Source organism: Amphiura filiformis, chromosome 17, assembly GCF_039555335.1.
Source record: "Amphiura filiformis chromosome 17, Afil_fr2py, whole genome shotgun sequence".
Classification (NCBI taxonomy): domain Eukaryota; kingdom Metazoa; phylum Echinodermata; class Ophiuroidea; order Amphilepidida; family Amphiuridae; genus Amphiura; species Amphiura filiformis.
The window spans coordinates 59,539,284-59,656,777 of record NC_092644.1 but is presented as its reverse complement, the minus strand read 5'-3'; the positions used below and the strand labels follow the sequence as shown (position 1 = coordinate 59,656,777).

At 36.4% G+C, this 117,494-nt stretch overlaps 2 protein-coding genes across 23 annotated transcripts; one reads left to right on the top strand and one right to left on the bottom strand.

Annotated features, from left to right (window-relative positions):
* Nucleotides 1–10,577: 10,577 nt before the first annotated feature.
* Nucleotides 10,578–28,116, bottom strand: LOC140138082 (uncharacterized). Of its 2 annotated transcripts, none has more exons than XM_072159956.1 (5): nucleotides 28,059–28,116; nucleotides 26,331–26,444; nucleotides 24,164–24,918; nucleotides 21,547–21,928; nucleotides 10,578–12,200 (listed from the first exon to the last, which is right to left on the bottom strand). In XM_072159956.1, exons 2-5 carry the CDS (start codon nucleotides 26,400–26,402, stop codon nucleotides 11,790–11,792), a joined length of 1,620 nt encoding a protein of 539 aa, XP_072016057.1. In that variant the 5' UTR covers nucleotides 26,403–26,444; nucleotides 28,059–28,116; the 3' UTR covers nucleotides 10,578–11,789. The 2 variants fall into 2 exon arrangements, with proteins under 2 accessions (XP_072016057.1, XP_072016056.1); XM_072159955.1 differs by lacking the exon at nucleotides 10,578–12,200 and adding an exon at nucleotides 17,797–18,638.
* Nucleotides 28,117–36,076: 7,960 nt separating this feature from the next.
* On the top strand, nucleotides 36,077–115,756 carry LOC140138075 (uncharacterized). 21 transcript variants are annotated; one of them, XM_072159941.1, is made up of 6 exons: nucleotides 36,077–36,160; nucleotides 43,683–43,870; nucleotides 44,954–45,765; nucleotides 46,351–46,753; nucleotides 81,287–81,550; nucleotides 82,289–82,767. In XM_072159941.1, exons 3-6 carry the CDS (start codon nucleotides 45,578–45,580, stop codon nucleotides 82,421–82,423), a joined length of 990 nt encoding a protein of 329 aa, XP_072016042.1. In that variant the 5' UTR covers nucleotides 36,077–36,160; nucleotides 43,683–43,870; nucleotides 44,954–45,577; the 3' UTR covers nucleotides 82,424–82,767. The 21 variants fall into 21 exon arrangements, with proteins under 21 accessions (XP_072016042.1, XP_072016036.1, XP_072016026.1 ...); XM_072159935.1 differs by lacking the exons at nucleotides 81,287–81,550; nucleotides 82,289–82,767 and adding an exon at nucleotides 114,509–115,756; XM_072159925.1 differs by lacking the exons at nucleotides 81,287–81,550; nucleotides 82,289–82,767 and adding an exon at nucleotides 107,485–109,072.
* The last annotated feature ends 1,738 nt before the right edge of the window (nucleotides 115,757–117,494 follow it).

The window sequence follows — 117,494 nt, the reverse complement described above, 5'->3', positions numbered from 1 at the left end:
CTACTTACACTCACAAGCAATACCAGACCATATCTCTGAAGGATAATCCAGAGAAACCACACACACAGACTATGTCAATAAATACAAGTCTGTGTTGCAAACTTCCATGCATTTGATAATGGAAACACAGAACACAGCTCAGAAGGTCCTTGGGGTTGTAAAGGCACATCAGCTGTACCCAAAGGATCCATCCCAACATATGGCAGATCTGTACATGTCCAAAATGCCAGAATTTGAAACTGACCTGCAAAAGCCGATAGATTGTGTACGTGTTGATGGGGCATCTGACGAAGGACCAACACATGTGGTGACATCTGCACTCGGCAGTGTATGAAGACTTTATCAAAGATCTCCTTCCAGGCCTTATATTAAGTATGCCAGGACCAGGAGCTAAAATGAGCTCCTGGTCCCAAAGATAGCTCCTGGTCCTATAGTTTGTAGTGTCCAGGAGCCAAAATTGGTACAGAAGTTCTGGCACTTTCTGCAGGAAATGAAGACTTAAGGAAACTGCTAGGTCTTCAAGGTTCTGCAGGTATGCACAAAATTAGCAATAAACTAACTAAAATAATTAATAAAATCTAGATTGTACAAAATCAGAATCATAACATGTCAGTCAAAGGACTCAAATGTCTCTCTTCTTTTTTTTTTAGCTACATGCCCATGTACACTAAGCCAAAAAAGAAACATATAATTTTTCACAAGGTCGTATCTTAAAATCCTGTCGATCAAAATTAACGAAAATTACACACAGGATTGCCTCAATACTCTACTCTAAACACATGTCAGTAACCAAGCAGTTGTCCAACTGACACAATAGCAAAATGCACTGATATGGAACAGCTTCCTGGACCACATTCACAGCCCTATTGACACCTAGCAAACGAAATCTGTGAGAATGGCATCCTGAATCACAGGTCACAAACTTACCAACCGATACAAACAGATCACAAACTTACCAGGATCATTATGTCACATGTCCAAACAAATAGTGAAGTCCTTTAGTAACGGTCCACCGTGCGCTTGCACGCATGCTGTGCACCTGCTTCTCATGCTTCCAACCAAGTTCCTGATGATATCCTGGGGAAGATTGCCCCATACTTCCCGTTACTAAAGGACTTCATTATTTGTTTGGACATGTGACATGATGATCCTGGTAAGTTTGTTTTGACTCTCTTTAATGTTTTTAACTTAATGTTGTTAAAATTGTTGGATGTGACCTGTGATTCAAGATGCCATTCTCACAGATTTCTTTTGCTGGATGCCAATAGGGCTGCGAATGTATTATTCGTGTCCTCCCATATTTTATGTTTTGCTTGTGACATTTAAAAGCTTATATATGTTTTTGGTGTTGACAAATTGTAAGGAACTCATTTATTTGATTTTTGTTGCCACTAAACAAAACTTCAATAATGAACGTCAGTTCACGCGAGCTCTCATTGTCCTATTGTTATTCATATTCCCACAGTCTGTGTACAGATATTGATCTCTCATCCTAAATGTTCACATCCCCTTTTTTACGCACGGAATATCATTTTCCAATGTCTGTAAATAACAAATGAAGCTACCAATCACCAAGTTTATACTGTTTTATATTAAAAATATCATCAGGTAACATAATAATACAGTAAACACGATAACTAGTTGAAATATGTTGCAAAAATTCTGAAATCAGTGAGAAATGTGAAAAATTGCGTCTCCGAAATATATTTACGTTGGAAACATTTGCTCATGCGCCGTGTACCTCAAGGGCGATTTATGAATGAAAAGACTGAAGGAAATGGACAAGGAGGCAGAATTGAGAAGCAATATTGACAAGGTACAGCAGACAAACAACAGAATGTCAAATGAAGAGGCGTTGGACTTTCGGTCACCTGCAGCACGAAGCAAGGCGATTGTTGGACAGATTAGAAGGAGAGATGATGATCAACATCCTTGCAACAGACAGGCATCTTGGTATCCCAAAAATGATGCGAGAAGACTATGATGACATTAATCACCAAGATGACGTATGGCACTTGGCCAAGTCTGTCACTAAGAAGCTGCTGCGCCAGATAGCCAAGAAGCAAGAATGCGGTGAACTAATGGAATGGATAAAAATGCACTTGTGGTGGGCAGTAGCCAGTTGGGGGGGGGTGCAGAGAAGATGCTCGAAAGGTGGATGTCCACAACACACTACTGCACCAACAACTATAACAAACCTGGTTTTTACAAAAAGTTGGTATTCCTGTTACTTTAAATCAAAATCATATTCTTTTTGGAACAGACCTAAAAAAGAGTAATCATGCTGTAAATTTGATTATTATCTTAACCAAATTTTATATTTATAGAAGATGTCAAAATTCGTCGCTCTCCTTTTTACCTCTTCAAAAAGAAATTGAAAATTACCACATTCTGGAAAGATTTATTTATCTAAAAGACTTAAATTACCAAATATATCAACGTAAATAGCAGGTTCGGAGGGGCCTATTTAATTAATGCATGCGATGATTTTTGTCTACACTATTATATTTGAGAATTTTGCCGTGATAAATTGTTCTGTCTGTTTGTTTTGTATTGTTGTTGTTTTGTGTTATATTAAAAACCTGGTAGAGTAAGATATGTAATATGTTTAAGGAATGAACATTTGATTTGCTGGAGAAAAATAATAATTAAAAAAAAATTATTTCACTATCAGACACAGAAAAAACAAAAACAAAAAAACAACTATAACTGGGGTTATGGTTCCAGAAATGTGAACATGACCCATTAAATGAGCAGGAGGAGGAGGAGGAAGTGGTTGGAACCAGGCTCTCCACCACACCAAGCTTTAAACGAAGTACTGGATGATACTAGGCTGAAGAACGATATAAAGAAACTGAATCTGTTCTGCCACACAGGGCAACTTGAGAAATATCACAGATTTATGCTTAAGTATCTGCCAAAGAGGATACCTTTCAGTTTTTAAGGTATGGTGGCAATTAGAACCAAGCTTACTGCATTGGACCACAATGCTAATGTGGGCCGCAAGCAAGCTGTGGAGGCAACCTTATTGCATACATCGTCAACTGATGACAACCCAAAACACCATCTTTGTGCGGACGAAGAAGATTCTTAGTGTTTTTATAACCGTGGAATTTCATGTAGTGAAACGCCAAAGCACAACAAAGAAACCATGAAAACTGCAAGGCCAAACAAAAAAAAAAAGGTTTGTCTCAAAGCTCACAAGTGGTTTAAAAATAAATGCGAAATGCAATTTTTTTTTTCTTTTCTTATTTTCAACTTGGTATTTTTATGGTAGTTTGAGAAAAAAAGTCAAATTTTCGCCTAATTTTTCCGGAAAAAACTAAAAAAAAAGCCTTTTTTTGAAATAAAAAAAATTTCTGCATTTCTTTTTTTTTCAAATCTGGCGATTTTACAAATGTGTGTGCAAGCTTTGAGACGACCCTTCTTTTTGTTTGGCCTAATAAATGAAGAAGTTGCAAAAGCACTTGAACCTGAGTACAAACGATTGTCGTCTCCGGAGGCATGGTACGTGGAGCGACACAAAACGCAAATAAAGGACTACATGCGCTTATTAGAGTTGAATCGGGTTCATCAATTCAGCATTCCCTTGTATGGATTATGTTCCAATTAATGTTGCAAAAAATCAAGAAAATTACCAACCCTGGTTTTGTGTACCTTTTATATAAATGTTTATTTTATGTTTATATTTTCACACTTGAAACCAGACACTTCTGAGAAAGCAAGAAGAAAATTGTCAAAGGCCGAAAACAACAAAAAGCTAATGACAACAGATGATGAGGCAGCTGACAAGGCGCCCAAACGACAAGTAGGGTAAGAAACTTGTTTACAGTTCCATTTTTCCTCTTGTGTTTACATAAATTTCACCATTTTACAACATCTCAAAGAAGTGTCAAAATCTGTGAATGTCCCTTGCTACATTTAAGTTCACTTATTAAAATGCATGCTACATTTATTAAGTTTAATTAACAAAACACCTGCATATGCCATAACTATTCGAAGAAACAAAGAAACAATCTTCTCTTTTGTGGCATTGAGGGAGAGGCAAATGAGTCTTGGGATGATCCGAACTGAATGTGTGTCACTTCGTCAAAAATAACTTAAAAACTAACATAGGTGAAGGATTAGAACATGTGCATCGAATATCAAATGGCCCAAAGACAGAGGGTTTTGTACCTATAATTGTTAAATTCTCGCGCTTTAAAGATAAACAACACGTTCTAGGCGCAGCCAATAAGCTGAAAGACACCAATTATTACATCCGTGAAGATTACTCGGCAGGCACAGGACAAATAAGAAGACGCCTATTGGACAAGAAAAAGGAACTTCAACTTGACAAGGATCTAGCTATCAATAGATCGGACTTACGGTATCGTAAATTAGTAGTTACCGGTAAAGATAACAGTAAGAAGACCTACATTTTCAATGATGCAACAAATGAAATTGAAAGTAAATAGGGATACGGCCGGTCAACTACCAGATGAACATGCATGTATATAATGCACATGTTAGTAAAAAATACAGCAATTAATTGAACACAATATTTAATAAAAATTGCAAGGACCACCCACACAAAGGAGTTCAGCATCTCCCGGCAGAGGTTCTGTCAGGGGGTACTGCTTGAACTGCCTTCAACCCAGGCATGAGTAGCGAGATTGTCCATTGCCCTCACTTTGCTTTGTGTGCCACCAGGACAATCACATGTCTAGGAATTATCCTCTGAATGCGCAGGGAAATGGGGAGAGGCCAAGCCAGGGGCCCCAGGCGAGGCCACAGTATGCAGTGAGGGGTCAGGGAATGCAGGGACAATCAGTGAATCAGAGTCAGTAAATGAGTATGAGAGTAAAGATTCGGAGATTAATAGTAATTATGTTGAGTTTAGTAGGTTAATTGGGCATGAGTATTTTGAGGTGGGAAGTGACGATGATGATCTTGGTGAGATTGATGAGTTGTGGGTTCCAACCAAAGTCCAGGGGGAACCAGCAATGTTCTGTTTAGATAGTAGTGCTTCTAAAGTAGTGATGAAGTCAGAACATTATAAGTATATGGAGTAGCTTTAAAGAATGTGCAAGTTGGTGGTTGTAAGTTGCACATACGAGTTTATGTACATGTAGCGCCTGTGATGATAGGCTCTTGTATGCAAGGATATAGTTACAGGATATTTAAGAGCCTGGGGAGCATAAAATGATAGTGCTTTTAACTTAGCGAGTGATTGGAGAAGTTCAAAACTGTGTGTATTAGAGGCTTTACATGTAGATCGGGGAATGTTGATACAAAGTGGCATTCTTAGGTACGATTTGTAGATCAAATGTTGAGTATATTTATGCGAAGAGTATTGTGCAAATTTCAGTTTTTAATTATGTATGTATATATTGACGTGGCCTATAGATTTATAATATGTGTCTACTGTGTTTTGTTGGTCTATTTTCAGAGATATGAGCAATACGGGCAGATATGAGCCATACGGCAGAGGTAGTTATGGAAATGGACTTAGAGGTGGACAAAGAGGAGGTCGAGGGGCGTGGCCGTTTGGAGTTAGATGCTACAATTGTCAGAGCAAAGGACATATGGCTGCGGCATGCCCCAGTAGTTTTTCTGGTTGTGGTAGACACAGGAAACTGCCACGTGTCGATGTCCAAGACAAGAGAGTGAATGAACAATATGAACGTAAGCAACCAGAAGAAACTGAAGAGGAGTTAATGAAGAGATTGAGTAAACAATACGATGAAAAGGTTACAACTGACCAGCAGAAAGATAAAGAGAAGGCAGCACCAAAGAAGAGGAAATGGAAACAAATTATTGACTCATCGGATGACGACAGCGACGTGGACATCAACAACCAACTGCAGAGAGTATGTGATATGATGGCAGATCAGAATGAGAATGAAGGATTAGCAGAGAGGGTAAAGAGAAGAAGAGCGGACAAGACCAAGACAACCATCAAGCCTCCAGCGACGACGTCTGTGGAACATGAACAGTTACGGATTGAGAACATGTACATGCGGCCAAGACTCGTAAAGCCAGGGCATGTGGTAGAACACGCTGGTGTCCTTTGGGAGTTTAGCAGCAAAGCACCCCTACCACAATAAATGAACATTGGACAGTATAATAATAGTTTTTAAAAAAAATGTAGTTTAGGTAAGCAAACTAGGCAGCATGTGATTCGATTCCTGTGAGTCACCGCTCAGTTGTGTGTCTGTGTGCCGAGGACGCCACACTCTGGGAGGGGCTGTGTCACGGTCCTCGGATCACCGCGCATGCGCAACCTGTCAGATCGCCACCAACGACTGGCCTACGTCACCAGTATCCAGCCGTTATTTGAGGGGTAAAGTCGAGCCCAATTTTTCTTGAGATATATTTGCAAATTTTTATGCGGAGTTGATTTGAATTTTTGTTCGGAAATATTACCATTGAGCAGTTGAGTTTTCGACTGTTCTGAGTTCAGTTCGTTCTGAGATCTGATCTATCTCTGAGCTCTGATCTTTTGATCAATTCATCGCTCATTTCGGGCTCATTTCATTTCATCATATCGCTGTTTCGCTCTCTTCTGTTTTAATACGTGGCATTGTGTCATATGATTATGATTATGATTATATTTATGTGTGTCAAATGTGTGTCAAAATAAACCTGATATAGAGAAATAAGAATAACTTATTGAAATTGTGTCAAATAAATCATCTTTGCGTGTCAATAATAAATCTGAGGGTTCTGTCCCCTCACCTTACCCATGGTGCTCTATAAAACCAGCCTAGACCAGCCCGGGCCCGTTTCAGCAGTATTACCACCAGTCGAGCCAAAGATCTCTACACACTGAAGGAAACAACCAACCCAGATAGACTGGTAGCCCAGATAGTGGCATATTCAGGTCTACCACCAGACATTCCAGCATTAAAGTGGGGACATGAGAAAGAAAGTGTGGCAGCAGAGGCTTTTGAGAAAGAATTTAAACAATAACCCTGCTTTTTTATGCATAGTTTTTATTTGTTTAATTTTTAAGGTAAATTTACATTTTATATATTGATAAGTATTGTAGTTTTATAAATGCTGTATTATTTTCATTATTATGTGTATTATGTATGCAGCGCCTAGAGGCCGCTTTGTGTGCAATAGTGTGCTTTTAATAAATTTCTTCTTATTATTATTATTATGTGGTATGGAAGAGTGGGATGCTATTCCACAGCTGTAAAGCTCATGAACACAATGCGAGATTGCTGTCTTGACATTATCCGCCAACGTACCCAAGTCAACTCAGTTGTAAAAACTGAGAGCAAATCAACGCAAACAGAAACGATCCCTGAATTTACTGCCTCGGATCTGAATGATTCCACTATGAAATTTTACAGTGGACTTAGTGTGCAAATGTTTTGGAATATCAGTTCCTTGATTATGACCATTGTGAAACCACTACAATTTCAGCTCACAGTCCCATACCAGATCTTACTTATTTTGATGAGACTTCGACTTGGGCTTATGTTTACAGACCTTGGTGTGAGATTTAAGATTTCTAGGACTACAGCATGTGACATTTTCTCATTTTGGCTACCTCAATTATTGCAGAGTTTATGAAAAAGAACCTTACCGTTTGGCCCTCACGTGACACTTTGAAAAGGATTCGTCCGTCATCTATTGCTGTTAACTATCCAAATGCAACATGCATTATCGTTTGCACAGAGATATTTGTACAGAGACCAAAAAAATTTGAAAAAGAGAGCCCAAAACAATGCCCAAATTAACGATTCCCTTGAAGGTGAGACGGTAACAATGAAAAACCTCATGGTAACAGACTACACCGACATCAGTGGGAGGTATTTCAAGAACTTGGAAAGTGCACCCAATTTGGAACTAGAGGTAACATAATTCTCAACTATTAAAACAACTAATAATTGTTGATGAACGGACTGACTGACACACGGACACATAACTCATGATGCCATAAAGGTGCACAGTGCCATGAAATGTCACATTAATAACCACATCCATTTATTTACATGTGTCTTCTTTAAACTATCATGGCTTTAGAGCACCTGGATTTTAATTTTTATTTAATTATTAATGTTATTTGTTTTCACCACTGAAATTTTGAGATGACTTCAAATTAAATTTTTTAGCAATATTTGATTTCAGATAGGCCTAGTTACACCAGACTATGTCATTGTCAACATTATTAACAGGCAAAAGCAGCTCTACCACAATGACGACAAATTCCAGGCGATGGCACACTATTTATTTTACTGTGCATAGTGTCAAATACTCCACTTAATTCATACAATCATATGTTGTACTGTCTTTTGAACAGTGTTTGTAAAATTATACTCAAACTCCAAATGGAAAAGAGTGTAGATGAAGGAAAGCTGTCATTAGTCCTACCATTGCAAGGCAGCCAATGTACTCTTTCAGTGATACAAGGTTTTGACATTCCAGCAACAATGATTTACAACAGGAATATTGCACTTTTACTTCAATGCTACTACTGTATCTTCTCTAACCTTGATAAAAGAACTTTGAATTCAAAGTGCTTGATCTGAAGGTTGGAGAAGATAAAGAGTATAAAAAAGTACAAAAAGGTCTTAGTAGTAATCACATACAGGGCAAGTCAAAATAATTTGTACCCAATTTTTGAAAATATAAACATTTGGTCTATCAAATGTTTTGTAATATGTGATGCGATCAAGCAAAATCAGTCGGAACTCGGAAATATTGATTTTGAGATATAGCCACACAAAGGAAATATTTCGCTTTTGTTTCCTGTTGTTTTGGAAACTCTTTAATTGCTCATATCTTTGGAACTGGTGGCTCAATTTTAATGGGGTTTTCTGCAAAATACAGCTTTGTAAATGCATTTTACTATCCTATAAGAAACTGAAAATTTAATATTTCTGAGTTCTGACTGATTTTGCTTGATCGCATCACGTATGTGTATAACTGCATGAACGTGGGACCTTTTGGGCAAGAAATATGACAAAAAGCTTAAGAAATCCTTTCACAATTCATCCATTTTACCCAAATTTACAATTACATATCAAGAAATTTATAAGACGTCATATTTGTGTCACTAGGAGTTAGGTTGATAGATCCAGCACTTCGGGAAGTTCGAGTAAACCATATCCTAAATAAGTAGTGGCCATGAAAGAAAACCAAGCCAGCAGTATCTTAGAATTAGCACTTGCTGAAAAAAACAGATGTAATCAAGGGTGTCTGCTACAATAGAGCACTCAAACCAAAATTGTAGGGTACAGTTTTGATAAGAATGCGCTTCTTTTGAAGGAAAGTACAGTTGTGCAGGGTAGCTATGAAATGCAGATAACAGAGCAGATGAGAATGCGAGCTGAAAATATCATAAGCCCTGGAATGGTCCAATTGAAGGATGTTACTGCAGACACAACATCAGATTTAATAACTGTGGAAGTAGAAATTGTGAAGGTAAATATTTTTGGGTCTTGAGAAGTTCAGACACAGATAACACCGATTCTGCATCACAAAATGAAGCTACCATTAACTAACCAGAACCATTGACACACCTGTTTGATGTAAGGTACCAGGATTTGGATGAAGTAGAGCTAAAGGAAAAGGTAGAGGAGGTTGCCAGGACTCTGCCACAACAATACTCCCAGGCTTCTATTGAAGAATTGGAGAAGGCAACAATCGGCCAAGCTGATAATCCTATGTGGCATGAGTGCCAAGCAGGTCGTTTACCGCCAGTTGAGCCAAAGATCTCTACACGCTAAAGTAAACAACCAACCCAGATAGACTGGTAGCCCAGATAATGGGATATTCAGGTCCACCACCAGACATTCCAGCATTAATGTGGGGACATGAGAAAGAAGTGTGGCAGCAGAGGCTTTTGAGAAGGAATTTACACTTAAAGGCCACAATAATCTTGTTGTCACAGAATGTGGTATGGAAGAGTGGGATGCTCCGTTGTAAAAACTGAGAGCAAATCAACACAAACAGAAACGATCCCTGAAGTTACTGCCTCGGATCTGAATGATTCTACTATGAAATTCTACAGTTGACTTTATATTGTGCAAATGTTTTGGAATCTTATCAGTTCCTATGATGACCATTGTGAAACCACTATAATTTCAGCTCACAGTCCCATACCAGATCTTACTTATTTTGATGAGACTTCGACTTGGGCTTATGTTTACAGACCTTGGTGTGAGATTTAAGATTTCTAGGACTACAGCATGTGACATTATCTCATTTTGGCTACCTCAATTATTGCAGAGTTTATGAAACAGAACCTTATCTTTTGGCCCTCCCGTGACACTTTGAAAAGGATTCGTCAGACATCTATTGGTGTTAACTATCCAAATACAACATGCATTATCGTTTGCACAGAGATATTTGTACAGAGACCAAAAAATTATTTTGAAAAAGAGAGCCACAAACAATGCCCGTATTAATGATTCACTTGAAGGTGAGGCGGTAACAATGAAAAACCTCATGGTAACAGACTAAACTGACATCAGTGGGAGGTATTTCAAGAACTTGGAAAGTGCACCCAATTTTGAACTGGAGATAACATAATTCTCAACTATTAAAACAATAATTGTTGATGGACTGACTGACACACGGACACATGACTCATGATGCCATAAAGGTGCACAGTGCCATGAAATGTCACATTAATAACCACATTCATTTATTTACATGTGTCTTCTTTAAACTATCATGGCTTTAGAGCACCTGGATTTTAATTTTTATTTAATTATTAATGTTATTTGTTTTCACCACTGAAATTTTGAGACAACTTCAAATTAAATTTTTTAGCAATATTTGATTTCAGATAGGCATAGTTACACCAGACTATGTCATTGTCAATATTAGTAACAGGCAAAAGCAGCTCTACCACAATGCTGACAAAAGCATCCCGAAAAGGTTGCATTATTTGGGGACTTTAACGTCCATATGGATGAACCCGATAGATATGACACCAAGACAACTGCCAATATCTTGAAGAATACCGGTTTTCATCAGCACGTTGTAGGCCTGACACATATATCGGGTCATACCCTGACTTGGTCATAACCCGCCTTGATGATGATCTGATTCCAGGCAGACAATGTGTGGCACATTATTTACACTACTCCGATCATTATGTTGTACCTTGCACCATTCAGTGTGAAAAACCTCCTCCATTGAAAGTTACCACAACATACAGCGAAAAGCAGGCGATGGATATTTGATGCTTGCAAAACTCCTATACTCATGTGCATACTATTTATTTTACTGTGCATAGTGTCAAATACTCCACTTAATTCACACAACATATGTTGTACTGTCTTTTGAACAGTGTTTGTAAAATTATACACCAACTCCAAATGGAACAAGTGTAGATTTGCGAAGGAAGGCTGCCATTAGTGCTAAATTGTAAGGCAGCCAATGTACTCTTTCAGCGATACAAGGTTTTGACATTCCAGCAACAATGAATTACCGTACAACAGGAATATTGCACTTTTACTTCAATGCTACTACTGTATCTTCTCTAACCTTGATAAAAGAACTTTGAATTCAAAGTGCTTGATCTGAAGGTTGGAGGAGATAAGAGTATAAAAAAGTACAAAAAGGTCTTAGTAGCAATCACATACAGGGTGAGTCAAAATAATTTGTACCCAATTTTTGAAAATATAAACATTTGGTCCATCCAATGTTTTGTAATATGTGTATAACTGCATGTACGTGGGACCTTTTGGGCAAGAAATATGACAAAAAGCTTCAGAAATCCTTTCAAAACTCATCCATTTTACCCAAATTTACAATTAGATATCAAGAATTTTTATAAGACATCAGTTATTCCCGCTTCTTAAAAACACAAAACCTCTTTCCTGCAGTTTCTCTAACATGTTACCAGAGATCGCAGGTGGCACAGGCAAGTTATACCTCGTCTCGTACTTCTCATGTGAAACCAACAAACCTAAATCGTCCAAGATGTTAGCGACTTCAAACGGAGGTTTCTTGATGAACACATATGAACGTCTTCTAGGCACAAAATCTCTTACCACGGTGCCCATGTTGGCTTCCTGTAAGGTCATAGCAGCATCTTCAAATTGCTGGCTAGTGAGGTATACTAGAGCCTTGCTGTTGACTGACAGCATACGACGAGAAACTACTGGTCCAGCTGCTAGCAGCATCCCAGCCATTATTGCTTGGATTGTTGGGAGTGCCCTCTTGGAATCATCCTCTCCTGGTGTTTCTTCCTGTATTCATAGAAGAGAACAGAATAAAAGGATGACTTGAAGAAACATATAATTTACTGGTAGTAGTATGTGATAAGAAAAAACACTCCCTATATTTAATTTGCTGTATCATTTGCTGTAGATTTGTTACAAATTTTATTTCGAGTCTTGAATGAAAGCTTATGATTTGATTGGGAGCTTCATGGATAATGTTAGTCATTGAGTTAAAATAATACTATGCACACATTTATTAAGTGCTTACAAATTAATCTTGTAGCGCTGTACAAAGCATTAAAAACATTAAAACAATAAGCAAATATTATAGAGTAACAGGCTAAAAGGGCATGACAAGTGGGTGGTTATGACAAAATGCACAAGAGAAAACCAAGAGCCAAAGTGTTTTTGTACTGTTTCATTGCAGAGACCATGTCCCAGTAGCCTGAACTGCAACTCATTGAAATGGTTTATCTCTACTTAGAGTTTGGATATATTGGTTGTGGTCATCTCTTTTCTTCACAAGCCAGCCCATAAGAGAGAATCAAGTTGTGAGGCCAAGGTTTTTTGGACAGTTTGGGAAACCTTGAAAGGTTTTGTTTGTGTTCAAGTGCTAAAAGATATAGTTGTGAGGCTGTGGTTTTCCTGTCATCATCGTTAAAACAACATAATTGAAGTGTACTTTTTGATCAGTTTCAACTTAGCATTATTACATGTTCTTTATTTGTGTGATAAAAGTTCAAGTGCTAAAAAAGATATAGTTGCGAGGCTGTGGTTTTCCTATCATCATCGATAAACATGATTAAAGAGCACTTTTTGATGTTTCAACTTATGTCAGTGACTGTGGGGTGACTGTTATAACATCATTGTCACAGAATATATTTGATATTGGACAAGTGCACCTGTATCCTACAAACCAGGCCTGTCTAACTCTGTGGTTAATCGCAAGCCTTTTTTACTTGCCAATAAGCAAATATATAATTATGATCTGATTTAGCATTTTTGTGTGTGAATCTGTTCAGGTGACATTTCAATCAATCATACAATGTATTCTAAGTTTACAAGACACCACCTTTCCCCAATCTGCAACACCCATACAGCAACAAATGTATTGGATTTCAGTTTGAACAGGATTGTATTCAGCAACATATTTGTGTAATTGAATTTTAGCTCCAGTCCTATAAAAATATAGACATATCTATATTCACACCCATCATACCATTCATACAGGTGACAGAATAATTACATACAAACTGGGTATCTGTTGATGTTTACTACACACATGTAGACCAACAACAGCAATAAACACAACTATACAATTTTTCACCCTGATGTGGCAGTTGTTTCTCGTGTGCATCTATGCAGCGTCTTTAAGCGTGTGGGTGTGTGTGTGTGTACGCCAGTCTCGCCAGAGCTTTGAGCTTTGATTTAAAAGCTACACCCAATGAAATACACACTGACGTCACTGCCACATCAGGGTGAAAAATTGTATAAGTATATAGTGTACGAAATGAGTAAAAGTTCCAAGCAAACTCCAAATCTTGTACCTTATCAAGACACATGATAAGCTGTTTGATGTGGTTCCAAGTTTTCCAAATACCCAGCAGAAATCAAGCCATCCATAACGCTCTTGCTGACTGTTTTTGGAACCGCATCCAAAATCGTCGTACATACTCATGAATATCACACAGTTGAGACCTCTCTATCAAGTGCTGAATTTCGTGGGCGATTTCTTGATGAACGCCTACAATACCTGCTTGTAAATCCAGGGACCTTCACGTTAGCAACGACTCCAAAGCACATGCTCTCTAGCTGAAATAGAGCCTCTATATACCTGTCCTTGGTGATTTTATGGCGACTACAGCGACAGAATTCCCTGTACGTACTGACTGGACTTGGTGTGATAAGTACTGCGCCCATAACAGCCAGAAGACTGGACTCCTCATCAACTCTCTTCAAACTCCTCTGTAAGCCAATACACATAAAAACAATGTGTTGTCATTATTGCAGTCTGACATGATTGAGTATATCTACAGTATGCTTGATTGTAGAATGCATGCAGTATAGCTTGAATTCCATATAGGATTTAAATCTCTTGATGACTTCCAATGAGATGTAGATCACAGTTAGAAATGTTTTGATTCCAAGACTGTTTCCAAGTTCATTGTGCCAAGAAAACAAGACACAGAAGAGTTGGTCATGTTATCATTTGTATTATATCCATGTGAACAATGAATATACCTGGAGATTGAATTTCAGAATTTTCTTCTTGCCCCTTTTTGAAATCCTTAAGGTAGCGTTCTTACTTTCATCTTCCACTTCATTCATTGCTTTCTTATCTTTCTGTATCATATGTTGCAAGCTTTGGCTTGAGTAATTTGTGAGATTTATTAGGCGCTTTCCACCTCCCCACACCCGAATCTATGACTGGTAAATTGTTAACTTTTCCCAGTCATACAAAAATGTAGTCACTATTAGACCTGGGTCATTCCTGTGAAGAAACACTCTGCTGGACCCTGCGGTCCGCCCTACAAGATCGAATGTCACTCACTTACTTTCTCACTCACCATTTGGGCTTAAAGGGGCACTCTGTTACATTTTGGTCTTACAGCGCTATCCCAGTTTTGGTATCTGGCCAAATTCTGCCAAAGTTGTGGCGATGGTTGTTTCCACCTTTGAGACCAATGGTCAGATGAAAAAACAATATGAACACCTCTAGAAGCCCTAGGATCCAGTATGGTGGTTTAAGAACTGCCCTTGGTTTATTTAAATGCCAATTTTGTACATAACTCTATGGGACTGGCATTTAGTTGCACCTGTAGATAACATTGACTCCTCAACATGTCAAACACAAAATAAATTGGTTTGTTTCCGCATGACTAATGAATGACAATAACACCGTTCATTTGGCAAGTAAATTTATTATCGAATACTTCAATATTGAGCAATGAAACTTTTTCACAATAAGGTGGTGAGGTAGGGCAAAACTGATAATTGCAGTTATATCAGGACTTTCCAAATTTCCTGAGTAAATATGATGTGACCCACAACATAACACAAATGTTGTTATTTTGTCGCATATGACCAGTACTATAGTACCCTGTACTTTGATGACACACAACAGGAACCTACACAAATTATTTTTAACGAGGTATAAATCTCTTCCTTTTTAAGTTACTCGTTGTCATGTTTATTTATTTATTTTTACTATTCAGTCAAGGTTCACATCCCACTGAATAAGTGCTAGAGACCCACAATTTGGAAAGCCCACAATTTGGAAAGCCCTGAATTATATACATCATTAAAGGTTTTAAAAAAATCGAGTTACATGAAACAGTATTTACTTTCTTAAAACAAACCCCCACCTATTCATTACACCCATGCCCTGCAATTCAAAATTTTGTAAACCAGAAATGGATATCGGCATGATCCCATCAAGCTCGATCATGTCTCGCTGGCTTTTCCAGTTGAAATCCTATGGAAGACATAACCTTAAATCTTCTACACAAGGAGTGTGAATTTCAAGTGGGGGCTACCTGAATGCAAGCCTTGAAATAAGCGGATTGGAACCAGGAGCAATTTGTTTTTGAACATTGCTCAAGGTTCACTGGGATTTTACATGAACCAGGAGCAATTTCTGAAGAAATAGGAATATTTTTCAAATAGTAACCTTGGATACAGCATACCAGCACTACTGCACCAAGTGCAAAACTGGAACCAGGACCAATTTGTTTTAGAAAATTGCTCCTGGTTCATGTGAATTTTACAAGGACCAGAGATTGATGGCTTTACAAGAGCAAATTTGCTCCTGGCACCTGCTTATTTCAAGGCTTGCCTAAATGGAAGATTCCATTTGAAATTTACACTTCCTGAGTGGGAGATTATGATCATGACTTCCATACAGGGTGTATGGATTTCAAATGGAATAGCCCAACCTTCAAGGCTTCCATTTTATATCAAACTTACCACTGTTCATTATTTTTTGATCTTGTAAAATGAAAACCTTCAGTAAGCCTTCAGTGACCTTGGCCTATTCTAGCCTACCAGGTCAAGCTTAATAATAATTCTTTTTAACCAACTATATACATTATTATGTTTTGATGGATCCAAGTTGTGATAATATTGGATCCACCACATAATAATGATAAAATTGGATGTATAACACATGTACACATGTTTAGTGATATCAATATAACAGAAATATTTACTGTTCTTTCATTCCAGAAATGATTCAAAACATGTGACATGTCATGTCAAAAGCAGACACTTTTGGGCAGGATCGTAATTGGAGAAATAGCCAAAAATCTGCCCGGGTGATTTTTTAACAATTTGGGTTTGTTGCGAATTTGTGATGTTATTAATGTTAAAATATTGTCTGATAGTTTCAGGCCGGAATATAACTTGTATTTTTTGAGACATTTTTCAAGGTAATTCCTACTCTCAACATTGTCAATAATATTTTTAAAGGCCGGTATCTCAATTTCTAATTTTATAATAGCATAACTTACGAACTCATTATCTTCGCTTAGGAATGTCCGATTTCATTGGGAAAAATGGTGTTATGGAGCAAAATATCAGATATTTAAGATATATGTAAAAACCTCAAACTTTATAACCTGCCCAAAAGTGTCTGATTTTGACATGACACGTCACATATTTCCCACAGTGATCTGGAAACTGAGGAGGTGTACTTATAAGGCAAACTGCCCTCATTTAGTACAGCTCTTAAGGATCCAGATCATTGTGGGAGACAGTTTTAACCATTTCCCTTATGAGCAGTCAGTATTTTAAACATACCAGTATTTTAAGGTCAACTAAAAGCTAGTATCAACATAGCAAATACTCGAATACATTAACATGGTGCAAATTTATCTATATGAAGATTTGTGAGTTGTAATATTGTGTTGAACGGAAGTATATATCTGTATCTTATCTTATCTGTATCTTAAGTTTTTACACAACATTTTATTTTTAAAAAATGCACAAAAACCAACATGGTTTCAATCGAAAACATTTTGCCTTTCAGTTATAATGTTTTTAAATTGAACTATAAACACATGACTTATTTTTGGACTCAATAAAAACAACAAATTACTACACTACAACAAAATAGCAGTAACAGATTATGTTATAACATGTAATACACAAATTTCTGCGATTTCGTGAAATCACACTCCCAGCAAAAGGCGCATCTTAAAAGGCGCAAAGATGCGCCAATTGCACAAGCCCATGGTGTCTATCTTGGATATGTGGCTACCGGAAAACATACAATTACGTCATAAATGTTTCAAATGATTATTTCTCTTAAAGAGTTTTTGAAATTCAACCAAAACTTGTACTGTGAATACTTTAACACCATTCTGATGCCATGGTGGTATCTTGGATGTGCAGGGAAGGGGAATCCCCAGATGGGGTATGCCTAGGAAGTGTGAATATGCTTTGGATTACTTTTCAAGTTACATACAGCAGATTCAACCCACCGTGGAACGTTTTTAAAACAAATTCAGGTTACCAGGCGATCATGCATATCACACTAAAGTCTTAAAGACAAGGTACAGATAATGATCGGCAGCCTGAATTTGTTGGAAAAACATCCCACAAAGTATACACGCTGCTATCCCACAAAGTGTCTGTGAGAAAGTTGCAATATCATACTAGCTATACTAGAAATTTCAATTTGAATGAACATAGCCTGACATAGTATGATGATTTTTTTGTGTACATTTTATGTACGCCAGTGTGTGCATAAAGCGGAAGTGAACCCAACCATGCCAACTCACTTGTGATAGGCTAGTACTTTAATTATTGTATCCAAGTTCGTGCATTCGCGTTGTAGTTTGAATCACTTTGACATATGCGATATATGATCACGGTTGGATTGTGTACAGCTGTTGAAAGTTGTGTTCATTCAATTGAATTTTCTTGTTTAGTATAAAAGTTTCAAAAATTTCATCCACTTGTTTTTATTTTTCATGTGTCACATTTGGTGTCCAATCACCTTCCTTGAAAATGAACCTGTTTCAAATCGTCCCTCTCTTTAAACTGATCACTTGTCACATGACCACCGGCTATGAGCTCTACACAAAGTTTTTGTGATATACATTTGGGTGCTTTTGTTATATATCTGTTGTTATACTCATCCGCTGTACAAAGTCCCTGTATTATTATATGTTCCAAAGCGGCCTGTGGCTGTTTCTTGATGAACGCTTTGGTTCCAGGAGTACCTGTTGACTTTTCTGTACTTGCTATATATCCCAAGTTAGCATTTTGCAGAGCGAAACATGCATGTTGAAATTGCTGGTTAGAAATGGATCCTCGAAGAAAGCGTGGACCAGCAGTATTAACGGCAGTTCTTGTTGACACTGGACCAGGAGTCAACAAGATCGCTTGCATGATGAATTGGTTAACAGTGTTGGTTTTTACCATGGTATGGTGATGTCTCCATTTCCACGTTCTATTGGTATCCTGTCGGTGTCAAGAAAAGAGAAACTTGTTTCACAAAGAGTCCAAGGCTGTACATCTCAGTTGCAAAATACGACATTCAAACATTGTTGCCAGTTCATCCAACAGCATTTTGCTTCATCGTAAGAGTAATATAGAAAGTATGAAACTGCAAAATAGTCAAAACAGGTTGCACTGTTCTTTGCTGGGCCAATGGAATTCTATGAATCAAGTTTCACATGACATCCAAATCTTGACATTCCCTGCATATATATATATCTTTCGTCATCTTGTCAGCTGATATGAAGTGCATCTTTGCAGATCTCTAAGTACAACTTTGCCATTACATGACCACATTCATAACAATCTGCAATATAAGTTGTTTAATCATTTGCCTGCCTCGGCATATACTTGAGGATGTGTTGAGTAATGGTAAAAAATGAGTTTTTTTCAATGAATTTACCACAAAAGATGGCCAGACTGCGTAAAAGATCATGGTAGTTAATGCAGTTTAATAACACTTACTGATGAAACAAAAATGCTGTATAGACTTATGAGCAGATATATATAAGCAAGGCACACATTTCCTTTTTACAGGCTAATGAATTGCAAGACTCTTGCACAGTCTGTAACCCCTTTGTCAAAATCCAGTCAAACACACACTTTTTACCAGTACATTCTGTTTATCAAAAACCAACCTTCAGTCACAATTTCCATCAGTCCCTCAAATTTAATACAACATCCTTACAGTACTCCATTGAGATGACCTTTATCATTCCGAGTTATTCCAGAATGCACTCTGTGTTTAATTCTAACCCTAAATACAAGATCCCAACACCAACCTTATCCCTTAGAAACCTTTAGTCCATTTGGTATCCTCCAGACAGTAGCGTCCATGTGCATCTGTAGCATGCGATGCTGTGCAAAATGACAGCGCCCTACATATACACAGCCTTCGATATGGCGTGCCGTGCAGAGTCTTAGCCAGCAATCAGAAACCACCCATCCAAGCAGATACCAAAATTTCACCCTCAAATATAAAACAACTTGTTTATACCCATGGAAGGGTCACTGGGGTCAAATATGTCCTGATTTGGCCTTTACATGTCACTCTGAATTAGTCTCAAATTCATATAACCTGAAAATCATCTGTTTTAGAGCTACCCTATCACATCTGTAAAATCCATTAAATCCACCTGTCTAAAATTAGATTAGCCCGTCTCAAAGACTGGTGGACGCATGGCTGGCTAAGACCTTGGTGCCGTGTATCTACTGTCTCAAGGAAGACAAATGAAGAAGAGTCTAGTTCCTGTTCACAGTAAATTAGAATGACACTACAGATGTCACACTACATGTAAACCAATACCAATGTTTCTCCTGTCCCCCCGAGATCAAACATTTAAAACCTTACATACAAATATCAACATAGAGTCTAACCAATGGAGCTAGTTTGAAGGTGACATGGTTATGGATAGTATAGTACTAAATGTTGTGTGAAAATAATGAGTTGCAGGTTCAAACTTTATCATTTGTACTAAGTTCATGTACCTACCTGTATGGTACACCAAAATTTCAAAACATCCAAGATGGTAGGGTAATTTATGTTGAATGAGCCAGTTGTAACCACATGTGGTCAAGCAAGTGATGTGGATTCAAAATTCAAATACATACTCCCACCCTCACCCTAGCAGTTTTTCGCATAATGGGCATTTGAATCACACAAAATCGTTTATCAAGGAATTTGAAAACAAACAGAAATCAGACAATCACCCCAAGGGAATCGGCTAGTTCTAGATAGGGCCTAATCACAATGGGTAATTCCAGTTGAAATCCATACAAGCCCTATGGAAAACATGGCCTTAATCTTCCACACAGGGAGTGTGAATTTCAAATTGGCTTACCTGAATGGGTGACTCCATTTAAGATCTATACCTCCTGTGTGTGAGATTAAGATCATGCTTTCCATAGGTGTATGGATTTCAACTAAAATAGCCTGATATTCACTTACCCTGAAAATATTTGATTATGATATAATTCTTATTTGACATTTTTATCAATCTAGTATTTAATAAATTTGCAGACATTTTGACAATGGCCCATTGTCTTTTTCAATGCAATTATTGAGGTGACAGCTGGTGTGGTACAGACATAACTCCCCATTCCAGAAAAATACAGCCAGCACCATTTTTTTAATCTAAAAAATAACTGCTGTATTTTTTTGGAATGGGGAGTTCGTACATAGTGACATAGTGAAATATGATGAGGTCTTTATACAACTTGAGTCACATTATTGAAGATTTGTACCCAAGAGAAATTCAACAGGCAACTCTTTTGCCAAAGTACAATCAACATCAGCTGTATGCAGTGTTGGTGTTGCAAAATGGCATCACATTCAACAGCTCTTGAAACGTCCGCATATAAGTGGAACTTGATTGAACTAGTTTGATAAAAAGTCAACTTAAGAAACGTGTCTTATATAGTGCTGAAGATAATTTTCAAGAATATAGTTTGAGGTTCATGTCTGAATCACGAGGACCTCTCTATATACAGGCATGAGAATGATCATCCATGAAAAAACCTGAAAAGTTTGAAGAAGCCTGAAAAAGCGTGTGAAATGAGGCTAAAAAGGCCAAAAATGGGCTGAAATTAAAAGACAGTGCAGAAATTTGGGCCATAAAAGAGCAGGAAATCCTGCAAAAGCAGGAAAATTCTCATGCCTGTATATAGCTTATAATGTGACATCCACTATGTACCCAGTTGCCAGAGCTTATATTTATAGGCACAACAAATTTTACCACTCAAGTCATACTTTGTATTTCAAAAGCTAGCCGGGTAGTGACCATTTTCTTTAGATGTCAACCCTCCCATAAACTCATTTACACCGGGTTCATAATGGACAGTCACACATAGGAAAACATAATGAAATCCTTACCCCAATCTTTGGACCACGCCGTCCAGGGGTTGACTGTGCCATGGCCATGGATGAACTAGTAGAGGCAGTAGAGAGATTGAAGGCACTTTGAGAACCATGACTCATGTCAAAAGAAGGTGACCCTTCCATCAACATTGATCCAACACCAGCTTGTCCTTCAGGGTCAGGGAAAGACGTAGACCCTCCTGGTATCGATTCATCTTCTAGTCTTGAGGTATGCATGGCTGACAGGGCTTGAGTTGGATCTATGGATTGGTTGTTTGATTGTTCTTGAGATGTGGTGTTGAGGCCTGGTACAGCTGTATTTGAGTGAACTCGCAACACATGATCATGGAGTACATCTTGCGTATGGAAGCTTTGATTACACATTACACAGTGGTACCTACAAATGGTGGAAAACAACAATGAAACATCATAAAACTGAACATGTATGTATAATTTTTCAGAAATTTTACAGTTTTCAACATTAACCCAAGCTCTATAAAATCTTACAAAATCCCAGGCCTCCAGAAAATTTTCTGCTGTCTGGGAACTTAATGACAAGTGCTGAAAATTTTCTGTGAAATAACTGAAATAGGCCTATGTATGCGTGGAAGGACATCACGAAAGCGCCAAGCGCCAAATCCTAATCGAAGCCGGGGTCCAGGGCCCGCTTAAGGGCCCTGGAAGCTCTCAGGGTTTAGATGCTCTCTCGTGTAATCTGAGCCTTATTTTGGAACAGTTTTCTATAAAAATTTACATCCTTTTTCACAAAAACACACAACTTAAAATTTCAAAGTATTACTGTCAAAACTCAAAACAATTTTTTTTTTTTTTAAACATTTTTTTAGTTAAGTATTTTGTAACTTTGAAGAACCACTGGACCTATTCTGAAGGGTTAGATTATTCACAGATAATTTGAAGAAAAAATGGAAAAAAATTATTTAAAAAATTACAGTTTGTTATCTTAATATGCAAACCATTAACTTGTGTTTACCTCTTCATCTATCACATATTATAAATGCATGGAAAACCAATGCATCTATAATATGTGATAGATGAAGAAATAAACATTAGTTAATGGTTTGCATACAGGATAACAAACTGTAATTTTTTTCTGATTTTTTTTTTTTTTTTTTTAAAATTAACTGTGAATGATCCTGAAGTTTCATAATAGGTCCAGTGGTTCTCCAAGGTCGCCGAAAACTTTGGGAAAAAAAAATTTTTTTTTTAAAATTTTTTTTTTTTTTTTTTTTTTTTTTTGCAATTTTTTTTTCTGTGACCTCTCAGACCTTTCTGGGAACGCCTGCTCCCTGGTTTTTGGAGGCCTGCAAAATCCTAAAGAGCACAACCACCAGGATGCGTGTCACTTGATGCTATGATGCAATCATCCCAAGTCATATGCACTCTTTCATTGTCCAGAGCAGTGAAACAGCTGTGGCTACCGGTCAGGTGATCTTGTGCTTGGTTGCGAGGGGTCTAAGGTTCGAATCCCAGGAAACCACTTTGCTTTGCTGTGGCCAATCATAAATTGTATAGGAGTGTGTTCACTATGCTATCACTATTATAAATGTGACCATTTTTGCTCTTAGATTACTCTGCTGAAGGTACAGCTGTTACTGGTGGTTTGCATAGTCAGTTGGAGGGTCAGAAATTCGTGACCAAGTGCGAGAATCCGTTTGGATTCTCCCAGTGGAATTCTGCAAGAATCTGTGGATTCTCACTATATAACTTTGCATGATAAACTGAGATACTTACGAGAACCCATTTAGATTCTTGCAATTTTGTTGACAAGAATCTTTGCGAGAATGGATTCTTGGATTCTCACCAAATTTCTGAGCCTGCATTTGAACATGCCTTGATTTCTTAATTAAATCTCTTTAATTTTGCAACAGTTGCTTCTAGATTATTTTCTAATTGTACTTCATGTGTTCAATATCATATAACTGCATCAACCAATGAAATTAAATCAAAGGTTACGTAGTCTAATTTTATCATTTTAAACTTATATTTATATCAATAAAGGCTTTTTCAAAATCCTGCCAACAGTGTTAACATATTATTAACATCATTATGACCACATGTTGGAACAATACATGGCTAAACAAAGACACACTTGGTGCACATGCTTATTGTATAATTTCAACACGATGGTATGCAGAGTTGCAGGTTGATACCATCAACCTGCATTAACATTGTTTCTATGTTTGACACAACTTTCAAATCTGGTGCCCCACTCCTGCCTGTCATGCACCCTCTAATTATTTAAAGAAAGGTACGCAACTTGTGAGGGCTCATATTGAAATACCCTACCACGTTTTCACACAGAAAGAAGGCAGGATTCCCCTCGCTAAGCGCGCGCCTCAGGAAAGCTCGGTCATAAAACGGATGGATTATATGCATCAGTGATACATGTACACCCTGACCAGGATTTTAACAAAAGGCGGCTAGCACAGGAAAGCTGCAGGATGGCGCACACCTTCCTGTGTAAGGGAATTTCAATATGAGCCCTGAATGGCATACAATAATTGTAAATCCTAGCCCTACCATTTGAAAGCACTTTATTGCTTCAGTCTATCACACATATCAGATATCTTCATTTTCTTAGATTCATAAATTGATAAATCAAGATTATTACCCTCTTGGCTCCAAATCTTCTTGTGACTGCTGGTGTCTGAAATACTGTGACCCATGACCTTTGCCACCACGACCTTTACCCCTTCCTCTTGAAAGCGACATTGCACTCTTTATCTTTGGTCTAGAGTGAAAAGTTAAAGTATGCTTCTGTAAAATCTGAACGCTACGGAAAGTTTTCTGGCATACGCTGCACTGATAAGGTTTCGGTGATATCGGCACTGCATGTCTCTGTACACTGGTGAACATTACAGGCTGGATCCTGCTTATTATTGGTGAACTCGTTCCTGGTCCTGTGGATGTGGATGTGGGACATTCAAGTTCTGAACCCTTCTCTGTGTTAACAGTCAATGATGGGTCTATCAATGATGGGTCTAGAGTAGTAACATGCTCCTGATGTTCTATATCATCTGGTTCTGTTTTAACTTGCACCTGTGAGTTGGTATCACTATCAAGTGAGGGACTATCAAATTGGTTTTCTACTTGTGTCTGTGTATCAGTACTATTCAGTTCCATCTCCTCTGCTGCATCATCAAAACCACCTGCTCTATCATCCACATCAAGACTCTGAGTGGATTTGTCCCTCAGGGGCAATCCTGTTTCTCCTGACACTAGCGTTTCTCCTGGTTGTCTGAGTTTGCTGCTTTGGTATATTCTCTTCAAATACCTGGTGCCATAGAATTGACAATTTTCTATGTCTGTCGAGTCGTGTAGTTTAACGAGGACCTCACAGCCAGTCTGGACAGCTAATGCATGTGCCTGTTATGGTAAGAAAGAGAGAAGGAAACTAAGTTGTGCAAACTTTGACTCTATAGGCCATTCTGTTTCCTCGAGGCAGTGACATCAGTACTTTGTCGGTTATTTTGTGCATAGACAGATATGCTGCCTTTCAGCCCTCAAAATAAGAATTTGAAAGGGCAGCCAATCCAAGGCAATTTGAAAATTTTGAAAAGGGCACCAACACAATTACATAGTTTCAATGGCTTGAAAACAGACAGAAATGCACGGCACAAAGGCAACACTATAGGGCACTGAAGGCAATTGCCTTCAATTAATTTGAGGGTTGCTGCCTTTGATCGCACATGTAAACAAGCTTCAAGTCAACACTGCACTAACAGTAGCAAGTACTGACATCACTGGAGGAGGAGGCCAAATGGACTACAGAACTACATTGTACACCTTAAATTTACAAGTATGCTATTGCTAGCATCATGTTCAAGATATCTGTTTGCATGCTATATTGCTATACCTGCTATGCACTAGCTTATTTGACAGTGCTTTATTTTTTTCCAATCTGTAACATGTCATACTTCAGGATAAAATGTGAAAATTTCCCACTAAAAAAAAGCAAGTCCAGTTGACTACATGTAGATTAAAGTACTTAATATCATTATTGTTTACTAAAGTTGATTCCAAATTTCCCATCACCCGCCTGCATCACTTTTTCATTTTTTTCACAAAACTAACAATAATGAAAGTTTTGTCACATTTAAAAAGATAATTACCAGTAGGCCTACTTGCAAATTGTGTTGGAAATATTTAACTCCCTTTGTCATCTGTCTGGCGATCACAAAAATTGCAAATTTCTTTTCATTTAAGGGGGTACTACACCCTGTGGTAATTTAGACTTTTTTGCATGTTTCTCAAAATTATTAACACACTGGTAACAAAACTTATGTATATTATTGGGGCAAGAAATCCAATTAAACACTGAAATTTCAGTGACTCAAGACAAGCGGTTCAGTAAATATGATAGGAAATGAGGTACATCCTATCGGTACCTCGTTTTCTATCATAAGTATCAAACCGTTTGTCTTGGATCACTGAAATTCCAGTGTAGTAATTGGATTCCTTGCCCCTATAATATATATAACTTTTGTTACCAGTGTTTTATTAGTTTTTAAGAAAAATGCAAAAATAGTCACAACTTTATTGAGGGGTGTAGTACCCCCTTAAACAACAGCAATATTACCGTACGCAACTTTTTCTCAATCTGTTGCAAAATGTCTGTATTTAATGATAAGCATCCCTGTTTAGACATACATGTAGTTACATTGTAATAATGAAATACAGCCAAATATTAAATAATGAAAGCACCTCATCACTCAATAAAAATATGAGATGGGGAAACTTCATTAAACCTATTTTGTACACATTTATTATTTAGTTACCTTCTGAAATATTGTTTTCCTGAGATTTTCTTTAACCCACTCCCTCAGTTCTGCACTCTCAATGTACCGCATGATGATCAACAAATCCACTCACTCACCCAACAAAGTAGTTATCTGCAAAAGTAAATAAATAGACATATTAAAATCTGATTGCGAGATACACATGTAGCTAGCTTCCTCACCCAGATTTTAGTCTTTGACCAGGTTCCTGCTTCCCTTGCTTATTGAGCTGACACTGTCTGAAATATAAGACTCAAAGATAGGGTACCGTAATGGAAGTCATAAATTATGCATGGATCAAATTGTTGTTGTGGATGATAATTCAATAAAACGTATTTGGTGAGCCATCCTGCGCGTGGGCAAAGCTCATTAGCTATACAAATTTCAAAGTGCGCATGCCCAGACTGCCGATCAAAATTATGTACCTGGGGGTCGTATATTGGTTATTTGCTCGAGACGTCTAGTCACAAATTTGCTCACTGACATCTTCACATTCTAGGCTAGTAGAGACCATTCAAAATCTAGTCGTATTCCCTGAAGAAGCATGACTATACTCAAATTAAGTAATTCTTGGCCAAACTGGAACTGTGAACGCTAGTGGCTCCGCGATCACACACGAATATAGCGTGGTACAGAAGAAAGTATACACGCGCCTTACATTGCATACACGCTGCCTTAGTACACTACATGGATGCAACACGCATGCATGTCTCCAGTTTGGCCAAGAATTACTTAATTTGATTATAGTGTGAGTCTAGCCGGCTGCTAGCCTAAGACTTAGAATAGGTACCGGTACGCTAGTTCTAGTAACTATAACTCAGCATACTGAGGTCCGTAGATGTCATTATGTTTATGATAAAGACTGAAGTCTTGCTGGCAAGACTACCGGTACGCAAGATCTTCAATCTTCAGGACCAACCTGGCTGGGTAAACGAGGGTCAACCTTTGACAAGATATAGATGTAACTTTGCTACGGAAAGTGCTATGACAAACGGTTTTCAGTTTTGGCTTTCTGAGCTCAACCGGCTTCATAAATTTGATTATTAAAATGATGTGGTTTGAATGATGGCAAATTTGAATTCACCTTTCAAATCTATCAGCCTATCGCATGTCATATGAATGACAAACATTCCTCCAAATCAACAATCTTCCTCCAAATCTTCGTATCAATTTTAATTCAATGAGTTTGGGTGGATTCAAAAATGCAATTGGTCTGCTGTAAGTTTTGTATTTATATTTTGAGCTCAACATTGCTGCATTTTGTTTTGTATTATGCATGTTTGGTTCTTTCATTTTGTATAATATATATATTTCTTATTTTGTTATTATCATCATGTTTATGTATTATGTATATATAATTTTAATCAGGTCTTCCAGGGAGACCAGTACATTTGTATTGATGGAATTTCCTGAATAAATAACGAATAAATAAATAAAACAATCATGATTCATTTATACAAGGACCTTATATCTGTTGAGCCATACAAGTTTACGTTGTGAACTAATGATTCACGGACAATGGCAATTAATCATCATGATGATCATGTCAAGGCTGCAGAATTCCATACCTCGACACACTTGCACAACGCACGAACATTATTTTCAAATGATTACATTTGTGGATTACAAATTCAAACTTGGACTTTGTATAGAATTTAGGATAGTTCCTAAGCATGTTATTCAATACTCGTTGATTTCATTTGGTTCAGAAAAAAGGTAAAATCTTACCAAACACAGTGGACACGTCAAGTTTTCTCGATCCCAAAAAGCTTGCTTACAAAGACAGGACAGACTAACTAGTAAATGAAGACAGATGGCGCACTTTCACTTTTTGCACTGGACCCCTGTAGCAAAGCAGATTAGTGAATGAATCGACCAAAAGGTGATATAATAGAATTGGCATACACCCTAGGGCATATACACTCCTTACCCTTTTCAGGGGCTGTGCAATACCAGTAGGCCTATATATGTTTTTGGTGAGCAAGAAGGGAATCCAAATTTTTTTACCAGGAAAGAGGGGGAAAGTGAAATTTTAAATGGAGAAATAAAAAAAAAATAAGGGGGGAATGTAGACTACCCGGTATGCCATAGTAGGGGAGACCGGGGCGTGTCCGCCCTATTTTCTTCAATGTCGCCTAGAGAGGTCAATTCTCATGCTAGAAGGCTATAGGTTTTACATTTTTAAGCTGTATACTATAGCTAAATACTACCACATTTGTAAGGACATTGAGCTTTCAGTAACGGCAGGAGAAGGGAAAATAAAAATCACGATGACAGGGCGGACTTGCCCCGTGCTGGGGCAAGTCCGCCCCTATTGTGGGGTAAGTTCGCCCTGATAAAAAGAAACGGTTATAATATTGCAAAACAATTATAAATTTAATTCAAACGTTTAGTGTATGCTATATTAGGCACTTACTCTCTTCCAAAGAGTCTACTAAATTTAATGGAGGGGTATAATGTAAGCTAATAAATGTAGGAGTCCAAAATGAGCAAAACCTTTATTTACAACTTCGGCATTTATGGTTTTGGGCATAAACGGTGGTATGAGTAATACTGATAAAACTTAACTTTAAAAAATATGCTTGCATGTAGTTTTACCCTTCTTAAAGGTATTATTATCAATATCTTGCATAATACGCCGATGGGAAGAATCCGCCCTGGGAGTCCGCCTGGGGAAAACACAGGGCGGACTTGCCCCTTCACATACAGGGCGGACTTGCCCCAACGGTACTTTTTTTCTTTACCTCGTGTTATGCCTACTAAACACAATATGTCGATTTTTTAATTGCATAATAATGTTGGGCAAAACGTTCCCCTTCCAAATAAATATAAGAACGAAACCCGTTTCTATAAGGTCTTGAGATTATTACAATATTACTAATTCTAAAAATGTAAACTTCCTTGACTCAAAAACGTTTTTTGATGATAATTTCTGTGGCGAGATGTGTCGGACTGTCTTGTTTTCTTGGGTACTTAGCTATGACGTGTGGCAGCTAATTACATCATCATTGTACTTTTCCAGCAGTCACGAGATCAGAAACATGGGGTGGGCGGACTTGCCCCCAGGGCGGACTTGCCCCGGTCTCCCCTATACAAATATTGACTGCTATGAGGGGCATGGTTAAAATTTTAGGCCCAAGGTGATCTCAAAACCATGACTATGCCCCGAGGCGTAGCCGAGGGCATAGTCATGGTTTTGAGATCACCGCGGGCCTATAATTTTAACCATGCCCTATAATTTTAACCATGACTATAATTTTAACCATGAGCGAACGCCGGGCACATAGCAAAACCATCATGCTCTACAGGATCGTCCATGGCCTTGTCGCTATTCCATGTGGTCCACCCTATTTCCATCCATCCACTTGTGACGCAACAAGAGGTCACCATCTGCAATTCAGACAACATCACTGCAGAATCCAGTCCTACCAGTACTCCTTCTTTCCAAGTGCCATCTGCCTGTGGAATGTGCTCCCAGCTTCAGTAGTGTCGGCCCCGTCCCTGGAGGCCTTCCGGAGCCGGTTGAGCCCACTGCAGCTTCATTAGATGTGGAGAGGACTTTTTTACTCGCACTTCATCACCAATCTTCACCTGCACGTCTTCGAATTTGTGTTTCCGCTCGCACCCTTTGCACCGCACACAGTACGACAATACTCGAAAGTTCAACTTTTAAGAGGGATGTACTTACTGGAAGAAAGAAAGAATAAAAAGCAGTCAATATTTGTTTTATATACCAAATCTTAAGATTCTTGTCATCTGTTTGGTTAAAAGCATCGATTTTGGGAAGAGAAATTAATAGTTTCAATGCGAACGGCACACAGATTACAATCTGCGCTTTCTGCGTAATTATAGCGCGTGAAAACATTAACGCGTGCGTAATATCATTTACGCTGGGAAAAAAGCGCAGTTTGATCGTGACGCACGTGACCGGTCCATAGTTCATTTCCATGGACCGGTCCATAGTTCATTTTGCGGGCATAGTTAATTCAATGACGGCACTTTCAACCAATCAGATGACAGGAATCTTTATATGAGGTATATAATCTATTTTTGATGTTAATAATGATGAAAGCATTCAGTTGAACTCGAAATTATACTGATATTAATTACATAAAAATACTAGTAAAGATTGTTATGAAAAAGTTTATATAATTATATTAGTGACAGTAAAAGTAAAGTGTACGTAGGCTTACATTATTGAATGCAACATATCATAATGTCATAATTGTATTGGCACTTCAATACTGAACAATTCTGATTTTAGAATCTGCCAGTTTATTAATCGCGAAATTCCATGTTAAAAATAGACTATGGACTTTCAATTTTAAACGGGATTTTGAACGGGCAAAGTCCCTAACACTCACACTGTCAATACTTGTTTATCAATCAAATTTAACCGCAAGCAAATACAAGACGCGTTCATGCACTTTATATTGACGCGTTCATGCAATTACACAACACAAAGGCGGGGTAGGCCACATAATACTTGTGTACCATGTAGTTATTAATGGTAATGACAGGTACTCGGAGGATTGAAACCATAACGAGATCGGGGCGACCAATCACAAGTCAGATCCATTTAAAGATGCATTACATCATGGCCAATTTTAGTAGGCCAGATTTCCGATGATCTCATCCATAGAAGCTCATAGACAGCCGTGTTAAGCATCTCTGACCGCAATCCAAAGTCAGTAGTCCACTTGGGAAGCTAACCAACAGAGGGAGTAGGGTTACTGAAAAGAACAGATGTGAAAATCTATCAATTGTGCACACATTAATTAAATCAGAGTTTTAAGCTTAAATACAATATCCAGAGTATGCACAATGGGCAAGTGGACTACGGGGTAGTCAGGGGGATGGGAATGCGGATTTTTTAAAACGGAAACGAAGGGGGCCGGGGGACGCAACATTTTTTGTCGAACTTTAGAAATCCCACTTTCCCCCCACTGGCATTTATATAGTGACCAGTCCTTTAAAGGCCTAGCCAGAAGTTTCCTTGACTTACTTGACTCCGGGACTTGACTTATCTGCACAGGACGTTGTGTCTCCTTCAAGTAAGTAAAACCTGCTCCATAATTTCAGTTCTGTCCCCTGCTTAAGGATTTTAATTCGCATTTGAGTTAATCATAATCCTTTGCTTGATAAACATCAGCTAACATCATTCTTTAGGAATTAGAGGTCAACTTATTCGGTGGATTCAAAACTTTTTATACAATGTGCGGCTTCTGAATGGTCTAAAGTAACTTCTGGTGTTCCCCAAGGCTCTGTCCTTGGTCCTATTTTGTTTCTGTTGTTTGTTGTACAAATTCTTAATTTTGCCGCATGTTCTCTATGTGCTTGCGTCTGGGCTCCATTCCAAAGGAATCATATTGACATGTTGGAGAAAATCTAGAGGAAAACCAAAATCCATGATTATGAAAAAGCCTAAAAAGCCTCTCGTGCAAAGAAAAAAAATTTCACCCACTTGACTAAAACAAATTGTTCTGTGGTAGGAAAAAATCTCCCTACAGGGTGTCCCTGAAAGAACTGTATCGTTGGGAAATTCAATTTTTGAGTACTTTAATGACAAAATCTAAGAAAACCCTATGTGATTGAGCTATACAATAGCTATCATATACTTTTTAAATTTTGAAAATTGGTCGCTCCGTTCTTAAAATATCCACAAATATGCGAGGATACCTCATTTTGCACCCTTTCCACGGATACAAAAAAACATATGGATTGGAAAATTTAAAGGAAACGCATTACAAAAGGAAAGACTGCAAACGGTTACACATATCAATTTTACATTGTTTATTTGGTACTGATATAGGGCCTAATACTTGTCAAGCGCTGAAACCTTTCTACAATCATCTAAGTCTCCACCTTTTCCACTTAAGCATTTTAAGTAGGGAAGGAGAGATGTAACTATAAGTAAAATAATTAAACAGTCTCTTCAAAGTCAATAAGTCCGTTTCAAAATCAATGTGCGCCGTCATGCTATATTTACAGCTCTCCTGGTCATACGAGTGCGTCGGAGGTTCTCTTCTCCCAGGCTGGTGGAGCTCCCGCATAAACCTTAGACTTCAAATATCCCCACAGGAAAAAGTCTAAAGGGGTAAGATCATGCAGGTGATCTAGGTGGCCACTCCACATCATAGTCGAGGCCAACAACCCGACCGGGAAATATGGCTCTCAGCCTTTCATGTACAATACGAGCGCGATGGATGGAAGCTCAGTCTTGGATCAGCCACACTCTCCTAGTTCAAAGCAAGATTAGCTTGGTTTCCATAAATTTGTTCCAGCTCAGGAAACGCTACCCGGTACATCGCGTACGTCGATGATTGATGCTATCTAAGTAATCTTGTGCGTTCACATCACGGTCAAAGAACACGGGACCACTGAATCACATGGTTTCTGCCCCGGTTTCTGCCTGTAAGTCCCACCCAAACAGTAACTTTCCTCCTGTCTGAAGGTACATCGTACACAAATCCACAAGGAAGCTGTCCTCAGTGGGGAGTAACCCCGGGGAGTAACAGGGGTTTCGATGTGTTTACTTTGTCATTAAGGTAAAAGTTGGCTTCATCGACTATGATCCTGTTAGGTCGTGTCAACAACCACTGACAAAAGTCTAGTCTGCGCTGTGCATCTCCACCCTGGAGAGCGTGTCGTACTTGGATCCTGTATGGATGGATACCACTCTAAATCATAAACGGTAATCCGGTTAAAAGTTGCAATTTTGCCTACTTGATGAACTGAATTTCGACGGGCGCTCGGGTCTTGCTCCAAAGCTCTTCTGACAGCGTCAATGTTCTGTGGAAATCTTCCTCTTCTGCGTCCAGACGCCTCAGACTGCCTGATCGTGCCATGTTCATCGAACTTGTTTACGTGACTGCTCCCTGTTTTTAGGCGAGGCAAGTTACGCGCGTGACGCATTTAGGGTCTAAAAAACACTGATTTTCAAGAATAAAAGGTAGTTTTCTAAAACTGAACAACTTATTTAGGGTCCTTTTTCAAATTTTTGGTAATTACGAGTCCAAAAAGGGTACATTTTAAAACTTGATTTTTACTAGCCAAAAACTAGTGGTAAATTCATATACTTGAGTGGCCCCTGGGCGTGATTGATGGTAAGGCATGAAACAAGAAGCTAGATAACCATGATAACCTGGAGCATGTCCATTTAAGCATTTAAACACATATATTTTGCTTTGTTTTGTTTTTTCAAGAATCTCAAGAACTTCCATACCCCTTCTCAATTCTTATCTTCTGTAGACTGTTAACTTTTCTTTAATTCTTCCATGCATATAGCAATGCTATATATCTACTTTCACCGGCCTTCCTAATGCAGAGAGAGTCTTGCCTTTCCAGGCTCCCTTTCACTTTCTTCCCCATTCGCTCATTCCTTCCCATCTATTACATTCACTTAAATTATTTCACCCCTTCTCCCCTTTGTCATGTTTGTACTCTTTCTTTCTTCTTTACTTTCTTTAACTTTTTTCTCGTTCCTTCCCCATTCCATTAATACACTCACTTAAATTACTTCCCCTCAAATCACTTCCCGTTCCCTTCCTTAAATTCCCTGTCCTTCATATTCTTCAATTTCTTCCCCCCTTTCAAACCTTTTTCATGATTTTGAAAAAGTGGACTTTTTTCCAGGGGTTGGGGGAACATTTTGTGAAAAGTGGACCAAAAAAACCCCCAAATTGGACTTTTATGACTCTCGCAAAACCATGATTTTGACAATTTGGGACCTTTACAGGGCGTGTTGGCTTCACACGAAAATTTTGATAACGTACTTGACTTTAACTATTTTGACAACTTTGTCACAATATGCACACTTTTTGATTTAACCCACTAAAAAGCTATCGTCGCAGCACCGACGAATGTCATAGTGTTGGGCGATATTTGATTTTGGCCCAAAGTTTTCCTGCTTGTCTGGAACGCACATTTTGGCCGGGACAATATCGGGGACATTATATGCGTGATTGCCAATATCCGTTTGTCAAAAACGAAGGTGAAATTTGTTTTTATTGAGGCAACTTGCAATTTTACAATGATTTTTTAACTCCAAATCAAGGTCATGCACCAAAAATAGGTTAAAGGCCATGTGGGCAAAGTTTCCAAGGGAAGCAAAATTCGGACTATGACAATGGCTCTGAAGCGGGCTCTGAAGATGGCACTCGCTAGAGTTTCGAAAGCTCAGCCCTCTAGAAAGGACTTCTCTTGGGAAAGATCATGAACCTTACTCATCCTATGACTTTACTGGAACATTCAACAAGTGTAAATTTGCGAGAAGCCAGTTTCAATATTATCCAGACTCTATTAGAAAAGAGGTTCCCGGTCAAAAAAGTTCTAGTTAAGGCCCTTTACAATTAATTCTTAGTTTCCTGTTTCCCGCCCGCGTCCAAAGTAGAGAATTGCAAAATATTTAATTATTTTATTTTTATTTTGGATTTTCTCTTTTAAAATAACTTGAATGACTTCCATTTGATACTTTATGACTTTAATCATATCAACTATAATGAGGGACAAACAAAGAACATAACTGTACCATTACTGATGTATAAAATCAAACATAGTTGTAAAATAATTAAATGCATGTTCTTAGCCAAGCGGGTTGATATAGGTTGCGACCACTTGCTTAAAAATAAAGAAAATAATAGATAATTAATAATTAATAATTAAAAGTCGCCTCATCCCTTGTTTTCAACCATGAAACAGGAAACTAAGGATCAATTGTGAAGGGCCTAAAGGCTTAATGTACGATTCCTTCAAATTTTAAATTAGTCATTATATACTCAAAATGCTGAAATAATACTAGTAATAATGATCGGGAATGGTTTCTGTCCATTTTGAGCTGAAATAACGTGAAAGAAACACTGCTTGTTATTTTGGCCGTTGAACACGCAGTGGGCGGACATAAAGTCATAATTTCTTGAATTATGACTTTATGTCGAACTTTGCTCTGTTTACCTACAAACACAACATATTTGGCTGATTCCATTTATGTGTAAACATTACAAATATGCCAAAAAATCAGGGTTGAAAAAAATTAACCAAATTCATATTAGCCTATAAGATCGTACATTATGACTTTAACTAGGAGCTAGGACCTAGGGTCTATAGTCCGGCCTAGGCCTATAGGCCTATGTCAAGGCCAGAAAGAACTAGACGGCCTATTGGCATAAAAAAGGGTTCTGTAAAAGCTAGAAAGAACCATTTTGGGGGTTCGTTTTCCTATAGACTGACCCCTACACTCAAAGTTCCAATCCTAAGTGGTTTTTTTAGGAAACTGAATGATGAAAGGATCTAGGCCCTATAGGTTGAAATTCATGTAGGCCACAGAGCCTTTTATCATGTTTATGGTTCTAAGCTGTTCTACAAAAGATTCTTAAGGTTGGTCTGAACCCTGGAATTATGGAAACTTTCGGACCTCATAACTGCTAAATTATTAGTCTAAAGAATATAAAAGTATACATTTTTAGAATGGAAATGACTTGATAAATTCATCTGTGAGGTCCAATTTGGGCCAAAATGCTCATTTTTGGAGAAAATCCCCAAAAACAGGTTTTTTGGCCCAAATTTTTTTATCTAGTTTTTAAAATAAACTGGCTGCCGTGGAGACTTCACAACTATTTCAAATCTAAGGAAGCTAACGAAAGAGACTAAATCATTTCACGCATGCGCAATAATCCTGCTTGTTTGTCTTCCACCTGGAATGTTAAGCAGTAATCAGAAGAAGAAGAAGAAGAGACTAGACTCAGTATCTCCCATTGCCCAACACTAGCTAATTAATTATGATAAAAAAACTCGCCGACGCCTGAATTTTGGAGTCAACATGCCGAGAAAAGGTAACTTTTGATGGTAAATTAATGCCTTTATGTACCCAAAACCTAAATTTAGAGTTCACAGTTTTAAAGTTTAATTGTTTGTGACACAACTGGTCACTAATTCGATATAATCTATAATCATTAAATGAGTTATATTAGATCGTTTAGTGACATCGATTGTCATCGATATTTTGCTTTTTGTGTACCGACGTCCGACGCGAATCTCCATGCATGCTGAACAATGCAATGGATGAATTCAGCAATGCAGCAGCGGGAATTGTGAAGCCAGGCTAATTCGGTTCAGCTCAGGGCCAAATCCGGTATTCGATTCACCAATCACCAGAAAAAAGTTACTTGCATTTGTGTAGGTAACATAGAAAATATGCCTTCTGAAAGTAACTTGCACACAATTTTTTTACAGATGATTGGAAAGATAAGCATGATAAGGGATATTTTAAATATTATTACCATACTTTCATGTCTGACTTTATAAAACTTTGATTTCAATGGATGTAGGCACATTGTAATTTGTATGTTTCTGATTCCAACAGTGTAATTTACGACTAAAATTCTAAATGCACTTGCGCAGGTACATTTGAAAAGTTGCCTGCACTGCACTGCACAGAACCAAAGTCACCTGCATGTGCAGGTGGTAAATCGAACACTGCTGGCCAAATTGTAGGTATGCCAGGTGAATTCAAATTTGCCATCAAACTGCATCATTTTATATCAAATTAAAGCCCTTGAGTAAAGACAGACAAAACTGAAAACCTTTTTGTCATAGCACTTTCCGTAGCAAACTTTACATCTTGTCAAAGATTGACTTTCATCAAAAAGATTCTGCTAACAAAATTCCCCAAAACGGCATTTCGGGGGTGTTTCTAGATCTTAGTCTCATTATGATAGCAGCTTTTTTAAATGGAACTGCCATCAAAATCCCTCTCAAATTCCATGTGCGATTGTCTCATCAACATAAAAAATCATATATTTGGGTCAAGTGAAGTATAGAAAACATGTATTTATGTTTCCTTGACCTACCTGTTCTTTTAAATTTCTATGTAAAATATGTATTGTGTTCTAGGCGAATTTGGTTGATTAAGGGGTACTACACCCCTGTGGTAAATTTTTGACTGTTTTTGCATTTTTCTCAAAAATAATACCGTGCTGACGCGAGTATAGTCCCACCTTCGAGTAAAGTCCCACCCCCAAACTTTCGGAAAATTTCAGAAATTAAAAAAAAAAAAAAAAAAATTTGAATTTTTTTAAAGTTATTATTTTTCGGCTTTGGGTGTCCCAGGACCTAGACCTAAATGCTAGGATCATTCATGGTTGACCTAAAAAAAAAAAAAAAAAAAAAAGATTCAAGATTTTTGTTATTTTTAATATGAAAATTGATAATTTGTATTCATGTCATACTCTATTAATGATTTCAAAATGCATTCAAATTCAATGCATTTTGAAATCATTAATAGAGTATGACATGAATACAAATTATCAATTTTCATATTAAAATAACAAAACATCTTGAAATTTTTTTTTTTTTTTTTTTTTTTTAGGTCAACCATGAATGATCCTAGCATTTAGGTCTAGGTCAGGGACACTCCAAAACCGAAAAAATTAAATTAAAAAAAAATTAAATTTTTTTTTTTTTTTTTTTTTTTAAATTCGAATATAGTCCCACCCCCAATTTTGAAAAATGTTCACCCAAAAGCGGGGTGGGACTATACTCAACGTCAGTCTCTGATAATACACTGGTAATAAAAATTATACATATTATTGGGGCAAGGAATCCAATTACTACACTGAAATTTCAGTGACTCAAGACAAGGGGTTCAGTATATATGATAGGAAACGAGGTACATGCTAGCGGTACCTTATTTTTTATCATAAATAACAAACCACTTGTCTTGGGTCACTGAAATTCCAGTGTAGTAATTGTATTCCTTGCCCCTATAATATACATAACTTTTGTTACCACTGTGTTATTAGTTTGTGAGCAAAATGCAAAAATAGACTAGTGTCTGACCGATCAGGTCCCTATCTGAATCGGCCGATTGGCCGATCAATTCCCTCTTTGATCTGCCGATTCGATCACCGATCACCGATTACCAATTCCCCAATTGTAAACAATGGCTGCCATCGCCATGAGTAAATTTCACCTGTATGTTGAAAGGGTACTTATGCATAAAGTATTACCATAATTATGTATGCTCTGAGCACAAAACTACACTCCCGTGCTCATTTACAATACTTAATTTGACCATGATTATTCTAAGTTCAATTTACCTTTTCCCCCTGATATCCGACTCCGTCGAATCATTCGATCGCCCCATTTTAATATTGTGTTTACGTTCAAGTCAGTATTGAGTTTTGCACACGGCCCGTAGCTGACACGCACGTGTGTAACCCGGAAGTGTTGAGTTTTGCAGTGTTGAGTTTGTTGAGTTTTGCACACGGCCCGTAGCTCTCTCCAATCTGACACGCACGTGTGTAACCCGGAAGTAAGAACTACAATTGTACATATGCATGCGGGGAATTACCTGATTATCTCAGCTGCGTGCCTGAATCACGGTATGATTTTATATGTTTATCGCCTACAAAGCTTGTTCTTTTGCTAAATTTCGCTTGATTAAAAAGAAAGAAATATACCAATAAATGAATACTTGTTAAGCTTCAACAATTACTTTCACGATATTTGGTGATCGGTGCATTACATCGGCGGATGAAGGAAAAATCGGCCGATGCAGATCACTACCGATAAGCTAATAATCGGCCCGATTAGGAAGCTCCCGATCTGATCGGTCAGTCTCTAAAATAGACACATATTTATCGAGGGGTGTAGTACCCCCTTAACATGTGTTAATTAACAATTATCAATTTTAGGGACCATTCACAAAATACTCGACTTATAACGGGGGGGGCATTGGGTGCCTGATGCAAAAAAAGGGGGGGCGGGCTGAAATTTTCTATCCCCCTGAAGTATGGGCCTTTAATTTATAAATATCACCTTAATTTTTCTCATAGCACACAAGTAAACTTACACTATTTTTAAGGGGGTACGACACCCCTGTGGTAAATTTGTGACTATTTTTGCATTTTTCTCAAAAAATAATAATGCACTGGTAACAAAAGTTATGCATAATTATAAGCCCAATCGCCATTGTGACTTCCGGTTTTTGAGAGCACTTTTAGGACACTTTGACCTCTGACATATCGGGGAAATTTCTCTAATTATTATTTATTTATCTATTATTGTAAAAATGTTATCATTAAAAATATTTAAATAATTAATTTATACAACAAATATATTTTTGGATTTGTTTTTATTCTAGTAAAACTTTTAAAAATAATTATTGTATGCACAAAAACCAATATTTCTGATAGGTCAAAGGACAAAGTGTCCTAAAAATGCAAAAACTGTCCCACAATGCATTGCAAACTTCTAATGCCGATTTGGCTTATTGGGGCAAAGAATCCAATTACTACACCGAAATTTCTGTTACTCAAGATAAGCGGTTCAGTATATACATGTATGATAGGAAATGAGATACATCCTAGCGGTACCTTATTTCTTATCATATATCACCGCTTGTCTTGGGTCAACGAAATTACAGTGTAGTAATTGGATTTGGATTCCTTGCCCCTATAATATTTTTGTTACCACTGTGCTATTAGTTTTTGAGAAAAATGCAAAAATAGACACAAATTTTTTGAGGGGTGTAGTAGGCCTACCCCCTTAAAGGTGAACCTCATTGAAAATAAAGTTATATATCAATGGAAAGCTTATGATATCAGGATATTAAAAATAATTTTTTCCGATTTTTTTGATGGCCAATAAAGCTGAAAAATTAAAAAAATTAATGAATTTTTGGTCTTTTTTAAGGAGCCCAAAAAGCACCCAAATCAATCGTCTATTACCTTGAGAATGTTCGTGACGTAAGCTCAGGGTTACGTGATCACGTGATCCTACTCGGAAACATGTAAACAAGACTTGCTTCCTGTACTTTGCAAGCTGCCCGGCAAATCTGATTTTCACAATAAAGCTTGAAATGAGAAGAATCTTCAAGTTGCTGATTCCTATATATTAGAAATAATAGAAAATGTTCCGTAAATTTTTGACAAAATCAGTCATAACTGGCTGGGTATAACTGGGTAATTGAGTTTGAATTTCGCGCTGGGATCAATTCCATGCGCAAATGATTGCTGCTACCGTATACCGTTCATGTCATGGACTGAATAAACATGATCGAATATTCCCTATTCTTGATTCATTTAAAAATATCCGATTTGTAAAAATATCGTCTTGTAGTAATCAAAAAATTAATTAAAAAAACCGCCGATTTCATCAAATCCAGCCCATAAAGGTTTTCATATTATAGCGCATTGCGGTAATACATTCGCCCGGTACATTCTTTCCACACAATCACAATTGAAAGAAACAGATACTTTATTATAAAATAAATACAATTTAGGCTTAGTAGACCGTTATTTGATGGAATTCTGAAATCTGAATAAAATTAAAATATTGTCACTTGTGTCACGATTCTTTTAATGATACTACCATCAGTGTACTGAAAAAGTGAAACATTCATGTTTTATGGATTACCGAACACGATGCGTAAATTGCTGCTTTTATGCTGAAGAAATTACAGGCAGCCGCATGATCAAGGTGGGCAAACACAGCGACTCGCCGTCTCTCCGGTAGCACAAGTTCAAGTTGTGCCGTGTTTCAGCAGATTTGATCAATCATTCCCTTATATTTGGAACATCTACAGGAATAAATTTTGCTGATGAAGTAGCAATAAGTTGGAAATATCAGAATGTGAATATCAAATCGGTTATTTTGTCTGCAAGTACAGTACGTACAGTCGCGGATACGGAACACTCGGCAAATGAGTGAGTTCACCCCGCCCCGTATGTATCTACGAGTTCGCCTATCATACATGACCGGTTGTAAAGTTAAGAAATAATTATAAAATCCCGTACATGTACTTTATTCTATTCCTTCATTTTCTCATTGTGATAAGCTCATCTCAACTTGGTGTGACGATCTGAACTGGTAGCACTAGCAGTTATTTTTTGCAATCTGTTTTCATTCCGGTTCTTAGGCGAATCTTAAGCTCTTCGTGCTTTTACTGTAATATTCCCTGCATATCGTGGATGGCTTAACTATCCCAAATCAGCCCAGCCAGCACTTTTCCCATTTTTTAATCCACACGGCACACACTTTATTCAGGAACTTCATTCTTGATTTGATCATGATGTTTCCTTCATGTTATTCTTATTTTATTGAAGATATTTTTCATGTAAAGTAAGTTGGCAATGACTGAGTTCGTGCATTGGCCCGATGCATGCCACAGTAATGCATGGACATTGTGTTTACAATCAAACCCGGAAGTAACTGTGTGTCCCCGTGTTGACGTCATCATCGAAAGCGCCCAATTTGAACGATTTCGTTTTGTAATTTAGGGGGGGGGGGGGTGCCAATATCCAATCTTTGCATGGAGATTATGTCTATCCTGGTGCGTTAGGCAAATAAAAATATTCTTTTCTGCTTCCTGGCATCATAAGCTTTCCATTGATATATAATTTTATTTTCAATGAGGTTCACCTTTAATGGGGGTTGATGTTCATTACGATTGTTTGTCAGCTAATTTGTTTATTTTCCTGTTGCTTTCTAAATATTCTGTTACCACAATAAGCATAGCTTTTTGAAATTATGTGAAAAGTACTTCTAATCTAATAATATTTTCCTAAATTTTCACTTTTGGAAAACACTTCTCTGAAGTTCTTGCTGTTTCTTTCCAAAGTTAAAATAATCTCATACCTTCAGTAGTTGGTACAAACACCCAACCTGGGTCTGTACATGCACGCTATGACGCTGCTATAAGGCTGGCATTTTCGATCGGGTAAACGGTACCACCCGAGATTACATTACCGGTAGGAAATACCCTCCCGGGTACCAAATTCAAAAAAAAAAAAAAAAAAATTTTTTTTAAAGTTTTTATTTTTTCGGTTTTGTAGTGTCCCTGGACCTAGACCTAAATGCTAGGATCATTCATGGTTGACCTAAAAAAAAAAATTTCAAGATATTTTGTTATTTTTAATATGAAAATTGATAATTTGTATTCATGTAAGTAGTCTATTAATGATTTCAAAATGCATTCAAATTCAATACATTTTGAAATCATTAATAGACTATGACATGAATACAAATTATCAATTTTCATATAAAAAATAACAAAATATCTTGAATTTTTTTTTTTTTTTTGTTGTTGCAATTTCGGGTACCCGGTTACCCGCCCGAAAATTGCGGCGGGTACCCGGGTACAAAATTACCCGAAAATGCCAGGCCTACGCTGCTACACCTGTTATCGCTGCATAAATTATAATCATAATGAGATGTTCGACAGTTCTAAGTAATTTGAGTTTTTTGACGGCTTTTATCTTGTGGGAAAGTAGTTCGACAACAAGTCAATAACACCAATTTAATGATGATTTATGGACTTTATGATTACTTGTTGGTTAGTGTTACTATTGGTATGACAATGACTAACATTTGTTCACATTTTTCGCAGTTTATATGTTAGTATTTGGTTGGTTTTGGTGCGAATAACAGGCACTTTTAAAGTAATTTTTTAACACAAAAATATACTTGCATTAGTCGACTTTTGGTTTTCAATAGTCGTAGTCGCGACTATCAGTAATAGTCGCGACTAACGACTATTGGCGACTTAGTCGCCCAACTCTAGGTGGTGTAGCGTGAGGCATCCTATTGGGGATGGGGGGCACCAACCATGAATGGGGGGCACCAGGTATGATTGGGGCATAGGCTGTTTTCCAGCCATTTTCCTAGATGGGATTTTCTAAATTTTCAAATTGTTGGGTTGGGGGGCATGTGTCCTATGATGCTACAACAATTTTTTAACTTGACTAGGAGTGACCCCATTCTGATGATCAAGTGAACACCAACAAAACGGCTCCATTGACACTACATAATTTTGATCGTCAGTCTGGGCATATTGCGATTTCCAAATGTAGCATCGAATATGCAGTGCGTGGAATTACCGTAACCACCGGGTATAAGCCCACCTTCAGTTATAAGCCCACCCCCTATTTTTCAAAACATTCTGGGAACAAGGGTGCACTCGGCTATAAGCCCAGCACTAAATTTTGGCCAAGTTCTTAAATCAATGCTTTTCTCTCACATTTAAGAACAAATATAAAAAAATATCAGTTGATAATTAACATTCCACACTTAGAATTTTAAGAAATTGACAAAGATGATAGAAATTACTGGTACATTGGGCATATACAAATGGGGATGATTTTTCTTATTTCTAAATTCAAGTACTAGCCCCTCCTCGGTTATAAGCCCACCCCCCATTTTTGAAGTGAAATCTGCCATCTAGGGGGTGGGCTTATACCCGAGTGGTTACGGTAATTCAAAATCCTGTCACAGGAGAGTGATTTTGAATAGATTCCATGTACCGGTACGTTAGAAATAGCAATCTCTAATATATTTTTCTTTGTATAATCTTAGGTATGAGGACCTAGTGAGGCAAATACACACACCTGTCATCACTTACGCACATATTGCTGTGTCTCTTCACCATTTGTGGAAATTGTATAATATCTTGAACTGTTAACTACTCAACCATGAGGTACATAGAGAATGAGGAGTTGCGGGAGTGGGTGAAGGAAAGTCTGAGGAAGACCATATTTCAAAAGGTAAGAATCATAAAAATTGTAGCCTATGACAGCTAATATGTACCATTGGTCGATTTAAGGGGATACTACACCCCTGCCCAATTTTGTGCCTACAAATGTATTTTTGCATTTTTCTCAAAAATTATAGAGTATTGATGACAAGTAAGATATGTATATTATAGGGGCAAGGACTACAACTACTGCACTGGAAATTTTATTTCAGCACAGACAACAGTTGTGGAGTTACAGTCAAAAATGAGGAAAACCAATATTTGATCAATAAATCAATTAACTACTTGCCTTGAGTTGCTGAATTTTCAGTGCAGTAGTTGTAGTTCTTGCCCCTATAATATACATATCTTACTTGTCACCAATGCGCTATAATTTTTGAGGAAAATGCAAAAATAGGCACAAAATTGGCCAGGGATGTACATGTAGTACCCCCTTAACAGTGTACAATACATGTAATGTGACATGAGCGGCAAATTTGAAATTGAGATAAAGGCAAAAATATGGAGTGAAAAACAATAAAATACATACGAAAATACACATCACAAAATTCACAAAACTTCATAACTTTAGAACTAAAGTATGCTATACCATTTTCCTGTGGCAGTGACATCAGTGCATATTTCATTGGACTTAGCTTTAGATATCTAGCATTAAATTTGCTCAAAAGTGTTGGCTTACATGTACGCACACATATGATTAAAGACGTCGCATAGATGTGCGAGTGAAACGGCTACATCAACGCTTTGACATCACTGCCACAGTCAAAAATGATATACTTTTGATGATAATCTTGATTGTGTTTTATGGAGAAAAACTGTTATCATTTTACTTCATTGCCAAACAATATTTGTTATCATTTGAAAGGGAATGCATTAAATAATTGTTTGTATTTAATGTTTTTTAGTTGGTGACTGTTGCTGGTTATGAAGTTCTGAGAACTTTGATGGTGAGGATAGACATTGTTGAGAACTCATACAGTTGCTGTGTTTTAATTTCAAACCCCTAGGCTATCAGTTGGGAAAGAAAAGTAAAGTTTAGAATATTTGCAAAATGCTATGTTTAAAACATGTTTCTTTTCCCCTTTGAATACAGGCTCATGCATTGGCTGTACAAACCGGATGCGAGATTCTCGTTAAGTTGAAAGATGCCGCAGGTGTTTACAATAACCCTCTCTACTATGCCTCGGACACCATTCAGGAGACTTACCGGAAAGAGGGTGTCCGGGAAGAGCCGGGAGAGATGTTTGTATCCGGAGTAACAGGACTGCCTATATTTCCATTGGTAGACAGTGGCACGCAAAGTATTACTGACAGTGAAAGGAGAGACCAATCTAGAGTTGCACATACTGGGGACAACGCAAGTACATCTCAAGACATTAGTACTGATGACAGTGAAGCAGCTATCCCCATGCAACTCTCGGTGGCAACGAAACAACGGATGAAGGATTGAAACCAAAGCAAGAATCTCATACAGGTGACTCTACGGCAAGAGCGCAACAGACAGCTCAGGACTCGCTATCAAATATGGTTGTCAAATTAGAGCGATTAGATGACGAAGAAGTGAACAATGTACTGGGTACACCTGATGCAGGTGGTGGTGGTGATATGTTAGGACAAAGTGCTGATGCACAGGTTTCCTTTGAGGAAATGGACAACTCTTTTGGTGCTGAACAAGGGACCTTAACACAAGTATCGGTGCTTTCGACCATATCCAATTATGTCGCCAAAGCCGTATCAATGTGGTGTGTGTGGTAAAGCATTCAGAACTGTACAAGTGTTACAAAAACACACTCAGACATTTCATATGCGCCCTCAAATGGGTGGTAGTAGGAGTAGAGGTCGAGGAAGAGGTCTGTATCATGGCAGGCCTGGTGCTTATCGTCAGCTTCATACTTCACAAGCAAGGTATGTAGCATGTATACTGTGCATGTAATAGATTCCATGGGATCTAGAAATTGTTCTCTATGTTGCATACGTCTTTAGTCAAAGCCAACTTGATTTATTTTGTTGCTGAATTAGGAAAAAAGAAAAAAAACTTTTTGTGGATAAAATTTGAATTGAAGGGAGCATCAAGAGCCAGACATTTACAACTTGTTTAGCTTTTAAAAAAACGGTGAGCATCAGCAGTACGATACCATCAACTACAATGTGTCCCCAGGTGTGACTATTTACCAAGCAATTATCACAAGTCATACACCATTTTGATTAAAAAGCTCATTTTAAAAAAATTGTTCAACTTAGAATCTAAATAAAAAAATTTAAATTGTAACTTTATACCTGGTGATACACCATTTTGATTAAAAAGCTCATTTAAAAAAAAAATTGTTCAACTTAGAATCTAAATAAAAAAATTTTAAATTGTAACTTTATACCTGGTACATTTTGGATGGTTGCATGTATAATGCCTGTGATGTGCACATGCATACCTTGATTAATAAACAACTTAAACGTGTGGATCCAACTTTTTTAACTCTGTCTTTCTGTTTTCAGATTTATGTGTGTAATGTGTAATCGGAGTTTCAGATCGCCGGATCTCCTTCAAGACCACATGACCAGATCCCACATGGGCCAAGTAACTCCCGTCCAGTTAACCCAATCACAAGAAACTTTTGACCCCTCATCAGTCCAAACGTCCCAAGCCCCTGCCACTGCTACGTTACAAAGTCTGCAGCAGCAGCAGCAAGAACAACAACTAGCTTCCAGTATATCATTCCAATCCCCTGATGATCCCAATGCCCAACTGCAGATGTCACAAAGTGATCCAAGTGCCTTTAATGTGTCAACCGCCTCTACCAGTGGCACATTTATCACTCCAGTGCCCGCATCCATGTTCCAAGGCCTTTCAGCCGGAGCCAGTACTTCTGCCTCGCAGCGTTCACCAAATCCAAGCAGGGTAAGTAACATTTGGTCTTATCACACATAGTATTCAGGTCTGGTTGTTCAGCTGCAGTTTCCTATTCTGGGCCTTTCCTATGTCCAGCCCTGAAAAAAAAAGGGGATCCAGGAAGTTAATTCAAGTGAAATTTTAGGGATTTGGAAGAAGTTGTTCATATTTTGAAATTTGGGTTCCCCATATAGAAATAAGAAATTGGCGTCGAAAAATAAAAGCCCTGTTCTAAGGGCCCGACCGACCCAGATTTAACATTTTAGGGATGTTTTTCTTACCTGTATGAAATTAAAATTCAAATTTTTCGATATTTTTAGGGTGATTTAGCCTCTTCCAGCAAAAAATATCCCGACCGACCCTACTTGACAACTCCGTCCGCCAGTAGAACCAGTTTTTTTACGACCCCTTGTAGGAAATTTACCTTTTTGGCACCTTTTAGGAAATTTTACTATCTTGGAGTGAAATTTATATTTTATTTCCCAGCCCTGCCAATGTCCTTTATTGTTAAATGCATTTGCCATGCAGTTTTTGGAATTATGTATCAACATACATGGTCATTATTTAGATGTGGAATTATTGCTCGACATTGATCACATTTGTGCACAAAAACTACATGTTAAATCAATATGCAGGTGAAGAAAAAGGCCCAGAGTAACCCGTTCATTTGCGTTTGGTGAATGTGCATAGTAAACGTTAACTTTCAAATTGAATAACTTGCAACTTGCTTCCTTTCTGGCAAATCGCTGTTCCATGTACATTTCATATGAAATGCAATTGCATTTGTATAAAATTTCGTCAAATTGTAAAGATTGCCAAATCCAGTTTAGCTTAAATTCTCTGGAAGTTATCGTTTTCATATGTTTTGAGAAACATGTTGATGTTCTAGTGGAGCCCAAACAAATCAAACAGTCACATATCGTCAGTCGCAACACATAGTGGCGTTGAGTGATTTTTCCAAATTTTCCGTTTCACATAGTGACAAAGGTTTAGAGCTAGCTATATCCTATAGTTATTCCTTTTTAACTGTACAGTTTAATAGTTTGAACCTTAACTTCAATTTCAAATGAAATCAGGTCATTGAGAGATAACAGTGAAGGAGTATCGACTCAATTATTAGTAACACATCCTTCACACACATTTTTCTCAGAAACATATTTTGTCCTTCACATATGCCACTATGTGTTGAGACAGATGATATGATTAAATCGTGGAGTAAAATCAGCTTTCATTTTAATTTGCAAAAGAGAAAAAACATGCGCAGTACAAATTGAAAGATATACAGATACTTTGATGGGATCAAATCTTTAGTGTTGGATTTTATCATTTGAGGCTATGATCATTAGTTTCATTACTCTACAGTTTGTCATAAAGACTAAACAAACTTTAGAGAGACAATAAATATCAGCTGCTGCACATAGCCATTCTCAAGCAACATGTCAAAAGTATGAAGTGCCTTATTGAAGCATTAATTGAGCAGTGAGCATGAGCGCATAAATATGGGCGCTTCACAAAGTTAGAAACTTAGAATTGACCCAATAACTGTAGCTGGACAACCAGACTTATAGATGTTGTACCTTAGAACAAACAGAAATCTTGTTGAAACACACATTAAGTAGCAATTTGTACGATGGTGATGGTTTATTGACAATGGGGACAAAATGTATTAACCTGCTATAGTCCATTTGATTTCCTTGACAGTGATGTAATTAATTTGTCAGTCACTTTGTGCGAGCACAGATTCATTGCCTTTAATCGCATGTGTAAACTTGTCAGTCCTTTTTGAGTCAATGCGAAAGATTTAATATTATGCAGTTGTATATATTTTTACCAAAGGGCTTACTTTTTACATAACACACTTTACCAGAGATGTTTAATTTCCAGTGGCTTGACATGGGTTTCAGGTAAAGCTGCTTACCGTATTGTTTGTAATAAACGCTCCCCCTCTAATAAACGCCCCTCCCTCCAATTTTTCTGTGAAAAATTGACAAAATTTCCATGCTATATAATATGATCGTGTGAGTAAGTGTGGTTTTTAATAGCTTGTCTATTCAAAAGCGTTTTTTGTCTCCATGGGGTCTCCCTATTGGTTTTGTTTTGGCTGGGTTTTTTCTCGATGTTCGGGGGGAGTACGGCAGGTTGTATTAATTGCCCCAGCTCAAGCCATATCAGTAACGTCACCCTTGTGAGGTAGTAACTGCGGCGGGGTTTTTCCCTTTCTTGATTGGCTGCCTTACGACCTTGCCAGGCTCGGACCAATCAGGTCTCTTGTTAGTGAGCGTCTGGTACTTCGCGGTTTTTTCCCTTTCCTCCTCAGTCACTTTTTCGGCTGGAGCGGTCAGGTTCGTTTAAAACTGGCATCAGTCAGTCAGTCTTTTAGGGACGATCGGTAAATTGCATTGACAAAACCTGTCTCACACGACTCACACTTCCATCCATTCCATTGCCTAATTAGTTAGAATTTCACTAGATTCTTGCTTGATGATGTACTTACGGGTGTATATGATGCATTTACCATGAAAATGATATTTTCCATGGGCGTCACCATTAGTATAGCCGTAAATCCCTCTTTTCTACAGGAGCACCATCAGGAATTTAACCCGATTTTAAAGTTTTTTTCACTGACAATTCACCTTTAATAAATGTCCCCCTTTTGGAAAAATGCAACGCCCCCATGGCCAGTGTCCGCAATAAGTGTGTAGCAGTAGCAAAATGCTACACAATTTTCGTCATTTGCTACACAATTTTGGAATGTGTAGCACTTTTGTACCATTGATATAAGCATTGGCTCCCAAATTTGGTGAGCATTTTTGCTACACAAATAAAATTGCTTAATGCGGACCCTGCCCATGGCGTTTAATACAAACAATACGGTATATAATTTTAACCAAATTTTAGAAGTGCTTATTTCTTCCATACCCCAAAAGTATGGAATTATCAAGTTTATATATAACGGTACCCCTGAATTACTATGCCCATTAATATTACACTGAAGTCACTGTCTCCAGGAAACCAAATGGACTATAGTATTTGTTTGTGTTGGTGTTGGTACACTGATAAGGCAAAACTAAGTAGTTGGCATTGGCTAAAGCTTTGCATCTGACCCAATTCATTCTAATGCAGTAAGAGAGGGATCATTTATTCATGCATCACCATGGATTGAACCTGTGAATTCTTTACACCAGAATCAAAGACCATAATCACTGCCATGCTGCTCTCACACTATTTGCTGGATGTATGAGGATAGGGATGGCCAAAATGGTTAAACTTGAAAGGCAATTGCAATTGGTGCCCTTTCTACTTGCCTTGTAACTACAGTGCCCACTCGTACCTAATAATTCTGTACATGTTACATTGTATGTGTCCATAAAGCCTAGACCATAAGCATTTTGGATTGGTACTTAAAAAAACCCCTGGAAACCTGCGCAGATAGAACAGTTTCGTCGCCAAGTGTTCATATTGGAGATCAGGAGATGTATAGTTCCATTGTTTCAAATGGTGGGTGGTATTGCGACCAACCATACGTAGCAGAGTGATAAGAGCGCCTCGAAGATTATCACAATCTTATCTCCTAATCAATGTCATTGTCAACCACATTATTCACACAATTCTACGCTATCACAATAAGGCGCCATGCGGTTTGCGATATAATCGTGATGTATCATGGGAAAAGGTGACATACAAGTCCGCATATATGAATATTACCATGCTATTACATAGGAACATGTGACAATATTTTTAGTTTGTCAATATACGTATTACACGCCGTCGATAGAGAAAAAATTAATTGTGCACATTTCAAATCACATTATTAAGTATTATTGAGTATCGATTCGCATGTAACACCTTTATTTTGACAAACTAAAAAAATATTGTCACATGTTCCTATGTAATAGCATGGTAATATTCAGTATTAGCGGACTTGGATGTCGACCTTTTCCCATGATACATCACGATTACATCGCAAACCGCTGGCAGCGCCCTTATTGTGAATAGCGAGAATTCATTTCATTGCTTTAATCTATTCTATGTAGAATTAATCCGTAATGATGTTTATCCTCAACTAACCATCCGTCCATTGCACTGACTGTGTGTGTTCACAAGGTTTCTTGTTGCATGTAGTGGAAGTGAAAAGATACGTAGTAACTTTGGAGTTATAGTGAAGAAAATCGAAAATTTAGTTTCATGTGCTACTTAATTTTTGCCCCTTTCTTTTGCATTTCTGTATCTGTCTGACTTTGTTGCCAAAATTATTTTTTTCTGACATCTAATTATAAATAGCTCTGAAATTTTAATTTTAAAAGAAAATTTTGTGTCAAATGTATATTTTTAAAAGCTCTGCCTGCTGATATTTGAGACAGACTCCCCCCCCCTCCAACCTTTAGCATTAATTCCTTGAGCACAGAAAAGCAAAAACCAGATAATATGTTGGCCTTGGCCATACAAGGTTTACAAAGCACATACACTGTATTCAACCTAATTAGCGCTTCTCCCATATAGTGGTCATGATAACTTTTCTAACGTATATCATTTTGTTTAAGTGCCTCCTTGTTTTTTCTTTTCTCATAAAATTGGATCAAAACTCATAATTAGATCACAGAAAAAAATCAAGTTGCATCAGTTGCCATGAAGTACAATGTTTATTCTACCATTTCTATTTCTTATTTTGAATTGGAGCTCTACAATATGTATGTTGCTTGCATGGTATGTCCATTTTGAAATTCGTAATTCAATATTGTATAAATGGCCCCTAAAGCACTCAATTAAGTGCCTGGTGCACTAATTAGTTTGAATGCAGTACAAAATGTTGATTGTGATGTTGATTCTTGGTCAGAATCAAATCACATATTTTGGTAAATAATGTTTTTTTTGCTATGTTTAGCATGTTGGGTGTAGCAAGGGAAATATTGATTACCATCATATTGCTACAGAAAATATGTACATATGTTAAACTACAGTCATTACAAGTATGTACTTTGAAGTTGTGTACTACATGTACATAAATATGTACTTACATCAACTACTACATGTAAAAAAAAAATTGGATATTCCATAAACTTTTAAACTTAGTAGGTACCAGTACCCTAAATCAGCATGCTGATTTCTGACATCTGTCACCTGTCTGTGGCTAAATAAATAATTTTTTTAATGGAAATTTCCATTAAGAAAAATGGTATTTTTAAGGCTATGCAAATGGGAGATGCATGAAATTCTTCAAATAAAACTATGATGTATGTACATTGTACAATGTAATTGAGATCGGCCAACAATAACTACAAGAAAGTGCAACCAGTGACCACATGATGGTTCTTTGTGCAATAAGCAAATAAAGAGTACAGGTTTGTAGAGGAGTTCTGAGTTTTAAAATACATATGCTGGAGCAACTAAACCACACTGGCTCGTCATCAACATCATCATTATTGTCATTAACATCACTCCAAGAGATTCCTAACTATCACCTTGTACATAAAAGTGTGTTTGTCTTATAAATGTATGCATCATATCCTTATGAATCAAGTTTTACAGTGATGATAGTCTTCAAAGGAACAGTTTTGTACATCGGTAGCATTTGTTGTTGTTGTTGACAAACAGTCATTCTCGCAGATGACGTCTAGCCTGTTGCAGTTGGGTAGTCCCCCTGCTGACTCCCCCATCTATGCACCTTTGTTTTAGAAAATGCTGTGGAAATGTTTTCAACATTTGACTACATCAAAATTTTACAGAGTTCCGGTACCTGTACATGCTGTATTCCCTGTAATCACAAATGTATGCCTGAGCATGCACTACAAGGCTGTTCATGGCTTGTAAGAAGCCTTTGTGCAAAGGTCAACCAGTGAAACACAATGCACAGCAAATAATTCTGTACAATTATGGTATTCAACAGAGGGCTCTTACTGAAATTCTTAACACAGGACAGTGCCAGGAAGCCTTGAGTCCCAGACACAAAAAACCATAGATTGGAGTGGGTATTCCTGGCACCTTCTTGTGTATCAGATATCTGTTATTGCCTAAGATAATCACCATATCATTCCTGCAGTTTATGGTAGCTGGTTAAATCACCTGTTTCAAATACATTAAATATCACTTTATAATAGAAAGGTTTAAACTTGTAGTACAAAAAATGAATGGTCTAGATGTAACAGTCATCTGTGAAATGCCAAAAACATTGAGAGAAATATTTTCCTAAAGTAACAAACACCGCAGATGGTCGTCAGCATTTTCACCATATGAAACCACATGAAAATAAAGTGCAAATTTGCAGTGAGGATGAAGTAAACAATATACTATGTAGATCTATGTAAACAACATTCTCTTACCACTACCACATGGTTGATTGAAGTAGAGAGAGAGAGGTACAGGTGTTATTGTGTAAACTGAATGATTCTGCCAGCTACAAAATGTACCTTATTGAATCATTCTTGAATGCAAGTTGCAGGTTTTATCTAGGATTTGCACATTGTCACAATTCATATGACACCTAAGTTGAGTTGCACCTGTAATTTACATTTGAAGTATGGTATGGGAAATTGGAAGCATCAAATTAGCATAATAGCATTCACTATAGGCTTGAGATAATAAGGATTGTGAATTTTGTAGGAATTTTTGTGAGGGGGGAGTAGCATTTGATGAGTCATTATGAAAACCATGGTTTCTCTGTACATAGCATTATATACCACCACATCTATTATGAACAATCCTGATGAATCTGTTTCTAGGGATGTATTATAGATCTATTGAAACCTAACACATCTAGACAATCTTTGCAAACTCATACTAACATATATCTTCCATACATGATAACTTGGTAAAACATGAAGTATTTAAATTATCAGAATCTGTCTGTTCTATAGGCTGTAACAATAACTTTGTTCTATTTTTACATGAGGTGTTATGTGATGAAGGGTGGGATGGATGATGACTTGGATATGTTTTTTAACAACTTTAATAGATGGAGTTAACTTGATATTTGACCTAGTTTATATGTGAATAATTTATAATCTGTGATTTGTATCGTGGACGATACTTCTGCCTTTATAGGTTCAAATAACCCTTTACAACCACTACATGGTCGCTTTGAGCATCAAATGACTCCATATCACAAGTTAGGGCCACTCCTTAATCATTCTAATATGCTTACCTCAACCCATGGGAGCAGAATTTAAGTTCATGGTTCTTTAAAATGTACGATACCAAGAAAGTTGTACTTAGAGTTACTTTAAACCCTATAATTGTGACATTGTGAACTAGGGCAAGGGTTCTACCATCCTGGACAACCTAGCTGTTAAATTTTAAAAACATAGCTACCCTAGTTCAGAGATCATCAAAAATTTAAACATCTGTCTTTGTGTTCTCCAACAATTTGGTTGGTTGGTTGGTACGTTTATTTTCCTTGCGGCTACATATAGCCCCACCAATGAATGAAATGTGATTAATTGGTGTTTCAAAGTGGCAAAATCTACAAGCGGAGTTTGAAAGTTTAATTATAACAAAACGAGAAAACAAGGAACATTTTAATCGAAGGCTGAATTACAGAGACTAGTTTGCGTCTGACATCGGGGCAAAGGCTCAGCATGATTTGTTGCTGACCTGAGCAGTACAGCATTTTCGGTCTGGTTGACAGGAAGTCATTTTCAGTTTGTCATTAAGTTATAATCGGAAACTAGAACAAAACATACACGTTTGTACTCAGCCTTGGGACTTCATTTCAAGTAAATGGGTAGAATTTAAAGGTAAAACAATGATGATTATATTGTAAACTATACATGTTTCATTCAAATGCCGACAAATTAAGTTTGGTGGATAAAAAATGAACGCCTAACATACCTTGATTCTAACTTGGTAAGCACAAACTGATAACGCAACAGCAATATGAAATTTCTATGTCTTGCTAGTAGAAGAATAACAAGTGGTGCTTTAACACACAAGGTGGGCAGTGAGCACTGTCGCACTGAATTAACTCTCAAGTCAAATAGAAATTGTAAATACATGTAGCTCTGTTAAACTGTTGTGAAAACAAAATATTAGTTAAATATGCAGTTACAACAATTATTGTCTGGGAATTACTGGCTAAATGCCTTTGAGCACGCCATTTCCAATGCTGCCTTTTTATCTTGCCATTATCCACAGGTTGAAGGCAGGGGTCAAGCTCACATCAGAGCAGATAAACGCCTTGCTCCCATATCGCTCACAAAAGTCATGAAAGCCATCCTAAGGACAACTGGACCAGCCTTGACATTTGGCACTGTGAAGCAGAACGGAGCACCATTTTTCCGCAAGGTATCGCCCGAGCTGTTCTTGGAGGCCACTGCACGTCTGCAAGCATTGAATTTGGGAAGTCTCATAGAACTTCAGATGCCTGGGAGAAAAACGAGTGCCGTGTTTATTAAGAAACCGCCCGAAGTGGCTCGAGTTGGCTTACAACAGATGGGGGATGTGTGCTTGATAGCTGAGTATGAGCGGCGTTATAATTGTAACGTGCTGCAATCTTTTCCAAAACACATACGCACCGAACTGATACGTCAGGGCCTTGTCCCATCAGAATTACTTACCTTGCAAAGACCATCTAGCGCTTGGACGTGAGGGAACTCAATTGAAACATACACAAAAAATTGATTACTGAATACTATCCATAGTCATAGTGAAAACATTCACATATATAGTGAGTTACCCTGCAGTTTGAACAATGTTAAATTTTGCTTTGAATTTCACAGGTAAAACAAACCAAGCAAATTGCGCCGCTTAGGAAAGTGATGAGGGCCATTCTGGCTACATCAGGTCCAGTGCTAACCCTTACAGCGGTTCAACAAAATGGCAGGTCACTCTTCAGAAGCATCAGTCGAGACCAATTTATAGCAGTGACACAGGCATTAGAATCGGCACAACTTGGAACTTTGGTGCGGTTGCAGATGTCGGAAGGCAGGACACGAGATGTGTTTGTAAAGAAAGTTCCACATGAAGCTCAGGAAGGACTGCGCCTGAATCCAGATTTGTGTTCCACGGATTTGTAGTACTATTCACGCTTCTTTTCACCACTGCTATCGTCTTTTCCAATTTCCATATGTGATGGTTTAGTTAATCAAGGAATTGTAGCACCAGACTTTTTTGCCCTTCACAAGTAATAAAGAAAAATGACAATGACTATCTCAAAAGTTGCACTTATTATACTCAGTTGCTTAGTTTTGGTGAGCAAAAAGTTAATGAATTTGTAGTTGCTAAATTGCACATGCAGGTTTATGTTATGCTTCCCAAGAATATTGCAATTGAAATGAATCTTTGCTGAGAATGATCCGTTTTGTTTGAAACCAACAGGTGCGGCGACGTCGTCCATCTCTAAACCAACCTGTGCCAATCGTTAAAGTCATGACCTCCATTCTACGCACCACGGACCCGTCCTAACTCACATCGCTGTCAGAAGGAACGGTGCTCCGGTATTCCGTAGGGTTTCCGTTGATCAGTTCTTAGAAGCTGCCAAAAAACTACAAGCAGCGAATTTAGGCAATATTGTTGAAATGAGGTTAGGAGGTGGGAAACCAAGTATAGTTTTCATCAAAAAGCCGCCAGCCGATGTGCATGAAATTCTGGAAATAAATCCTGGTTTTATTTCGTCAAGTGATTACGCGCAGCGGTATAATTCACCCATGCTTTCATCCATACCTCCAACCATGGCAGGGGAGTTGCTTTCCAAAGGACTCGTTCCACGGGAATTTTTCTAAGGAGGGTCAAGTGGAATGCGAACAGATATGTTTCTGTGACCAATGCTGAAGTAAATTTGTAGGCTACTGTTGCATTTTGAATTAATGTGTGATCAGTGATCAGTAAAATGAGGTGACACCATGTACAGTACTTGCTGGTATTATCACATGGATGAAAATCATGTTAGACTTTAAATGTACATAAATGTATACTTACTACAATCAATGAACATAATAATATAATATAAAAGGAATTATCATTAGTAAGATTATATATTTTAGAAGTGAAGCTTTAAACTGTAAAAAAGCATATATATTATTCATTCGTGCAGCTAGTTGTGAATTCTTAATGTTATGTACCTATACGAATACAAAACTACTTGAAAGTAGCACTAGATTTTCATATTGCTCCAAGTTTCATATCACCAGTCAGTAGCAGGGTTCTCAATTGGTGGCCCGCAGCTTGGATCCGTCCTGCCGACCAATTGGTTTGTCCGTGAACATCTCTGAAATGTAGGCCTACAGTAAACATAGCAAAACATCATGTTTTGGGCCCTCAAACGCTAATCTTTGAAATGATTGTGACCTTCCAAGCAAATATAATTGAAACCCCTGGTTTATAGAGTCGTTTTCCAGCCACCATTGGACACCATTCAAGGAGAGCTGCCAAATTCCTAGAATTGCTCCAATTCTCTGACTAAGTGGTTAAAGCGTGTCCTATGACTAAGCAGGTGTTAGTCACTTTGCATGTATGTACTATGTAGAAGTATCACTTTGTCAGTCACATCATGTCAAAATAATTGTCTTCTTAGTGGGTAGGTCTCCACTCTTTTCAGTGTGGGTGTCATTTCAAAAGATAATGGCCAGAGATTTGTGTCGGCCACTCCAAAGTTAAGACTACGGAAAGCCTGTGATACAAATGTGACATGTTCTGATCCAATCAGACCAAAGTTGACAAAAATGAAATTGAGATATCTTTAGGCAAAAATAAGAAGCAAAAAGCAAAAGTGAAAATGAACATAAAAAAGTTAGTAACGTTGCAACAAAGTATGTTAGTGCTTTAGGATTTTGAGTTAAGGTATTATACTTTGAGCAAGTTAGTGATGGTATTCAAATGGTTCAAACTTTCAAACTTTGGTCTGAGTGGATCAGATCATGTCATAAATTAAGAAAACTTCCTAATCCTAATAAATATAAACCAGTGGCTGCCATCTCCTATTGGAAACTGAGAAGCTGACTTTCTTTTGTATACATGTAACTAATTCTGTCTAATTTATTTGTGCAAAGCAAAAGTAATTTAGTGACTTTAATTCACATTTAATAAACAGTTTGGTCAGAATATTGAAAAACAAGGAAATGTAATGCTGACATTTCTTGAGTATGATGAGCTTCGAAACCTTTTGTCTCTTTCAGAATGTTGGCAAAAGCATGGAGCAGAATGTTAATCAACATGATCATGTGACTATCAGAAGTCTCATGTCGGCTATTTTGTTGATATCAGGGCCAGCATGTACACGGGCGGCCATAAATAGCAACGGACCAAAGAATCTTCGTCATATTAGCAGAGATCAGTTCACTGCAGCCGCTTTAAAGTTACAAGAAGCTAACCTAGGTTCAACTATTGATATCAAGCTTCAGGTCCATACCCGATCAACCCTTTTGTTTGTCAAAAAGCCACCCGATGAGATGCAGGATAGATTACGATTGAATAGGGATCTGTGTTCTTATGAGGCGTATGCTTTGAGATACAATATGAGACCACCTGCAAGTATCATCAAACGATGGCAGGAGAGATTGGTACAGATGGGGCTTATCCCACATGACCATTTTAAACATTAAAGCCAGCCTGGTTTTAAATACCACCTTCTCGTCCCGGTTTCGTAAATCAGGTTGCCGTATTTCGTCAAATAAACGCCCCTGGGGGCGTTACATTTTCACAAGGGGGGGCGTTTATTCAAGGTCAATTTTAGAACGATAAAAACGCTAAAATGATGAAATATGAACTAGAAACACTGACTTCTCGCTCACTTCTGGAATTCCAATCCAGATTTTTGCCAATTATTGATGCTATTATCGACCATGTGGGGAACTTGGTAAGCTTACTAGCTACACAAGATGGCATGGAAATATCAGCATTTTTGAAACATCTTGGTTGAAAAAAGTGGTGGGGGGGCGTTTATTTGAGGGGGGGGCGACTATTTGACGAAATACGGTATATATGTGTTTTGGTATTGGCAAGGCACTGCACTGGTGGTCAGGGCAAACTAAAGAACTTTAATGTTTCTATTCATAAAATATGTTAAGAAATCTGATAGAATTCTTATCTAGGAATGTGAACATTACAATGAGCTCTGAGCTTGTCTTCTTTTCTGACAATCAAGGAAATCACATTTTTGTAAAAACTTATGATAGGACCCAAAGACAACGAATGTGTGCATACGTGCTGGTGGTAAACAATTTCTTTTTGAAGTTTAAACTGACTTTCAGCATAAAAATTCAACTAACCTTGAATTTTCGATGTGTGACACACATCCTCATCAGAAGAAGGGCAAGTCCATCACAACATCTTAGTACTTCTTCTGATGACGATATGTGTCGCACATCAACAATTCAAGGTTAGTTGAATTTTTGTGCTGAAAGTCAGTTTTAACTTCTAGAAAATGTCCTATGAATGATTAAATGAAACTTATTTTGTTGGGGAGGGAGAGGGTTCAAAATGTTGATGTTATATTGACCCACCTCTGGTTATGTTACAGACTGGGAAGGAGGGTCAGCTAAACAAAACTAGTTAAATTATAGGATGTTTTTATATCATATTCATATTCATATTCATATTCATTTATTTCCATAAAAAACTGACATTCACAAAAACAATCAAATTAAATATTTACAGAAAACAACACATGGAGGAAGAGGCTAGAAGGCCAATAAGGCCAGATATATCGCCTCCCCCTAGAAATTATAAAGTTACAACTAGGCCTGGCATTTTCGGGTAATTTTGTACCCGGTACCCGCCGCAATTTTCGGCGGGTAACCGGCACCAAATTGCAAAAAAAAAAAAAAATTTTTAATTTTTTTTTTTAATTTTATTTTTCGGTTTTGTAGTGTCTTCTGGACCTAGACCTAAATGCCAGGATCATTCATGGTTGACCTAAAAAAAAAAAAAAAAAAAAAAATTTCAAGATATTTTGTTATTTTTTATATGAAAATTGATAATTTATTCATGTCATAGTCTATTAATGATTTCAAAATGTATTCAGATTCAATGCATTTTGAAATCATTAATAGCGTATGACATGAATACAAATGATCAATTTTCATATTAAAAATAACAAAATATCTTGAATTTTTTTTTTTTTTTTTTTTTTTTTTTTAGGTCAACCATGAATGATCCTAGCATTTAGGTCTAGGTCCAGGGACACTACAAAACCGAAAAATAAAAACTTTAAAAAAAAAAAATTTTTTTTTTTTTTTGAATTTCGGTACCCGGGAGGGTATTTCCTACCTGGTAATGTAATCTCAGGCGGTACCCGTTTACCCGACCGAAAATGCCAGCCTTAGTTACAACTAACATTTATACAAAAAAAATCAATCAAACATCACATAAAAAAGGAATCACTAACCAAAAGACAAGACAAGGACGGTGCTCAAAGATAATATATTAAGTATATTTAGAGATTAACATTTCTTTTAATTGATAACGAAATGTTTAATAGATCTGGAGTTTTTCACAAAAATACCTAGTGAATTCCAAAGGATGGGGCCTTTAGTACGGATTGCGTGATCAGAAAAAACTTTTTTGTTTTTAGTCAAAGATCATTGATCTTTTTGTTAATGGTGTAGCTTGTAGGTGGATGTCATTTATGATTTACCCTTTAATCATTTAAATGAACAAAATACAACATTGACTTTTATTTAACTGAAAATGATTACAGTATATGTATAATAATGTCACTGAAGTGATATAAAAAAATCAGTCAAAAAATAATGACGTAAATTTTTTTTATCTTGATCAACATAAAAATGCTAGAATTATGTAAACTGATCTTGTGGATATAAATGGCATTAGTACATGTATATAATTTCGTGTAATGAACGCTTTAATTTAATTGATTGAGTATCAAATAAAATGTGAAAATCAAATAAAAATGTGTGAAAGTCCTTTTTTCAGCAGAGATGTTCAAAACAAAGCATTTTAATCTAAAATAACACTACTAAACATTACTACTACCCATTCATTCTTTCTGGGATTAGTTGGACATCAATGAAGTCCATGGTTGCCCGGTGAAGGATTGTATACATGATAATTTGGGAAGAATATCTGAAAACAAGCCAAATAGATTGTTGTGTGATATAGGTTTAAAATATTATCTTTTGCAGAAAATTCAAAAGCGATCTGTATCCTGTGGGGGCAGTTTTTATCACAGCAATCTAGTGACATCCAGAAGTATCATGTCGGCTATCTTATTGATGTCAGGTCCAGCATGTACCCATCAGGCCATGAACAGCAATGGCCCAAGAATGCTCCGTCACATCACAAGGAGTCAGTTCACATCGGCAGCTACTAAATTACAAGATGATGGTCTGGGTTCATTGGTGGTGCTCCAACATAACCATTTGACGCGTCAATCATCACAACACGTCTTCATCAAAAAGCCTCCAGGGATAGCTTTGGAAGGATTGATGAGGAACAAGGATCTTTGTCAAATTGAGGAGTATACCTTGAGATATAACATGAGACCACCTGCTAGTATCATTCGCAAATGGAAACCAAAGTTGGTGGAATTGGGATTTGTTCCAGAAGACCATTTCAAGGAATGACTACATGTTCATCACTAAATTGTACAGAGCTTGATAGAAAAACTATAAAACTATACACAATAAATTTTAGATATCAGAACGTATAGTTGTAGATTTTTAATCTTAAAAGTCTAGGGCATATGTGTTGATTTAAAAATTATAGTTTCTGAGTCATGGGATTAATATTACATGATGGAGGCATACAAAAGGTTAAAGGACAATAAAATAGGTTAGATTTAAATTTTAATGTTTCTTTAGTTTGTGGGTCTCCTGCTAAATTTTACACTTCTAATATTAGAAATCATCAATAACCAAACTTATGGCTCTTATGAAACACTGGTATTAGTACATGTGCATTAATCTCTCTCTTTAACAGTGGATCATGAGTTTCTCTAAAATATGCATATATTGTATTGTGGGAAAGAATATCGGTACAAATTGGTAGAAAAATCCAGGATTCACCTATGTCATGTACAAACTTTGTGTACCAACTCAGGTTTTGATTTTCTATATTTTCTTTTATTATTTTGTTTTGTTTTGAATTATTTACTTGATATGGGGAATAAAAATAGCTGCTTTTAGATGTACTTTTGTGTCACCTTATCACCTTTGGATGAGGTAGAGCATAAAATATGTATAATCATAATGATATTACATCGAAGTAAGAAAGTTTTCACCGGAGATAGAAATTTCTTGCTCATTTTTTTTTAATCTTGGAAAAGGAATTTCACCTGATATTCTCACATATATAGAAAATTTACAAGTAACAAAGTTGAGATTCACACTATAGAACTTTGTCAGAATCTTTGTGTGCCTATGCCAGAATTGCGTCGTAAATTCTTGATGAAATTAGAACCTCTATCCACCTTACTTCATGTTTAATTGAGTCTTTTTTTTATTTATTTGAAAGTGGTACCTTGATCATATTTTGGAACTGCAGTACTTTGTGGTATTCATAGACTTTAGGGACTTCAAAATGTGGCTTTCTGAATGATCACCCTTAACTGAATTCTACAGATGAAATCTTCCAGAGACAATGATTGTGATAGGTTTAAAATATTATCTTTTGCAGACAATCCACAAGAAACCTGCATCCCGAGGGAGCACATTTTATCGCAACAATCTAGTGACATCCAGAGGTATCATGTCGGCTATCTTACTGATGTCAGGTCCAGCATGTACTGCCAAGCCATGAATAGCAATGGCCCAAAGATGCTCCGTCATATCACAAGTGACCAGTTCATCAGTGCGGCCACTAAATTACAACAAGACCATCTGGGTACGCTGTATTCTTTTTCAAAACGTCACGGCACAACACATCTTTGTCAAAATGCCTCCAGCACATATATCTGATGGATTGAGACGGAACCGTGATCTTTGTCTTATTGAAGAGTATGCTACGCGGTATAACATGAGGCCACCTGCTAGTATAATTCGCAAATGGAAACCAAAGTTGGTGGAATTGGGATTGGTTCCTCCAGACCATTTCAAGGAATAAACCTGGAATGTAATAGAGCTCTGAAAACATGTACTACTTGATAGATCAGAAGTGTAGACGCCACCAGTTCCTCCTCGTTCCTACATTGTACTTCTTTTGACTTTTAAAAAATGAACTGCTTAAAATAAGAACTGTCAGTGACTCAGCTGTTGTATTAACGATGGGTGAAACACTGAGTACAATGCAGTGTTCTGTTTGATTTTACATCCATGGATAGTGATTTATAGGGACATTTACATTGTCATTTGTCATTTATGTACACATTTACTACTTCAAGTGATTTGAGTAATTAAGGACTTGTTCCTGTTGTTTTTATAGTTTTTGTTTTTATTGTGTTAGGTCGGAATAAACACAAATGTTGCTAATAGATGTGAGAATGCATACTCAGTCTCATAGTTTTCATAACTCCCATTTTCATGCAAGTCATTCAGTCAGCTTGAAAAATGGTTGAAACTTGGCAGGCCATTATAACTCGAAATATTTGCTTTAAAATAGATTGTTAAAAAACTGATATTAGGTACATTGTTGAAATTACAAAGTTACCATCCTAGTTCATTTGAGTTAAGTTGTACCAAAGGCAAAAATATGTTCAAGTAATTGCATTTTGTGAGTCTTTACATTTTAAAATGTTTGTTTGTGGTTTACAGATAGATCCAGTCTATATGCACTGTTGCGTTTTCCACATATGTTTCTAAACTTGAAAAATGTGAATACCAGATTTGTTCCCCTTACTCCATCTGAACCATTCAGATGAAATCTTTACTTTTTGATTATTGTGATAGGTTTAAAATATTATCTTTTGCAGAGAATGCTTAACCGATCTGCACCCCGTAGCCGTGGGAGCACTTTTTATCGCAGCAATCTGGTGACATCCAGAGGTATCATGTCAGCTATCTTACTGATGTCAGGTCCCGTATGTTCTCACCAAGCCATGAATAGCAATGGTCCAAAGATGCTCCGACATATCACAAGTGGTCAATTTATGAATGCAGCTACTAAATTACAAGATGCCAATCTTGGCACACTGTTTTCTCTTCAGACGCGACAAACATCACAATATATCTTTATCAAAAAGCCTCCAGCGGAAATGTCAGAGGGCTTGATACAGAACCAGGATCTTTGTCGAATTGAGGAGTATACATATCGGTATAACATGAGACCACCTGCTAGTATCATTCGCAAATGGAAACCAAAGTTGGTAGAAATGAGAATGGTTCCGGAGGACCATTTCAAGGAATGATAATGCTAGTCGTTGAAAACATAGTATCCCCACCGAATCATGATTTATTCATTTCCTCGGCTTGTTAGTTAGCCCAAGCCTTCATAAAGAAATACAAACATCACAAATGGAAAATTAAATGGCCCAAAGGAACAACACAAATCTGGAATTTTACTTCAGCACAAATCAGGAATTGTATGCTTCAGTATACAACTATATACATTTATAAAAAGTATACTGTATTTCGTCAAATCTTAATAGTCGCCCCCCCCCCCCCAAATAAATGCCCCCCACCACTTTTTTCAACCAAGATGTTTCAAAAATGCTGATATTTCCATGCTATCTTGTGTAGTAAACTTACCAAGTTACGCACATGGTCGATAATAGCGTCAATAATTGGCGAAAATCTGGATCAGAAACCTGGAAGTGAGCCAGAAGTCAGTGTTTCTAGTTCATAGTTTGTCATTTTAGCGTGTGTTTTTTAGTTTACCTAATGATTTTAACGGGAATTATCGTTCTAAAATTGACCTTGAATAAACGCCCCCCCCCTGGGAAAATGTAACGTACCTGGGGGCGTTTATTTGACGAAATACGGTATGAATGGTCATGAATAATTGGCAAACTTTAGAGATCAGTCTTGTGATATTAAAACTATCAATGTAGTCTAGTCAATACAGTCAGTCTACTCTGAAGTACAAAGTAACGACGCGGACGCACACATTGTGCCGACTTTGAAGGCACGCATACCTCAGCAGAGACGCAGTACTGCGCACTGTTTACACGCTGTATACGTGAGCGTTGTCACTTTGTACTTCAGAGTGGACAAACTGTAGAAGATACACAACAGCAGGTTAACATTATAAATGTTACCCACCCACAATGATGTGACCTGTAGGGATAAATGAGCACAATATTGCAAACGTTTGTGTACATAAAGTACATGTATAAAGCTTTAGGCTAATGAAAGTCAATTCCCAGTTTCCCGTTACATTATTTTTCATGACTGTGTAGGTGACCATTTCATTATTCATTATTCATTATTTTATACCATTTCATTATTGCATCTGTTACAGGTGTAAACCAATAACTACCCATGTATACATGTGATAAATCACAGTTTGTAGTTTACAGATGTAGTGTACAACCACATGAAGGTGATTCTACAACTATTATCAAAAGTTTCACAATATTTTTACGGGATGAGATCAGAGCAGATCAAAAGTGCGGGACAGACAATTGAGTAGGTATTCATTAATAATTCATTATTAACCATATACCATGCTCCTACTGCAAAGAAAATCCCTGAAAATCAACATAAATAGATTTATGATATATTTAAAACCACAATTATTTATTTGTATGTTAAAGTTTGTTAGAAATCAACATTTTATTCAAAATAATGAAATATTTGGCCAGCAAATTGTTTTGAGCGGAGTAGGGTAACGGGAAACTGGGAATCGACTTTCATTAGCCTTATGCTGTTCTTAATTGCTTTCTCTATTATCATTTTACAGTATAACTTTGCTATTGTAGGATAATTTTCATGAAAATCTAAATCAAATAACAGCTGATGACAGACTGAAAGAGGGCTATAATTTAAGAAGAACTTTGGAATTTCAAGCTTTGTTTACATTACAGTTTGATCAGCTTGAAATCGGCAGGCCTTATAACATCACGGATTAATTTCAATATTTTTATTTGGAGAATTGTCTTGTGACATCTCGCCAGAGCTATTACAAATTATTAATTGAAGTCCTGTACTTTGTCTTCTTTCTTCTATCACGCAAAATATAGACCAGACAGGTCAACTATATCACCCTTAACCATGTTAACGTGGGTCTACTTTTTGACGTAGTGATGAAAGCCTAATAATTCCTGCCAATTAAGAGCTGATCAAAGTATATGCTTGATTGCTGCAGTAGCTTGATTGCTGCAGCAGCTTTCCCCCTTAAAAAACACATTGGCCGCCTCTCTGGAAAATCCTGGTTTATATGTTACTGCTTCTTGGGTATAAATTATTCCATTCAGCTCTGCATGTGAATGAATACTAAGACCACAGCAGCTAAAGGAAGTATCCCATCATGCATTGCAGTGTATCTGCTTGCTCCATAGCAAATGTATACAAAATATCAACAAGAGCCGCTTAGATATTTAGAGCTATGGATAGTTTCACAATACTTTATACATGTAGATCATATTTTTTCAAACAAAAGTCCAAGGTCCTCTGATATAACTTAAGCGAGTAATTGAAAGTTGAAGTGAGAGATTTTGTGTACACTTTCTATGGCATGTGCAGTTCTACTATGATAGTGCAGAGCATGATGGGATACACCTATCAGCTGCTGTGGGTAAAGACACATCAAAACCAAGGGCCAAACATGACCAGCATAATCATTCATAAACTATTAGTATGTACATGTGTGTATACAATGTAATCAAAATCAGAAATAGAACTTGGCAAGTCAATGTGGATGGGCTTTAGGTGCTCACTTATTATGTTAATCTTAACTGATATTACTTTTTCTCTCTCTTAGTGACAACAATTTCAAACTGTATCTTGTTGTGTTGATTTTTAAAAGTAACTTGAATATATTTAGTAAATATTCTCCTTATATTCAAATACATCGCAATGAAAAACGGATGTTGACTGACCTGTATACATGATATGCTCAATTGAAAGTTCAATATTCTTCAACATTCATGGAATTGGAAAGTAAAGGATGTCATAGGGATGGGGAAACAAGTTTGCTTGTGGTGCATCACATTAACAAAAGTAAAAGTACTATTTTGTTGACACTGAATTCTCTCAGAAAGTAATCAAATTATTCTCCTTAAAGGAGTATTTCGTGATCCTAGCATCCTCTTTTTATGACATTTTTCAGTACATATCCACGAAAAAAGCATATTCCCAAAATTTCAGTTGATTCCGATTTTGCGTTTGCGAGTTATGCATGATTATGTGTATTACACTGCTCCATAGACAATACGTTGTAATTTCGTTCTGGTGCACCAGAACGAAATTCAAATTTCATGATATCTTTGCAAAACGAATTAATCAGGCATGAGAATTTTCAGGTAAAAAACTGAATTCAGTTTTTTTTATGGTCAAAATTTCCGCAACTTTATTTAATTTCAGCCTGTTTTGGGTACTTTTTGCCCAATTTCACGCGCATTTTCAGTTTTTTCAGTTTTTTTTAGGAAAGTGCAGTCTCATGCCTGATTAATCTGCAAGAAATATTTTGTACATAAACATTATGTAGCCAGAGTATTCCAGTGATATAAAAATCTCAACTTTTTTTGAGAAAAGTGGGGGGATGAGGCTGTGGATCACGAAATGCCCTTTTAAGTAAGCATATCTTTAATTAGGGTGTGCTAATACCTGGTAATTTAGATATTAGATTGATGCAAAGCACTTTTTTTCTCGTTCAAATTTTGCAGGGGCTGGGAGCTCTTCGGGGAGCTACTTTGAGTAGTCAGAATTTGGGATGTAGGAAGAAAACCGACCTGGCATGTGTATCATGTAAGGATATAATGGCAGCTATTATCACAATGAAAGGTCCTGTGTGCACTGCCAAAGCCGTCCACAAAAATGGTCCACACCCTGTCCGGACCATTGTGAAGAAGCAGTTTCTGGATGCAGCGCACAAACTTCAAGAGGCCAAACTAGGAACATTAATGAGGGTGCACGCCAGAGGGGGTGGTGTAAATGATGTTTTTGTGAAAAATTACCCGAACATCTTACTGATGAATTGGATGACAGATACCTGTGTACATTGACTGAGTATACAATGCGGTTTCACATGCGTACTCCGGCCAGCATAAGTCATAACTTGCGAGAGGAGCTTATACGACTTGGACTTGTCGCTGAAGACCTTTTTACAAATCCTCTTCATAAGTAGAAATCATTGGAAGAAATCAAAGCAAATAGTGTAATATTTTTAATGAAATAAATAGGAATTTTAGAATAAGTCATTTTTTGTTGGTGTGTGCTTTCAAGAAAGCTGAGGATTTTAGCCCAAAGGTAGAAGTTGATATGACATTGATTAGTAGGCACTAAGTGCCCTTACAGTATTATACTGGGCTGTGGTGGTTTAGGGTTATTTTGGTTGAAATCCATACACCCCCTATGGAAGACACAATCTTAATCTTCAAAAATAGGCTACCCTGGCATTTTCGGGTAATTTTGTACCCGGGTACCTGGCGATTTTTCGGGCGGGTAACCGGTACCAATTTCGTTTTTGTAGTGTCCTAGACTTAAATGCTAGGATCATTCATGGTTGACCTAAAAAAAAAAAAAAAAAAAAAAAATTCAAGATATTTTGTATTTTTTTAATATGAAAATTGATACTTTGTATTCATGTCATAGTCTATTAATGATTTCAAAATGCATTCAAATTCAATGGATTTTGACATCATTAATAGACTATGACATGAATACAAATGATCAATTTTCATATTAAAAATACAAAATATCTTGAAATTTTTTATTTTTTTTTTTAGGTCAACCATGAATGATCCTAGCATTTAGGTCTAGGTCTAGGGACACTACAAAACCGAAAAAATATATTTTTTTTTTTTTTTGAATTTGGTACCCGGGAAGGGTATTTCCTACCCGGGTAATGTAATCTTGGGCGGGTACCCGCTACCCCGCCCGAAAATGCCAGCCTCACTGAATAGGTGATGCCATTTGCAATCAACAACCCTGTGTGTGGGAGATCAGGATCATGTCTACCATAGGGGGTGTATGGATTTGATCTGGAATAGCTCATTGTTGATCCATATGGATTATTTTTAACTTGGTTGTTTCACTTGTTTGTAACATAATTGATTGTTTTTAGAAAATAAACTAATGGCTACCCACACACAGTTTATCTCCATGTTCATTAAGTATGATGTAGTGATACTCAAATAGTAGCTATAATAAAATCCAGAAATAAAGAAACTAGTTGTTGTCTGATGAACCCAGAACCTGTCAAACTAACTCCCCACTGCCTGTGATTGGTTAGTATCACATAACTTGGGAAGTCGCCCTAGTTATGCGATATTTACCAATTAACAATAGGCTGTGCTGGAATTTGATTTACAGAATTGTCAGATGCGAACTAGTTTTTCCAACTTCAATTATAGTCTCAACTGTAAATCAGCACGATCCCAGCCCAATCAAGTACCGTATTGTTTGTAATAAACGCTCCCCCTCTAATAAACGCCCCCCTCCAATTTTTCTGTGAAAATTTGACAAAAATGCTAACATTTCCATGACATATCGTGTAGGTAAGCTTAAAACTTGCATCAGTCATGTCAGTCACGATCGCAAAATTGAATGGACAAAACCTATTATGACTCAACTCCCATCCATTTTATTGCCTAATTATGGTCGAATTTCACTAATTCCATGCACTTACAGGTGTAATTTTGTTGTATTCCCCACGAAAATATCATTTTCTGTGGGCGCCGCCATCATGTATAGTGTAAATCCCTCCTTTTAATAGGAGCACCATCGGAAATTGAACACAATTTTAAGCTTTTTTCACTGACAATTTTCCAATAAACGCCCCCAGGGCGCTTATTACAAACAATACGGTAATTGTTTTGGTTAATTACATCCCAGTAAAACATACTGGTAATTTGGATTGTCATTTACCTTTGCAGAGTATTCATGAATATTTTGACCACAAAAATTCCCTTCCCTTATTATGGTTCTGTTGATCCCCTTTATTGTGGTTATTTTGACCCCCTCTGGATGTATTTTTATTGGTGAAAACAAGTCAATTTATTTCCTTCCCCTCCTTGAAATGATTCTCGGAACCAATCCCAAATTATACCTGTAGCTTCGATGCATTGAACTTCATCCAGAGGTTTTTGACTTGGGTGCATGGTGGCTTAAAATTCTGCATGCCGATGTCTTTTTTTTTTTCATCCAGAGGTTTTTGACTTGGGTGCATGGTGGCTTAAAATTCTGCATGCCGATGTCTTTTTTTTTTTTTGCTAGCAATAAAATACTGGAATCCATAAATGACAGAAAAGACAGATTTATTATCATGTATTGGGATTTAAGGAGTTGCTTCTTTTTTGGAGTTTTAAAATGAGTTGCATGTCTACTTCATATTGGGTTACCGAGTTACAGATTTCAGAGTTACTGCTCTCAGAATTTAAATAGTATATTAAAAGACCATAATTGTGTAGTTAGGGTTCAAAATTTATCTTGTGTAACAAACAAAGCATTGCCCGTCCATTACTGTCTGGTACTGTTGTTTTATACAATTTGTTATGTATACACAAAACTTGCTTTGTGCCTGTCTTTGTGTTGCTAAAATGGCAGTTTAAAATTAAGCATTTGAAATGAGATTGTGAAATAGAGTGACAATTAAAAAGGAGGCACAGGCTTCTTTTTAAAAATATCAGTCAAATGAGGAACATTATGGTGGCTGAGTAGATTTAGCAAAGCTTTCTCAAATGTCTGTAGTCTTGAAATCAGTTGGTGAAATTTCAAAACTGGTTCTTGTGAAAAATTGGTTATAGTGTGACTTTGCTTTTCAATCAATCAATTAAACAAACAATTACTTTTATAAAATGCACCAAAATAGTTTGCACGAAGGTGTCTACAAATTAAGTACAAAAAGCAAAGAAAAACAATGATTAAACAAAGAAAAAGATAATGCAAAATTATAAAATTAATGCGGTTGTAATTAAAAGCAAAAATTGGTTGTAGGTGAATATGAAGAGACCAAACATTTAAAATATTAAGTGTACTATCATGAGATTAGAACATACCCCAAAGTCAACACCCTGTTACATTGTAGCCTCAACACCAAATGAGAGGTACCTAACAGCTTCAAATATTTTTAACCCCAACAAAAGTGACATGCTTCAACTCCTACACCCTAATCAACTGAAAAGTGCAACTCCCTAAATCGCAAGACAATTTTTTTCTGTTTTCTGTCACTTATGTTTTCTGTCTTTTACAGTTGCTCGACAAGGCTTGTGTTTGTATCCAACGGAAGGAAAGGGATGCGATTTATGAGAAGAATAGACGCAAAAGAAGGTTCAGTAACAAATGGAAGGAACTTCATCCGTGGTTGGTGCATGATGAAATTAAGGATGTCATGTTTTGTAGTTGGTGCAGGGACGCGGGGATGAAAGGATTAGGCAAATCATCAAACCAGTTTTACAAAGGGACTAATAGTTATCGCACATCTTCAATCATGTCCCATGTCTCTTCAAGAAATCACCACCAAGCAATTGCTCAACGTTATGCAAGAGCTGATAATAGTGATATGCCAATTGTGGTTTCGGAAACCGAACCTCATGATCAACAGAATCTCAATTATCCCCCAGATGATTCTGATCAAGAGAATCTCAACGAACCTCCTGATGATCAAGAAAATGTCAAAGAACCTCCTGATCTAGAGATTCTCAACGATCCACCTGATGATTGGAAAGAGAATCTTGAGGAACCTGATGATCAACAGAATCTCAAAGTCGAACCTCCTGATCAATAGAATCCTATAATCCCGCTGATGGTCAAACGACCCCCCTGATGATCAAAAGTATCTGAAATAATAAAATAGTTTTTTGTGTGTACTGGCCAAGTGGTCACCAGTATAATTATGAATTAATGAATTTGTGGTTGCCAACTGAATATACTCAGTGAGCACAAGCAAGTAAAATATGTACATAATCATAGTGTGTATTAAAAGTTATGCATGACATTTTACAGGAAGAATTAACACATCAATAACATTAAATGCTGATAATGCAATTGTCCAAAAATGTAGGTCGTGTTGTTACTATTGTGGTGTACACACTAAAAGTGGCTTCAATATAACCTTAAAGTAGTGAAATTGTTACATTTGAAGCAAGATCAATTATGAAAGGAACATTGTGTATTTTATTTTTAGTTTGAATCCTTGGAATGGGCACATCAGATTACATCCAAATGCCCCGTGTAATTTTGACTGAATGTATACTTCAAATTTAATGCAGCCAAGTCAACTCATCTTTTATATGCAAGGATTATTCTGTCTTATTGCAGGGAGCTCCAAAGCGGCAAAAGAGCACTGGCATCATAACAACGAGAACACTAATGTCTGTCATTCTACGCATTAAGGGACCAGTCTGTACATACCAAGCTGTCCACACAAATGGCCCATTAGCTGTACGACACTGTGTCAAAAGCCAATTTCTACGAGCGGCCAGTGCGCTTCAAGCGTCCAACTTAGGAGCTCTTGTAAAAGTTCACGGTAAAGGAAATCGTGTAAGCGATGTGTTTATCAAGAAGTTACCAGTGGAGATTAAGGAAGCTCTTGAAAGAAACTTAGATCTTTGTGGATGGAATGAGTATTGTGCGAGGTTCAGGATGCCCACTCCAGCTGTTGTTAATCAGCGTCTTCGTGATGAGCTTGTGCAGCAACAGTTTGTTAGACCGGAGTACTTTGTCACTACACCTGCTGGGCGATATGCAAGATAATTAGTTGTCATCAGCTGTGTATTGATATATGACATCAATTTTAAATTTGATATACTGTGTGCTTAGCTCTGCTTAGTGCTGTCAGCTTGTGATGAAAGGAATCATTTTTATATGACTCCATGTCCATTTTTATAAAATAAACAATAAAAAAACCATGCTTGATGGTTAATTAGTGGATTCTCATTTTACAGCTTACAAACTTTAAAAACAGTATGGTATATACATGTATTCTTGTTGATAAAATATCCATTTTATTTTTCATGATATATCTAAACAGTATTATACTTGTAAATAAATAGGTTAGTTTTCCTGGAATTGTTTCTTCATTAGAATTTACATTTTACAGAGTCTATATAATTAATTAGAGTGATAAACAAATTGGTGGTTTACAGTGATCAGTGATGAATTAATCATAACAGTTTTTATTTACTAGACATATTTTGTCTGTCTAGTTGCTCTTTGATAAGATGTACGTGGTAGTACATGTATTACCATGTTAAGGTTACACGAAGAAACGTATAAAAAACGTATAAAAGACGTATAAAGTTGTTCTCTAAAACCGCGTTTCTCAGCAATCAAATATCGCAGTGAGTCAAATGTTGGTGCATGGATGTATCTTAACATTATTTTTGTGTGTTTATACAAATTTTTAGAATCCGTCGAAAATCCTTCGCTTAAATCGCTTTTACGCACCATGTTCACAAGATCAAAAACACGCTCCATGCAGTTTTTTTCAAATATTCGCCTCCGTGTAAAACTACGCCGAGTGATTGTTTTCTCCTTTTGTATTGTACTACAAATCGACCAAAGAAATAATGTTGCCATGGGGAAGAACCAAAAACAGTACCGATTAAATTTTATTAGCCCGCTTTTGGGAACAATTTTCGAGAATCTTGTACCACAAAACACTGTTATGTTACATTATCGATATCTGGATTGTGGAACATTAATTTTGATTTCTAACTGCCTACATTATTTCTCAAAAGTATGTCGATTCCTTAACCATTTGAATTTTAAGTTATTGCTCCAGCTGTTTTGATATGAGCAACAAAAATGTGTATACAACTCCATAGGATAGTACGTACACTACTGGTGTGGTTACCACAACTCATTATGTTTTTGTTCACACCATTTAAACAAAAAATATCTCTGTTATTAAAATTCACTGGGATAAATGAGAACAAGTTTGCTTTCTTATATATATATGCCCAAATCACAATTTTGAAGAAGAAAAATGGGGGCGAGGCTGTTAATCCTCAAAGACCTTTAAACTATTATGAACCTCAATTTATTTGTAGACTAATGAACCACAGAGGTAATAATTGTAAAATATTTTAAATTCAGAACTTTCCTCTTGCACTTTCAGACAGTGTACAAAGCCTTATGATAAGGCTAAAAAAAAATTGTTTGATCATCCTCATCTGACCAACCCTGAATCTGGAAAAAGTGTTTTCATTTATTTTATTGTACAAAAGAATACCAACCTTAATTTTGGAAATTCCAGGATTTTTTTTATACAGTAGAGAAATACCCAAATTCACACCTATTTGGACTATTCATTAATGTTTTAGCTAAAATAATCCCTACTGCTCCTTGAAGGGGGACAATCAAATAATTTTTTCTGGCCTAAATGGTTGCATTGTTGCCTTTAGAATTACACTATATTTAGGCCTGCTAAGAATACGCGATTTTGGAGGCCAAAAACGCACCCCGATTTTCCAAAAACGCAAAAATCCGCGATTTCCGCCAAAAACGCAAAATTTAAAAAAAAAAAAAAAATATAAAAAAAAAAAAAAAAATTAAAGAGTTAAAAAACATAAGTTCTAATAAAGAAAAATATTAAAAAAAAAAAAAAGTGGTAAATTTTTGAAAAAAAAAAAAAAAAATTTGAAAAAAATAAAATAAAATAAAAATTATGTTAAAAATTTTTTTTTTTTATGGATTTAGAGAGTCCCTTGACCTAGAGTGAGGTACTGCAATCATTTGTGGTTGATTTTTAAAATTGAAAAAAGATACAAAAAAATTACAAGTTTGTATCCAAATGGGACCGATTTGTAACTTGTGTTCACTGCATAGTCTATTGAAGATAAAGAAATGCTTTGGTTTTGTACACAAGTCTATATCTTAGATAGATTTTGAAGTGAACACAAGTTACAAATTGGTGCCATTTGGATACAAACTTGTAATTTTTTTGTATCTTTTTTCCAATTTTTTTTTTTTTTTAATGATGGAAGCACTTGATGTTAGGTCCAGGGACTCTCCAAATCCGCGAAAAAAAATTAAAAAATCGCAAAAAAAAAAAATTAAAAAAAAATTTTTTGTTTAAAGATTTTTTCAAAAATGTCAAAAAACGCAATTGGAGCCAAAATACGCAAATTGCGGCGCAAATAACGCAATTGCGTATTCTTAGCAGCCCTAACTATATTACATCACTATTCAAACAATTTGATTGTTGTGATATAATTTTCGAAAGGGATGCCAAATTATGATAATTTGCACCTCAAATTCAAAGATAGGGTGCAATTTTGACGACTAGTTGCAATTGTGTATGCATTCTGTACAAAATTATATCGCATTGGAATAGTAAAGGATTCAGAATTATGTTAAAATTGTACAAACATTTTTTTACAAGGTTGGTAGAGCTGAAATAAATGGATTTGTTATGCAATGATTCGCAGTGGCGAATGTTTAAATATTTTCTCTGACATGGTATTTTTTGTACATTAGGCTACATATGTATATATCCAATTATCCATAGAGTCATCTTGTAAATTGTCCCTGTATTGATAAGATTTTATCCCAAATTGTGGTTCTGATTGAGAAGTGCAAGTGGGCTCAAGTAAACATCTTCCAAGGATTGTGATATTATGGTTCATGTGTTTTGATCAGTCACATCCACAGATTTGTTGGCATCAGGAAGTTGGCAGGTTTTCAAAATTCTGCCAAAACTGTTGAATTGGGAATGAAAAAAGAAGTGTTTGAGGGATCTGAAAGTTATTAAAAAGTCATTGAAAAGTGCTACATTATCTTGTTTCTACAAAATATATTTCTACTCCTGACTAGTGAATAGGAATACCTCAGCAAACACAAAATGCTTTGAAACATTTTAAGCAGCTTATATTTTGGGTTTTGGTTGTGGTAAAAATGTTTTATAACATTAAATGTATGTATTAAAATATTTTATGCAAACATTTTTGCCAAATATTTTGTCAACCCTTTTAAGAATTAGAATATTTTGCAGTAAGTTTTCAAAAAATGGTTTTGAATGTTATAATTAAAACATTTTATACCCTAAATATAACCATGATAACCCAACATTTAAACGGTTTCTGGCAACCTTTTGAGTATAATGTTGAAAATGTTTTGTGTTGGCTGGGATGGTGATGGATGATTTTGTGCAGTATTTCACTGGGACTGGTTCCCGGCAGCCTACAATCGTTATGTAAGCTTCCATAACAAGGTCCTGTGAGTTTGACGGCTGCTGTTTTTACAGATGAACCTGTATACTTCCATTTCAAACTTGCAGCTTGTTTACCCAAAGATTCTTATCTTCTTGCAGGGCTTTCCAAAGCGTCTCAGACAAAAGAATGCAGTGATAACAACAAGAACCATAATGTCTGCTATCCTTCTAATGAAAGGACCAGTTTGCACAAATACTGCACTGAACAATAATGGGCCCTCTCGCTTATGCGGCGTTTAGGTAAACAACAGTTCGAAAGAGCAGCCAGTGAACTTCATGCGCTCAACTTAGGGAAGTTTGTAAAAGTCAAGTCTTCAGAACGATTTGAGGTTGACGTGTTTGTAAAGAAAGAACCGCTGCAGATAGGAAAGGATTTGGCGAACAATAAGGATCTTTGTACTTGGGAAGAATATGCAGCCAGATTTTTTATGGCTACACCAGCTTGTGTTAAAAAGGATATGCGTAATGAACTAGTGAATCAACGTCTTGTCAAAAAAGAACATTTTGTGTAACATTGACAGTGATAACATCTTAAAAAGCAATGTTTTATGATGAGTCATTTATTGGTAAATATGACTTTGAGATAGCCAATGAAAATTATGTACAATTTTCTTTGCATAATTTCTATGTTCTAAGCAAAACAAAAATAGCCATATCTCTGGAACACCATGCCCAATTTTGATGGGAGTGTTCAGAGTGTTAATGCACTGAAAAGGATTCTTAAAATCATTTTGCTTGCTGAAGAACTTTTATGCCATCTGTAAATTTCAATCCATAAATGAATTTGCAAGTGATGCTGAAAGCAAAAGTTCATAAAGTAATTTTGGGCATATTGGGATAAAAATATGGGCTTTTAGCACTCTGTATATGTACTAAATTTGGTCATAGGCTCACCTAGACTTCTCCGTAGTCCACTTGCCCATTTTGCATACTCTGGCTATTACATTTAAGCATAAAACTCTGATTTATATTGATTTGCAATTGATAGATTTTCACATCTGTATCGGATCTTTTCAGTCACCGCACTCCCTCTGTTTGTTAGCTTCCCAAGTGGACTACTGACTTTGCCTTGCGGTTAAGATTTTTAACACGGGACTCTATGGAGAGTTAGGCCAATTTCTGGCCTAACTAAAATTGGCCATGATGTAATGCATCTTTAAATGGATCTGCCTTGTGATTGGTCACCCATATCTCACTATGGTTTAAATCTTCTGGGCCCGCCCATTACCACTAAATACACCGTACATAACTGTCTGTGGTATTTGCGGCGCTTTTGTGTTGACACGAAAGTTAATCTCTCATCAAACATCTAGCGCGTCTTGTACTATACAATGCTTAGTACTTGTGGTTAATGGACTGATAAACAAGTGTACTTGACAGTGTGTTTTTAGAGAGCAAAGTCCCGGGTAAAGTTCTGCTTAAAATTCAAAGTCCATAGTCGGATTTTCGGGGTTCGCTATCAATAAACTGGTAGATTCCAAAATCAGAATTGTTCAGTATTAAAGTGAGCCATTATAATTATGCAAGATAATGTGACTTTTATTGTCACTAATCATCTGATATTTTTAACTCTTTATGACCATTTTACTATTGAATACTTAAATTTTAATAAACATCAGTATAATTTTGAGTTCAACAAAATGGGTTCATCATGACTAATAATAACATATTTTTAATAAAATTTGACTATGGCATAGTCTAAGGCTCACCTTATGAACTTAGCTTCAGCCTGTGTGCAGGTTCTAACATTTGTAGAGGTGTGAAGTTGTAATGGGTGGTCTACTCGCATAATTCTTGGGCTAGATTTATTACATGTATTATATCTTGTCAATTCTAGCACATCATGTATTTTAGGCCAATTATAGATTTGTGAATCCATGCCTTGCCGTCTATATTTTAAAGGCGAGTGGTTCATCACTCGCTAGCATGATGCTAGGCAAGTGGTCGAATTTTCACAAATACCGGTATCATTTATTTGGGTATATAATCAAGTAGAGTTTTGATCTTAAAAGGGTATTTATGTTGAAATGCTCGCTTCGTGCGCTAAAATTTGTGACTTTCTTCGCTTTGAGGGGGCACAGAATCGATTAAATGCTAAATTGATTGATTCGATGGCTGATATAGGGAGATTCGCAGCGAGTGATATTTAGTGTCTATGGTGAGTGGAAATTCGCTCACTAGAAATCGAGTTTGGGCGAGCGGTGGCGAGCGAGAGTGATCGCTCGCCTCAAACGGCAAGGCCTGTGAATCAACAACACTTTTAAAACATTTAACTCAAAATGTGATACGATCTGATCTATGGAGGCTAAAGGCAGCAAATTTGAAATTGAGGTAAAGGCAAAAATATGGAGTGAAAAAACAATAAAATACATTGATAAAACAAATAGACATGACATACTTTAGAACCAAGCATGCTAGATCTTTGGTGTTTTCAATATGTGTGATAGCCTAATATTTGTATATTAAAAGTAAGAATTTATAGTAACTCAATTTTCAAAAATGCCTCCTGTGGCTTCCATGGACCAGATCATGTCACACATGCAAAGGATCTGGTAAAAGTGCAGAGATACATTGTAGGAGAATGAAGTTATGTTTTTTTAGGAAAAAAAGTGATTTTACAACAACAGATGAACCATACTTCCAATTTAAACTGGCAGCATTTTACCCAAAGATTCTATATATCTCCTTGCAGGGCTTTCCAAAACGCTTCAGACAAAAGAATGCAGAGATAACATCGAGGACCATTATGTCTGTTATCCTTCTTATGAGAGGGCCTGTTTGCACCAATACTTCATTGCACAGGACTGCTCCCGCTGTGATTCGAAATGTAGGCAAACAGCAGTTTCTCGGAGCAGCCAATGCACTTGAAGAGCTTAACTTGGGGAAGTTGGTGAAGGTCAAACAGAACAAACAACGTCCAATTGATGTGTTTGTGAAGAAAGAACCATCGGAGATAGTAACAGACTTGGAAAATAATATGGATCTTTGCACTATGCAAGAATATATAGGCAGATTTTTTATGTCTACGCCAGCCTGTATTGAAAAGGATATACGTGATAAATTAGTGAAACAAGGTCTTGTCAAAGAAGCATATTTCAACTGTTGAAATCATGACTAAATTGCAACATTATGCTTCTTAGAAAAAAATGTACGAACAGTTTATATTTTTTAGCTGAGAATGGTAGGTGATTGGGAAGGATTAACAATAAGGGTTGACATGCCAAGACAAAGGGTAAACCAAGAAAGAGCTGCTGTTTTTACAGATGAACCAGTATACTTTCATTTGAAACTTGCCGCTTGTTTACCCAAAGATTCTTATCTTCTTGCAGGGCTTTCCAAAGCGTCTCAGACAAAAGAATGCAGTGATAACAACAAGAACCATTATGTCAGCAATCCTTCTAATGAAAGGACCAGTTTGCACAAATACTGCACTGAACAGTAATGGGCCCTCTCGTTTGCGAAGCGTAGGCAAACAGCAGTTTCTCGGAGCAGCCAATGCACTTGAGGAGCTTAACTTGGGGAAGTTAGTGAAGGTTAAACCAAAAAAACAACGTACGATTGATGTGTTTGTGAAGAAAGAACCATCGGAGATAGTAACAGACTTGGAAAATAATATGGATCTTTGCACTATGCAAGAATATATAGGCAGATTTTTTATGTCTACGCCAGCCTGTGTTGAAAAGGAAATGCGTGATAACTTAGTGAAACAAGGTCTTGTCAAAGAAGCATATTTCAACTGTTGAAATCATGGCTAAATTGGAACATTATGCTTCTTAGGGGAAAAAAATGTACGGACAGTTTATATTTTTTAGCTGAGAATGGTAGGTGATTGGGAAGGATTAACAATAAGGGTTGACATGCCAAGACAAAGGGTAAACCAAGAAAGAGCTGCTGTTTTTACAGATGAACCAGTATACTTCCATTTGAAACTTGCCGCTTGTTTACCCAAAGATTCTTATCTTCTAGCAGGGCTTTCCAAAGCGTCTCAGACAAAAGAATGCAGTGATAACATCGAGAACCATTATGTCTACTATCCTTCTAATGAAAGGACCAGTTTGCACAAATACTGCACTGAACAATAATGGGCCGCCAGTGAACTTCATGTGCTCAACTTAGGGAAGTTTGTAAAAGTCAAGTCATCTTGAGTCAATTTGAGGTTGATGTGTTTACAAAGAAAGAATCATTGCAGATAGGAAAGGATTTGGCGAACAATAAGGATCTTTGTACTTGGGAAGAATATGCAGCCAGATATTTTATGGCTACACCAGCCTGTGTTAAAAAGGATATGCGTAATGAACTAGTGAATCAACGCTCTTGTCAAAAAAGAACATTTTAATATTGACAGCGATGACGTCTTAAAAAGCAATGTGTTATATAACATGGGATGTGATCAAGCAAAATGTGTCACTTGTTGCTAAAAATGATTTTGATATAGCCAATGATAATGATGTATAATTTTCTTTGCATAATTTCTATGTTCTAAACAAAGCAAAATAACTGTATCTCTGAACCATATGCCCAATTTTGATGGGAGTGTTCAGCAAAATGTAGCAAGGCTGATAGAACTGAGAGAAACATAAATGCACTGAAAGGGGCTTTTTTAGAATCCTTTTGCTTGCTGAAGAACTTTTGTGCCATCTACAAATTTCTATTCATAGATGAATTTGCAAGTGATGCCCGATAAGTAGAAGTTAAGAAAGTAATATTTTGGGGCATATGATAGAGGGTGATAGTATTTTTTTTCATTGAGGTAAAAATTGGCTTACTTATAGCACTCTGTATTTGGTCATAGGCTCATAGGGTCATAGGCTCGCCCAATGAACTTAGCTTAAGGGACATTCTGTGCAGGTTCTAACATTTGTAGAGGTGTGAAGTTGTAATTGGTGGTCTACTTGCATAATTCTTGGGCTAGATTTTCTACATCTCTTATTATAAACATTATCTTGTACATCTATTATGTCTTGCCTATTCTAGCACATCATGTATTTTAGGCCAATTATAGGTGATTTGTGAATCAACAACACTTTTGCAACACTTAAAATGGGATGTAATCTGAACCATGGAGGCCCAAGGCAGCAAATTTGAAATTGAGATAAAGGTAAAAATGTGGAGTAAAGAAAACACAATAAAATACATAAGAAAATAGACATCACAAAATAAGAATCAAGTATGATAGATTTTTGGTGTTTTCAGTATATGATAGCCTAATATTTGTATGAGGTTAGAACTATAATAGTAACTCAATTTTCAAAAATGCCTCCTTTGGCCTCCATGGACCAAAGGATCTGGTAAAATCTCAAAGTGCAGGAGAATGAAGTTACATTTTTTAGGACTACAGATGAACCAGTATACTTCCAATTGAAACTTGCAGCATTTTACCCAAAGATTTTATGTATCTCCTTGCAGGGCTTTCCAAAACGGCTCAGACAAAAGAATGCAGTGATAACATCGAAGACCATTATGTCTGTTATCCTTCTCATGAAAGGGCCAGTTTGCACCAATACTGCATTGCACAGCACTGCTCCTGCTGCGGTTCGAAATGTAGGCAAACGACAGTTTCTCGGAGCAGCCAGTGCACTTGAAGAGCTTAACTTGGGGAAGTTAGTGAAAGTCAAACCAGAAAACCGACGTCCGATTGATGTGTTTGTGAAGAAAGAACCATCGGAGATAGTAACAGACTTGGAAAACAATATGGATCTTTGCAGCATGGAAGAATATATAGGCAGATTTTTTATGTCTACGCCAGCCTGTGTTGAAAAGGATATTCGTGATGAATTAGTGAAACAACGTCATGTCAAAGAAGAATTTTTCAACTGTTGAAATCATGACGTAATTGGAACATTATTATTTTTCATCTTTTCTTCCATGTATACTACCTATCAAGTTAGTGTTGTATTTTATAAAAATGTATAAATAGATATGCTTCTTAGAAAAAAAATATGTATGCACAGTTTATATTTTAAAGCTGACAATGGTGGGTGATTTGAGAGGATTAACAATAAGGGCTGCCATCCCAAGACATAGGGTTAAACCAAGAAAAAATCCTTCGGCTGGCATGACAGGACCATCCAAAAAATAACCCAGAAATTCCTTTAAAAAATTGTAACCTGAAAAAAATGTCCAGACTCTTGCTCTTGCATTTCAATGAAAACGAGGTTCAAAATTATAGTATATATCCCCAAATAGGAACTTGCTATCAATGTCTTGCTGTGTAGAGATAAGTGAATGAAGTTTCATGTTCTTAGGAAAAAGGGAAAACATGGCTTGATTGAATCTATAGATGAACTGGTATACTTCCAATTGAATCAACAGATGGTACCTCCAATTGAAACTGCAGATGACAAAGTATACTTCGATTGAAACTTGCAGAGCTCATGTTTACGCACAGATTCTTGTATCTCCTTGCAGGATTTCCTAAAGCGTCTCGGACAAAATACAGTGATAACACAGAGGACCATAATGTCTGCTATCCTTCTGATGAAAGGACCTGTTTGCACAAATGCTGCAATACACAAAATGGTCCCACTGTCGTATGGAACATAGGCAAACAGCAGTTTCTTGGATCAGCCACTGCACTTCAAGGTCTTAACTTGGGAAAGTTAGTGAAAGTCAAACCTGCATACCGATGTGCGCTTGATGTGTTTGTGAAGAAAGAGCCGTCAGAGATAGGAACAGACTTGGCAGATCTTTGTACTTTGGAAAAATATAGAGACAGATTTTTTATGGCCACACCAGCCTGTGTTAGAAAGGAAATACGCGATGAACTGGTTAAACAACGTCTTGTCGAAGAAACATATTTCCATTGTTGAAGTCATGACTTAATTGGAACATCATTTTTTCATATTTTCTTCCATATAATACTTATCAAACTTGTGCTATATTTAAAAAAATGTATAAAAATATATGCTTATTAGAAAATGTAAGCCTCTATTATTATTATTTAAATTAAAAGTTTTGCAGTGCTAAACAATTAAGGACTGCCATGTCGATACAAAGAGTTTTTAAACTAAGAACAAATATCTTTGCGTTGGAGAAACATGGCCATCCAAAAAGTAACTCTGACCCAAGAAATTTCTTCAAAAAATTGTAACACTTACGAAAAATTAGGTTGAAAATAGTCATATGAAATGTCTATCCAAAACAACGTTAACAACTTTTCATCAAATTCTTACAGTGCAGAGACAAGTCATTGAAGTTCAATTTTGTAGGAAAAGCGATAACATGCATGATTTTATTGAATCTACATATGAACGAACCTATACTTCAAATGAGAAACTTTCAGCTTTTTTACCCAAAATTCTTCTGTATCTCCTTGCAGGGCTTGCAGGTCTTTCCAAAGCGCTTCGGAAAAAAGAATGCAGTGTTAACATCGAGGACCATTATGTCTGCTATCCTTCTGATTAAAGGACCAGTTAGCTCGTGGTACGGCAATACACAAAAATGGTCCTCCTGTTGTGAGGAATATAGGCAAACAGAAGTTCCTAAGAGCAGCCACTGCACTTCAAGCACTTAACTTGGGGAAGTTGGTGAAAGTCAAACCTGCATGCCGATCCTCACTTGATGTGTTTGTGAAGAAAGAACCGTCGGAAATAGGAACGGATTTGGCAAATAATACGGATCTTTGTACTTTGGAAGAATTTACAGTTAGATATTTTATGCCTACACCAGCTTGTTTTAAAAAGGAAATTCGTGATGAACTGGTGATACAACGTCTAGTCAAAGAAGAACATTTCAATTATTGAAATCATGACTTGATTGGAACATTACAATGTATATACTCATCAAATGCTGTATTATAAATATGTATAAAAGATATAATTTGCTTGAATTGCTTCATAGAAAATATAAGCAGGTTTTAGTCAGTTTAGTTACTTGAGATTTTGTGTTTTGTCTTCTGAATTTGTTTAAGGTGGTACTACACCCCTGGCCAATTTTTGTGCCTATTTTTGCATTTTTTCAAAAATTATAGCGCATTGGCGACAGGTAAGATATGTATATTATAGGGGCAAAGACTACAACTACTGCACTGAAAATTCAGCAACTCAAGGCAAGTAGTTATTGATTTATTGATTAAATATTGGTTTTCCCTCATTTTTTTACTGTAACTCCACAACTGTTGTCTGTGCTGAAATAAAATTTCCAGTGCAGTAGTTGTAGTCCTTGCCCCTATAATATCTTACTTGTCACCAATGCGCTATAATTTTTGAGAAAAATGCAAAAATAGGCACAAAATTGGCCAGGGGTGTAGTACCGCCTTAAACTGCACTGTGGTAAGAGCCCTTTGGAAGTTCTGAACTTTACTTTTATGTTATGAGAAGCCTGATTTTAAATGTGTGTGATTCTTGAGGCTTTGTATGTGGTTCATGAGCCTACAATGTAACTTGCAATTTTGGTATCAATTGTTAAATTTTGGACTTCACTAACAGAATTTAAGGTTAGCAACTATTTTAAACTGTTGCGATGTGGTAGTTCACAGCATCTTGCGAATGGTAGTGAGCTTTGGCAAAAATTGCATTGATTATTTCATAGCGAGCGTGTTTTTCAATAATATATTGATTTAAATAATGAAAATCTATTTTTTGGCTGCTTCGACCAATAATACATTGTGTACCCTTAAGCCATTAACTATTAATGAATCTCGATCACACATTTCCTAACATTCAGTGATTGTTTTCATCAAATAATAACACAGAATAAAGATGTATTCTTAAAAAAGTGTTTTCCTATGTACCGAATCATCATGCTGAAGCATCCGGGGATGCCCGGTTCTATTCGGTTCTTGACTAATCATGCGTGCCATTAGATAATGGATGTATGAACATATTAGTTTATATTTTGTTAGCTGACAGTGCTACATGATTGGCAAGGATTAACAATAAGGGATGCCATCCCAAGGCAAAGGGTTAAACCAAGAAAAAATCCTTTCGTTGACGTAACAAGATTGCCCAAAAAATAACTCTCACTAGTAATGCCTTTAAAAAAAATTGATCTGAAAAAAGTCCAGGCTCTTGCATTTCAATGAAAATTAAGGTTATAAAAATGGTTGTACTGAATATCTATCCAAAAAGAATATAACAACTTCCATCAATGTCTAGCGATGCAGAGATTGTGAAATTTAGTTTTTGTAAGAAAGAGCGGTAACATCCATACCTTGATTGAATCTACAGATGAACCAGTATACTTCAATTGAAACTTGCCAACGATTCTTATCTCCTTGCAGGGCTTTCCAAAGCACCTCGGAAAAAAGAATGCAGTGATAACAACAAGGACTATTATGTCTGCTATTCTACTAATGAAAGGACCAGTTTGCACAAATACTGCGCTGACCAATAATGGACCTTCTGGTGTGCGAACTGTGGGCAAACAACAGTTCCTAAGAGCAGCCAATGAACTTCAAGCGCTCAACTTAGGGAAGTTGGTAAAAGTCAAGCCGGCACACCGATTTGGAGTTGATGTGTTTGTAAAGAAAGAACCGTTGCAGATAGGAAGCGATTTGGCGAACAATAAGGATCTTTGTACTTGGGAAGAATATACAGGCAGATTTTTTATGGCTACACCAGCCTGTGTTAAAAAGGATATACGTGATGAATTAGTAAAACAAGTTCTTGTCAAAGAAGAATACTTCATGTAATATCACCAATGATGATTATGAAGAACAATGTTTTAAAATATGAGCTTCTTACGGAAATATAAACTTTATTTTTTGTCCAGTTATTTTTTGAGGTTTTGTCATCAAAATTGGTTAAATCTGTGCTGATTGAGGGCTTTTGAAGTCGGCATACTCTTATGTTGTATAGAAAGTATATAATGTGAACATGTGTGTGATGAGGGCTTTTGTAAAGGCTTGTACTTTTGGAGCAGTTAAGTTTGTATTTTGTTAGCTGACAGTGTTACATGATTGCAAGAATTTCATACAAGTGTTACTGTACAAGACATACTTTTTGTAAGAGTTAGGCCAAGAAAAAAATCCTGGGTTATCGCTATAACTCAGAGCCTCTGGAAGTAAAACTTTTCGTTAATGCAGAGATAAGGTGAATGAATGAAGTTTCATTTTGCTAGGGAAAGTAACATCTTCAGATGACCAAAGTATACCTCCAATTGAAACTTGCAGCTTGTTTACCCAAAGATTCTTCTATATCTCCTTGCAGGGCTTGTCAAAGCATCTCGGACAAAAGACTGCAGTAGTAACATCAAGAACCATTATGTCTGCTATCCTACTAATGAAAGGACCCATTTGCACCCATAATGCGATACACGATAATGGTCCCACTGCAGTTCGACACATAGTCAAGAAGCAGTTCCTCCGAGCAGCCGGTTCACTTCAAGCAGCCAACTTGGGAAAGTTAGTTCAGATCAAGGTGTTCCGGCGTACATATGATGTCTTTGTGAAGGCGGAGCCATCACAGATAGGAAGGGATTTGGCAAACAATATGGATCTATGTACTTTGGACGAATATGCAGCTAGATTTTTTATGACTACGCCAAGAGTTATTAAACAGGAGATACGGGATGAATTAGTGAAACAGTTTCTTGTCAAAGAAGACTATTTCAATGGTTAAGATAAAAAATGACCTTGAACATTTACCATAGATTGTCAAAAGTTATGACAAAAATTTCCCAAAAATGTAGTACTGTAGTATATTGTAGGGTTAGGTTTGAGGTTTTACTTATGTTTTGTTTGATTTAAACTGCAATGTGATTGGCAATAATAGTTTGTCAGGGGATGTTTCAGAGAGGAAACATGTTAGTTTGATTGCATCAAGAAGCATATCTGCATGGTAACTTACACTCTTGACATAGTTAATCAGTTTTATGATTGGTTAAAGGTGGTAGTGCGTGACGTCAGCGCATATTATTGGGCACAGCTGCAAATCACAAGTGTTCATTTAAAGCACTGGCGTTCATGCGCACTGCCTCAACATGTTGACGTTACTGACTCGCCACTGGGACAATAGTATATTTTTTATGAGAACTCAAGGAGCTGATCTTGGCTGTGATAGTGGTATGTATAGGGTGTGCGCATCTTTGCGGCAGCCAGCAAGTCCCTAATTGTGGCTAAATGGTTTATGCGGTATGTCTTAGACCACATGTGAAGTTAATTCTTGTGAAGTTTCACGAGGTTTGTGAGGTTTATGCCTGTGCGTAGTGCACCATTATTATAAATCACTCTGCATTTTTGATATTATTTTGAAAATTATTTTCACCTTAATGAAAACTAGCATGCACTTAAAGTAGCATAATGTACATAAAACATAACTTTTTAGGGACTATTTTTTTGCTTCATAAAATTGTAAATTTATAAATATTTTTATAGGTTGCAATCACAAAGCCCCATATATACAGCTTTGTTAATTGATAACCTATGGTGACACTAGCTATTGTGAAAAGTGTAGCAAGGGGGATTAGCCAGCTAATATGTAGAGTAGATGAATGAATAAATGAGTGAATATCAAATAAATAAGTTGAGTAGTCTGTAATGAATCTGTTGCATATGAAATGAAAATTGACGATTACTCATTGGTTCCAATATTTCCAATCCATCATCTGTCATCTGATCACAAACACTATTCTGTCGTCTCTTTCAGGGCTTTCCAATACATGTCAGGCAGTTAAATGCCGGTATTACAGCCAGAACCATTATGTCGGTCATTCTTCTCACTAAAGGACCTGTGTGCACCGTGGCTGCAATCCACCAAAACGGTCCGGTCGTCGTACGTAAAATTGTCAAGAGCCAGTTCCTCCGAGCCGCCACTTTGCTTGATGCTGCAAGTCTTGGATTTTTGGTGCAAGTCACGCTGGGTTTTAAAAAGAATAGTGTGCACGATGTCTTCATCAAGAAGGAACCATCGGAGGTTAAGGAAGCTTTGGAAGAAAATAAGGATTTATGCTCATTTGAGGAATACACTGCCAGATTTTACATGCCTGCACCTGCTATCATTCGGCCAGCATTACGTGATGAACTGATTCATCGTCAATTAGTCAAAGAAGAGCATTTTGCTAATCCACCGCTCAAATGGCCACCATCTGGGGGGCCCATATGACAACAACATTGTAGGATTGTTCTTTAAGTCACTTGGTAGGCAATTGGTAACAGGTGTTTCAATGATTGCATGCCTGGAAAAGAGTGTTTAACTTGGATACCACATTCAGGAAAATTTGCCAGTTTTGTATATTCCTGTGATAGTTTTGCACTAAGTTCTAATGCGACTTTTGCCCCAAAGTAATTTAAGCATGGACTATTGTGAAATGAACTGAACTCTTTCAGAAATATGCTTGAAATACATTACATACATGTAACAGTACAGTGGAAACTTGTTGACAAGTCACAAGCATAACTTGACACATAATGTCATGACCAGATAAAACAAATTACTGTGAACACAAACTAAAATATTTAAAGTTCTGACAATTTTTGAGTTTACAAGATTCAACTTTATTTTTGGATGATGGATTGTTGATATTAATTTTAATCAGTGCTCTCAGTTTTGAGAAGTAAAACTAGTATTGCAAACAAATAAACACATAAATGTACATTTTATGATGCATCAATTTTGACTGCAAGAGGTATACTAAAGTAGGGGTAGGGCAAAACATTGAAGGATGCACATGACAACTTTTGTTAGGTACGCTTCTTGGCATTTAAAACATATTGACACTGAAAATGATTTCCTCAAAACACCATACACAGCACTGCTTGCCACCACTTTTGGGTTTTTTTTTTCATCCAGAGCAGAAGTTATCATTAACCATGAGTACCATTAAGGTAATACAATTGTGACGTGTCATGTCAAAAGGAGACACTTTTGGGCAGGATCGTAAATGGAGAAATAGCCAAAAATCTGCCGGTGGGGGATTTTTTCACAATTTGGTTTTGTTGCGAATTTGTGATGTTATTAATGTTAAAAATATTGTCTGATAGTTTCAGACCGGAATATAACTGGCATCTTGTATTTTTTGAGACATTTTTCAAGTTAATTCCTACTCTCAACATTGTCAATAATATTTTTAAAGGCCGATATCTCAATTTCCAATTTTATAACACCATCACTTCCTAACTCAATATCTTCGCTTAGGAATGTCCGATTTCATTGGGGAAAACGGTGTTGTGGAGCAAAATATCTCTATATTTAAGATAAGTAAAAACCTCAGAATTCATAACCTGCCCAAAAGTGTCTCCTTTTGACATGACACGTCACAATTGAAAGAGTTCCTTAATATCATCATGTCATACTTAGTAAACACAATTTTTTCTGGAGATGTATGTAAATTGTGCTTTTTACTTATCTTAAAATAAGGATTTCCCATAAAATGTTTATAAGTCGTACACTAGGATAGAACTTGTTATTTGTGTGACAAAAATAATTCTTTATTAGAAAACAAGTTCTTGGAAACAACTCATTGCCAGACTAAATAATGATTTTTCCCTTTGAAACTGTTGCCTGAATCCTACTAAATATATACATTAGAATGTTTAGGATTGACAATTATCATAGGGGTTTGTCTTGATATTTGTGTGACAAAATAATCCTTTACTTGAAATCAAGTTCTCAGAAACAACTCTATGGCTTACAAGCCAGACTAAATGACAATTTTCCTGAGCTTGTTTATGGTTTTCCCTTGATTATATAAACTTGTTTCCTAATTCCGTGTTAGGTTAGGGCTTGATAATAAGCTCAGCAAGAACCTGTATCTCAATCTACTCCCCTTAACCTTTATCACATAATGAATATGGAATAAGTGGTAAATATGTAGGGGACTAGATCAGGTTGGAGGTTATTGCACAGCACAGGGTTTGTTTTGACAAAATAATCCTATTTTGCATGATATCAGAAACAACTCATTGCATAAGCCAGACTGATGCTACACACTATCAAGAAAGAAAAAACTACCAAGAAACAAACAAAAAGCATACCCGTGTTTTTTTGCCCAATTCTATTCTTGTTTGTTTTACTGCCTATACATCAAGAACCACTTCTCTTGTTGTGTACAAAATTGGTTTTTAAAAATAAAATACAATGGAAGAGTGTAGGCCTACATGCTTAGGTTGACAGTACATGTCCAATTGTCTCAGCTCTGGATCTGGGTTTTTATTTATCTGTAAATAGAGGCTACAATATTTATGCTTGAAAGTCCCATCCAAATCATGTCACATAAACTATAGAAAAATTATTTAATTCGTGTAAAGTGTGGTGAGGCCTGTGGATCAACGTCTAGGTGTTGTGCCTGTGCGTAGCGCACTATAAATAACTGCGTTGTTTTTATTACATCGTGGAACGTTTAACTACGCTTCGCTTGTTACTCAGCGACTAATCATGCTAATACATGTGCGTACAATGCTACTCTACACGTCCATATTAGCGAGGTTATCTGCGTACAACAGCTTACTACGCACAGCCACACAAAGAGTATGTTCCACGATGTACACAAATTGAATAATTTTTTTATAGATATGAAACTAGATCATGGCCAGGAATTGTTGTTTATATACAAACCGCTATATGATCCACATACCCCCGGCACATACCATGTATGGTTTGAGTTGATTCAATATGGTGTAGTCTACATTACACTAAGGATTCACCACCTGTTGGCCCCTTTTAAATTTTAGAATGGACAACAAGCTTGCTTTGTGTCCTCCAAGATGTTTCATATAATATCAGATAGTAAGGATTTAAAATGAAATTGCTATGTTTCAAACAAGTAAGACCAGTATCACCAGTTTTTAATCAAAATAATGTGTATATAAATCTATGTATTTACCTCTTGTACAGTATCAGTTATTTGAACTAAGTTTTTTTGCAGATTTTTAAATGACTGTAAAACATGTAGCAAAATCATAACAATGTAAATATTCTTGTACATGAATTTTAGACCTGCAAGTAGCAGTATTATAATTACGACTATTTTGTGTATGCAGAGTCCAGGAATAAATGTGGCCGTATAATATTGCTTTGTCTTAAAGAGGTCTTGATTTTGTAATGTTGTACCGTAAAACCCCATCTACAAGCATATAGTGTGCTTCTGATGAAAGCTAAATTAATCCAGGCGCCATTATGGAGTTTGAGCAAATAAATTGAGGATCCAAGCATATACAAACAAGTATTATTTTAAGACCGATCTATTGTATTGGTATATTAACGCTTGCTTCGAATTAATTAAGCTTTTATAAAAAACACTATATATGCTTGTAGACAGGGTTTTACGGTATGTGTATTAACTCCCCATACCAATCTCACTTAAAATCTCCCAAGTCTTGAAATTAGCAGACTGGAAACATCTTTTTGAACATTGATCTTAGTTCACTAGGTTTTTACAAGAACCAGGAGCAATTTCTGAAGAAATAGGAGCAATTTTCAAATAGTAAATCCTTTTCTGCATACAATACAGCATGTACCAGCAATACTGCATCAAGTGCAAAATTGGAACCAGGAGCATTTTGTTTTAGAAAATTGCTCCTGGTTCGTGTGAAATTTACAAGGACCAGGAGCAATTGGTGGTTTTACGAGGGCAAATTTGCTCCCCGCGCCTGCTTATTTCATGGCTTGTCTAGCATTGGCTTAGTGCTGTCTGGTACTTAGTGCACTTAACTCTTGGATACTAGTAGTAGGGATGACCAGCACAAGAATCCACTCCTTTGGACACCTTTTATGTTTACCATGCAAGACTGAACACACACACAGTCTCAATGGAGCTATGCACACAGAGACTATCTCCCTACACTGACCAATGGATTTCACTTGAGTGCACACACAGTGCATCAGTAGTACCTCATATGTGACGTGTCATGTCAAAAGGAGACACTTTTGGGCAGGATCGTAAATGGAGAAATGGCCAAAAATCTGCCCGCGGGTGATTTTTTAACAATTTGGGTTTGTTGCGAATTTATGATGTTATTAATGTTAAAAATATTGTCTGATAGTTTCAGACCCGAATATAACTAGCATCTTGTATTTTTGGACATATTTTTCAAGGCAATTCCTACTCTCAACATTGTCAATAATATTTTTAAAGGCCGATATCTCAATTTCCAATTTTATAATACCATAACTTACAAACTCAATATCTTCGCTTAGGAATGTCCGATTACATTGGGGAAAACGGCATTGTGGAGCAAAATATCTCTTTATTAAAGATATGTAAAAACCTCCAAATTGATAACCTGCCCAAAAGTGTCTCCTTTTGACATGACACGTCACATATTAGCCTGTTTGTAATTTTGGCAAAAACATGTTTTGATGAAGTTCAAATATGCACCCCAGAGCTGCCAACTCTCCCTCTTTTCGCAGGAGACTCCCTACTTTTAAACCTTCAGAACCCTTAATTTTGGTCATCTCCTGAAAAGGAAATGGTTTTGTCCATTAAGATGTACACATTTTGACAAATCTCCCTGATTGCAACTGGAAATCTCCCTTTTTTCAAGATTCAAATGTTGGCAGCTCTGGCACCCCTAAATATCAATCAATAAATCTATAACTTGGGCAATCACCTAACAAGAAGTTCCCATCTACTGTAGCTAACTTCATGATTTAAGATACCAATAGTTTTCCCTCCACAGCAAGCTAAAGTGAAATCTACAGGTTATTTGTATAAAAGAGTGATTTTAATGTAAATTTTCTCCAAATTCCAAGATATATTAGGCGAGTGAAGTTTTTGTATACTATACTATACTATATATATTTATCTAATTCCATGTGCAATTTCATAAAATTTCACAACTATTTAGGGGTGCATTTTTGATGATGAAATTTAGACCCTCTTTAATAGGATTCAGAATTATGCAGTACTGTAGGCCTACATGCACAGTATACTCTGTAATGACCATGGTAATATCTTAAAATTGCACATGAAATTGGTTCAATATTGTTATTATAATATACAAAACTTGACTCATCCAATATAACTTGGAAATTTAGAGAAAATTTGCAGTAAAATCAAATTTTAATGCAGATACACTCCATGGGAAACTGAGCACATGGATGCGTCTCATGTGTAAAAAATGTATCACCAAATTTTGACTTGTTATTTAAGTAAAAAAAACATGTAATTAAGTTGATCTGTAATGGCGAATTTTTATGCAAGGTTTCTGAATTTTGCACTTTTTTGGACTGATAATTTTGGGCCTTGGATGCAAAATTGAAACCTCGCACAAAAAAATCGTCACTACAAATCAACTTTATTACATGTTTTGTGACTTAAATAACAAGTTGTCCAAATTTGGTGATACATTTTTTGGTCAAATTTGTTCATAATTTTTCTTCCATGACTGCCATCTTGGATTTGTACAAAGAAATAAAGAACAAAAAGGCTATTGCACAAGACCAGATCTCTGAATGCATTTATGAAAACCCGTATTTATAAATGATTTCTTCTTGTAAGTATTTGTATGAATCATGTAATCCATTTTCAAGGGTTACTGAAAAGGCATTTTTTGAAAATAATTAATTTGAAACTGGTAATTACCGGTATTCAATTTTGTGCCATTTTTTCTTTCTGAATTTTTTCAAAAAAAAAAAAAAAAAAAAAAAAAAGATTTTTTTTAATAAGTTTTTATTTCTTCGGTTTTGTAGTGTTCCTGGACCTAGATCCTAAAAAAAAAGATTTAGGATTTTTCATGGTTGATCTAAAATTCAAAAAATGATTTCAAGATGCATTGAATTTGAATATTTTGAAATCATTAATAGAGTATGACATGAATACAAAGTATCAATTTTCTTATTAAAAATACAAAACATTTTGACATTTTTTTTTTTTTTTTTTAGGTCAACCATGAATGATCCTAGCCTTTAGTTCTAGGTCCAGGGACACTACAAACCTAAAAAATAAAAACTTTTTTTTTTTTTTTGCAATTTCGGTACCCGGTTACCCACCCAAAAATGCGCTGGTACCGGGTACAAAATTACCCGAAAATGCCAGGCCTATGCAGAACCATCTCAAGAGTTAAACCAGTGAAGTGCTGTGTGTTTGGACTTATTTACCAGTCTTGTCAGTTGTCAGTTTCAAGTGCAATATCTGTATCAATATCTGTATGCAAAAATCCGACCTACCGACCCAACTATTTCATAAGCCTTTATGGACAAACAAACAATTTTTTTTTTTGCCTAATCTGTCCAAACTGCCTATTCAAAACACGCATATAAAATTGGCCATAACTTCAGAACCATTTATCCTATTGAGGTCATTTAAAGACGGAAATGCTCCACTTAATGAGCTCTTTAATATAAGGCATGATTCTACAATACAGGAGAAACTTCAAATTTTCATGGTCATCCCTACTAGTAGCCCAAATAGATCAGCCGTAAGGATGCTCACTGTCTACTTTATGTGGGATCTCACACTTTGCTCACTGGCTTTTCGTGGGATCTCACATTTCATGGCAGCTCGCTTCCCCATGTTTGCTCAGACTGTATTCGAGCGGTGTTGATGTCCATGAATTGAGCTAGTTCTAAATGCAATCATGCTACATGGTAATTGCAAAGCAATTTTTTCACATTATTATTTTTGATTGATTTTATTGCCTGCAATTTACTAAATGTATTGAAATTAGATTTTAGGCATTTCACAAGGGATGATTAAGTTTGAATGGCCACGTCTTGAAATCAGGTTTAGTGTTCCAACTCATTGCTTGATCACAGCTACTTGCAATTAGCAACTCATCTAGTAGTCATGTTGCAAATCATATCAGTAGCAAAGAAACAAAACTCCCACCAGACATGCAAACAAATTTGCCAGCGAAGTGGTTACGTAACTCCTGGAAACTGGATCACGCCCCTTTTGGAATTGGCAGTACATGCCATAGACTTTGTGTTGCGATCATTTCGATCTTGGTGTGGACCTAAAAGCGTGATCCAGTTGACATGGTGATAATCGGATTACATGTAATACTTCGTTGGCGAATAGCAGAAGAACACACTACTATAATTTAAAAAACAACAACATGCATAATAATGTGAAAGGGTATTGGAGTAATGGTTCTTAGAATAAAGGGTTCAAACACTCATATCAACACACAATATCTCACACAAACTTTCACGATTTAACAAATTTAAGATTTTGTGAAAAAAGGGGAAACATTTTACTACTCGCCCAAAGTTGTTCCTATACAAAATAATTTTCACAGAAAATATAATTTTTAGAAACATGAATTTTTAATTTTCTTGGAAAAAAAATGGTTTTGAAAAGGAACAATTTTGTGCGAGTTGACAGGTTTTTCAAATCATCGAAATGTGCATTAAGTTATGGAACTAAATTTTTCTTTTATTTTTAGTGGGTTGCAAGTTCATCTTAACCCTTGAAGACTTTCATTGTGAAAGAACTTAAGCCACAAATTGTGAAGAATTGAGAATGAGCCAAATATCATTCCAGATAAGTTTTATACAGATATATCACAGAGGTCATTTATTTGAAGCAGCTTCTACGGAACAAATGGTGAATTAACAACAGTGCAAGAACCAAAATGAGCGTTGCCATTTCAAAATGACCTTTGACCTGAAGATTCTTCTGTGTCTTCTTTCAGAGTGTTCCAAACAAAGGCCGACAAAGCAACAGCGGTGTGATAACAACAAGAAGAATTATGTCGGTTATACTGCTCACCAAAGGACCGGTGTGCAACTTTACAGCTATCCAAACAAATGGTCCGCCATCAGTACGACGAATCGGCAAAAGTTTATTTCTCCGAGCAGCTCACGCACTGGAAGCAGCCAATTTAGGAACTCTTGTGAAAGTGTTCGGTGGTGGAAATCGCCCAAATGAAGTATTTATTAAGAAATTGCCATCTGATGTCGGACAAGGACTGGAGGAAAATGAGGATCTTTGTAGCTTGGAGGACTACACTGTTAAATTCTATATGCCCTCTCCATCAAGGATTCGTCAAGCTCTTCGAGATCAGCTAATTCAACAAGATTTTGTTAAAGAAGAACATTTTACAAATGTCATTAATGTGCCTGGAAGGTGGCCACCAGCTTAGTAGATTGTCCTGTTAATACAAGTGTATGATAGTACTTATCATAATTATCTTTGCCAGGATAATATATAAATCTAGGTTCTGCATGAAATCTCTGTATATAATAACTATTGTGGAAATCGCACAAATGTCATGTGCCTGGAAGGCAGCCACCAGCTGAGTAGATTGTCCGGTTTAATAAAAGTGTATACTTATAGTACTTTTCATAATTATCTTTTGCCAGAAAAATATTAAAACTAGAATCCGGATGATATGTTTGTATATTATCTAACATTTCAGCATTTTCTATTAGTAGAGCTCTTTCATATTTTAATGTTATCAGTATATGTTAACGTCTATTAGCTGAAGTGATGAATACACCCGAATCTATGTTTTATAATAAATGATTTAAAAATTCATTTAAAGTTAAAATGTGAGCTGTTATAAACTGCTTATCCACAAAAATAGCCTGTTTAAGTAAAATTTCAAAGGTTTAGGGGCCTGAGCTTTCGATCCTAGCAGGATCTTTATCAAAGGCAAAAAAAATCCATTTAGAAACACATATGGCAGACTTACCAATATCCTGCTTGTTTACAAGAGTCAAAACCAACTTTTTTTTTAGTGTTAAAATAGCCAGCTTAATTTTCCCAATTTGTATATTCCAGTTGAAATCCATAGAGCCTGCCAGTGGGCCTGCCCCTATGGAAGATATGATCTCGGATCAATCTCCCACACAGAGGTGTATATTTCAAATGGGGTTATCTATTCAGGTAACCCCATTTGAAATTCACACTTCCTGTGTGGAAGATTGAGGTTAATATGTCTTAATAAGGAAGGGGTGTATGGATTTCAACTGGTAGCAGAAATGGAATTGATTGGTCTTATTTGAAACATCACATCATCACATCACAACAATAGAGGCCCTGCATGCTTTTACTTCAAACAAATGATTCAAACTAGTCTCCCTGGCTGTAAAGAAGTCTACCAATAAACTGTTTGATCAACCTTTAGTGCATGTTTTATATTTTCTGTGGAATTACTTGATGTGTATGTTAGAGATATTGGTATGCTTCTATTGAACAGAGTTGTACATTTGACCATACACAGATTATTTTATTGTAATATGGCAGAAATGGCATTTTTAAGATGTTCAGGTTTAGACCAGAAATCACCCCTTAATGCTCTTTGAATTCAAATCTGTGAATACCCCATTCATTGCTAATGTCCATGCGTATTTGTATATGTACATACAAACCTTACAACACATATGTACCGGGTGTATGCATGCATACATTGTACCCCTGCACACATTACTTACAAGCAACAGGCATGTTTTTGATATTTTTAAACAAAAAAGATTTATTTTTAGATATTGGAGTAATTGTGGCTCCCAGAATATCGCCAAGGACTCGCATAAAGGAAATCGAGCCACAATAATAGAATTGGAAACCTGCACTTCTCTGACATTTTCCCTAAAGTGGCACTGAGGTCATCAATCTACAACAGGTTGAAGCAGCTATAATGGAAGAAAAATGATGAATTAACAAACATTCTTGTACAAAGAACAAAGTGCAAAATTGCACTGCAATATAGAAGTTCCAAACAAGTTTTTGACCCGAAAATTCTTCTGTGTCTTCTTTCAGAATGTTGTCCGAGAATATGTGCGACAAAGCAACGTCGGTGTGATAACAACAAGAAAAATTATGTCAGTTATTCTGCTCACTAAGGGACCAGTATGCACCTATACATCTATCCAAACAAATGGTCCACCAGCAGTACGACGAATTGGCAAGACTTTATTTCTCCGAGCAGCCCATGCATTGGAAGCAGCCAATTTGGGAACGCTTGTGAAAGTATTCGGTGGTGGAAATCGTCCAAATGAAGTGTTCATCAAGAAATTACCGCCAGAGGTCGGACAAGGACTGGTGAGAAATGAGGATCTTTGTGGCTTGGAAGACTACGCTATGAAATTCCATATGCCCTCTCCATCAAGTATACGCCAACGTCTTCGTGATGAGCTCATTCAGCGACAATTTGTTAAGGAAGAACATTTTTCAAATGTGCCTGGAAGATGGCTACCACCTTTGTAGAATGTCCTCGCATAAAACTGTATATAAATTATAGTACTTTCATAATTCACTATAATTGACATTGGTTTATGATAGCAATGTTTGTCACACCTATAGCTATCTACTGAAGATAGCAATGTGGTTTACACCGTACAATTAACATAAGCGGTCAACTAGTTTAAGGCAAAAAGAGTTTGTCTCTCAAACTCCCATGGATTAGTATGTGATTTTCTTAGTTATTAGTAAATAGGGAAAAATATGTGGCCAAAAACAAGTAAAAAGTAGGCAAAAACAAGTAAAAAGTAGGCTTAAAAATAAAATACAGTAAAAATAAAGGAAATCCTTGATTTTGCATAGCTTTTTAATTTTACTAAAAAAGAGTATAGCATATAGCTATTTTGCAAAATATTTTTTAGACAAACATATTTTTGCCTAAGATAGCAATGTCTTGTACCATATATATTTGCTATGTACTGCAGTATCTTAGACCTACAATATCTTGATTTTAGCTATCTACTGAAGATAACAATGTATGTCTAGTGAAGATAAGCTTGTGTGCTGAAGATAGCAATGTGGTTCACACCTACCTAGCAGTGTGTCTTATACCATACAATCTCTTTAGATTAGCTATCTACTGAAGATCACAATGTATGTCTGATGAAGATTAGCAGTGGTATATATATTTATTTGCGCTTTCATTATACAGGGTCCTTCTGTGACAAAGCACTGCTATTCTAGGGGCCCAGTTACAGAGTATAACTTAAGAATATAAACAAAAGTACATTAAAAAGGGAATAACATTTACAGTACATAATGAAATTGGTTAATATACCATTACAAATATACAATACAGTTATCTGAATGTTAGCTGTCAACAAACTAAAGATAGCAGTGTATCTTATACCATTCCATCTTGAGGTTAGTTATCAACTGAAGATAGCAATGTATGTCTAGTAAAGATCAGCTTGCTTACTGAAGATAGCAGTGAGGTACACACTCAGCAGTGTGTCTTATACCAATTACCATGCAATCTCTTTAGATTAGCTATCAACTGAAGATAGCAATGTATGTCTAGTAAAGATTAATTGTCCGCTGAAGATAGCAGTGTGGTACCCATAAAAATAATAGTAGTGTGTCTTATACCATACAATCTCTTTAGATTAGCTATCTACTGAAGATAGCAATGTATGTCTTATGAAGATTAACAGTAGTGTGGTTTATACTATACAATTATTTGAATATTGGCTGTCAACAAACTTAAGATAGCAGTGTGTCTATTACCGTACCATCTTTTGATGTTAGTTATCTACTGGTGATAGCAATGTATACCGAGTGAAGATTAGCTTGCCTATTGAAGATATCAGTGTGGTGTACACCATGAGATTAACTGAATATTACTTTGATTAGCTTTCAACTGAAGATAGCAATGTGTAATACACCATACAATATCTTGAATATTAGCTGTCTACTGAAGATAGCAATGTGCCACACCTACCTAACTGTTGAAAAGCATTATGTCATATCTACATAATTGTTAAAGATAGCTTTACACCTACATAACTACCGAAGATAGCATTATGTTTCAAAATTGGACTTGTTTTATACCTAAGGTCAAATTAAACACAATTTTGCAATTTCTTTAGATGCAATTTGGGGTATTTTTTTTTAATATTTGAAAAAATTACCCATTCTTATACCAAAATTGATGTATTGTGCAAGATTGGGACGCGTATTTGTGACACATCCTCTGATGGTCATTTGTACTGTATTTGTACCCCAGGGTCCATGCAATCCCAGGTATTAATGGTTAACAAAATGTAAACCATATATTATTGTTAATTAATGTTCCAAATGTATTATAATAGTTATTGTGACTTCAATTAGTTGGCAGAAGACAAAATCCTCAAAAATTTTCTTGTTATCACCTTCTGCAGGTGGTTGGGAGATTTTATAATGCCAACAAAGGACAATGGACTTCTAGAGATGTAATGGCAGCCATCTTGTTAATCAAGGGTCCGGTAGCAACCGATAAAGCCATCAAACGATATGGCCCAGCATTCCTTCGCCATTCAACAGTGAAACAGTTTATAAGAGCAGCCACATCATTGCAACATGCTGGTTTTGGATCATTAATGAAGATACCTCGTGGTGTTGAAGTTTTTGTCAAAAGATTCCCTAATGAAGTGATTCCTGCACTGGAGGCAAATGCAGATCTTTGCACCTTTGAAGAGTTTTCTCAAAGATTTTATCTGCAACCACCTGGATGTATAACTCGTTCATTTGGTGAAAAACTCATCAGTCTTGGCATTGCAACTCACCAACATTTCAATTTCAACTCTTGAACATTCTCAACTTTTCAACATTTTCAATGTTTTTTGTCACAAAAACCTCTTTGAAATGCCAAAAATCATGGTGTAGACTTTAGCTTTAGTAGAGCACTTTGTCCTGGAAAAAAGTTATTGTAAAATTATAATGTACTTTTGGTAGTATTTTTGTATTTAGGTATGAGGATTTTAAGGCTTAAAACCTAAATTCAATTATTTTTCACACCAGAACTTGGCATTTTTAATTCTTTTCATTCCATTTTGGGTTATTTTTGTTGAATTTATAAATACTTCATTATATTCAATAAAGTTTTTAGTTCTCGTGCCTGGTTTTGAAATAAATATTGAGCGTAAATTGCATCCATTATTTGGATACAATTAATATGTCAGGAATTGTTGGAAACTTAAAATTTCAACTTTCATTTTAAAGTGACATAAGAGAACATAATTATTATTCAAAACTTCATTAATATACGCAGCAAGTGCGATCCAATCAACAGAGATTGATTGCCTGACCGTGCACTTATTGTGCGGTCATTAATGACTCCTGGAACATAGTGTTCATCACAGATATGTGCTACAAAGACTTCTGGGCGTGCATGCATGTATATGCTAAGCGTAATAGCAATGTACATGCACACACGATGCCGTTGCACTTCTGTGATTGGTAGCTTTTGTTGTTGACGCCAATGTCAAGTTTGCCTGGTCAATTTTTTTTGTAGGGTAGGTTATAATAATGATTAAAAATGTTTATATTTAACATCGTTTTATGGCATAAAATAACATAAAATGCCATTTTGATTTGTTCAAAATATCAGATACGACGGTAATGAATGACAATAATAACTTTGCACCATCTAGTTTGAGTTCATGGTGTGAAATTGGGCCTCTGTATTTTTCCTTTGCCCAAAACAAAACCCTCCAATCTCCAACAATGACCTCAAAATAAGACGGTGCGCAGATATTATTGTCTAATTTTGAATATTGATTGCAAAAACCGGGTATAATTACAAATGTGATCACAAATTGGCATTTATGAGAGGCTGAATGAATGGCGGTATATCCATGTAAAATGCCCACCCCCTCTCAAAATAAAGGTTTACAATTATATTTAGGGACTTTATTTCAGGACATCTGTTTTCAAAATGTTGATAATATTTTAAGTACTCATCAATAATTGTATGTATTTCTTGTTGTTTTTTGTGGAAGATCATGGAATTTTAATGCCTCTTTAGTGTAAGTTTTATGAATGTAAATGATGGGAAAAAAGCACTTAATGGAATGAATGTGGTATTCAAAATTCTGGTGTTTCTTTTATTATTCTTTACTTAAAAGGGCATTTCGTGATCCACAGCCTCATCCCCCACTTTTCTCAAAACAAGTTGAGATTTTTATACTACTGGAAACCTCTGGCTACATAATGTTTATGAACCAAAAATTTCTTGCAGATTAATTCATTTAGGGGCTGTGCAATAATTATGAGCCCCCCCGAGGGGGGTAAAAATTTTCGAACGGCTCGCCACAAATCGCTTGCCCCCCCTCTCAGCCTGCCAAAAATCACTTGCCACCCCTCTCGGCCCGCCAAAAATTCTTTGTCCTCCCCTTACACATTAAAGCGTTTCCGTACTGTTTTCCTAAGCCTTTGTAGAGCGTTTTATTTAAAAGGCGCCCCATGAATGTGTGCCAAAAATTGCTTGCCCCCCCTTTTGGCTCGCCAAAAATTCTTGCCCCCCATTTTACCCTCCCCAGGACTCATAATTATTGCACAGCCCTTAGCAAAAATATCATCAAATTTGCATTTGGTTCTGGTATACCAGAACGAAATTACAACAGTGGCCTATGGAGCAGTGTGATACACATAATCATGCATGGCTCGCAAACGCAAAATCGGAATAAACTGAAATTTTGGGAATAAGCATTTGTCATGGATATCTACTGAAAAATGTCTTAAAAAGACGATGCTAGGATCTTTAAATCAATGGCAAAATCTGGGACTCATATTAACTTCTGATCATCTCCACCATGATATTAATAATTGTCCATTTGTGATTTTGGTTTTGTTTTTAATTTGGTGTAGGGGTATTTGTATTTATGTGTATTTGTATATTAGTATTAGAGATAAAATGGAATTGTTGTATTTTGTGCTATAATTAAGGAAATAAAGTTGAATTGAAAAGTAGAAAGACATCTTCTTATCGTGTTCTTCAAGTGAAGGGCCATTGTGCATACATGACCACTTAGGTTTCATTGTCATTGAGGTATGGATAATATTTCGGCAAAGAGCAGATGGCAACAACTTGATTATATTTCTACATGTTCAAACTACATTAAAATTTCACAAAACAGCAAGAGGCATTTTAAAGAAATTGTCCTTTATATACTTTATATACTATAAAAAAAAATGGAGGTTATAACACCCTCAACAGGCATACTCTCTGTAGAACTCCATGAAAATACCAGTTATTTTGGCCAAATTTAGCATATAATATAAACATCTGGAATGTATTGCAAGCGATGTCTTCTAAATTCATTTATAAAACATCTGCCCCAGACCAAGTTTATGTTTATTGTTCACTCTATCAGGTTTTTTAAAGCAGGCTTAAACTTCTATATTATGTCACCACACGTTGAAAATGGTATAAAGTTAACCCTGTTTTCAGTGCTGCTTCAAATTCCATATTATCTAGTGTGTTGAACACAGTGTTTCATCTTTAACCTCACTGCAGGTGGTCAGAAGACAAGTAACATGGACTGTAAAAGAACTTATGTCTGCTATTCTCCTGTCAAAAGGACCAGTGGTTACTCCATCAGCAATCCAGAAGAACGGACCTCATTATCTTCGTCATGTATCAAAGAAACAATTCATGAACGCCGCAACAAAACTGCATCAAATGAACCTGGGTATCTTGGTCAACTTGACATCTGCGGTTTTTGTTAAGAAGACACCTGTTGAAGCCAAATTAATGGAGGAGCATTACAAGGATTTATGCACTATGGATCAATATATTGATAGATATTTCCAACCGTTACCGCGTATCATATCATCCTTTTTACGTGAGAAACTTGTTGCTATGGGGTTGATGGAAAAGATGTTATATTAATGACAATTTATCAAGAAGATATCAAAAATCCAACAAGGTGATGCTATAGGTATGAATACAGGGTATATCATTCTTAAACTACCAAATAAAAAAGAAAAAAAATACAAGCAGCCGATACAAACATGATGCTTGGTTTGGAATTTCCAAAATGTGGACCTCCTCTCCAAAAACAAAATCACTTGGCATGCAAAAGGCAGACTTGAACTTAATATGAAAAGGTGGTTCCTTTGTATTTTTTTTTCTTTCTAAGCCCTGAAAAGTGGATTTTATTTTGGTTTTGGGTCTACATCCCTCCCATGAGGTTTTTTAATTTTTGTAAATTTTTTTTTGTAAACCATATCTAGGCATTAATAGCTGAAATCTAGGATATATTGCTGACTACGCTGTTTCTAAAGACAGGTTTGCAGAACAAAGATTTGTTGTTAGGAATGAGTCACATTATACCAGGGCATTATGTTGACATCTCTTTTGAAGAAATTATCATTGTACTTCAACAAATACTTAAACATAGTACCAAGCAATCTTCCTTGTTAGACCATACAATGTATTCTATTATTTTTCATCTTATTTTCTTCATCAACTCATGATCACTTGCTTTAAAATACTTTTAATTGTGAAAGTCAATGTTTATGTTAGCCTGGGTTTGGAAATACCTCAAACTCTGCATAAATAGTGTAGTTTCCAACTAAAATGCTTCATTGTTTTGGCCCCAAGTGGTTATTCTAATGCTAATTGTTTTCTTTAACATTTTTCGTAACCAAAAACTATTAACAAGTTCTTCATTACATTACATTACATTAACAACCACTTGCAATGCAACTTAACCTGAAGATTCAAAGAGCTACTTTCAGCAACTTATTGCAATTTATTAGGATATAGCAAAGGATTCATCCTTGGTTAATTTTTCAGATGACATTGTTATCATATTGCGATTCAAGCACTTAGACAAAGCTTGCTTGTGGATGTAGCATTTGTCATGGCGCTATAATACACTATTAAAAGCTAATTGCATCCAAGCCATTTTCACCAGCATAAACCTAATTGGAAACTACACTATTTTTATTTTTGCAGGGGCCGCGTAAGCGATACTGGAATTTCGGCCACAATCCCACCGTGACATCTAGGAACATCATGAAGACCATTTTACTCATGCATGGGCCAGTTTGCACACACAGAGCAATACATCAGAATGGACCCAAGTTTATACGTCACATTGTTAAGACCCAATTTTTGACAGCTTGCGGAAAATTAGAATCCGAAAACTTAGGACATTTAAAAGTAGTTAACATTGGTAACTGGTCGTATAATGTATTTATTAAGAAAAGTCCAAGTGAGATAGGACCTCAATTCTTTGAGATGAATCCTGATTTTGGTTCTTTTGAGGAATACATTTCGATATTTTTCTCACCACCTCCTGCTTGTATTAGTGGGAAAGTACTGGCCAAACTTGTTGAAGATGGAGTTCTTCTTAGATCTATCAGGGAAGAAGCTATGAAGGCTGAAATCTTGATAGGCAATTGAAATTTTGTTGGTGTCGCACAATATTGACAATTGTGCACTTTGTTATAAAAGCAGAGTGGTAGGTCATTAAATTATGAACAAAATCATATCCCCATTTATTTGTAATTCTATTTTTTTTTCATCTTGACTAGAGCTTAATCATGTTAATATTGACTTTTCTAAAATATAAAATCTTTATTATTATTTTTTTCTTTTTATTGTGAGGATATGGGGAATATGAAAAATTGTAAATAATAAAAAACAGTAAAAGGAGAAGGATAAAAGTAAGTGGAGATCGAAATAAAGGGTAAAGATCAGATGGAGTAAAATTACAATAAGCTTATGATTTATATTTTTTGTGATTTGAAAGGCATTCACAATGTACGTAAAGACACTATCAGCGATTTGCTACAGAAAATCGAACAAATCATCAGATTATTTCATTTTGTATAGGTGTGTTAACATACTCTGTGAGTAATAAGACAAAAAATCACCTAATATTAAAGATAAACGGTCACATTTTTAGTCCCCTTATATACCTTCAACCAGGGAGAACCCTCTCTGGGTTAATGATATAGTACTGAATTTGGTTCAAGATGAATTTACATGTACATATCTCAAATATGCAAAGTGGACAAGTTAAATTGGTCAGAAATCTTACTTACAAAATATTGCTTTAAAAATGATGACATTGACGGTTAGACTTGGGGTTTTATTTCACATTTGACATTCGGTTACTAGTAGCTTACATTTTTTTAAATGGGACACTTTTAATTCATTTTTAGTTTTGATTATGTTGTTGCATGTAACATTCTTAATATATATTTTAGGTAAAGGTCTCAAGATTTCATTTGTTCTGAATTGTTTTCTTTATGATGAAAATTTAGATATCATTAAATTTTATGAGGTGTAGTTTCTCTTTAATAAAAACAATATCTAAGGTGCTGGGCATGGCTACATATATTAGAGGGATACTTCGATATTTTAATGTATGATATTATATTTAGAGCGACCCATACCAGCCATTATTATTAGTAAAAAAATGTAAATTTTGCCATTTTAAAAGTTAATCAGACACTAAGTATGTTTACCTATGGATAGGTTTATTGATTTAAAAGAAAATGTTTTTTTAAGTTACCAATTTTTATAAGTCAAAATACTGTAAAACATGAAATGTTTATGTGCATGAAAATATCGCATGTGACATGGATTTGCGAAATTGTCATGGTCGTAAATATTTCTTTCTTATAGGCCTTTAAGAGCTTGAACTGTATCAAAAATTATATGCCACTAAAATAATGGTTCCTTTGAAATCATGAAAATTTCATGCCACAAAAATATTTTGCTTTACTACTTCCATGGATACTGTAAAAGTGGCTATTTCCGCACACAGTTATTTTCACGAATGGCAACTACACTGACATTTTTGCGCATTGTTAAATTATCAGATGATGAAACAATGAAATTAAACCAGTAATAAAATATCCGATTTCGTGAGTGCTTAAATTTGCGGTTCCATCTTGATTCATGAAATGTGCTGAAATAAAACCCTCATGAAAATAACCACTTTTACAGTACATTATAGTTATACTTTTCTTCCATAAAATGGAGTTATTGCATCAAGTATTGTGTGAAGGGAGTGTCTCCCTTTCATTGAGAATTTACGAATTTTTCAAGTTCAACAAAGTTAACATTTTGTTCTATACTTATATAAACAATGTTATCCACTCCATCTCTGTTCTTTTGCTCCATATAAAACTTACGTTTTAACCATAGTCATTCACTTACAAATGACCACATGGTCATAACTCTTAATTTACTAATTTAGCCAGATTTTTTTCATTCTAAATATGTGTTTTCTACATTTTCTATATAGTTTAGATCAATAATTAAAAGTAATGAGGCACAAAAGTCTTAAAATTGCATTTTCCTAATATTAAGCCAATGTATAGTTATGTGAATTTGTTCAATAGATGTTAATAAAACAGTCATAACAAAATGTTACTAGAATGCATTGTTTTGTTTTTCTGTAATGAATTGCACCCGGCTGATATGTCAATTCACTAATGAAGTGACTTAGGCCTAATCATTGGATTAACTACCATAGCAATAGGTGAAAACAATTTTTGAATATATCACGCTGCACTACAAGCAGGTTGCACTTATCACCTGTGTATGTCTGCAATCATAGATTGAATACAAAACCGCTCTTTTTAAAGATATTAATCTTACATGTGCAAGTGATCAGCATGATATGGTTCAATGCAGAGGTACCGCATGAACGTACTAGTGCAGCACGGTATAATCAAAAATTGTTTTCTCCTATTGCTATGGTATTCAATCCGATTATTACGTCACTTCGCCGCCGAATAGCCAGGACTTTTTTAGAGGTGGGGGGGCAGTGTAGGGGCCCTAGGGGGGAGGGGAATTGGACAAAAAACATCCCACATGGGGGAGGGATGCATTCTCTTGGCTATTCTCTGTGAAGCTCTGTGATATGTCCATAGGTCACTGTAATAATACACATGTTCCCTGTCCCTGCTCTCATCCATTATGTTAATATCTTGAATATGAATCTTGATTTGTTGGATGTACACCTGTAACTTAGTCTCTCACAAGGTGAATTATTTTACAAACTGATGACCATGATGACTGGTTTTCTGTTCTACAGAACTCACACAAATGGAGCCTTGGACAGCAACAACTCACCCATCCACCACTGATATCAGACATCAAGACAGCCATCTTGAATGCAGCAGGACCTATTGCTACAAGACGGTTACTCGGAAGAAATGGGCCGAGATCTATATTATACTGTAGCCAAGAACAATTTGATACTGCAGCAAGGGAGTTGGAAAGCGCCAACATTGGTTGGATTGTGACAGGCTTGGTGCCTCGGTGTACAGTGATATTCATCAAGAAGCCGCCAGATAATGTGGGTGCAATTGCAGAAGCACTTGGTCTTTGTTCGGCGCATCGATATAAACGACGATTTCATATGCCGTTATCTAATTGTATCAGTCAAAATATGCGAGATAAGCTGATTGCTATGGGTTATTTGACAAATGAGCAGGCGTTGTGGAAAAGTGGTGGAGGAAAAGGCGGGGGAATCACTTTAGCCCCAGCACAAATGTTACCACAGTAACTGTAATACAGATACAGGTTAGCTGACTTGTTGAAAAAATGTTTCAAATGTGGAACTGCCACCACAACATTTTAATACACTTTATCAAATATATAAAAAATGTAAATATATAATGAAGCTAAACAAATTTATGTTTGATGCATAGTTACATTGAACTAAGGTGAACATTTCACCCGGACATTTCATTGTGTAGTTTCTGATGGTCAATTGCCATGTGCTCATGTTTGTTTTGAGTATTAAACTTGAACCAAACTTTTTAATATTCTGTAATATATTAGATAGCTACAAAGCAGGACACTCTATTTTGAAGAAATTATAAGCATCATGTGAACTAATGCAGTAAATGTGATGTAAATTTGATTTTCAACTAATTGCACTCATACTCCATTATACTTAAAATTTCAATTGAATGAACACAGCTTTCAACAGCTGTATACGTTCCACCCGCGATTGTATATTGGGTATTTCACACTACAATGTAATCGCGAGTGCATTGAAATGGTTGGATTCACTTCCTCGTTACGCATGCACATGCTGGCGTACACTGCACAGTGTACGTGAAAAAAACCGCAGTGATTTGTAGTGTGCTACGCACAGGCACAACGCCTAGACGTTGATCCACAAGCCTCGCACACTTTATAGTGTGCTTACGTCATGCTATGTCAGGCTGTGTTCATTCAATTGAAATTTCAAGAATAGTATTCCCAATTCAAATCATTTAAATGCTCAAAGTATGGGCTTTATACAGGATGTATCAAAATGATTATTCTGCATTCATTTTTGGTGTTTTTGAAATGCTAGCTTCTTCCAATTGCACCATTGGATCATTAGACTGTCCCTGATTGGATACACTTGAAATTTGGATCCAGCGGTGTGTTTGCAAAAGAGGGCTTTTCAAAAACACCAAAAACAAAACAAAAATATAATGGATTAACACAATCATTTTGATAGAGCCTGTATAAATATGCATTTCTTTCAAATAAATGTATTTTAACAGTGTGCTGTTTCTGCAATTGATGTGTGTGAGTATAGACATGTAGACAGTATTCATGGTAATGAAAGGTATCTATATTGACCAAAATGTCTGTGTTTGTTGTACTTCAGTACGACAGCAACTTAGCTCACTTCCGGTAATTTTTACCGGCGTGACCTCTGCTGTTACGTAACGCAATGTTGAAAATCAGGTGGCAAATACGGTTTTTCAGAAAACATCAAAAAATGGAATACACGAGTCGCTTTCTCCTTCATTTCTATATTGAGCCCATAGATAAGATATGAAACATACGTATAAGGCAAAGAATAACGTGTAAAAGTTGAATTATTGTGGAAAAAATGAATGCTTTTTGTGCGCGAAGTAGCCTAAAAAATGAGAGAAAATGCATGTCACGATCACTAAAATGCTTATATCCACAGCTTTGAGGAAACGCCGGTCTAATGCTATTCTGTTATGATAAACATTAATTAACCACAGCTTGTATTAAAATTTCAGCGAAAATGAGCGGTGGAACAACCTAGTCGTAGGTTGAAAAGTTGCGTTCTTTGAGTCTTCGTGTCGTGGCGCACGCTGCAAGTGTCACGATGCCTCACGAAATGGATCCCAGCTGACGCTGTCTATTATACATGTTATATAGATTAATATAAAAATAAAAAACGTCTATTGTTTATATTATATTTTATAAATGCAAAATACTCTATTGTGTAACAAAATATTGTAGTCGCAAAGAAGGTAGTATCATCTCATTTAACTGAAGTACAAGCAGTTTTGAAAGGATTGTTGTTGAGTGAGATCCTTGAACATGTTGAACGAGAAATAAGATAGCAAAAGAATACCCCTTGCCCGAACAAGTTGTGATGGCTTAGTGGACAGAGCGAAGGTACGAAAAGCGGAAGGTTGAGAGTTCGATTCCCATGTTATCTTATCGATGATGTGGAATTTTCAGTTCGCTTTTCTTTTCTTTTGTCCTCTCCTTTTGTCTTTAATAATATAGGCCTAAATGAATGTCAGCTTGAAGGCCCACTTTTTTCATGATTTATTTCTTGTTCATGTTTAAGGCTTATCCTACATTCGAGTTCATATCTTTTTTTTTTTTTTTTTTTACGTTCAGTGGCTTTCAATATGAAATAATCAAATAACTTAAGTAATTTTTAAAAGTTCAAGAATATATATATGCCTATCAAATAAAGGAACGTCAACACAGATTGTCATTGAATGAAAAACATCGGCCGTACAATATATGGCGTGACAGTAGTCACGCACAAAGATAAACATTTCAACATGTTCAACATACGACTAGAAATATACCCCAACCAAAAATCACGAAATTTTCAGGCAAGCTAACTTTAGTTATTCTATAACATGACACCCATTTTTGATTCCGGCGCTTTTTCTTGCTTGATGAAATGAACATTTTTGTGTTCGTGACATGCAATTTTTCTCATTTTCCGAGCTACTTTGGACATGTTCAAGCTTCTTTTTTTCCATTTAATTCAACTTTTACACGTTATTTGTTGCTTTACACAAATGTTTGATATCTTATCTGTGGTCAGGGTACATAAATGGAGCAATATACGACCCGCGTCTTCCATTTCTGGAGCTATTTTGATAAAAAGCGCTTGCGGCTAAAATTTTAACATTGTGTTACGTAACCCGTGTTCACCAACCCGTATAAATTTTCTGTCAAACAAAAGAGGTCACGAAGTTGCTGTCGTACTGCTTGGCTCCATTTTCTTAAATTTAGGATCTGTTGGTGAAAATTTGTCCAAAAGATTATAAAAGAATGTTTGCCAAACACACACAAAATAAAAATAAAAAACAGAAACAAGTCTATTTGGCTAAAAGTTCATTTTTTTCATGATATCCTAGCTCTGCTCTGTATGTTGCATTGTTGTTGTTTTTTAAATAAAATTGGTATGTAATGATGAAAAGCTGATTCAAAGTCATATGCCTGTATTATTATCTTCTTATAATATCTGGGTTTTGAAGTTACAGGGATGAACAATGGAAAACTACAATGCGTGTTTCCCCACAATGTAATTTTATTATACCCTGCACAAAAAGTGTCCATACACTTAAAGTTCAGTATGATATAACTTTATTCTATTTATTTGAATGAAAACCCAGCAGCAGTGGAGTGTCTTGTAAATGCAATTGTTTCATGTATTTGGACATTTTTGTGCACCGTATAGTTAGGTTTCTACAATCAGCTGACAATAGGGAAAGTGCTGTGACTCATGGAGTGAAATAATAAATAATGAGGAAGACCGAAAGTAGATTTCATAATAGAATCGGCTGTCGCAACAAATAGTGGCTTAGAGTAACTTTTCCGTTTCATATAATAGTGATGTGAAGGTTTAGAGCTAGCTATATAGTTATTCCTTTTTAACTTTTAAAGATACAGTTATAGTTTGAACCTTGTCATCATTTTCAAATAGGCTATTCCAGAAAATAAGTGCACACCCCCTATAGAGAAGTAACTTTTCAATCAAATAAATGTCTGGATTTCCAGGTCTGTCTTCTGAAAAAAACCGGAATTCCAGTTGCAAACGTCACTTGAAACTTGGAAGCCTGGAAATCCAATTAAATGAAGGAAAAATCATGGAAATGTCCACAATGAGCTCTCAAATTGAGGATTTCTGATTTTGAATTATTTTTCTGCTGGATTTTTCCACCTTTGGACACTTTAAAAGTGTGAATTTCCAACAGTCATGACTGGACAAGAAGTCTGGAACTCCTCTATAGGGGGTGTGCATCTATTTTCTGGAATAGCCCAATGGAATTGGACCACTGAGAGATAACAGTGGAGGAGTATCGACTCTGTTATTAGTAACACATCCTTCAAACACATTTTTCACAGAAGCATATTTAATTTTGTTCTTCACGTATGCCACTATGTGTTGCGACCGATGGAATATAACAAAACATCAGTGGAAGGAAAGACCAAACATGGAGAATGATGATAACTAAGTGAAAGGGAATAAAAAATTTGTGGGCAAAGATGAAAAAAAATTCTGGGTTGCATCATTTTGACCAGGTGTTATCCGTGAGATAATACATATACCATTTTTTGTTAGAGACTGCACATGTAAAGTTTCCGAAGAGGTTTATTGGGACAATGTGCAGACTAGGTGTAGCATGCAAACATTTGGTATTTTGCACTAGCCTACCAGATTTAGTCAAATAGTCGCCCCCCCTCAAATAACCGCCCCCACCCCCAAATAAACGCCCCCACCACTTTTTTCAACCAAGATGTTTCAAAAATGCCGATATTTCCATGCTATCTTGTGTAGTAAGCTTACCAAGTTGCGCACATGGTCAATAATAGCCAATAATTGGCGAAAATCTGGATCAGAAACCCGAAGTGAACCAAAAGTCAGTGTCAAAGTTCATAGTTCGTCATCTTAGCGTGACTTTTAAGCTTACCTAATGATTTTAACGGGAATTGTCGTGCTAACAATGACCTCTAATAAACGCCCCCCCTTGGGAAAATGTAACGCCCCTGGGGCGTTTATTTGACAAAATACGGTATTTTGGCCCATGATCGGGGTGAATTTTGTTAGGCCGGAAACAGGCTCTTTTCCCCTTTCCTGTTCCTTTACTTCCCGATTTTCTCTTTCACCAGAGGGGCACGCTTTCCTCTTCTTTCATTCCTTTCTTTCCCTATTTACTCTTCATTTTCCTTGTTCACTTCTTTCTGCTCTGTATCAATTATGCTTTCATTTTTCAAGTTCCATGTATCCTTTGTCATGTTTTTGTGAGTTAGCTCCTAATCTATATTCTGAACATATATTGGAACAATTGAAAAGTAACTTTATCAGCCATAAGTGATGTGCTTATATACTACGTACAAAAAGTATCCATACACTTAAGAGAAAAGCAATATTTTAAAGACACTCAACCTAAATTACCAAAACAAAGTGAAAATTTTTTGTTCTGCATATTTTGATACCTCATTTGGCATGGTGCAACATAATTTCACCAAGTTACACCAATTTAAATGGAAAAAGAGAGCATTACGAATGTGACAAGTTTGGGATGTTTCCTTTTAATTCTTCAGCATGTGCAAATATATGCAGAACAAAATTCTCCATCTATTGATGCAGAATTATCTATCATTTGGTAATTTTGTGTCTTTAAAATATTGCTTTTGTTTTAAGTGTACAGATACTTATTTGTGTGCAGTATGTACCGGTACTTGGATAGTTATTGATTATCACTATGTCAACTGTCCTGAACCATGATCAAAATGGACAACACACAAATGATCAGTGTATCTGGGTAGAACTGCATAATTTGTGTATCCATATTTGCTACCTTTTTGTGTATTATTTGATGTTAATTGTCTTAATTATTTCTTGTTTATGAATAAAAACCAATAAATATTGAAAGATTTGAAAATTATTCATTTTGCCTGATAACCATGGTGATTGTGTCACATTTTGTGGACCTCCGTGCCGAGTAGAACTTTGAACTTGCATTTGAATGATAACTGTGCAAGTGTTTTTCATCGTTATCCCTATTCATTTGGCGTATTCTTCCAGCTAGCTTTTATGATTATAGGATCATGAGTCATGACTGCACATCAGTTGTTTTAGGGTATTGTGAAAAATCTTAACATTTTGTTTGGGAACTGAAGAATATCCTGAGGGGTGCAAATAACTGATGCAAAGTCATCAACTTCATTCATAGCAGTCATTTCTTTTTATTCATCTGTATCATATATTTCTTCTTTTATACTTGAAAACAATATAAAATTTGAATGACAAAATATTGTACTGAGTAAAAATCACAAATTCCTGACAGTTATTATATTTGTCTCAGGTTATTATATTATTTCAGCATTTTAGTAAAGAAAAACAAAATTAAAATTTGGTAGAAATGATACATGTGTCAGTATCAATAAGCTGCATTTGCGATATTGTGTCCATGTCCATATCCCCAGGTGTCCAATAATATGATATCTTCAATCGAAGTGTAGAATAATATCTGACCATCTGCTTTTGTTAAATAGTACTATTTAAATATTTTGAACAACGTATTAAAAAAAGGACTACAAAATAATGAGCTCTGTGATAACAGGAGGTGACCATATGGGTGTGCTGCAAACATGGGTCACATTCGGCCATTTGACCCGAGGCCAATATCCAGCGCCGTAGCCAGGAATTTTTGTGGGGGGTGCTGATTTTGAACAAGTGGATTTTTTTCCGAGGGAGGGGGGAAATTTTGTGAAAAGTGGACTTTCTTCCCCAAATTTTGACCTTTTTTTTTACCAATGAAGCTTAAAAATACCCAATTGTTTTGCTCACTACGCTTACAAATTCTTAAATTTTGGGACTTTTTGTATACTTTTGCAAAATTGTGTGACACACCCCCTGGCTACGGGCCTGCCAATATCTGTGTTTCAAGGTGTTCAAAATGCCAGGTGACATCTATCCATTTATTTACCTGTTTTTCTTCTCAAACTTGCCGCTTAATGCAACAGACTTATTTTGATGCACATTCGTACTTATCTGCTACTTATTAATCGCATGTTTTTTTAAATTTTTCTAACAGGATGAAGACTATAGAATAGTTAACGAATATGCTCTGGAAAACGTCATGACTTCAATTATAAGACAGCCAGGGTCTCTGGTAACAATCGATAGCTTCAGACGCATCGCTTCTAAAAGAATCCGCTCCCTACCAAAGGATCTCTTCGCTTCGGCAATCTTAAATCTGCAAGCACTTGGATTGGGTCAGATAGTGGATGCACCTGTTTCCCATAAAATTAAGAACTCGCATGTATTTGTTAAGAAACCACCAGATGAAGTACATGATGCTTTATTGGCATCTAATTTGTGTAGATATGAGGAGTATGTCATGAAATATCACAGACCATTACCATCTTGCCTCAGACATTTACAGTATATGGTACAAATTGAACTGGACATGAATATAGAAATTCCAGCTGGGAGTATTTCCAACTGACCGAAAAGGAAACTATCTGGCCCAAAATTATATGAATTAATTTGCCATACATTTGCAAATGGCAATTTTTGCAACTCACTTTTCTAGATTCTATCCCTGTACATGAATTTTAAGACCACTGTTAAATAGACTAACAATGTACAGCCAGTCATACATAATACTTGAGTAATGACACCAATGATAGTGCAGTGGCTGCATTCCTGACACAAAAACAAAAAGGTAAAGGGGTTGTGCAGTGTGCAATAATTATCTGTCCCCTGAAGTGAGCAAATTTCAAAATGACCTGCTAAAAATGCTTTCCCCCCACTTAGCATACCCCCACTCTGGCTGGCCAAATATTGCTTCTCCCCCCCTCTTGGCCTGCCAAATAAATCCTCTCTCCCTTTTTGCCAAGCCAAATTTTTGGTTTTGGGAACCCAATTTGCAAACCTTAAGTGGTCTAGATATGTAATGTGAGCATAGCGACTAGCAAGCAGGAAATTTTGCATAGTTTCTGTACTGTTTCCTAAGATTTTTAAGAGCGATTTAATTTTATATGTACCCCATGAATGTGGGCCAAAAATCTGTTTCCCCTGGCCCTTTGACATGGCAAAAATCTCTTCCCACCCCAATTTTGACCTGCCAAAAATTGCTCCCCCCTTTTGCCCTACCATGAATTGCTTGCCCATGACAGGGGGTAGATAATTATTGCACAACCCCTCAACAGAATGGACCAAGAATTTCTTGGGCCATTTCATGGAATTTGTGTTTTTCAAATTGCCACATACCTGACTTAATTTAGTTATTTATATTAAATGATATTGTTTACCTGTGAAGTATTATTTCCTATTAATCATGTCCTTCAGGTGCTGAAATTGCAATATCTATAACTAGATGTCATACCATCATGAAACCTACATAATATATGGTCCACAACTTCCCCCCAGGGCATAGGCAGCCAGCCATGTAGGGAGTGTTTTACACACCCAAATTTGTAAATACACACCCAGTTTTTGCCCACATGGCCTATACTTTGTACACAAATCTTAAATTTACACACCCAGTTTTTTGAATTTACACACCCTGTTCCCCACTAATATTTTATAAAATAAAATAAGTCAAAAAATATTTTACAAAATGTAAAAAGATATGTATCGCCCTATTTGTTTTACACATATGGACCAATTTATAGCGTCACACGTCATTGCGTTTAGTCACAATGGTTAATTGTGTAAGAAAAGAGGCCATTTTAAAAGTTGCACCTGAGATGCAACTTTTAACACGGTTTAAAACGGTCTCTTTTGTCTACATAATGAACCATTGTGACCAAACGCAATGATGTGTGACGCTATAATTTGGTCCATATGTGTAAAATAAATACGGTTACCCATACCTTTTCACACGTTTGCATTTTGTCAAATAGTTTTCGATTTATTTTAAAAAGTATTTAGGGGGAACTTATAATATAAGTTGTGGACCCTATACTAGAATCTGTATAAAGATTAAAGAATTGTATTTTAACTACTTGTATATTTGTATTGATAAGCATGATAAGAGAAACCTTAGGAGTAGTGCATGCCCTTGTAGGTATACCATTTTCACCCTGATGTGGCAGTGATGTCAGAGTGCATGCGGCATTTCATTTGGGCTCAGCTTCAAATCTCTAGAGTTCGCTCAAAGCGCCGATGTACACACACACTGATGCCACATAGGTACAGGTACACCCTCGAAGCTGCTCAAAACAGCTAACTCAATGCGTTGATGTCACTGCCACATCAGGACGTGAAATGGTATAGTGGGTGTAGTAGCATACTAGCCTTTGTAATTGGGGGGTAAAACGGGAGGCTAACGGGAAACAAACAGCAATTCCCCAGGACTAATTCACAAAGGGAAACATTTGGATGTTTCTATAGACCATTCCTATTATTGGCACATTCCTGCCATTGATGGGGTGAACAACGATATCACATGATTCAAAACAATCAAAGTGAGGTCAAGGGTATCACAAGATTATAAAATAACAAAATAATCATGAGATACCCTTCTTGACCTTTTATTGTTCTATAGTCCCGTGATATTGACCTCTACCCCATCATTATGTGAATTATAGGAATGATCTAGGAATGATCAAGGAGAAAGATCCTCCCAGAGTGACTCCCCACCCACCCCTGGTTACCCCACTTGGTGTATAGCTATAAGTGTAATATGCCATTTTTCACCATGATGTGGCAGTTTCATTGGGTGCAGCCTCAAATTGTGGCATTCGCTCAAAGCGCTAGTGTACAATACACACAAGCATTTAAAGACACAGCATCCACATAGATATGTGAGCAAAATAGTTACGTTGACATCACTGCCATGTCAGGGTGAAAAATAGTATATCATTTCTGGGGTTGATCCTTGATGTGATTATCAAAGATATTGTTTCATCCAGTGTTAGATAATGAAATAAAGAAATAAATTTTGATAGCGATAACCAATCATAGCAAGCGTTAGAAAAATGGAACTATGCATTGATTGTGTCTTATTTAAATGCATGGCCGCGGGTTGATGCATAAATTTGCTTGTATTTTCCAACACTTTAGTGACAATT

Bases quoted from the DNA above. Each gene is read 5' to 3' on its own strand.
- LOC140138075 (XM_072159923.1), top strand. From the start codon at position 45,578: ATGTCGCCAAAGCCGTATCAATGTGGTGTGTGTGGTAAAGCATTCAGA. The intron at 45,766-46,350 runs GTATGTAGCATG...TTCTGTTTTCAG, and splicing joins CTTCATACTTCACAAGCAAG to ATTTATGTGTGTAATGTGTA. The intron at 46,754-70,918 runs GTAAGTAACATT...TGTCTTTTACAG, and splicing joins GTTCACCAAATCCAAGCAGG to TTGCTCGACAAGGCTTGTGT.
- LOC140138082 (XM_072159955.1), bottom strand. From the start codon at position 26,402: ATGCGGTACATTGAGAGTGCAGAACTGAGGGAGTGGGTTAAAGAAAAT. The intron at 24,919-26,330 runs GTAACTAAATAA...TTACCATAACAG, and splicing joins GGAAAACAATATTTCAGAAG to GCACATGCATTAGCTGTCCA. The intron at 21,929-24,163 runs GTAATAATCTTG...CACCATTTGTAG, and splicing joins GAAGATTTGGAGCCAAGAGG to GTACCACTGTGTAATGTGTA.